The sequence below is a fragment of the Perissodus microlepis genome, chromosome 4, assembly GCF_051167445.1.
Source record: "Perissodus microlepis isolate ML-2025 ecotype Zambia chromosome 4, ASM5116744v1, whole genome shotgun sequence".
Classification (NCBI taxonomy): Eukaryota; Metazoa; Chordata; class Actinopteri; order Cichliformes; family Cichlidae; genus Perissodus; species Perissodus microlepis.
In genome coordinates, this window is record NC_140464.1 from 10777712 (window position 1) to 10917482 (window position 139771).

Consider the following 139771-nt stretch of genomic DNA (forward strand, 5'->3'; position numbering starts at 1 on the left):
AAAACAGACCATTTTGTCAGACAGCTGAGGAACTTTTTTTTTTGTTATTTTGTGAATTTTTCCTGGCTGCGCAGCATTCGCACCCCCACCCCCTTTGTCCAGTTTTTTAAGAGAGAACTGAGTCCTCTCCATAACACATGCTATTGCTGCCAACAGCCTCAGGCTCGTTATAGACAGACCCTGGATGGTTCCCCCCCCCCCATCCTCCTTCTCTACCTCCCCCACTAACCTGTCATTCACTCCTCTCCCTTCACAGCACGTCCCGTTCCTCCTTCTGGTCTCTCTTGCCTTCAGTCGGCTGTTATTGCGCATGCATTTCACAGACACTCCCACTGAGACCAGTGAACTCATGAGCGGGCAGGAAGTCAAAGGGTTCAAGTGCCTCCTGTGAGAGTAATCCCACACATCTCTGTGTATTTGATTCAGGATAGGGGAGCGTTGCGAGGCCATGGGGGTGTGGAGTCCCCACGCTCAATACTTTCTCACTATCAGACCATGCCACATCATCATTGTCATCACATGGCCATAGCCTTTGGCGTACCTACCCTGGAAGGAAGACATTTTCTGGGGGGGCGAAAAAAAAGGCTAAATCCAGGTGTCTCTACTTCCCAAACTCGGAATAGTTGCAACGTGGCAGTGGAACAATATAGAGGAAGAGCTCACATTAGAAAAGAAAGACAAGAAGCGGAAGGAGGTTTTAAAAAAAATGGTGAAAGATGTTATGTGTGGTTAACCATTATTGGTCATAGTGCTGTGTGATCATTAACAAACAAAGACAGCCCTGTTGCCCCATCTACTGTCCTATATCAAGAACTAATCGTTAATTTGAAACATCAGGGACACACAGCTGATTGGTGGCTTTTTCCCTGAACTGGGTCAATGACCTTGACTGTTTGTCAGTCCCTTCCTGCCAAAGTTCTGTTGCCTCAACAAATTACATCAGTGAGAATATAAACAAGTACGGCATTAACTCCTGCCTGGACACACCCGCCTGGTGTCATCACTAATGCCATAAGACATTATTACTTTGCGGTTATGTTGCAAGATTTCAACATATCTTTCATTCAGTGTGTTTTATGGATATTGTAAAAGCAATCAAAGTCACATTACAGTGTGTTATTACACTGTAACAACCAACTATATAGTCCCCAAACAAACTTTTGAAATGTTCAGACGCCGATAGCGTTAATGCATTGACCCATCTCTATTTCATGTAACAGGACTACGTGACATGTGAGTACATGAAAACAGCAGATCAATGACACACCAATTAAATATGCCCTGGAGCTGTATCATCCAATCACAAAGGCTCACAAACGCACGCTACCAAATGCAAATGAGAAGTGATAATCATAGCCTGGGCACAGCAACAACAGTAAAATCATTGCAGGCATGTCCAACCCACCTAAACATCACCAAAGAAAACTACTCAAGAACAGATCATGCATCATGACAGATTGCTCTAGGCATTGATCTAGCCTCCAAATTCCACCTGATCTCAATATGATTGAGTATCTGAGGGATATGTTTGAACAAGCCTGATCCTCAGAGGCCCCAGCTTGTATCCTACAGACCTGCTGCCAAAGTCATGGTGCCAGACACTACACGACACCTTCAGGGGTCCTGTGTCCATGTCCTGACATGTGAGAGATGCTTTGGAAGCACAGGGGGAAGATACACAAAACCCAGTATCGTGCAGGTGGGCTTAATATATTGTTGGTGCTTGTTCTTTTGCTCATTTAATATTTTTTTCAGTTATGAACTGCTTTCTGATACATATTTTCTTTTCCAGCTTTGCTCACAAAGCCAGCATCTATTAATTTGTTGCTGACATTAGCCTTGGCATTATGCGACTACCATCAAACAAAGCTAACAGAAGACTTGCTATGTTTAGTGAGTAGAAACACAGATGTTTTGTTCTCTTGGGATCCTCCTATTTTTCTCTCTGCTCTGTTTTAAAGCTGTTTGTGGTTTTTGTGTGTGAAAGGAACAGTACACACTGTTGTATGAAATTAATTGTTAATTCTTTGGCCTTATTTGTTAAAGCAACAATTCAGGTGAAAGTTCTTTTTTTTCCTTTCACTGATTCAGCCTGTATTCAAACCCGCAAAGGTAGATGCTGCAGACACAAAGTAGCTAAAATGATTGCTTCTGTAATCAACAGCGGAAACTTGTGATGATAGAATATGACACAGGATGTTAAAATGGTTGCTGAAAATTAGCTGTTTATGGTTCGTGAGCCGATATGTGCTGGAAAGCAATTCAGTTTTCTTTTGTAAATGAGGACATTTCCAAGTGACCCCAATATCTGAGTGGTTTTTGTTTCACATCCTGTATATAACTCTGACTCCTACACGCTTCCACAGAGCCATAAGTTGCAACACGTTTGTTAACACTTTGTGCTGACAGTGCAGAAAAACCTACCCTTCCATAGAAGTGAGTGTGTGCCTGGGCTTGGCCGCTCCAGGCTTGTAGAGCACAAAGAAGTAAACACTGCCAGAAATCCCACAGCAATCCCATGGAGAAAGAGAGAAGCCCAGAGCAGCTCACAAGACCGGGCAAAAATCAAATGTAAGGGTGTGGATTGAGCGTGAGTGTTTGCACACGCTTTTTTCAGAGGGTGGTGGGGTTGAATGACTGTGAACTGGGCAGCAAGACAGCTCAGTTCATCAGCGATCTTTGCCTGAGGGACATTGACGGGTTTGTGCCCAGATGTGTGGGAGGAAGACAGAGCTGAACAGTCATATCCAGTGTTTGTGAGTTTTTTCCACATCTTCAGACATGGTTCATTCTTGTCAATAAATATGCCTTTCCATGCACTTGGCGTCGGTGACCTGACTACAGATCGTATGCAGATTTAAATAGAAAAGAAAAATTAAAAACAGAAGGAAGTATTGGATTTTTATCCCAGCCTTATCTTGCAGGAAGGAGACTATAGTGATGAAATGAAGCAATTTAAACAGCTCCACATGTCTGTTAGGAGCAGTGTCACCAGGCCGTATCACAATCAGGCCTCTTTGAATCAGATGTGCTGTCAATGTGGAGGCTCTATGTGTTTTAAGAGCCTTTTTTCCCCCCCGTCTGACTCTGTGCCAGTATTCATACTTTGGTAAAACAGAACATTCAGATAGAGACACCAGTGAGACTGGGAGGACATTCACTGATAAACTCTGAACCCTAACAGTGAGAACATTCAGACTTTGTAGCCAGGGATGACATTCTTTCATACAGCAGCCAACACATCACCTTGGTGCCTCTAAGCCTATGCTTTCGTCATTTGGTGGAAATCTCTAGTTATGCATGTACTTGGGTGCAGAAATGTACTCACACTCTGTCAAAAAGACTGACGTTTTTGCAAACAGATGCATGGGAAGCTCTGTGTGCGCACATGTGACACAGAGAGAGGGAATGGGGGAAGAGTGATAAAGAAAGTATGCAAAAGTGAGAGAAAGTGTGTCTGTGGTGATAAGTACAGGACACTGGAATCTGATTCCTTGAGGATCAAGAAGGTCAGCGTTGATGTACAAACTTGGAATGTCATGTAAAATTGCTGTGTGGGAAAGCTTGATAAAGGGAAGGGGAATTTTTTCAGGTCTGTTTAGAATAATTGAAGTGCGTCCTTCAGCTGGAGTGCGTGTCAACGGAGCGTTGGTTGTTGAGAGAGGGGGGGATAGGGGTGGGGGTGGGAGGGAGAGCGAAGAAAAGGAAAGAAAAAAAATAGGAGATTTGGTCCTCGAGCAGGTCTGGTTCCCATTAGACCAGAGGCCCGGGGTTGGTTTGTTTGTACAGGCAGAACATCCCAAAGGAGAACAGAGGCAGCTTGATGTTGCTCCTCCCAACCAGGCCGCCATAGAGGGAATATCAGCTGCAGTGCTTCACTCTCTTGGCCTTCTGTCTCAGTCCCCTTTCTGAATCCCTCCTTCCCACCCACCGTCTTGGAACAAAATCCAAACGAGTCCTTCAAACTGTTTACGGATGTTCTCTGTTTATGTGCTATTCATGAGAGCTGTGCTCCGAATTCCCGTCAGAGATCTTGGCCATATTGTCCCAGAAACACAGCCAGTGGGATGTATAAGTTCTTTAGATGAGAACACTATCCTGTGTATTATTCAGTTCGCCTGCATCTAATGGGCATGCAGAGACAGGTCTATCACTGGAACGGGTTGGGCTGCAGCGTTGCACTCACACACTCCTTTTAGGCTTAAACACAGGCCAATCAATAAAAATCTTTTATATTAGCAGTGTGAAACAGTGGTTGCATAACATGTTTTTTTTCTTTCCTCACATAACTGTGTTGTGTCATGGAACATTTTCTCAGCACACATTTCCTAGCTATGTCCTTCAGTTAAGTGTAAAATTTGTGCAACATGAGCTTCCCTCCAGTGGATCATCTGGACCAGTTTTTAGTCACGCTTTGCCTTGTTTGTTCACCATAAAACAACTGGTAGGAGGTAGCAACCCGTGGGACCTGGCTAACGCCATTGTAGTGGATTGCGTGCAATAAAGAGTTAACGACAATACGACCACATGCAGAAAAACTAACAGGTAAAGAAAGCAGAGAGACTGACTGACGCAGCATGACTTTGTCACCACAGTGATGTGACAAATGGGGCTGTTAAGATCTCAGCAGATTGTGAGATACTCAAAGTGAAACAGAGACCTGTTGAGGTTGTGGTAAAACGGGAGGAAGTTCTCATCTCCTACTTTTGGCTGCATCAAAACAGTCAAAGGTGGGTGTGTGAAGCTGAAGGGGGTCACAGAAAGGGAAGGGGGTGATGTCTCTCCCTCTGTGCTCTACAGGGAGTGGAACTGTGATTAATGCGAGCCAGAACTTTGCTGCAAGTTTTCCTGGAATTCGGGGCTGCTCAGATGGGGCGTAGGGGTTGACTGCGGAAGGGGTAAGGGGGCAAGACTGGTATGAAGCCAGGATAAGAGCACTATTTTACAGGGCCATCAAATCCATGTTTCTCAGAAAAAGTGAGTATTCAGAGCTAATGAACATTTTCTCTTGCATGTTAAAGCCTGCCCGTGCTACTGAAAGTCAGTGGTGTGAACCTGCAGATTTAAAGGAGAGATCTGGAAATGAAACAGTTCTTCGACATAGAGGTTAAAGTCCCACGGTTGGTAAGAGACAGTAGAATAAACAAAAATCTGAGAGTCTGGCTGTATAGTGTTATTCAAGTTTAACAAAAACACTGGTCCTGGTGGTGCTTTCAGATCAGGAAGAATGCCTAAATCAATCTGTTTTAGGTTAGCGAGATTACTGCCAGTCACAGAAGAGTTTGTGCGAGCTGTTAATTGAAGCCACATTTTCTTTTTGTTATCCAGCAGCGATATTCGTCAGTTATATGGAGCATTCTCTGTGGCAGCTGCAATGTTGCCAAATTACGCATTTTAATACTTAAATGCCTCTGACTCTGCATTTCCCATGATCCACCTCAACAACCGGATGGAGTGGTTTTTATTTTGTTCTTAACAGTGTATACTGTCCCTATCAAACCTGCAGGGTGATTAGATAATGATGCAGCAGTCTTTTTATTTCACTGTGCACAGTTGAAGCTCTAATGCAATGACTCACACGTGTGCAAGCAAAACCAGACCAGCTGGCAAGCAGCAGCATGAGCTAACAGTCATCATCATGTGAAAGCTCCTTCAGGGGGAAGTTGAAGAGAAGGTGTCGTACTTTAGTCATCATGTCTCATTTTGGACTTTACCAGGGAAAAGTAATGGCTCGATGTCATTAGCTAGCTTAGAGATAATTGAGTTAGGAATTACCGTACTGTATGTGGGAAGATCTGCCAATTCTTAAGCAAGTATGTTGATTCTTTAGCCACAATTAATGATCCTTTTAAGTATTGTTTATATTGTGCCTTCACAGCAGTGCTTTTAATCTTTCTGTAATGTTTAAAACATATGTACGTGTACATTTCTATATGTACCCCATATCACTACCTTCATTACATTTTCTGTAGTGTGACAAAAAAATTTGAACTGGGATGTGAGAAGTGAGGGCATCATGTCTGTTGGCTTCTGTGCCATTTCCTTTTTTAACTTCCCGAAAAGTACTTTTGTTTGTTATCCCAAACATTTTGCACTCAAAACCCTACAGCAAGTCAACTCATTTAACATAACAGGAAAGACTATTGCCATACATGTCAACTCATTCTGACTGATCAGTGTTACAGTGAACAGAATGTTAAGTGAGACGAGTTCTGTTAAGAAAAAAAAAAAAATTTGCTGTTAAAAAAATATTCAGAGTTGTGAAATGACTCAGACAGAAAGACTTCCTTTTTAGGCAGTCACGTATATTTGATGATATTCTCATTTTGTGTCACAGACTCCAGGCGAGCCATGTTTTTTGTTGCTCATCTGTAAAATTTCAGGTGAATTTTCATTCAAAAGCAAAGAACAATTTAAAACAAGTGAAGATCAATCATATCCATATTTGGCCATATGGCCATGTTATGGGAATCAAAGGTCTTTTACATGTACATTCATCTCAGCTCTCTTGCTTTCTCTCCCTCTTTATCCTCTCTGTCTTTGAGCCTTCACCCAAAACTTAAACATTACAAGGAATAAAAGCCATAAACTGATCCATATCAGTTTATAGCAATATTGAAGGTGAATACAGACTGCTTATTGTCTTATCCAGGAGTTACCTGGAGTTACCATGGTAACTGAGTAGAGATCAACAGGTGTGAAACCACAGTTAACTGAGAAATAATTTCACTGGAAAATGGCCTCATCGTTTCTAGTAGATGCCTCAGACAACTGGAGGCGGGCCAAAAGTTGTTGTTTTTTTAACATCTAGTTTTAACCATAGAGTTGTGTTAACTGTGTGTTAACATAGACAGACTGTATTTCAGTCTGCTTTGCAGCTGCTTATTTCCAATCTGATCAAAACATTTAAAGTGCGCACACACATTTGTCAAGGAAATCCTGATTTATGTACAGTACTTTTCCTCTCACACACACTCATTTATGGACAAATGGATGGATTGTCCAACCTGTTTTCTGTTTCATACGTCATACATCATTTTTTCCCCTATCATATTCTGATGGCTTATCATAACAGAGAGATGATGCTTTACAGGGAGACGTAAACAAAGCATTTGCTGTGAAACTCCGCAGAACCTTTAGTAGTTTGACTTGGATTTTATATTCTAACGAAAGTTAAAATCAAACAGAGGTGAGCTATTCCAGCTTTGTTGAGCTGTATTTTGTCAGTGCAACCCTGATGGAGTGAGGTCTGAGCGACTTGAGGTGTTCCAGCTGCAGCCAATAACAAACACCGGGGAGGGAAGTGAGATGATGATGGGAAGAATGCGTGCAGTGTGCTGATCAAAGCATCACTTCCCGGGTGGTGTGTAGAGGTTAGACACAGGGGAGGCAACGGTGTGGAGTCAATAAATCTCTGAGGTTTTCTCCCTGGTTCAAAGGTGATTTAAAGAGTGCTACTATTTAAAAAAAAAGGAGAATAAAAAGACATCATTCTACTTTATGAATTCAACAACGCCCTGCTTTATCTAACTGTTAACTACCTCATTTGTTTTGCAGTGTTACAAGAAATGAATTTACAGATTTGTCCTGATCCCTTCTCAAACTTTGGTTTCTTCTCATGTCTCTGTGACTGTCTGGCTGTCTCCTGCTCTGTTTATGTTTATGTGTGTCTGTCCCAGTTTTAAAGACAGAGGTGCTTCAGGCTGTATCAGGGAGGTGTGACATTTAGACTCCTGCTGCTCCCCTCCCATCGTTTTTTCATTGCCCAAGTTATAACTTTGACAACAAAATTTGGATCTGTGAATGCTCACCTTTAGCTAAAGGGGTGAAGGTCATGTGAGAGAACAGCTGGATAAAAGTAATGGCCTGCCCCTGATCCATCTTATCTGATGACCTCCAACATTGACCCAGGCAGTCAGCTTCCCTTTGGGAAAAGAGCCGTTTCTCCTTGAGAATGTGCACCTTTGGACTCATACGTCAGGAGAAACAGCCTTTGTAGACGCACTTAAGCAAACAAAAACAACAAAAACACAGCGTATGGCCTCAAGCAAAAATACATGGGATTAAATCACAGATTCTGGTTTCCCTGTCTCAGCAGTACAATAGCCAAATTTCAGTGTGTGCTTGACCTGGTTTAGGAAAATTTAGTTTACCCTCTGTCAAACAACCTAACTTCCTTCTCTTTTCTGATTTCTCTATAGACACGTTTAGTGTACCACTCCAGTGGTTTTGTCTGCGTTTTGTTTTTTTTTGTTTTTCTCTCTTTCTGCATGAGAGAACAAAAAAATGAGAGACTTCCTTTGTCTCTTGTGACCACATCTTCACACACATTGAAGTTACTTACCATGACAGGCACGTAGCATTTTTTTGAATCCCACGTCAACAGTCAAGGTCGAAGAGTGAGAGCATCTGTTTTTATCACATTTGCAGAATCCCAGAATAGTAAACATAATCTCATCTTCTAAAATAATCTCAGTTCAAAGCAAAAACGTATCTTTTTATCATCACATGTTCCAAACACATAACAACGTAAACAGAGAAAAAACTGAGTTGATTTTTTTGTCCTGATATCACCATTTTCTAAAACTAACACACCCACGTGTTCATTCAAACCTCTGACCAACCTTTTGAACTTCTAGTCAGTAAATTAGCAAGAGATGTCAGGGTTGTGCTTCTTTGCCACTGATGGCTGCCATATGGTTTCAGGTCAAAACATCAGATTTTTAACCGTGCCCTTAGCAAAGCCTCTGAAGATTAAATGTCAGGGATCCTATCTCTGGCTCTGCCAGATGCTGAACTTTGCTTTTCCACATCTCAGACAATCCCCCTCAGTTTCAACCAACAATTGACTGTTTGGCCACAAAGCAGACAGAAGTTGCATCAGTTCTCCTTTGGCTGCCCCTGCTATTAAAAACAGGCTTGAGTTATAATGTTAATGGAAAACACTAATAATGAGTGTGTGGATTTGAATGTGTTTTACTAAGGGTACTTTAGCAGGGCTCTATAAACACCGTCCTAATCTGCAGGAAGCCACAAGAGTCATGACTAACCCCCCTCCCGACTGTGTGGGCCCCACATGTTACTATCCACAAACACCTTTTCCCTCAGCAAACCAGTGAATCATGAATACAATGGACATCCAATACTAATACCCAAGCATAGTAACCAGTACACAGACCAGTGCAAAACTGGACCATGGGAACAAGCTTTTTAAACCTTGCTATAAAACTATGGTAACTTTATACCCATGTGAGAGACACGTCTGCACATGGGTGGAACAATGGCATATTGTAGTTTTGCACGAATAAAGAAAATGCTGGTAACGTTTTTGTCACAAACACAGAGGATTAAATGATGCCCAAGAAAATATAAACATTGACAGATAACACAAGGTCTATATTTCCTTTGTGCATGAGCAGACAAGGTGACCTGAACAGTTATTCAAAATTTTACTCATGCACACAGAGCGGATCAAGTTCTTTTGTGCTGAAGGGAAAAAAAGTTTCTAGATGGTCCAGAGATAAGCAGTAAGATAACACTGCAGGTTTTCAGGGAGTGAATGGAGGGTGTACGGATTTCTTCTAAACCTGTGAACAGCACAGGCATGTGGCACAGCCAGCACTTAAGTCTGATGTTTAGAGTGCAGGCAGAGATAAGCTGCTCGACCCCAGACAGGACTCCTGCTCTAAGGTATATGCCACTAGTCTGCCTGCATGCTGTATTCACAATGATTGTGATTATTAGAGCTTTGTGTTCTTCACTATAAGCTAAAGATAGATAGTCATTGTGTATTGTCCTCATGTTATGGAACTGAAGTGCCAGATTTCCTTTGTTGGTTTCACATGAGCTACTACCTTTTCATCTGGATCATGGGTCCTGATCATCTGAGGAACAGTCAAGAAGCTAAAAATACTCATATCACATTGGTAAAACATCTTTATCGGAAAGAGGAAGGTATTAGCAGTGATTTTTTCTAATGTCTGGAAGATTTTTTTTTCTTTCTTGGAAGAGGAAGTGATGCAAGATCTTTCCCTTGTGGTCAACTTTCCATATTTATTTTCTCTTTGCAATCAAAATTCTTCAATAGCACCTTTCAGACAAACAACAAGCTCAAAATGCTTCAAAGGCTTTGCCAAGACAAAAAATACACTAAAAGGCAACCAACAAACTCTATATACATCTGTCAGACTAATAATGAGTAAAACAAAGAGTCTGAAACAAAAAAAACAAACTCTACATACATCTTTAAATACCAGAATAAAAATGAGTACACAAAAGTGCCTAAAATAAAAAATAAATGTAAGATACAAAATATAGTAGGACTCCCATCAAATGTCATTTAAAGAAGAACACGCAGTACAGCAAATACAACAAAATCTAATTAACAGAATTTTTTTCTTGAGCAACAGATTGCTCATTACTGGAAAACAATACAAAACTTATCTTTTTTTTGTTGTTGTTGTGACATTATGACAGTTCATCTGTACCTGGAATTTACATGCTATCAGATGTTGATATAGATGGAATGGAAAGCCCCTGTGTCTCACACGATGCTGCCAGAGAGCAGTCAGGCTCAATACTAAGGACTTCCTTGGTGTAATTGTGCTCAAAGAATTAGAAACATAGCATATTAAGCCCCTCTGCATAGACTCATTTACAGTTTTGGTTCTCTGGTTCCATACAACAAAGACCTACAGTGATGAGTAATAAAGCTAATCCGCTGTGTTCTCTTTGTACAGTCGTGCCACTTCTTCTGCTAAGTACCTCAGTTCTGGTAAGTCAAACACGGGGCAACTCACCTCTATAAAGGCTTCCTGTGTATGAGACAGATTTTCAGTTTGTCTCTGTAAATATATTTAGACAAACTGAAAATCTGTATCTATAAATCTATCTATCTATCTCTATCTCTCTCTACACACACACACACACACACACACACACACACACATACATACATACATACATATATATATATATATATATATATATATATGTTCTCTTTCTTCGTGAGTAGGATGGTAAGATGCCAGACTGTTCTATCTCTATGGAGAAAAAATCTATTTTGAAACAACTTAGAAAAGTGGGTGGATGCAGAAATGAAGAAATAATTCCGATAATAATAACTAACAAGAACGTTTCAAGCTTGCAAAAACGCTCTTTGTTTAATGACAAAGTATGAATATCAACTTTTCTTTTGTGTACATAATATACATCACCTTTGTTCTAGACAGTGATGTCTAGGTGAGGGCATTGCACCAGGCACAATTACCCAAGTAACTGAACTGGGCATTAGTTAATATTGGCATTTTAGGGAATTTTCATGGTGACAATGCCTCTGAAATGCCTGACCTTTTAGCACATAATCTGTTCAAGTGTGTGGTCACAGATAGTGTTAAACGAGAAATGCGTCGAGCATTACGTCATAGTAATCGAAATTACAAAGTACCAGGACTTGTTAAATGTCAAATAGGTTTCAGTTAGGACATGTAGTAAAATGTATAATAGAAGTATGAATGGGTGAACTACCAGATTAAGTACTTTCCGTTACTCTTCAGCACTGGCTGTTAGTTCACTTTGCTCTGCACGGACAATAAACGAGGTCACAGGTAACAAAAATCCACCTATTACAATCTTCAAATTTCACCAGATGTCTTCACATCTTATCTTTTTTGTTTTTCTGTACAACAACAGCATCTATAGGGCAGCTTCTAATTCTGCCTAGAAGCAGGTGAGTAGTTAGAAGCAGATCCCAAACAATAAAGCGTTTGCCCCCAAACCTCAGGCAAAGCTGCTACTTGTTTTGGAATAACAAACAAGGTGTGATGTGTTAATCAGAAAACTTTAGAGGTTCAGGTTACAGTTAGACAGATTCAACCAAGCTCCTTTCTATTGAGCTAATCTCTGGCTTTTAACAGTGAGACTGTAGAAAGCCACAAAGCAATTATTAAAAAATCCCTGCAAGAAAGAGCACAAACATGTTTCCCAACATTTCGCTTTCCTATTGTCAAGAATAAACGCTTAAATGTACCACAAGGACAAACAACATCAGAGAGAGCTGGTTTTGAAGTGTGTTTTGGGGCACACATCCATGAGCACATGTGGAACTCTTCTTTGGGGGTTTAGGGGTGGGTACAGGAGGTTGCTAATAACAGCTGCCAGATGTGCAGAGTCCCCAGAGCCCATGTACATTCTCACAGACAATGGAATGCTTGTGAGGAGCCCCAACAGGAAGTGAGGTCAGGGCTCTTGACCCCTCCCCTAAAGGCTCAGAGAGAGAGACAGCAGCAGGGCAGCTTTAGTGGAGCAGTGTCCCATCATAAACCCTCTGACAGTGAGCAGCCAGTCCATAAAGCCTGTCTGCTACACAGCCATTAAACACCTAGCTGAAGAAGGACCGTGAGAACAAAAGCATTTGAGATACACCACTAGACCGTTTACGCATTGACCCCATCACTTGGGGATTGCAGATTGGAAGATTTAGTCAACGTTAAAAGAAGTGTTGCAAAGTTGATGTTTTTAGTCACAAGTTGTTCTTCTTTTTCTTTAGAGAAAGTAATTTCCCCACACCATCAACAGCAAGGACGATAGACATGTGTGCGTTGAGAGAGAATTGCACAATCTTTCTCAACCCCAGTAAACCATCAGCAGACGCAGCATGAGTCAAGGTTGTTCAAACTGTTTTGTAGACACAGACAGGCAAAGACTCATCTGGAGACGGCTGTTGCACGCTACGTCTCATTCACTCTTATTGGGGGGCTTCATAAGAGCATTGTAGTCATTTTTCATTTTAATGCTCTCTGATGTCATTAAGCACATTCTGGTACACAAAAGTATGAACAAATGCCACCTGTTTCCTGCCATTTGGATTGCGGTCATTTTTAAGAGGAAAAAGTATCTGAAAGTGACTCATTGTGTTTCAACCAAAGTCTTTCACTTGTCGTTCAGATTTTTCTTTTCTCTATTATAAAAAATAATCTGTTTTTTTTTTTTTAAACAAACAAACAAAACAAAACATTTATTTAGGGTGTCTCAACAATCCCAAACGCTGCTCTCACAATCCCACAAAATCCAGTCCAGTTTTTGATGTTTAACTGCTGCAGTAACATAATGCAGCTTCTTCTTTTACACAGACGCATGACATCATGGCCACTTGGGACGACTTTGGCTTTCAACATAATGACTGGGAAGACATTATTACCTTTCCTGTGGCTGGATAGAGGCCTTTTCGCTGGAGCGAACACCTGCCAGCTGTGGGCACAGCCCTGTTGACTAACAGGGCTGTGGGCACAGCCCTGTTGACTAACAAGTCCTGACTTACCTTCACCTCACCCATCTTATTGCACCTATATGCCCAGACCTGAGGGATAAATGGAAAAAATAAAAGCCATGAGTCACCACAAACAGTCAACGAGAACAGCTCAGCTGAAAAAAACAAAAAAAACAAGAATATATTAAAGACACAGTAAATCAGATCAAATGGTGGTATTTATTGTTTCACAGTGCAGGAATACTGGGCCTCTGTCAGTTGAAAAGTGTTGGGATCTGTTAGGAAAAGAGGAAGTGGGGAGGCGGAACATCTGGACTTTATTTGAGCGCTCCAAAGTGAAGACAAGGTCCAGAAATCAGCTTAAAGGGCATTTTCCATATTAATTGTTGGCCGCAGAACTGCCTCGTTTTAGTTTTATATTTCAAAAGCGAGACTCACGGCTCTTCATGGGAATATGACGTTTCCATACACTCCACGCCGCGTCTCGCGTGTGTGGGTGTGTGTGAGCGCGTATTGCGTGAGTGCCTCACTGACGCTCCACAGCCCAGTGTTGTTCTCACAGAGCAGACAGACAGACAGACAGCCGACTGGATTAGATCGACAGAATAGAAACTGCTAGTTCTTCATTTTTTAAAACCTTTTTTAACATAAAAAGTCTGGTTTGACTTTCATAACTTCTCTTTTTTTGGGGGGTGGGGGGGGATCATCGCGCCTTTTTGAACAGTTTCGTGGCGGCTCTCAAACCGGTATGGATTTGCCACTGTCTAGAGAAGGCACGCCGTGTGGTCCGCTACCAAAGTTTTGATTGTCACCGTTGGTCTGGAGTAACAGAGGAAGGCGCTGAACTTTGACGCACACGTGAGGACACCTGAAGACAAATATCAAACTGCCGGAGCGTCTCTTTACTCTGCTATCTACCATCTCTCATGGGGTAAGTAATCCCACCATTTAAAGATAAGAGCAAAAAGTAAGAGCATGTGCTTCAGCAGCCTAACAAAGGGGATCCGCACTATTGTATCGCTCCACCAGGCTGATATTTATAGATGCTCGGACTTTGAAAATCAGAGACAGACACGTATCTAAACTCCACGAGGTCCCTCTCATTGCATGAGCAGTGAAGCGTGTCAATAATGCTTGGAAAGTCGGCAAACTTTTCAAAATGCCACAATGACTCATGAGTACCTATGCCAGCTCGCTGCGTGGCCGCAGTTAAGAAACGTCACTTCTGCACTTTCACAAGTGTCCCAAGAAAGCAGGTTTTTTTTCTTCTTTAAATTTGATTCAACGTGACAGCTTCTTAGACGTCGCCCTTTAACGATTAACAATTTGTCGTGTCAAATATTAACGTGCAAGGCAGCTGGACGTGGGCGGGTGGGGGTGTATGTGCACTCTGATGTATGGAAGCTGTACTGTCCGAGGCTGAGGGGGAACCGCGCTCAGCCAAACAGCCAGCTTGCCGTGCCCCCCCGTTCAACCCCGCACCCCCTCCACGCTGTGACCCCTGATGTTGTTGGGGCTTGTTCATCCGTCACTCTAAAGAAGGCATTGTATTGAAAGGATGTAATAATAAGACAAAAGCCCCCATTATCCCCATGTGCACCGGAGTTAATCTTATGGGCTTGGGAGATAGACTTTTCAGTGAAAACTAGCTCATAGCTTCAACAAGCATGGCCTTAACTGAATCTCGTGCATTGTTATGGGTGGTTTAGAGTGAGAATTAAAACGGAAATGTAATTTGAATACACGTTAATAATAAGATGCAGCTGAACTGCAAATAAGTGGCCTGAATTTGCAAATCCGGATTTGAATTTAACGAAGGTTTTCTTATCACGCATGCTGAGAGCATGCTGACTACACAGCACATATTGTTCCATACTGACTGCACAGCACATACTGTTTCATACTGACCAAATGAGTAAATCCTTAAGTGAAGGATATAGGTGTCAGCAGTCCAGTAGACATCCTGGGAGAATCCTTAAGTTAAAGTGAGATAAGATGATAAGCTAGAGCAAATAATGTTTATTGCTCAGATAAAAGCCTCCATCCATCATGCTCTGTCCTGTGCTTGGTCTGGGTCAGTGTGTCGGTCTACGGTGCGGTGCTCATTAGGAGGCTGTCTGAAAGTACAAAAGTATGTGGTCATATTATCTCGAGGACCAGCTGTAGAAATGCCATGAGAAATCAGCATCTGAAAATGTTGAATAGCTTGAAGCCGGTTAAAATTAAGTACACATCTTCCTGTGATAACATCGAGAATAGTTGTGAAAAGGAAACACAGTCAGCAGCAATAGGGTCACCCTATCAAGTGTTGCACAGGCTGTCAACAGGGTCATTGATGCAGGTGTTGCGCAAGACCGACTTGGTTTGTTTGGTGCATGCATGACCACCTGTGGACTCAGGTGTGTTTCCCAGCATGTCTTGGATAGGACATGACACAGCCATCCATCCATCTGTGTTTGTCCCATGCGACCACATGGCTCATTGCACGTGAACAACACCCGCCACAGGCCTGACTGGTGCCGGGCTTCTTCGCTCACCCACCCCCTTCCCCATCCCTTGGCAGGAGTAACAAAAGGGTCAATCAAATTACTGGCTAAATGCCTTTCACAGAGTTGAAGCACACATGGTATTAGTCTTAACAGTCTATATAAAGGAACCTTAAATGTTTTATGTTAAACTGTAGGGACATTTACACAGACCAGCAGCCCATTACCTCATGAGTTCAGGATCTGTGCGATGCTGACCCAGCCCACTGTGCTCAGTGGTCCTCTGTAATGGGAGCCGTTTCAGTGGGGATAGCGTGAGAAATGAAGACAGATACATGGGGTAAATAAATAAATAGATGTATAAGTGCATGGATGGATAAATAAATTAATGGTAATTTAGCAGTGGGAACTCAATTTGTGGGATTTTTTTTTTTTAAATGGAACAGGTCACTAGGGGGATAAAGTCGGGAATGGGTGGTGGGTGGGTGGCGTTGATCCCTGAAGGATGCTCAGATTTCAGTTAAGGCCTGGGAGCAGTCCACTAATAGGGAGCAGCAAGAAAGCTTTTCTTTGAGGAAGCTGTCTTTCCTTTTGTTGTCTGTGCTTTATTCAGCCAGATCAGGCTCATAACAACACTAAAAGATCAGAGGCATGACCTGCCAGAGGCGCCCTGTCTTTTACCTGGTTCAGTAAAAGCAGTCAGAGGTCAATGCATACATTTAAAAAGAATAGGAACCATGTCAGATAACGAGGGACAATGCCTGTGTTTATACTCCTCTGTTGGGATTTCTCTGTGATATTAATAGTGGTCTGCGGATAGCCATCTGGTTTCTACGCGCTCATGCTGGTAGTCCTTTTTAGTGAAAAACACTTTCCTTGGGTGTGGCAGCTGGAGCAAAATAAACGACTTCTGTTCGCAAGCTGCCGAGGCGCAAGTCACAACACACAGCTGACAGCATGTTGCTATATGATTCACAGCCAAAGCTGGGAGTGCCTCAGATCAGAGAAATACATGTGGTGCGCTTTGCTTTTAGCCTATTTTTTTTAAAGCTACAAATGATAGAAGGATGTGCTTGCTCTTTGCTGACACCTACTCACTCCAGTTAAAAATAATTATTCTTATGAAAAACACATTTACAAATATGGATTTTATTTTGTTGGGGGAAACAATAGCTGTGAGTATTTTAAAATGCTGTTTCAATCAGCGAAAGAAACCATTAGCTTTAAAGACTCATTACATTCCTTTTCCACTTGGACAAACTATGAGACCCCCCATGACCAGGCCCTGATGTTTGTAGCAGCATGCCAGGATTTCCTGACACTTTCTGGTGTGGATAAGTCTGTTCCAATTCTCCTGCAGTTTCAAGCTTGGACGAGCCCATGCTCAGATGCTGCCAATAAGTGGCAATGCAAAAAAAAAAAATGGTTTTCAGGACAAACTTGCAACATGGGTCTTTCAGAGACAATGACGAATGGATTGAATGCAGGGTTTCTGGTTACTCCTGTGGCTTTGGATCGGTCTTTAGATTGGACAGCGTGATTTATGAACTGAAAGGCAACAGCCTCATACAGTCTGTCCTCGTGGCAGGCTTAATTAGTGTGGTCATGTCGTGGTTTTCTCATTTCTGATCCTTTTCAGGGCTCGCTCTTGCGCGATCTCGGGGCAGGTACATATGAAGATGCTGTTGTTTTGGAGACCTCCTCCTCCTCTTTCTTCTTCTCTCTTGGAAGTCTTTGTTATCCGGTCAGCTTTGTTTGTGCAGCTGGACAACTTGACAGGATTACTTCAACACCCCACCTCCCCAGACCCAGGAGGAAGCTGGAGACAGTTTTCTTGGGTTTTCAATTGCCCTGTTCAGCCAGTGAAAGCCTCCTGAAGCTGTTCCTTTTGTTTGGAGCTGAGAGTTAATTTGCTCTTTCTCGTCCTAATGAGCTTCTTTGGTTGCTAGGTTTTTGTTATATCCACTCACAGGCTTTAAAAGTTAGACAAAATGGCCAACTGTGAGGGCATTTTTATTGAAACTAGCTATTCAGTTTGTTTATCCTGTAAATGCTTCAGCTTAAGTCTTTCCAAGCTGAAAGATATGATGGACTTAACCTACAGCCAAACACAAGCTGGGTCATGATGGAAGCCAGACAGCTCCAATTGAACAGACAGACGGGGCAGAAGTGGATGCCGTTTATTTAAATGATAACTGCTCAGACGTTTTCATTTAAATGTGCCTCGTCTAAGTCAAAGTCAAGTAGTTGCCTTCTGCTATTTGAAGAGTTCCACAACAGCTACACTGTTTGCTGTTTTTACATATTACGCAGTGGTAAGCCACTTTAACCAGAGCCAGGATATAATGCAGTATAATTTCATAAAGCAAAATTAGTAACTGCTGAGTTTATTTATTTGCTTAAAAAATGCACTCATGTAATGCCTACAGTATATAAAGCAGACCTTCGAAACTGCCGAAACCGTGTAACATTAGACATCCGTGGCACACATTTGCAGGTCACAAGTATATTTCTTTGCGTTTTGACATATGATGCACTCATGCTGGGGAGATTTCAAAGACATAAATGCTGCCATTCAATGCAATCATTCCTAAACTGTATAAAATACTGGGATACAAGTTAGGGCTGTGTGGACACAACAATGTTCCCTCTCTAGGCAACCGTGTTTTTCTCCATAAAACAGAGCTATGGTTAATGGACCTCTGTTTGCCAGAGGAGTCTGGAGTTGTTTTCCTACACTCGATCATAGGGAGGGATGGAGAGCCACTGTCAATTTATCAACTTATCAGTGGACACTAGACAGGAGCAGTTGGGTGGCTTTGTGGCTCTTTGCATTAGACTCTGCAGACACTGTTGCGGTTCATTGTGCAGTAAACTTTTTTTTGCGTTACTGATTATGGTCTGGTGTACCGTGACTGTTTGTTATGATGTGCAGTGCACTGCAAATCACTGCAACATCTGTGGAACAAACAGTCACAGTGTTGCAGTCACGGAACCCTCTGCACTACTAATCAACACAAACACATGCATTGATATACACAGTCATGTCTCGCGGTCACTAGCACCGGATGCATTAAATAATCTCAAATTCTCTCACGGCATCTGCGCAGTTACCAAGAGAACATGAGAAGGGGTGGAATTGAAAGTCTAGAAACAGGATATAATAGGAACAGGGAGCTGGGACAAAAGATAACTAAAGAGGGCTGAAAACCTTTCATTAGGAGGCACCTTATTGTAAAAAACAAACAAACAAAAAAAAAAAACCAACTATGGGATGGTGTTAGAAGAACATGGTGATTGAAACTTAAGTCACTTAATTTCGCTCTCACACGAGGTTTCTCACAAGAGGCCAACCAATCCTGACCTCACTTCTCTGCCTGCGTTGCATGGCATTGTCTGCACGTACATTGCTGGTTTAAGCCGCCGTACACAGACACACACTCACACAAAGACACACAGAGACACTCACCAAAAAAAAAAAGCTGTGCAAAGTGCAGAGATAAAAAAGCAGAGCGCATATGTGATGCACACATGTTCAGCATCTCTAAGAAAGGCGCCGTGTGGTTAACACTACCGTACCTTCAGACACGCACACCGACAAATTCTGCGCTTTGCAATTTTAAAAGTGGTTTAACCATATTACATGTTGAAGGTTAAATTCTGAGAAGTGTCTTATAAAATTTCCTGAGATTTTGTATTTCAGAAAATCATAATCTTTAAGCGTGTATTTAAGTAATTTAAAATAATAGTGCTATTTTCTGAAAAGATTAAAACATTATACTCATTTGTGTATTGCCTGAGAATGTAGTCTATTGGTGCAGAGCTACACAGTTCTGTCGAACTGATTGCGCACTATGTGCTGTAATGAAGTCTTTAATAGGGGGCTTTAAGAACATGCCTGCTCCAGATGTGCGCTAAATAAATCCCTCTTGATGTGCATTTGATCACCTCTTTGTGGCCTCGTCTTTTGATCTCTGTGGTGAAGTTTAAAAAATACGAGGTGGGTTGAGGGGTGTCAGAGTAAGGATTATGTGGTTCTGCAAATCAGAGAGCCGCATGAAAGGAGAATATGCAAATATGGGGCAATATAAAAACATGAACAATTTGAAAATGAGACGCAAGTTGACAGGGATGGTCTCAGGGTGAACGTATTACAGTAATTGCCTCTCAGGCGCCGACTTTGGAGATCCCCCACCCCCAAGTAGAGAGAGTGGAGCACTGAGGGGACAGCAGCAGTGGGGGTGGTGGTTATAGCTCCCGAGGCTGCATGATGCCCTTCTTTCTGCAGCTCTTTGTCTACAGCTATGTTCACTTGGTACCCGAAGAACCCTAAAGCACACAAACAGCCACGATATATAAAGCATTATCAAGCTGCAGAGACTGTGATGTGACTTCAGAAAGGAGCAGAAAAATGACACAATAAGACGTGAACTAAAAATGCTTTTTTTTTTCCACACTGAGATGTCTTGCCAGATTGCGACCCCCAGAAGAGGCTGTGCCCAAACTGTCAAACTGTTTGACGAGCGAAAGGGTAATCCCTAATTATATGCCAGATCTCGTGTATTGGGGACACCAGCTCTCCTATATCTAGGCGCTTATATGAGGTTTTAGTGGCACGTGATTAACGTTTGTGTAGTAGCAAACAAAGAGAGACGAACATTTGCTATTTGGAGCTAAAATTAAACCTAAAACATAGTGTGAAAACTCAAGAGGAGGAACTGTTTTACCTTTCAGTAAAACGGAACTGCTGTGTGTTTTGTCTCTCATTTGATGCTATGATGCAGGTATGACACCGATACTAATGTGTGCAAAATACTTCTGTGTTTTGTTAGTGTTTTTATGACAGAAGGGGATGTAATATATAGATGTCTGTGACATACTTTAGCAAGCTAGGTTATTCCTCGCCATGTTTTTTTTTTTTTTTTTTTGGGTTCTGTTAACGTTGTTGTTCCTCAGTTCAGTTCCCCTCCACATAAACAGTGACATGTTGCAGCAACTATCATATTCATTCAGTCTGTTGTGCCTCTTGATCGTGTTACTGGGCTTGCTAAAAGCCTTGTTTTTTCGCATTTCCACTTGCTTTAGTTTTCATGCGTGGCACCGTTGTGATATGCTGGTCTTTTGAAAACAACAGATCCAAAAGAGACTATATATCTGCCACTTTTCCACTTGTCTATCCTCGGCCCAATGTGTCCTGCTTATGTGTAAGTTTGTAAAATCATCGACAGACTGTCAGGGTCTGTGAATTTTGCTGCTCTCCAAAAATATCAGCTGTCACAACTGTCAAAAACACTGTCCTATCTTTGTGACTTGACTGAAATAAGAAAGTGACAAAAGATGAAAAAGTGTGCATAACACCTCAACTACTAATTAAATCTTTCTGCTTGAACACACAGGTGAATTTTGTTTCCCTTTGAGGTCAGCACACCACGAGTAAGAGGCCTCTCTCATGACAGGAAATTGAGGTTGTTTACGCTCAACTGACCCCAAACCAATTTATTTTTAAATTGTTTACTTCTTTATTTTCACAGCTTTTTTTGCATCCGTCTAGTTGGTGAATTTGTGTGCAGCTGGGCATGAAAGAGAGGGGAAAATAAGTTCGAGCAGTTTTTTTTCTAGTTCTTTTTTGTTTTTTTTTTAAACTTCAAATAAGGGAATCTGTCCCTAATGTCGTTTAAAGTCTGGGACAGTCATGTGACAGCAACACCGTGCATCCTCCTCTTTCCCGTTAAACCATGAAACTGGGATAACTGCCTTTTCCTGGAAATTGCCAGCAGACAATCAATAGCATTGCTGTGCTGATATAAAATGATTTTCCTCATGGAGGCCTGGCGGTGAATGATTGATTGATTGGTAAAGAGGCACTGGAACCATCTGCCAGCAGACACAGTCCATCCTGTTTTTCTTTTTTCTGTGGGCTTGATGCAAGGGTGGGTGTGGGGTCTTGGTGGGCTCCTGTGTGCAAATGGCTTGTGTTTTGACCTGTCAGTGTAAAGAGGAAGGCTCCTATGTCATCACTGATCAAATTTAAGAAAGTTAAAAGTGTAGAAAAAAACCCCCAGAACTCTGTATGCATGGTTTAGTCACTTCCTTTCAGCATCTGTGGTAGCAGTGGTGAAACCTTGTGGTGGAGCTAGGTGTTTTTTCTCCCCCATGTCTGGCATGTTAACACTTGGCATTGGGGGAAACTCTGATATTTGCTGTGCGTTGCATGTGGAATTTTCCTTCTAAGAATCTCTGCTCACACCTCCGCGGGATGTTCACACCTTTTGCTTTTAGTTTAGTCGAGATAAAAAACCAAGCAAAACACATATACAAAGATCTTTGTTACTTTAACGTGGTGATCTTCATTTACAGTAGAGTAGAATGTGCATGTGGGAAAGTAAGGAAGCAAGATGTAAGCCACTCTGGCTAAAATTTACAGCAAATCATACTCACATTTTAGATTAACACTGATAATTAACACGCAAGAAACTGAACAGGAAAGAAAAAAATAACGGCACCAGAGGCTTCCTGTGCACCCGTGAGAGCTGACTTTGAGATAAAAGAAACGAGAGATTAGGTTTGAGAATCCACACATTAACTTTTTCATACAGTTTTTTTTTTAACAGTAGAGGCTGGTCTGAGTATATGTTTCCACTACGGTATCTTGCTCGCAGGGAGTGCGAAAGGCAGATGGAGAAAGATGTGTCACAGGATGTCTCCGACCACAAACAGTTCAACAGTGAAGTGTGCTGAAGGATTATTTGAAGTAAACAGTAAACATATTTGAATGCAGCCAAGATAAAAGTCAAATATAAACTTTCTCAATTCACGGTTCATGGTTGTTGTTGTCTGAAATGGTCTTTAACGAAATCTTTTTGTGTTGTTGAGGTTTAGCATCACTGTGAGTTTCAAATGCTTTCCCCCTGGTGAAAATGGAGCCAGGTAGCAGAAGGTTTAACAAGGAAGTGAGGCTTTGTTTGTTTTCTGGTGCAAACTGGGACTTGTGTGTTTCTAATGAAAAACACCTGAAGCTGTTGTTCAACCGTCAGTGCCACGATGAAGACAAAGCTCTTTCTCTTGTTAAAATCCAAAGAGAGCAAGAGTCTGCTTTCAAGAGCAACCATCAGACTCTGTCTCCAGCAATCTTTGCATGTTTAAAACCCTTTATGGCCCAAGATTTATACAGGCCTGTTGGACTTATTTTGTAATTTAAGCTGTAAAATGAAAGTAAAATAATAATTCTCATCTTTCAGACACTATTAAGCGAAAAATGCTCATAAGTGTGAAAAATTAAGGCTTACATGGTAAAATTGGAACCTTTTTTTTCTGTTCGTGTTCACTCAAAAGTAGCTTGCCTTCCGCTATCATGATGCATCGCATATCCCTGCAACACTAAATAAAGCTTTAAAAAAAATTCGGTGTCAAATGCAGCTGCATACATTTTCTTGCATGTGCGGTGTGAAAAGTATACATAGCTGTGAAGTATCACAAACACTGTAATGCAGAGAAAGGCGCATTACGTGAGAACCTTTGCATCATTTATGAGAAATTTATTATGATACAGATCTCAAAGCTCTCTGATAGGATATCCTGCCACAGGTATCTGTCTCTTGTTTGGCTTCCTTTGTCTCTAATTCACGTGTCGCTTCTCTGCCAGCGTTTGTTTCATCACCTGCTCTTGCACCTTGTTGGGCCTTTGCTGTAAAATCCAGACAGGATGTCATGTTGTCTTTCGGTAACCCATGCTACACCTCCACCTCCACCTTTGTAAAAAACAAAACTAAATTGTCGTCATTCCGATGGAAAAACATCAAATACCTGATTCAAAAACCTGCATGCGCTGTCCATGTGTTGGAAGCAACCTCAGATTAAATTTTTAATCTATAATGACTTGAGGGGGCGTTAGAGAAAAGTTGAGAGTAGGTTTCCACCTTGAATCAATTTAAGTGGCACTTCTGCATGTGAAAGCTAAAAGTGCATGCATTATGTTTAGGTGCAGGTTTGTAATGTATTTTATTGCACAGATGCATTTAAGTGCAGAAACGTGCACGTAAGCAGAAATGTGGTTTATATGTCAAATATAGAAATATATTTAAATATAGGCCAACGTTTCTACTCTTCCTGTAATTAATTGAAAATGAAGATTTTTCAGGGAGTTGGGGAATTTAAATCTGATATTAGCCAGTTAATAAAATGACTAGAATGATTTTAGTTTTATACTACTCTTATGACATTACTTGTGATTATTATTTCAAGTGTTCACATCTAGTCTAAAAGAATTGAGACATTGGTCGTCATGGTATGACAACACTTTTTAGCATTGTCACCCTTATTGTGGAAGTGTGACAGTGCTGTCTGGGTCAAATACTTCAACAAAGGGGTAGGAAGGCGGGGGTTCACGGGTGTTGATCAGCCAATGTAGAAACATCTGAGTGATATACTGTATTGCAGGTAGAGCGACAGGGCAGGGTTTAACACATTTAGACGGTGCACTCGGCAAACCAGCCCGTCAAGTTTTCCCACATGAAGTGAAATCCCTTGATGACAGTTGCCAAAAACTCCTTGGTGACAGGCGGACCTTGAGCTGTCTACACAACAGATAAAAAGAGCGCCGTACCGAAAGGAAAAAAAAAATGACAGAGCTGAGAGAAAAAAGTCAAGGTGAAACAAAGCTAGCCCAATTTTTTTTCTCTCCATTAGTAGACAGGAGACTGCAGAGACACAGAGGTTCTTTTTCATGAGTAAATTCATTATAGGCTGCAATAATACAACCTAATATAATTACCCGAGTGCAGATGCCACATGTGCTTAAGCTCAAACACTCCTATTTGTGTCTATTACTGGAGCTAAAAGGGATGGGGAGGAGCCCGGCTTTTCTGATAGCAGTTGGATAAGGGAGTGCTTGGCTGTAAATTTCTGCTATGATACAGTTGCCGTAGCCAAATGGAAGCATGCTGTCCCTTTATTAAGGCTGAAGGCCAATGCTATCCACACTGAAGGAGACTATTGTTCTTTGTTCCTGCTTAAGGAAACAGTGTGTTGGTTATTACTGGCAGCCTATAGCAGCTGTGCGCTGAACCTGTCTGAATGCAAGGAGGATGCTTTGCAACACTACTGTCACATTTAGCCGAGTGTGTTACAATGGATTTCTGTGCATGTGCAATGCATCGCATTGATGGGTTTGTGTATGTATGCGCACGTCACAGCGATGTCTCAGATTCCTGCCTTTGTGTCCAGATGCCGTTCCACATCCATGCTCTCTCTGTCTGGCTTTGTCTTGTTCCTTCTTTATCTTTTAGGCTCTCAGGTTTAGATTCAAAGCCTGCTAGAACAGAGAAGATATCCAGGCCCAGTTTCCACTCATTTCTTCTTTAGCCAACACTTACCTCAGTTCTTCCCTTTCCCTAGCAAAGACAAGGACGCATCAGTGTTGAATTACTCTGAAAGCTAGTCTGCAGAGAGATCATATTTCTTTTGACAGGTTTAAAACACCGGCTCCACTTCTAATTAGTTTTCCAGAGCTTCCAACCTTCCTTTATTTTAGATCTTGTAGCTGGGGCCCATTTTTGTTTTGTTGTTGCATAAAAAAACGTAATTTGAATCCATTTTAGCGGTTCACACTGGGACTTGTTTTTTGGCATTTCATGATAAAACTCTCCTATTAGTTCAATTTTTCCACAGCAGTTTTCATAAAACTAATGATATTCAGAAATCATTATGTAAAAGTGTGGTGTAGAGATAAAACATCTTGTTTTTCAAATCTTAGGAAAGCCCCAACTTTTAACTTTCTGGTATCTATTTGATTAGCTGCAAAACTTTTGGTTGGAAGTGGGTGGCTGGTGCTTGTCAGGATGAAGAGCTCTGGCTGATCCGCATGCTATGCTGAAGTTTCAAGAGGTAACTCACTGGAGTGGAATGGTCTGCTCCCCACAACAATGCCGTGTGTTGACAGCCGAGTGCTTAGACAGGGTTAGTGGAATGTCCCCTTCAGACTGGGAGTGAAGTCCTTTGTCTAAGCACCAGCCCTAACAAAGCATTTATTCTTTCACCTGAAGGTGATCTCTGCTTGTGGAGGTTAATAACTAAAGTACTTTTTTTTTCTTCTTTAGGTTAGGTGCAAAGTCTTTCTGCGGGTTGACTTCTTTTCCTTGCAAACTGCAAGGTTTGCCTTTGTGGTTTAAATGTAGCACCCAATTCTTTATTTTTCATCTGTTTTGCTGTAAAGCAACTCAAGGATTTCTGACAATAAAAGGTTTTATTTTTGAAGCTCTTGTTTATCGCCATCCTACTGTTGCTGGGTTATTACAATCAGAATAAGTAAGAATTTTCTAGTTTCCGCTGTACTTAACATGTTTCCTGGATACTCTGTTTTGCTTTAGGTTTTGACTTTGCTGAGAACGTGGCTTTGTAAAAATATATATTTTCTTTGTCACAGTTTATTACATCGATGCAACAACATTTCCTTTGTTAGTAATCCAGGCCTTCTCTCTTTCTTTGTGTTTGCAGGTGACCCACATAGAGCTTCTGAGACGTGACTGTAGGACAGTCTCCCTCCCAGCATCCTTCCTGTCCTTTACTCAAAGGCAGAAACTACTGGCATAGACGCTCTGAACAACACTGTGTGAATGAATCTTTGTCGTAAAGCCGTTGTGCATTGCCACCCTGTCACCATGGGGAGCAAATATTCCCAGTACTACAATAAGACTGTGATTCGCTTATACTACACCTATGCTAAAAACATGACCGCGGATGAAATGAAGGAAGAAATTGAGAAAAAAAAAAAAGAACATCCCTCCAGTCTCGAAATATTGATCGTCATCCTTTGCACATTCATCATCCTTGAGAATCTGATGGTCCTGACTGCCGTCTGCCGCAACAAGAAGTTCCATTCAGCTATGTTTTTCTTCATTGGTAACCTGGCATTCTCTGACCTGCTTGCAGGCTCAGCATATATAGCCAACATTTTTCTATCAGGGGCAAAGACATTTGAGCTGTTCCCAATACAGTGGTTCATCAGGGAAGGCACAGTGTTCATTGCTCTGGCAGCTTCAGTCTTCAGCCTGTTGGCAATAGCTATAGAGCGCTATATCGCTATCACCAAGGTAAAGGTATACGGCTCCAACAAAACATGCCGAATGTTTCTGCTGATTGGAGCCTGTTGGGTTACCTCCATCCTTCTCGGAGGACTCCCCATCATCGGCTGGAACTGCATCGACAACCTCCCTGAATGCTCGGCAGTTTTGCCACTTTACTCTAAGAAATACATTGTGTTTGTCGTCACTGTTTTCAGCCTCCTACTACTCTCTATTGTCATCCTCTATGTGAAAATCTATTTGATTGTACGCTCCAGCCACCAGGAAGCAACCAACTCACAAGCTTATTCCCTTTTGAAAACGGTCACAATAGTGCTGGGAGTCTTCATTGTCTGCTGGCTGCCCGCTTTTACAATTCTCCTTCTGGATTCGTCCTGCAGCATATATTCCTGCCCTATCCTCTCCAAATCAAGCACCTTTTTTTGCATTGCCACTCTGAATTCTGCGCTTAACCCAGTGATCTACACACTGCGCAGTAAGGACATGAGAAGGGAGTTCCTCCGTTTGATTTGCTGCTGGGGCGTGCTGCAAAGTGGGCGGCCTTCTGAACGTTGTCTGGTCCCTCTAAAGAGTTCCAGCTCTCTGGAACACTGCACCAACAAACTTGAACACCAGAAAATGCCTATTATGAAAGAATGCACCACCTGTGTTTGATAGGGTCCAAGGATATCATGTGTATTAGTGTGAGAAAGAGAAACAAGCTAGCACGTCCTGGATCTAAGACGTGGGTGAGGCTGGGACAAAGCTGTCTTTGAGACACAGACTTAAATCTCTCATTACAATTGATACTGTGTGAATTTATAATCGGTATGCAATTAAAATCACCCATGCAGCTGGTGTAAAAATGCAAGAGGAAACCAACGTAGTAAGTGAGAAACTATAACGTTCTCATGGGTACTTTTCTCGATTGTGGAACAAACCATTTTCACTTATATACCTATGATCATGTTCATCTTTTAAATGTGTTAAACCCTTTTAAAAGCCAAAAATAATGTGCATAATATCATAGTTATGTAATAGCTGTTTGGGACTTTCAAGAACTGTGTCAATGCAAAGCTTGCAAAATTGCACTTTGTAGTTTACCGTAGAGATTTTTGCCCTGTGTAAGATTAAACCACATTACTCTTCCTCACTGAAATATGTATGCATTAAGCTTAAAGTTGCATCACTCATTATTTACAGAGTCAGTGGCAGTGGTCAACTGACACAAAATTACTAAGTAGTCCTTTGACAAAACCAGGACTATATATTCCCTATATAACCGTACCTTTTGATAAACTACAACAAACTTGTGTAATCTGCTCACATTTAATGCATGAAACTCAGACTGTAAGAGCTAACGTGTATGATATACTCCAGATACGGCTTCCATCACTAACACCCCTTCCCTCATTTGTCCTCATAATCTGCCCCTCTTGCTTTTACCGTTGTCTTTTGTATCTAAACAGTTTCCGTTGAGGAAGGCCTAATCAGAATGCATATTTCCTTAAGGGAGTAGGCACAGATGGCAAATTTGACTCAATAACAGCTGTTTAGAAGCTTTAACTAAAAGAACAGATGCCCTTGCAGTGTTGTAGTAACATAGAATCAATGTGCTGCCTCTGTTTGTGCCTTCCTCATGGGGGCAAAAGGCTGAATGTATGTATGAAGTGTTCGGGGCATGTGCCCCATTGTCGACAGTATTATTAACCATCATTTGGAATTACAAAGTCATTGACAAACAGAGAGTGGGATAAACAGGGTAGATCACTCTTACTGTGAATTTTCAAACAGCACCATGAACAAGAATTTGTTGTGAACATCTTGGTTTAATTTGCAAACCATAAGCCGTGTGCAAATAAAGATCCAAACCCGTCTCATGTTTCTCAAGACCCCTCACCTTGCCTACAAAATAGGAGAAGATCCGGTTTCAGACGCACGGGAGGTATCTGTCCTCCTGGGAGGTCAGCTTCATCCTCGTTCCCTGACATCCTACAACACGCAACTTCCCTCAGCCATAGGAAGTCCTATTTTTTCAGTGTCCGGTTCCTGTTGTTTAGGCTTACTGTAACCTTCTTCCCATGGACACACAATTAAAACTCTTCTCCCTGTCAGTGTTTTTATTTTTTTATTTTTTATATTGACTTCTAAATTTAGATGGACACGCACTTTGGCAGCTTCCGTGATGTTTCCTTTCCCCCATTTTTTTTTTTTTTAAAATCGGTGTACCTATGAGTTTGCCAACTTTTATGTTAAATATATAAATAACTGTGTATGTTTTGTATGTATGTGTCTTTGTACAGTATGTATGACTTTTTTTTATACAATGTCTTGTGTGCAATAGTTGTGTGTGTCCAGTAGCACGCTTCCTGTATTAAACTGGTACAATCTGAAACACTAATAGGTACATGCCTTTTTGTTAATTCCAGTTTTATAAAAATAAATGAAATACTGAAAAAAAGTGTCCGTGTGTGATTTTTAGCTTTAATCAACCAGTGTGGCAGCTGCAACTTTTCTGCATGTCCTGAGTTGCCTCTTTTTTTTTTATTGTGAATCCATCTGAGAAGGAATTAAAATGCAGCATTAAATCCAAACATGCTCTGACAAGGTCAGAAAAACACTAGCCTCAACATGAAAGCCTGTGATTGTTTGTGCAAATACTGCTTTGTGATTAATCATGGCTATCTTACCTGATGAAAATATAGCTTTGCTTTAAGGCTAAAGGTAGACCTGAAAAGGATGGGAAGCTGGGCAGAGGACAGAGTGCGGGGGCTAAAAGTGGGGTGTGGTGGAGAAGATGGCCTGTTTGTAAGTGCTTGTCTGAGAGAAGCATAAAGAAAAAGCCCCGGGAGAGGTTTTTCTGGGTAAGAGGGATGCTTGGGGTGAGGGGGGAGGCTGACTTATAGAGGCCTTGGGAGATTTGGGCCTGTTTCCTGTCAGACATCCAGGATTCCTGGGTGGGAACGCTGGCTGAATCAGCCCCAGGAGGCTGTGCTGCTGGGATGTCTGCCAAGTCTTTCCATAGCACTGCAGGATATTACATCAGATTCAGAAACCTGTATGTGAAGTTGTGTACACATAAAGCACAGCCCATGTAAGCTCATTGCTGTAGAACAGCACGAAATTCGAAGTACTTCACAATTTAGACTAAAGGAAAAGAACAAAAACCCCGCCTATTTCTAAACATTATTCAACTGTGCAGTGACTGTACACACAGCTAAACACTGACCAATTAATATAATAACAGAATAAACAAGTGTCAATAAAAGCTGGTGGTAAAAGCGGACATGGTGGGTTTCCATGTGTAAATACTGTACAAGAACAAATTGACCGCCTGAGATTAATCTTCTACCGATGACACAGTGCCACCTTGTGGTGGAATAGGCACGTAGCTGGTTATAGTTGAAGGACCTTGTCTCCTTATTTATTTGCTCATAATGACATTGCAGTCGCCCAAATCAAAATATCTACAAACAACTTAAGGCAATCATGACCTGAGGCATGGATAGTACAGTCGCACTGGAAGTGAACCACAGTGGATAATCAACAATTGTTACCCTACAATAATACAACAGCTACATTGTGTATCACATTTACGATGCCATCCAGTCAATGTTTTTTTAATTGTATTTTTTTAAGTAGTAGTAATACATCAGATGCAGATGTCTCGCTACGATAGCTCATTAGTAAACAACAACTTCCGCCTGGTCAGACCACTTCGACATCTATCAAACAATAAGGGTGGATCGGTTTAATTGTGCATTTCTAGATAAATTATTTCTTTATAAAAGAGACAAAAAATCCAATTTTTCTTTTATTAATAACATTTATGACATAAACGTGTAATTCCGGTCACAAACGATACGTACATCAAGGATGTATTAAGTCCATCATCGAAACTGTTTTACCTGTACATAGCTACAGTGGTACAGTCCACAACACCCGGGTTTCCGCGCGAAAAGACGGCCCGCGCGCCCGAATTGCTTATAGCATCCATCTGCACGCGACAGACAGTCACCGTGGAGCTGCGCGGTGGTTAATGATAGTAGAGTTTTAAACGGTGTTTTAACGGTTTTAAAACATTTTAGTCGCTCGTGTCTTACGCTCGTTTACGATGCCAACCAGGACGTCCCTGCCTCTCCCGGACGATGTCAGGAAAAGGTACTGTAATGAATGCTAATAGTGTTCTACTGATGTAGCTAGCTTGCAGCTTTTATTTCAAAAGCCATAACAGCGGCTGTTAAAGCTGAAATGGCAGTCCTGGTGGGTTAGACTTTCTGTGGTTGTCCTGAGCGTTACTGGCGGTTTCCCTTCTACCTGTGCAAACAGATGTTGCTTTTTGCCATTGACAGGGCTAATGCGGTATGCACTATTAGCCACTTAGCATCATTAGCCTGCCAATGGATGGGACAGCGTGTGAGATTTGGCGCCACTCAGGAAGTTTTGTTATCTGTGTTTCTGCTTTCCCGCTGTCAGTGTTTTATTGCTGCAGTATAGCAAAGGATGTGCTCCTACACCATTCGCTCTGACTTACCCCAGCACTGTTTTGATTCTCCTTTGTTTACAGCTTGCAGAGGTTGGATGAGGAAGGATCTGCAGATGAGGTGAGCTGTGGACTCAAAACATGCTTATCTAGTAGTTCTGAAACGGAAGTTTAGTGTGGAAGAACTAACTGTTTAGTATTTTAGTCTGTTTCTATACTGTCACCTCAAAGGGAAGTTCCAGACTCAATCCGCATTGCACTCCCCTTATATCATAAATAGTTATAAATAAAATGAACGAGGATCAGCTTTAGTCTTCTTTTTTTGTGCCATTTTCTATTTGAGCTGTTTCTGGTGGACAGCATAAGGAAACTGACACCAGTGGTGCGATGTCAACAGGAAAAGTTAAATATGTACTATGTAATAGTTTCCAGGTTGCATATTGTCTCATTAAGTAATGCAATCCAGTTTAAGACAGTTGTGTTCTTTAAGTTTTGTGTGTTTATCCCCGTGCCTGTGAGTGCATAAGTTGTACCTTCTTCTTTTTTTTTTTTTTTTTTTTTTTTTTTTTTTTTTTGACTTTATTCATTAGCTCTTATTCTCTTTTAAAATGTCACTTCAGGAACATGTGAAAGAGAAGCTCAAGTTGGTGCAGGACTTTCTGCATGTTGATGCTCAGGATCAGCTGACCAGTCTGGAGGAAAAAATGAAAAGTTCAGAGATCTCAAAGGTCAGTCAGTTGTAAGTTGTCCAAATTGATATTAATCCTAAAACCGTACTTGACTTTCTGTCATCTAACTTGTGACATATGTCATGTGTTTTTTTTTTTTTTTTTTTTTTTTTTTTTAAAGGAGGTCTATATCTCTAAAGTGAAGGCCCTACTTGGAAAAGAACTTCATCTTGAAAATGGCTCCCACTCTGATGACGCAGAGAAGAATGGAAAGACGAATGGCTTTTCAAATGGTTCGCACAAAGACGAGCATGATGAAGATGTAACCATGAGCGTACAGGAGGAGGAGGAATCTGTCAAGTCACCAACTGCTTCGAAAGGGAAGGGTGGACGGAGGAGCAAGGCAAATTCTGACACAAAAAGTACGTTTAAATCTCTTAAGATGGAGATCACCTGCACATTCAGTGGCTTTCTCCAGTTATTTAAGCAAAGGTAATTTTTAAAATAATTTTTTTTCCTTTTGTAGAGTCTCCAGCAAGTACCAGGGTTACCAGAAACAGTGGGAAACAGCCAACCATCTTGTCAATGTTCACTAAAGTGTGCGTATAGGAATATATTTAATTCATTTATGTATTTTGGCATAAAACAAAACTTCCGTCACTCTAACCTGCTTGAAATAAATGTCTTTCAGTCAGAAGCGCAAGTCAGAGGACTTGAATGGAGAAGCTGTCAACGGACAGAATGAACCGAAGAAAGATGATGACGTTGAGGAGGTACCGTAATGTTATGTACAAGTAATGTAAAAAAAACATGAGTAGAAGCTGCAGTTCCTCCGTGTCAGATAAATAACCCTCCACATACTTTCAAATTTGTTTGTAGTCTCGGGAGGAGAAACGTCTCAAAGTGGAGTCGGATGACAAGTAAGTATCTTTGTCTTGAGAGCAACAATTGTGATATAGCTTATTCAAGCACTTTTCTTTTTGACACTTTTCTTTATGCAGTGCTGCTCCAGAAGAATCCAAGAGTGACATTGTAAAGCCGGTTTCTGCTGTAAAGGTAGTGATGTGGATAGGTGAACTGTAAACATTTTTGGAGGCATTATTGCTTCGTGCTGACTGGATTGTGTTTTTGTTACTGTTCAGACGCCACCACCCAAATGTCAAGACTGTAGACAGTACCTAGATGATTCTGACCTGAAGTTTTTCCAAGGGGATCCTGATAATGCGGTGAGAACTTGCCAAACATAAACTGCAGTTTTGTTTGTTTTTTAAAAAAAATAGAGAGAGAGAGAGAGAGAGAGAGAGAGAGAGATAAATAAAAAAACACCCATAATTTCTGTGTTTCAGCTGGATGAGCCTGAAATGTTAACAGATGAGCGCCTCTCACTGTTTGACTCCAATGAGGATGGATTTGAGAGCTATGAGGATCTGCCACAGCACAAGATCACAAACTTCAGGTGAGTGATTCTCATCTTTATTAAGGTTTTGTTCCTGTGAGGTAACATACACAACTTGTTAGGTAAGAGGAACAAAACAAAACTGCAAGGAGAGAAAGATCTGTGTTGACTGGCTAGAGGGAGACATCAAGCTTGAATGGGCAGCAGGATAGAGTTGGAAATGTACTATCATGTCAAGAGGGTGCTGACAGGGTGGAAATAGTACCTTGAGGAACTCAAGAATGAAGAAAATGACAGAGGGGAACTGTTGGTCAGGAAGTGCAGGAAATGGGTGAGGGCATCTATGAAAAGGATAGCTTGGAAAGGTGGTTGGTCAGATGAGGTGGTGGTAGTAGTAAATACAGTGGGGTAAAGTTTGATACCATGAAGTATGTGGCTTCACACAGAAAGAGCACAACAGATTTGATGTTTGCTTTGAGAGTGGTGGAGAACTATCCAGTGACAAGAAGAGTTGCACTGCATCCTTGTGTATCTAGAAAAAAACATATACTGGTGAGATGTGTGGTAGGAGTGACAGATGAGTTCATTGTAGGGGTGGGATTACATGAGGGATCTGCTCTGAGTCCCTTCTTATTTGTAGTGGTGATGGACAGATTGACAGATGAGGTTAGGCAGGAAGGGTGTTTGCAGACGACATAGTGATCTGTAGTAACAATAGGAAGCAGGTGGAAGAGAGTGGAAAAACGGGTATGCTCTGGAGAGAAGAATGAAAGCTGTGTGAAAGGGAGACATCTAAGCACAACAATGCTGCTGCAAGTAGTATTGAAATTGGCTCAACCTTAAGCAAAGGACAGCACATGAGGGGTGAAGAAGGGAGTTGGGCAGGGGTGGAGAGGCTTTCGAAATGGGTCAGGGGTGATTCGTGACAGAATGATATCGGCAATAGCGAAAGGGAAGGTTTACAAGATGGTATTGATACATACAGACAAGACTGGAGGCGGAACTGAAGATAATCAGATTTTAATTGTGAGGGTCCAGAATTGATAGTATTATGAATGAGTACAGATCAGGTTCAGATTTGCAGACAGGGTTAGAGACGCAAGGTTTGGACAGAGTATGGATAGTAACCTTGTGGAGGGCAAGAGACCATAGAGAAGATCCATGATGTGGTGAAGGAAGACATGCAGTGGGTTGGCGTGACAGAACGATGTTAGGGATGGAGTGAGAGATGGGCAGATGATCTGCTGTGGCGATCCCTAAAGTAAAAGGAGTTTAGAAGAACAGATGTGTTCCTTCTAATTAGACTGTTTTTATATTCTAAAACTTAAACTTTTTGTCAGTCATATGGTATAACAATGTGTGTTGCAGTGTTTATGACAAGCGTGGCCATCTCTGTCCATTCGACTCTGGACTTATTGAGAAGAATGTTGAGCTTTACTTCAGCTGTGTTGTCAAACCCATCTATGATGACAACCCTTGTATGGATGGTATGGAAAACCTGTCCAGTTATAGAAAGTTCATTGTGATTGTACATTGTCTTTTAGCTTTTATAACCTTTTTTTTTTTTTTTTTTTTTCTTCCCCTGTGATTTTAGGTGGTGTTCCTGCCAAAAAGCTGGGACCCATCAATGCCTGGTGGATCACTGGTTTTGATGGTGGAGAAAAAGCTTTGATTGGTTTCACTACAGGTAGTATAATTGTGTATTTTCTTCACCATTTAGTTAAAAAAATAAAAAAACATAAATCCATATATACAGTACACTAATGTTTATCCAACTCTTTCCTTATCTAGCTTTTGCTGACTACATCTTAATGCAGCCCAGTGAGGAGTATGCTCCCATCTTTGCACTGATGCAAGAGAAGATCTATATGAGCAAGATAGTGGTTGAATTCCTCCAGAAGAATCCTGATGCTACCTACGAAGACCTACTCAATAAGATTGAGGTGCAGTCTTGTGTGAATGAAACAAACCCTTGTCTTTGAATCCGGGTTCCTGTCATGGTATCTGTTTGAGAATTTAAAAAAATGTTTTACTGTGTATATTTCCATTCATATAAAGTGATCCTGACTGTTGCTGTGTTGGTTTCCCACAGGGATCAAATTTTTATTTATTTTTTTCTTAATGACATGTCCAAAGCTTATTATGCCCTGTTTTCCATTCCCTCAGACAACTGTGCCTCCTGCAGGACTCAACTTCAACTGCTTCACTGAAGACACGCTCCTGCGCCATGCCCAGTTTGTTGTAGAGCAGGTGGAGAGCTACGATGAGGCTGGTGATTCGGATGAGCAGCCAATCATTGTTACTCCCTGCATGAGAGACCTGATCAAGCTTGCAGGAGTCACTCTAGGAAAAAGGTGCATGAACTTTTTTTTTTTTTTTCCTTTTCTTTTCTTTTTTTGTTTTTTTGTTACAACTTTCCGTTTTGTATGCTTAGATGTATAGTGATAATTTTGCATCAATACTTAAAAGGATTAATTTTTCAAGGGTGTTGGTCTCATCTGTTGGATTGTGAATCTGCAGCCTTCTGAGATTTCAGAGAAAATGGTCTGAATTGATTCTGCAAATACTTGAAATAATAGATTAATGTTAAATCAGCAGTGCATTGAAAAAACATCTAATACATTTATAATGAAAATTTACAATTTTATAATGAAAAATCCAGTTTCAGCTTTCCCATTTTTATTTTTATTTTTTCTTCTATCAGCAGCTATTTTGACTCCCTTCGGGTTTTAAAACTATCCATTTCATTTGTGCTTATATTCCTGTATTTCTGCTCCTTGCTCCCTGTTCTCCCTAATGTCTAACATTCCTTTAACATTTCCTAATGCAGCATGCTGCTGTACTGGTAGGTAGGCCTCATTGTGAATGCATCTTTAGCTTGTTTGGTGGTGTGTTTAATGTGAAGCATTTAGAAACTTTATGGACAAAGAGCACTACACCAGATTTCATGCTAAAGTTTTATTTCTACTTTAAATCATTTTATATTTTTTGGCTTTACATTGTGGTTTATTTTTAGTTTATCCAGCAGATTTGAAATCTGGCCATGTATGTCAGATTTGTGTAATCGGCGCGCTTAAAATACTGCGACGGAGTGCTGTGGTTGATTTATTTAAAGATGTGATAGGATTAAAACGAACTTTGCAGAAACAACTTAACTAGACTGGCACATCCCACTCGAGTTTAACAGAACATTATTTAAAACATACAAATCTTCTTTTCACATTTCAACTCGTTGAACACTTGTGATGTGTTTATTTAATATTTTGTGATACCCGATTTGTTATACAGAACAATTTGGAATGTGATCCTTGGACACGGGCAGGTTTGGGAAAGGGCATTCACTTTCAAAAAGTAACTTCTACCACAGACTTACTTACCCAACAGTGGGTGGGTTGCTAAAGTCTGAGGAGCTTTGATGCTAGTAGTATAGTGAGATTGTTGCTGACATTTATAAGCATTTGTGCAAAACAAATGTGAACGTTAAAAACGGTCATCATGCCTGTAGCAGTGTCGTTGTTGGCCAGTGCTTCCTCATAGAAAGCTAGTTCTTCTGAGATTCTGATCTTGTATCTGGCAGCTTCAAAAATGATACATTTAGAAAAGGAGCATATTGTGCAAGAGATGCAGAGTCTCTTAATAGTAGGTGAAGAAAGAAGTGTTTTAAGTTTCATAATGGCTATGCGGAGGCTTTTTCTCGTAAACTTTTTTTTTTTTTTTTTTTTCCCATTACGAAATTCATAATCCATAGAACAAGAAGACTTGGAAAGTCCCAAGTTCAAGCTTTGTGTTTGAACATGGGACAGCCCCACAGCTGTCAAGCATCAGAATTAAAAACGAAACTTTTCATCGCCTGAGTGTGGTGCTGTCAGGATATTCTCTTTATATTTGGAATTAACTTTGATTTAGTTATAGAGCCTGTATGAGTTAAGGCTCAAAAGCCTTCATATAGGTGAAGGTTATCCATCTTGTTTAATAAGAAATATGACACTTCCTCAAACATGGGTTAGAATTTGTTAAGAGTTCAGAGTTCTTGCAGCGAATGTTATTTATATCTTTGACAGGAAGAACAAAAGCCACAGGAGATCAAAGCAGTCTTTACACTCAGGAAGTTGGCACATGTTGGTGTGTTTTTTGTTTTTGTTTTTTTGTTGTTTTTTTTCCCATGCAGGCCCAATTGCTTCCCACGGAGAGAACTTTATTGTCTCTTACATCAGATGGAAACTCTGCATTGAACATTCTGTTTAGTTTGGTTTGCTTGTTTCTTTGCATGGCCTGATGCTGTGGTGTGTTGATGGCCAGGAGCTTCATAATGCCATTACGTCACTTATCGTCAGGTATTTGTGCAGAGTAAAATCTGCGTCTTCTGACCATGCACTTTGTTCTGTTGACAGGAGGGCTGCTAGAAGACAGGCTATTCGTCACCCAACAAAGATAGAAAAAGATAGTAAGGGACCAACTAAAGCAACCACTACAAAGCTGGTCTACCAGATCTTTGATGCATTCTTCTCTGATCAGATAGAGCAGAATGATAAAGAAAGTGCCATGAAAAGACAGCGCTGTGGTGTCTGTGAGGCAAGTTGGATAATATCTGTACAGTATCTGATGTTGATGTCCATTCTCTGTAATTCTTATGCATATTGAATTCTTTTTCTATGTGTGTGGACAGGTTTGTCAGTCTCCTGATTGTGGAAAGTGTGCAGCTTGCAAAGACATGATCAAATTTGGAGGAAGTGGAAAAAGCAAACAAGCTTGTAAGCAGAGAAGGTGAGCATGTTTTTGAATGTGATGCCTACAAATGCTTTTCCAGATATTTGCATCAGTGACTTGATCCGTCATAATATTTCAAGCAAGAAGGAATAAAACACAGACTTGACATTTTATATACAGCTTGGTGTTGCAGTCGTATTAATCTCTTTAAATCTATATCTCTGTTTAGATGCCCCAACCTTGCAGTCAAGGAGGCTGAAGATGATGAGAACATTGAGGAGGAAGATGTTCCTGTGGAGAAGCCTAAAAAGGTTCCTCATGCCAAAAGAAAGAAGCAGACCCAGTGCAAACTTACATGGATTGGAGAATCTATTCACGTATGTTTTCATTCTGTGGTAGATTAATAGAACTACCCTCTAGTGCAGCAGTGGTTCCCAGCACTGGTCATATAAAAATATTCATCTTTAACTCCTTTCAGACTGAAGGGAAGAAGCAATACTACAGGAAGGTCTCTTTGAACGATGAACTGTTGGAGGTGGGAGACTGTGTCTCAGTTTCATCAGAGGATCCATCCATTCCACTGTATCTGGCAAGGTAAGCGTTTCAGACATAGTATAATAATATTCAATTCTCAGGTCTCAAATCTAATGAGGTGCTTTTTCTTAGGATCACGTCAATGTGGGAGGATAACAATGGAAAGATGTTTCATGCCCACTGGTTCCTTCGTGGAATAGACACGGTGCTCGGCGAGACTTCAGATCCACTCGAGCTTGTCATTGTGGATGAATGTGAGGACATGCTGCTCAATTATGTCCAAGGCAAAGTTGATGTTATGTATAAAGCCCCATCGAACAACTGGTGTATGGAGGTAAGTTTTTAAAGGGACTAGAAAGATCTGAAGCTGCTTTTATTGTAATTTTCTTCATGTAACAGTTGCTTCTGTAATTTTAGGGTGGTGTGGATGTTGACCTCAAGGTGATTGAGGATGACGGGAAGAGTTTTTTCTATCAGTTCTGGTATGACACAGAATATGCCAGGTTTGAAATGCCTCCGAAGACGTCTCCATCAGAAGAATGCAAATTCAAGTAAGCACCAGCTACACATTCATTTATGCTGCTCATGACCTTTTCCTCGATTTCTTCTTTTTTTTTTTTTTTTTTTTTTAAACACATTTTTAAAATCTCTACTTTCACCTTCAGGTTCTGTGGCAGCTGTGTTAGGACTAAAGAGCGAGAGGACAAAGATAAGCCTCATGCATTTGAACCCCTGGAGAATGAAGACCATGACACAAAAGCTTTGTATGCTATGGCTTGCTTTAAAGGAGAACAGTTCAGGGTGGGGGACAGCGTCTACCTTCCCCCCGAGGCTTTTAATTTCAGGTGAGGGTTACTTTTATTCAGAGCTGTAGAATGATGAATACACATGTACAGTCTAACGCTATTTAGAAGTTTCAGTCTTAGTTTGCATGAACGAGGAGTCTACATGTGTAGTGCAGCTTCAGCCACTAGAGGGCCTTCTTTACACACGGGTCGCCTGTTTATATTTTTATTTTTTTCAGGTTGAATAAATTTTGTTCTTTATTAAAAAGGGAAGATTGTTGAGTATGGTGGATAATATTAAAGTATATTATAAAAGTTGGCCACCACTTACCTCTAAAACAATGTGGTTCTTAGTGTTAAGCCAGCCAGTCCAGTGAAGCGATCCCACAGGAAAGACGATGTGGATGAGGATCTGTATCCAGAGTATTACAGGAAGTCCTCGGACTACATCAAGGGCTCAAACCTGGACGCTCCTGAGCCCTTTCGTGTTGGGCGCATCAAGGAGATCTTCTGTCACAGGCGTAGCAATGGGAAACCCGAGATGTCAGACGTCAAACTGCGACTCTACAAGTTCTACAGGTAAAAACTGTTAACAGTTTAATGGGTTGCTACAAATTTTAAGACCTTAATGAAATTTATCTTGTTTTCCAGGCCTGAGAACACACACAAAGGTGTCAAAGCTAGTTACCATACAGACATCAATCAGCTGTACTGGAGTGATGAAGAAGTGACCGTAAACATGGGTGACGTACTCGGCCGCTGCCAGGTAGAATATGCAGAGGACCTGAATGAATCCATCCAGGACTACTCCAGTGCTGGACCTGAGCGCTTCTATTTTCTTGAGGTACAGTACTTTCTTTCTACTGTAAACTCTCTAATCATCTATTTATCAATTCATCAAAAACAATTTCTTGTAATGACAACCCCACGTGCATAGAGGAAAGCAAAAACAGTTGACATGGTAGATTTTGTCTAATACTGGAACATTTATTTGGAAAAGTCTTGAACATGTCTTCAATTCAGTGTAGAAACTGCAGTCTTATTTTCATACATGTGCCTCCTTCACAGGCCTATAATGCAAAGGCAAAAAGCTTTGAGGATCCCCCAAATCATGCTCGTTCAACTGTCCATAAAGGAAAAGGAAAGGGCAAAGGAAAAGGTAGAAATTGTATTTATTTTTTCCTTCAAAAATTGATTTTAGTAGTCTCTGAAATCCTAATGTATTAAATTTGGTTTCCCAAGGTAAAGGCAAAGGAAAAGCTTCAGCTGCACAGGAACAGCCGGACTCACAGCCTAAACCTAAAGTGCCCAAGTATCGCACATTGGATGTGTTCTCTGGCTGCGGTGGACTTTCTGAGGGATTCCACCAGGCTGGTAAATGTTGCAACCCACTCACAAAATGTTTTCAAATCATCTTTTTTGTTTGTTTGTTTTGGGACTGCAGTAAAAAAACTTAACTGCTTGTTGCCTTTAGCAATCTCGGAGACCCTCTGGGCTATAGAGATGTGGGAGCCAGCAGCACAGGCCTTCAGACTAAACAACCCAGGCACAACGGTGTTCACTGAGGACTGCAACATCTTGCTGAAGTTGGTCATGTCTGGAGAGAAAACAAATTCTCTTGGCCAGAAGCTGCCTCAGAAGGGTGATGTGGAGATGCTGTGTGGAGGGCCTCCTTGTCAAGGGTTCAGTGGGATGAACCGCTTCAATTCTCGCACTTACTCCAAATTCAAGAACTCACTTGTTGTCTCCTATCTTAGGTTGGTTCGCCTAAATTCATCAGCTTTCGCTGACACTGTGCAGCAAGCTTTTTTTGTTGTTTCCCACAAAAACTCTTAACCTCGCATTAATAGTTTTTTTTATTATTTTTTTTTTTTTCTTATTGCAGCTACTGTGACTACTACAGACCCAAATTCTTCCTGCTTGAGAACGTGAGGAACTTTGTGTCATTCAAAAACTCTATGGTCCTGAAGCTCACACTGCGCTGTCTTGTGCGAATGGGATACCAGTGTACCTTTGGTGTCTTGCAGGTGAGTCAGACCTTAAACTTCTTTGCTGCTGTGAAATTTTGGGTGAAGCTAAAATGAAATTGACTTGGAACAAATTTCAGAGCTTGTGTTGTTAACCAACAGCTTGCTGTAAGGTTTTTCTTTTCTTCTCATACAATAAAGGATCACTAATGCGCTGCATTCTGCTCTCATTAGGCCGGTCAGTACGGTGTTGCTCAGACCCGGCGCAGGGCCATCATCCTGGCTGCTGCTCCGGGAGAGAAGCTGCCACGCTATCCTGAGCCTCTGCATGTGTTTGCTCCCAGAGCTTGCTCTCTCAGCGTTGTGGTGGGTGAAAAGAGATACGTCAGCAATGTCACACGGTAATGTAAACACTTTCCCCTTCTGGGTTGCTTATATTGTATTTTTAGGTTGCAAATCTTTCTCGCAAGACATTAAAGCTTCATTGTCACTAATTTCTGTCTACAGAGGCAATGGTGGAATCTACAGAACGATCACTGTCAGGGATACCATGTCTGACCTGCCAGAGATTCGCAATGGTGCAGCTGCACTGGAGATTTCCTACAATGGGGAGCCCCAGTCTTGGTTCCAGAGGCAGATCAGAGGCACACAGTACCAGCCTATCCTCAGAGATCATATCTGCAAGGTGAGTTGTAGTGTTCTCATGTTGGCTCACTCTTTCAGTCATTAAAGAATAACTTTATGACAGAAGTTACATGATCTGCATTACAGGATATGAGTGCACTGGTTGAGGGTCGGATGCGTTACATCCCCTTGGCTCCAGGCTCCGACTGGAGGGATCTGCCCAACATCGAGGTGCGACTGAAGGATGGCACCCTGACTAAGAAACTGCGTTACACACATCATGATAAGAAGAATGGGCGTAGCGGCACCGGTGCACTCAGAGGTGTTTGCACCTGTGCAGGAGGTATGCAGAACTTTAAAAAAGTTGTAGAGCTTAAATCTCCATCTGGGATACATCTCTTATAGTTTCCATGCAAATGTCTTTTTAGGTAAGCCTTGTGACCCTGCAGACAGGCAGTTTAATACCCTGATCCCCTGGTGTCTGCCCCACACTGGGAACCGCCACAATCACTGGGCGGGACTCTATGGCAGGTTGGAATGGGATGGTTTCTTCAGCACAACAGTCACCAATCCTGAACCAATGGGCAAGCAGGTACATAAGATTTTTTTTTTTTATTATTATTATTAAGCATTTCAGTTTGTTTACTTGGATTTACATTAAACAGTCCTTCAAATTTATTTAATTGTGAAAAAACATCAGAGTACTTGCATTTAAGTCTTAAGCTAATTTATGTTTCAGGAGATGGTTTACACTTCTTAAATGAAAGAAACTGACCTTAGGCTCTCTTGATTACAGGGCCGTGTACTCCATCCTGAGCAGCACAGAGTTGTCAGTGTGAGAGAGTGTGCACGCTCTCAGGGGTTCCCTGACACCTACCGCTTCTTTGGAAACATCCTGGACAAACACAGACAGGTACAATCTGGAATCAGAATACTTTTATTAATGAGGAAAGAAAATCAACAGCCCATTTATGCAAGATAATTCATCATTTTATTGGTTGGGTCTGATTATTGGGGCGGTCATAACCCACCCTGGAAATTACGCCCCTTAATGTAGCACAATGTAAACTTGAAAACTGCCTTGTTTTAGTACAGTTTTTACGTCTGTGAGAGGCAATACATTTAGGTGATGGAGGATAAATTAATGTTATTATTTTTGTTTGTTACATAAATGATGACAAAAATAAGCAGCATTTTAATTTTTGGCCTTGTCATTTTGGCCTTTATCTTCAAATTTGGACTGAGTTGCAGTTCCAAAATGAAGATGTCTTTACTGCATTTCATGAGCTGCCCAGAAACCTCTCCCTGCTTCTTGCCAAGTAATTGCTTCTGTTTCCTTCCAGGTTGGAAATGCTGTGCCCCCTCCGCTCTCCAGGGCCATTGGGCTTGAGATTAAGAGGTGCATCACAGAAAGGATGAAGGAAGAACAAGCATCAGGTGACTTTCAGTTTAATCGTATGATTATCTTTTAAGATTTGAATGCACCAATCCTTATTAAAGTGTGTGGTTTTGTTTTTTAAAATTAATTTATTTTAACTTACTTATTTTCCCTCCACAGAGAACATTAAACAAGAGAAGATGGAGCTCTCTGATTAAGCGTGTAAAGTTTTCATGAAGAATCACTTCTGCAAATCCTGGTGCTGGTGAAATGATTTCTCTTAACAGTTGCGATTTAATGGCGTCACCAAGTGGCCGCTATGGACTTTCTATGTAGTACCATTCCACATTGAGTTTTAAATGTGCTTTTAATCATGACGTTGTTGCTGTTGTTGTTAAATGTTCACCTAATGTGGGATAAATTGTATGTAGTTTTTATATGTAATATTTCAAATAAATCTTATGAAATTCTACTTGTAGTTTTCATTATTGTAAATGTACAGCAAGAGTGTGATCAATATGACGGGAATCAAAGAAAGTGGTGCCAAGTGGTGGAGAAACCTCATCCCTTTTAATTCTGAAGCATTTTGTAAATGAATCTTAAAACTATGCATGTTTTCACTAGATGGGGGGGAAGGTTGTTTTTAACTGCTTAAAGTCTGACCTGTACAACGACCCCTTTCCTTGAGCTACTTTCACTGCCATCTTTGACGTTGCAAAATGTATTGGGGGTTACAAATACATTTTAAAAAATAAATACAAATTAAGCACAGGGGTCACAGGATACAATACTAAATCCTACAAATAACACTACTGGGTGTAAACTGTACTCCCTGATCATCAACAAAACAGTGAAACTGCAGCTTTTTAACTCGTCCTGATAAACAGGAAACTCTAAAACCTTGACTTTGCAACTAATCTTGTAGCTACACAGCAGGAACCATATACTTATAAGAGAAACACAAATTCTAATTTAATAACCATTCATTACTTCAATCACAAATTAGTAGTTGAGAACTGTGATTTGAAACAATTTAGATTTGCAATGAGTTGTTTCTGCACTAAAATTGCCAAAACTGGTACAAAAAAAGTCCAGTAAGTGGAGCAGGGCTCATTCCCTGTCTTGTGATTTGCAAAAGTGAGAGTATTCTCGGAGGGACAGTTAGACTGCTGGTGTTAAATTGGAACAACAGACACCGCAACTTGTCTGAAAGTGTGTGTGTGTGTGTGTGTGTGTGTGTGTGTGTGTGTTTTCTTTTCTTTTTGTTTTTGTTTGGTTGGTTGGTTTTTTGGGGGGGCGGGGTTCTTCACAAGACTAGTATGGCTGTTCTGAGTTCTCTTTTCTCGAACAGTACAGACTAGATTAGATTTGCCACTGGCTAAAGAAGACTTACTGTATCTGCATCTACCAAAATATCCATCTGTTAGTCTCAGACTCTGGAGGAAAGTTCTGAACTTTGATGCACTTGTGAACACATCTGTTGAAGCCATGATGTGGCCCTTCATCTTCAGCTGCTTAATTGCATTCACAGGTGGGTCTGATTTTTTTGTTTTTGCTGTGCTTGTTACTTTGTTATATAGTTACCATATTATATTTCTATAGTTTTAACACAACGTCCAGTTCCTCTTTAGGAGAAACCTTCAACCACATTAGCACTGGTCATAAGCATTTTATTTCTTCAGATTATCAGTTTAATTTAAATCCACTTTAGTCATTATCTAAAATCTTTAGCATTTATCACTTGGAGTCTTTCTAGCATGAATCTGCTGCCTTTAAAGACAAACAAAAAAAAAGCCTAGCAGCTGTTATATTGTAGATATTGTCCTATTATTTACTAAGTTGCAGGTCATTAGACATTTGACCAGAAGTCTTCAATCCAAAATATGCTAGAAATTGTTTTTTCCCCTAAATAACAATAATTTAGTAAATGGATCATCATTTAGCAACTCTAAAGCAGCTAAACTATTTAGAGACTAAAGTGATCAAATTATATTATAATTTTATATTAGGACTTACTTTTAGTCTATTTTTTTAATCATAATTATATTTTTTCCTGTATCCTTTTTTCAGATATTTATAGATTTTCCAAAAATGTTTTAATGTAATTTAGTATGACCTGTTCTTTATGCAAAAATAAAGGTAGTTCACCGTTTCATCTCACTTGGGACACTTAGTTTCTCCCTCAAGGCCTCTGTAGCTCCATCATTATCTCTTAAGGATCAGAGAAGCTATAAATGTTGTAACAGAGGAACACAAACAATTTCATGGTTTTCACAACTTAAATATGTCCGTGTATATTTTAAATCCAGAGTTATGAACAGTGTGATCAAAAATCAAACCACTCTTGAAAGTTAAATGGGAGGTGTCACCTAAAACGGGTCAGTATATTACAACCACCCAGGTTGCAATATTGTCCATGCATCTATTCTCGTCCGCTTATTGTTATCAGGGTCACCTATCCCATCTGCCATAGGGCGAAAGCCAGGGTACACCCTGGACAGATCGCCAGTCTGTCGCAAGGCTCACACGGAGAGACAGGCAACCATTTGCACTCACATTAACATTCACCTAACTCAGATGGCAGAGTGAAACTCATCACATGCCTTAAGTCCCTTACTCCCTGTATTATTTTTTTAGGAAAGCTTGTGAGCACTTCATGTCCATTAGAATTTAGCCCTCCTAGAGTTGTGGTGAGATTTGGAGACTCCTTCTCAGCAAACTGCACCTCATCATCTGACCAGACTGAAGGAATGGGATGGGAGTGTTCATATGGAGGAGTGGACCTTACCCGGGGTGTGTCTTCTCTTCCGTTTAAAATGGACTCTGTGCCAGTGTGGGAGTTAGAGCCAATGTGTTATGTGAATTCCCATGATGGTGATCAGTGTCCAGAGGTTTTACCAGTCACTGTTTATAGTAAGTAGCCTTAACTTAGTCTAACATTTCTAAGATGATCGTTTTTATTATCTAGTCACTGAGTAACTTTGAGTCATTTTATTATTTTTTAAAAAATTATTTTCTTTTTCAGAAATGCCAGACAGTGTGTCTCTGAAGAATTTACGTACAGTGGAAGAAGGCCGACAGTTTGCCATACAGTGTGACATTGTTAATGTTGCACCAGCAAGAAATCTTTCAGTAGTTTGGCACAAAGGAAATAAGATCTTGTCTTCTCAGACATTTATTGAGTCCAGTCCATCTCCAGTCAGTAAGTCATCTGTCCTCACTCTGACTGCTCATAGAGATGATGATGGAGCTGAGATCTGGTGTGAAGCAAAGCTGAACTTGTGGCCAAAGGAACAAGGTCCTCCTCCAGTGCGTTCAGAAGCTCATAATATGACAGTGCTCTGTGAGTTTTTAACATGATTTTAATTTTTCAGATTTCATACTGAAAAAATGAGCTTTTCTTTATTTGTCTGTATTTTGATTGGATGTCCTCAGACCCACCAACCTTCACTAATGATCCAAATGAGAATTTGGAAATGACAGTTGGGAGCAAAATATCTTTAAATATTACAGCTAGAGGAAATCCAGTACCATCTTACCATTGGCAATTCCCAAACTTTACACAAGTGTGGTACAGGAGTCATGATGTGAATCATCCTATTTTGACTCCATCATCTGAGTTTCCAGGGGTCTATACCTGCACCGCCTCAAACAGCCAGGGCACTGTGACCAAATACTTCATCATCACCAAAGCGCCACGTAAGTTCTTGGCAGTTCATTAATTTATATTTCTTATTGCTATGCTTTCTTATTTCTTATAATCTTGTGTGCTGTAACTCTCTAGTCAGCAGTTCTCTTGTGAACACTGCTGGAATTTTAATTTCTTTGTCTGTTTAAATCTTTATTTTGGGATTTGCGATTGATTTTATGTAATAAACTTTCCCATCTCTCACAGAAAATCAAACAGTCATCGCAGCAACAGTCAGACTACTTGTGGCCTTCGGACTCCTGCTCTTCCTTGCTTGTCTAGTTTTTACGACACATAGAGGCATATTTTCATGCAAGAAAGGCGACTGTCTCCAAGGACAACCTACCTCATCAGTACCAGTGTAAAACAAATTTGAATGGTTGCATGCTTGGTTCAAAGCTGTAGCTGTAAAATTGCACCATCTTGTCAGCTATCGCTAAAGCTCCACTAATCAAAACTGCTGTCCAAACAAACAAATTTAATCTAGCAGAAGTGTGTTTAACAGCAACACTGTGAGTGTAAACATGTGTATGAACACAACAGATTAATAATCAGATTTCATCCTCAGCTATTCATTTATTTTAACTTAACTTGGACAGAAATAAGAAGGAACAACTTTGCCTCTGGCTTTCAACTGAAACTTTTTCTAATTCTAATTTTAGAAAACCGCTTGTGATCTTTATCATGTCTTTAGACAAGCCTGTGTTTTTTTTCCTCTCAGAAAACAGGAAATGTGAGACATTTTATTGCATGTTCACATCATTTCATGTGTGCAATTTAATGTATGATCCACATCTGTACAACTTTTAGATATTTTTGCATGTGTAATTCAGGGAATGAGCTGACTCGTTTTCTGCACCACAAAACGGAGGGAATTTTTATATTTAATTTCCCTGTATGCACGCTTGGTGAAAACATGATGTGGTTCTTAATTTTCATTGCATTGATCGGTAAATGTGTTTTGTTAAAACTACCATAATATATCTGTTGTTTTAATCTTATCAAATAAAACTCCTCTTTAGGTATGATTTTTAAAATTTTAACATTTTTAGTTCATCACAGCTTTGTCGTCCTCCGTGTCCTGCTTTTGGGTCCAGTTTCAAAATTTAATCGGCGCACCCCGCCGTGACAGCTGCCTGCTGAAGTTTAGGATCTGGCTGCAAAGTGATTGACTTGCCAAAAGGGATTTCCGATGTTTCTGTGTTTTTATGCGTAGTATATTTAGTCATACTGGTAAAAAGACTGTAGTCACCAGGATTTACAAAGTGGTTAGGTATAAAATAAAGAAATGACCTGTTTTGCAAGTATCTTTATGTGTTTGCATTATTGTATGAATATTAAAATCAATATAATCCTTTCTGTCCACTTAAAATATCTTTTTAAATCTGTGATTTTACATTTTTTTTTTGCAATTTTTGCTTAATTTTAATGACCTTTTTTTACTTGGATAAACAATTTTGCATTTCACTAGCGCACTCTTGTGCCGTAACTCAAGAAAAGTAAGTGTAGTAAAAATCTGTAGACCACTTTGTTCTCCTGACACACAAACTAAAATAAGCTGACTGTAGAGCATAGAAAGAAAAACTGTTTTCATTCGCATTTATAAGATGAAATTAAATGTTTTAGAATTATACTGCAACTTCAACCTCCTGTCCCAGTATCACCAATTCACTCTGGTTGAGAAAATGAAAATCCTGTAAAGGATTAAAAGTTTCTAACATCAACTAAGGTAAAGTGTAAGTCCTCATAGCGGACAATGGGTTAATTCTACTGCATAGCACAATTAACAACATTGCCTTAAAAAGTATAAACAGTAACAGTCCTGGAAGACACAGTTGAGCTGCATTAGCTGATGATCCTCTCACGCCAGCCAACAGAAAACAGTAGGCAGTGTTTTGTTGAGAGTGGGAGGGTCGTAACACATTTGGACATTATTCAGTCTTAAGGCTTCTGCAGTTGTAAATCTTGCTCCTCTAGGTCTGTTAGCTATGTTTCACAGCAAAACATTACCATAGTGATCAGAAAAGAAAATTCACAGTAAAATCAAAGCCTAAATATTAAAAGGATATGGAAATTAATGTATCCATGCATCCAGAATACCAGCAGAGCTGTAATAATGTACTAATGTGCTAAATTAATAAATATTATTTATAATAATAAAATTTATCATTTTATTGATAAAATAAAATGAGCACGGTGGCATGGTGGTTAGCACTGTTGCCGCACAGCAAGAAGGTCCTGAGTTCAATTCCACCATCAGCCGGGTACTCTGGCTTCCTCCCACCCTCCAAAGACATGCAGCTTGTGGGGATAGGTTAATTGGATAATCCAATTGCCACTAGGTGTGAATGTGAGTGCGAATGGTTGTCCCTGTGTGTTAGCCCTGCCACAGACTGGCGACCTGTCCAGGGTGTACCCCGCCTCTCGCCCTATGACAGCTGGGATAGGCTCCAGTGCCCCCCGCGACCCTGAAAAGGATAAGCGGAAGCGAATGGATGGATGGATGGATGGATTATTTTTAGTATACTATATGCCTATGTTAAGCTTTCCTGTATCATTCTAGGAAAGCCTGTGAGCACTTCCTGTCCATTAGAACTTAGCCCTCCTAGACTTGTGGTAAGGTTTGGAGACTCCTTATCAGCAAACTGCACCTCATCATCTGACCAGACTGGAGGAATGGGATGGGAGTCTCCATATGGAGGAGTGGACCTTACCCTGGTTACTTCTCTTCTGTTTAAAATTGACTCTGTGCCAGTGTGGGAGATAGAAGCAATGTGTTATATGAATTCCCGTGATGGTGATCAGTGTACAAAAGTGTTACCGGTCACTGTTTATAGTAAGTAGCCTTAACTTTATCTGAGCACGCAATTTTTAGTATTCACTGAATAACATGAAAATAACATGAGTTAATTTTATCCCTTTTTGTTACAGAAATGCCAGACAGTGTGTCTGAAGAATTTACGTACAGTGGAAGAAGGCCAACAGTTTGCCATACAGTGTGACATTGTTAATGTTGCACCAGCAAGAAATCTTTCAGTAGTTTGGCACAAAGGAAATAAGATCTTGTCTCCTTAGACATTTGATGAGTCCAGTGTTGTAGAAAATTTAACAATAACCTGCAACACACCCAGTGAGCTTGATTTGAAGTGGGTTTAATAAACACATTGCAATGTGGAGAGAGCATCCCAGTGAAACACCAGGACCATCTCTGAATTGTGGCCACCGCCCTTACATCTTATATACAGAGACACAGACAAAGAACATTCCACAAACTCTTACACATTGGCCTCATGGGGGGGCTATACCTTCTCCCTCACAGAGAATTATGACCTTGTTTTCTGCTTGGCCATCACCTAAGGATTTACATCCCTGATAAGCAGGAGTCCCACTATCTGTTTAACGTCTCCCATTACAATGGCCTCACTGTGTTAACATTCCATATGCATGCAAACTAGTGATTAAATATGTGATTAATACATGAAAAAAGAAATCTGCCACTACACCAGTCCATCCAGTTAGTAAGTCATCTGTCCTCACTCTGACTGCTCATAGAGATGATGATGGAGCTGAGATCTGGTGTGAAGCAAAGCTGAACCTGTGGCCAGAGGAACAAGGTCCTCCTCCAGTGCGCTCAGAGGCACATAATGTGACTGTACTCTGTGAGTTTTAAGCATGATCTTAATTTAACCATTACAAGTTTTTGTACTCTATTTTCACATTTTTTCTTTGTGCGCATTTTGATTCACATGTCCTCAGACCCACCAACCTTCACCAATGCTTCAAACGAGACCCTTGAACTTCCAGCTGGTGAAAAAGTCATCTTAAATTGCAATGCTACAGGAAACCCTGTGCCATCATATGTCTGGCAGTTTTTGCAAGCAGCACAAGAGACGTACAAGAATCAAAATGTGAATCATCCCATTTTGACCCAATCATCTCAGTTTCCAGGGGTCTATACCTGCACCGCCTCAAACAGTCAGGGCACAGTTACTAAATACTTTACTGTTAGTGAAGCTCCACATAAGTTCTCTGCAGTTAATTCATTATATTCCTTATCTTTATATACTTACGTCTTATTAGGTCTTATAGTCTTGTGTGCCGTGATTCTCGGTACACCCCCTGGGAACACTGCTGGGAGCTTAATTTGTTTGTTTGTTAAAATCTTTATTTTGGGATATGTTATTTATTTTCTGAAACAAAATTTCCCATCTCTCACAGGAGATCAAACAATCATCGCAGCAACAGTCAGACTACTTGCTTGTCTAGTTTTTATGACACAGAGAGTGGCATTTTCTTGCAAGAAAGGCGACTGTCTCCAAGGACAACCTACCTCATCAGTACTAGTATAAAACAAATTTGAATGGTTGCATGCTCAGCTATCAAATTTCTTTGTAGCTCCATTCATCCAGATTGCTGTCCTAAACAACAACATTTTCAATTAGTTTTTTGTATCTAAAAATTGTTTTCATTTGTTTTAATTTCCATATGGATTAACATGGCATTCGAATGCTCCGTAATTACTGCAACAAATGTACTAAGACATATGAGTTAATTGTATTTGTCTAACGTATCAATAAAATGTTCTTGAAAAAGAAACTATTGTAAGTGTTTGTCATTAAGAACACTGAATGTAAAAAAGGAAGGTTGAGAGAGAATTTAAAGATATTTAATCTAATATTTAAAAAAATCTGTTACAGTGTCCTGCTTAAAATAAATTCATGTACTGTGAGACCACCGAGAGTAGTAAACAGAAATTATGTCTGTTAAAAAGACTCTAAGCATGGGCAGAGAAGATTATCTTAAATCCAGGGATGTGTGGTATATTGGTTTTGACATCTTATATTACAGGAAGTTGTCAAATACTTCTATACAAATAAAACACCTTCCGTGGCTTTAATAACATAATAATATCAACCAGTAGTAATGCTGAAGAGCTTATGAAGAAGTGGGTGAACTGAGCACCCTGCTACTGTCTTCAAAAAACATTTAAGATTCTCCAAATCATGATCAATCTGCTATTCATAAAGGAAATGGAATGGGAAAAGTTAAAAACCCACTCATGAAAACACAGATTTTAGTTTTAGGTCCCATGAAATTCTAATCTAGAAATCTTCACACTCACAATCTTGTATGAATGCCCATTTGCTGTGAAACATATCAGAGTCCTTTTTCGATCTTTACTGATATTCTGCACTTATTTTCACCAGGCCTGTGTGGTTGTGTGACTGTTGGTTACTCCCTCTCAGAATGGAGTGACCACCTAAACTCCAGCTGATGCTCCTATTACACTCACACACACTAACTTGTCTTGTCATTCACTGCCATGTTGTTGCTGTATACCAGCTATTTCCAAGAGTCAAGAGTGCTGCATCACTAAAACCAGAAAATCCTCAATCTAATCAAAATACAACATAAAGTGATGCATTTCCTTAAAAAATGTATGCAAAAAACATAAATCTCACAGGCTGCTGGCTACAAATTTCTGCCAGACAGATGGAATGGGATGGGAGTGTTCATATGGAGGAGTGGACCTTACCTACAATTTTTCTTCTCTTCACCTTAAAACTGACTTTGTGCCAGTGTACAAAGAAGCAATGTTAAATTAATATTATTAATGCAAGAGCAGTAAATGTAGGTCAGAGTAATGACTAATATCACAAACTAAACTACTCCTACTACCAGTTTTGATTCATTTTTGTATATAAATATATGTCACTGTTCATCAGAATGAATTTGTATCACTTCGGCCTATCTGCAGTGCCTTGATGGCCCACCAGGGGGCTGAGCCAACACTTTGTAAATCGAATAGTTATGTCTATAACTTCTGTTCCCTGAAGGAGAGGAATGAGGTACAACACATAAGTATGGGATATCACGCCCTCGCGTGTCCTGGCTGAAGAAACCTTTAATCACGCCTTTAAGGCAGATGACGTGTGATGACACGCGCACGGCCCTGCCTGCACATATAGCCGCTGTCATCACAGTCATCACTCAGTTCGATAGCCGCTCTTCACCGAGCCAAACTGCTCAGTGGGGCCACCTTGTGTTGTACCTCGTTCCTCTCCTTCAGGGAACAGAAGTTATAGACATAACTATTCGTTCCCTTTCAGTCGATTCACTCGGTACAACACATAAGTATGAGACATATATACACGCCCCACAGAGCAGCCACCGAACCGGAATCAGACCACCACATCCTTAGTGAGTGGTAGACCCAGCAGAAAGGACAGCATGAGCCACCGAAGGGGCTGTAACGTCCAACCAATAAAACCGCACAAAAGTGTGCGTTGATGCCCAACTAGCTGCCGTACAAATATCAGCTACAGGCACCCCTTGAGGTTGCCATCCCCCTGGTGGAATGAGCTCTCACCCCGTGGGGCAAAGCAAGACCACCGGTGCCGTATGCCAGTGAGATAGCTTCTATAATCCAGTGGGACAGCCTCCGTTTGCACAGAGCTCTACCTCTATTCGGATTAGCGAAGCAGACAAACAGCTGGTCACATAAACGCACATTCTGAGTGCGCTCAATGTAGGTGCGTAGCACACGCACTGGACAAAGAGAATGCATCCTCCTCTGCTCCTCAGATGCAAAAGGAGGGGAGCAAAAGCTCAGCAACTCAAACTCCATTGAGCTAGAAGATGCAGGCATGATCTTGGGAAAATAGGCAGCATTTAGACGCAATACGACCTTGTGGCCATCAGAAGAGAACTGTGTGCAGGAGGGATGCACAGAGAGTGCATGAAGGTCACCCACTCGCTTTGCCAAAGCCAAAGCGAGAAGTAATGCAGTCTTATATGAAAGAAATTTCATATCCACAGACTCAATGGGTTCAAACGGGGGGCTACAAAGGGCCTCCAGCACCAGAGACAAGTCCCAAGCAGGGACACTGGACTTAAGCACGGGCCTCAGCCGGCGAACTCCTTTCAGAAAACGTATGGCGAGGGGATGTGCACCTAGTGTCACCCCATCAAAGCCAATATGACAAGCAGATATAGCTGCTAAATAAACCTTAATTGTCGAAAATGAAAGGCCCTTATCCAGCAGCTCCTGCAGGAATGTCAAAACACCCACAATAGAGCACTGAAATGGGAGAGTGTGGCGGTCCTGGCACCATTGCTCGAAGGCTCGCCATTTGTAAGCGTACAAGCCTCTAGTAGATGAGGCCCTAGCGCTCTGAATTGTCACTATCACACTAGGTGGCAAACCCTTAGCAATCAAGTTTAACCTCTCAGCGGGTAAGCATGAAGGCGCCACAGATCTGGGCGCGGATGAAACACTTCTCCTCCCGCCTGAGAGAGGAGATCCCTGCGGAGAGGAAGCTGCCAAGGACTCGCTGCTAGCAGGCTGATTATCTCTGCATACCATGACCTTGTGGGCCACCGAGGGGCCACTAGAATTAGAGAGAGGGGGAATGCCGACGCACTCTCTCTAGAACTGGAGATATCATTTCCACTGGGGGAAATGCATACAGGAGCACGTTTGGTCATTGGTGCGCTAGCGCGTCCAAGCCCAAGGGTGCATCATGGTCGATTATGGAGAAGAACAGGGGGCAGTGAGTATTTACCCTGGAAGCAAAAAGATCTATTTGCGCCTTGCCAAATAGGTCCCAAATCTGAGCCACTATTAAAGGGTGTAACCTCCATTCTCTCACCAGAGGCCCCCCCCTGGAGAGAAGGTCCGGCCCCAGGTTCAGGTGGCCCGGGACATGGGTGGCTCTTAGAGACAGAAAATGAACACTGCACCATAACAGCAGAGAGTGAGACAGGAGCAGCCCGGGCTCCCTCCAAGGACTGAGAGCTAGCATGCAAGACGCGGTTATCGGCAGCCTCCTCCGGAGGTGACGCGATGCACACAAACGGTGAGAGAGAGTCCAGCGTTGAAACGCTCTAATTTTTAACAGTCCAAGTGGCACTACGGCGATCATAGATGCCATCATGCCCAACAAGCTTAATATCGTCTGGAAACGCAGTCTGCATCCCAACTGAAACTGAGCGAGGCAGCGATGAAACGCGGCCACTCTGTCCGCGGCTGGAAAGCGAGCATATTTCCAAACCGAGAAAAGTAATCTGCTGACTCGGGATTAGCGAGCTCTTTTGAAAGTTCACAGAGAACCCCAGTGTCTGAATGTGTGACAGAACCAGCGACAGCTGTCTCCACCTGCTCTCTGGAGCAAGCTACGAGAGCCCAGTCGTCTAGGTAGGCTAAGATGCGGATTCCTCTCTCTCTGAGGGGCGCTAGCGCTGCCTCGGCACATTTCGTAAAGGTGCGAGGAGCGAGCGACAGCCCGAACGGCAGCACTAGGTATTCGTAGGCTACGCCCTCGAATGCAAACCTCAGAAACTGCCTGTGTTTCGGGTGTATAACCACATGAAAATAAGCATCTGTTAGATCGATTGTTGCAAACCAATCTCCCGGGCCGACTGCATTCAAGAGCTGTCTGAGTGTTAGCATCTTGAACCTGTACGTTCGTAGATACGTGTTCAAGACTCGCAGGTCGAGGATGGGACGAAGCCCTCCCCCTTTTTTCGGAACAACAAAATAACGGCTGTACCAACCTTTGTCTGTCTCCGAAGCGGGGACCACTCGTATTGCTCTTTTCTGCAATAGCGCCTTTATTTCCTCTCTGAGTATCATGGCCGCCTCGGTGTTGACAGTCGTGTTTACGACTCTTTGGAAACAAGGCGGCTTGACCCGGAACTGCAACCGGTAACCCATGGCAACGGTTCGCAGCACCCACGGAGAGGGGGTGCAAGCGCGCCACTGAGGGAAGTGAGCAGCCTGCCGGCTGACCTGACCTGCGTCTGCTTCTTCCTCAGATCGAATCTAGCCTGAATGGCTTCAAGTGAATGTCCGAATAACCCAGCCGCAGACACTGGTGCGTCCAGATATACAGCCCTGTCCCTATCCGGGACGTCAGAGAGGGTCAGCCACAGGTGCCTCTGCGCCACTACTGTTGAAGCCATCCCTCTGCCCAGGGAGAGCGCTGCACAGCGAGACACACGGAGGATATAATCTGTGGCGACTCTGACCTCGTTAAGAAGAGGTGCCAGCGGGCTGTCATCAGGAACCAGCGATCCGAGCTCCATCATGCACAGTGCCTGGTACGTCTGGAGCATGGTGACAGAGCTCATGGCACGAGCAGTGCCGCCCTGAGCTCGATAAATCTTCTCCAGCTGCGAAGCAGAGAATCTGCGGGGCCGCCGACAACATGGTTATGGGACGGGGCCAGATAAGCAGCCAGAGACGGCTCCATAGGGGGTGGGTTAGCTAAGCCAGCCCCCTCGGCGCCGTCCAATTCCATGTACTGTCCATAGCCGGGCACAGTGACGTGGGTAGACAGAGGTTTGTCCCATGATGCTGTTAGCTCGCAGAGAAAGTCTGGGAACATGGGAAGGCAGTTTTTGGCCGTTGCGGGCTCCGGTGGGAGGAAAAACCCCGCGAACCGCGACGGCTTCTGAGCTGGCGGAGGAGAGGGCCAGTCCACCTGCAGCTTTTTAGCAGCACGGCGAAACAGGGAGAAAAGAGAAGTGTCACCGTGGCCGACCGGCGCAGCAGCGGCAGTACATTGGGCCGACAATGAGCTCTCCTGCTCATTCTTCGACAAACCATAGATGTCCAGGCCGATGTCCAGCACGTCATCATCGTCCTGGGGAGCGCTGGCGGGCTTCAACCCAGGCTGAAGCCCGTCAGCGCTCCTGCATGGTTCCGGCTCGTCATCGGCTAACCCGTCAACATATTCCATGTGGTCAGCCCAGCTAATAGCGGGGACATCGACCGGAAAATCCTCGTCTTCGGACGAAGCCGGGGCTCCAGACTCGGAAAGGAGAGGGTCATGCCGTGCGACAGCCGAGCGTCCCAGCACTTTTTCCACAAACGTCACCCGTCTTTCCAGGGTCGAGCGCCGGAGCTGGCGACAAAACGCACAGGCTTCGGGCTCCGTCAACGCTCTCCTAGCGTGGACGATCCCCAGGCAGACAGGGCAGGCATCGTGCTGGTCGCTGTCGTGCAAAGAGAAACCGCATCCCTGAGGACAGGGGCGAACAGAAGATTTCTGCTTTGCTCGCTTCGGTTTGGAGTACATTCCAAAACACAAAGCAAAATGCTGCACGGGAAAACTTGAAATTAGCGCTCCGCGGGCAGCCTACACACCAACTGCGTGGTGGAGGCTAACACCAACAGGGGCCGTTAAGCTAAGTTCAAGTCGGCAGACAACGGAGCTAACTAGCAGCAGCTAGCTAGCCCAACTCAGCAGAGGTGTTCTCAGCGAGGTGAAGAGCGTAAGAACTGAGTGATGACTGTGATGACAGCGGCTATATGTGCAGGCGGGGCCATGCGCATGTCATCACACGTCATCACACGTCATCTGCCTTAAAGGCGTGATTAAAGGTTTCTTCAGCCAGGACACACGAGGGCGTGATATCCCATACTTATGTGTTGTACCGAGTGAATCGACTGAAAGGGAACACTGCATTATATTGTCGGACTCTTTTGGCTGCATTTGTTATGTTTGAGATCGTGGTCTTGCTTGATTCTCTGCCTTGCTCAGTTTGCCTTGTCCTCCTGGTCAAGATTCATGGGTAGTCAGCTGGCTATGTGTGAGGAATCATGTTTCATGTCCACCAGCAAAGCCTACAGTGGTGGAAAGTCTTGTTGGAGAGTAGAGTCTGTGGATTATTCTGGAATCAGTCCCATGATTTAGGTTAACTGGAAACTTGGTTTTGGATTTCGTGGTGCTTCAGGGAACCCACCCAGGAGAGGAGCAGCGATGGATTTTGGAAACCTTTTTGGAAATCTCATTCATAAACTGATGTCTACTGTGGACTGAATTCATTCATGATTTCTCTGGGTAACCCTCCAGACATGTGGATGAAACTGAATGTGACCTTGACAGAAATACCTTTTTTTTCATTCAGTAAAAGGACTAAATGTTACAATCCCTGATTGAAATGGAGAAAGTCTTGAGAGATGTCTGTTATGAGGAAAGGCAGCCCAGAAACTTTACTAGCTGGACACATTTTTGTGTGCTCCAACTTCACAGGGTGTTTCAGTCTTTTATCCCAAGCTAATCTGCTATTTTTTTTACCTTCCTTGGTTATGTTTAGGGATTAGAGATCTGATCTAGATTATCATATTAAATTTGGGACATATCGTCAGTAGTTGACCTTGGATTCATCGGGTGAGCTGGAAGGGGGGCGCCTGATCTGGCTTCCCACACCTCCCTGTCGGATCGGGCTGTACGCTCTACCTCCCCACTGCCTTCCAGAAAAGGGAAGAAGAGCATGAACATTTTTCCTTTTCTTTTTTCTCTTCCATTCCTCCTTTAGGTTTCACTACCATGAGGTTAACTGCACGGCCCCCAGGAGGCCCTGAGACAGCTGTATCAGTCAAACAGCAAAGTTTCTAGTGTTAGGTTTTCTACCCCTTTGATGCCCTCTCCTGAGGCAGGCCCACCATGGGATGATCAATCCTGGGCATGTGTCTCATGGTTAGCTGACTGCTTTAGCTGCTCAAGTGATGTCAGACCTCTTTAGCCACAGCCAAAGAGGGCTGACATCACTCTTTAGCCACAGCCAGTGACTGGTCCTCTCAGGAGCTAATTCTCTATGCTAATTCTCAATTCTGCCGTTGGGCCTGTCCTCTGATTCCAATCTCTCTAAGCAGTTTTGCTGTTGTACTGGCAACAAAGCCTCTGCACCCCACTTCTACCGGGTGCACCTTGATCTTCCAGCCTCTGTCCTCTGCCTCAGCTGGCAAGTTGGCATACCGCAGCTTCTTACGCTCAAAGGCTTCCTCCATTGCATCCTCCCACGGCACTGTCAGCTCAATGATGTAAACAAGTTTTTGGGAGTTAGACCAAAGGGTGAGGTCTGGTCGCAGAGTAGTTGTTACAATTTCTGTGGGAAAAAATGGCCTCTGAACCAAGTCCACTTGCATCTGCCAATCCCTGGCAACCTTCATCGGGCTTAGGTCCGGGGGTGAAGGGCTAGTCCTTGGCTTGTCCCCCTCCCGGACAAATGCTGATGAGTACTGATGCTCCTCTTGGTTCGTGAAAGGTTGAGCGTTGATGGATTTCCTCTTGCACTCAACTTTCTTGGCTAGACACCTGAGGACCTGAGTCCTCTTTGAGTTCACTTTTATCACTCCATTTTGTTTTGTGTGTGAATACTCAGTACTTTAACCTTTTCAAGAACATCTTCTTTCAGTCTTTTGCAAACGAAAGCAGAACACGACAAACTCATTTTACGCGAGTTTGCAGTTGAAATATTATATCTCTACAAACCACATCGGACTTTTCTCTTGTCTTTAGGAGCCTCTGTGGTTTTATTTGTCAAACTAACAGGAAGATGTCTTTATTGAATGTTCACACTGCATGTAGTTTCTTAGAACGTTTTCTTGTGGAAACAATAGAGTGAGTCAACGCCCATTTCAATGTTCACTTCATGTATACCATGCTGCAGCTCTTTGTATAGGGGCAGTTTTTTCTGTGACTCAGAGCCAAAGGAAACAGCTTTGGGGTCAGCTACACAAATTTCAAAACATCTGTTGAGCTCAATCCGCTTTATATTTAATTTTCTTGTGAAACTTGGTAAAAACATGATGCAGTTCTTCATCTTTTGTTTTGCAGTGATAGGTAAGTATTTTTTCTCTTGAGCTTTTTACTTAAAGTTATCTCTATGTTGTTGTGGAACTCCTCTTCCAAAGAGCGCATTCATTTTACATAAGCTCCTTTTAAATAGATTCCTAACACTGAAAGTGCAAAGGCCCACATGGAGTTGCTCCATTAACCTTGCAGCTTTGAATGAGGTACAAATGATTAACATGAAAAATCTTCTGACCATAAAACCTTTCTATTTTTGAACAACAAAGCCTATTCATTGGATTTATATAAAGCGCAGGGAGTCTCAATAAGAAAACAAAGTTGTTTTTTTGGTTTTTTTTACATATGAAGTTTAATGCAACAAATTCAACCCCAACAACAACAGTGGCCCCAAGATAAGCAACTGTACCGGATGCAGAACTGGAATAAAAAGAAGGAACATTGCAATTTTTGAAATTAACATGAACTGTTTACACGTTATCTGATGTGAATAACCAACAAACTGAACTGTTATTTATATAGCTACTAGTCACGATGGTATTTGTCAGAGATCTTATTTTCTTTAGAGAATGCCAAAATTAAATTGTTTCTCGTGATTATATGATTTCTTTACGATTCGTAATATTTAGGGGAAGATCTGAATTTTTCCACATCTCCAAGGACAACCTGCCTCACGAGTACCAGTCTAAGGGGAAATTTGCATGAATGCATGCTCAGTTAATCCAGTCATGCTTCAAAACTGAAAAAAAAGAAAGAAAAAAGCATTATTTCATCAGCTTTCTTTAAGCATTTACAGTACGGTAGTTGTTTAGGACTAACATTGTGAGTGTAAATGTATTTATAAATGCAACCCTTAATCAGATTTAACCTTAGCTTCTTCCCGTCTTCTACACAGAAGACTTTGTTTCAGTCATATGTCCTCACTCGTTTTGCGTCACTGGTACATACTGCTGTCAAAACAGTCCCGTTTTCCCTCGTCTGAACTATCTTTGCAAAAGTCCAACAGCCTCTTGTCCATTTCATCACCTGGATCTTTGCAGAAGTGATTGCGAAAGAGGATTCGACATTTTAAAGATGTTATCACATCAGACTGTAGCATCCTGTTTATTTGTTCATTCATTTGTTTGGTTGGCAACATGTTTTGATGCTGCGTTTTAAATATATTGTGGAGGTAAGCATTAACGACACAGAGCTCTCAGTTCTCACTCCTTCTTTATTCGTCTCCAACATCAACTGCGCATATCGCGCCACAAAACACAGGAACACACTTGGTGTGAGTGGAGCCCTCTAGTGGTCCACCACAATATCATGTTTAATATTGACGCTATGTGAAGTGAGGAGGGTTTATTGTAACACAGGGTTATTCGACTGAGCGTCTAACGGTCTTACAGGACGCACATGAAATGGAAATAACAGAATCCACGCCCCCCCCCCCCCCCCCACACACACACACACACACACACACTGCTCAAACCCAACTATTTCTTTAGTTTTCACAGAACACAAAGAGAAATCAATGAACTTGACTCGCAGTTCAAACACTTTCTTATTCTAAGTACGGTTTCACTCATGTGTTTAGATGCTCGGGCGGATTTATTTCGCAAAATCACAGCAAATGCAAGACATTTTTATTGCGTGTAATATAACGTATGAACTACAACCTTCTGTGCAATACTTAGAATTTTGCTTGTGCAAACCAGAAAGTGAGGCAACTGTTAACTTCTTCTAAACAACTCTGCATTTCCCTCCACGGGCGTAGTCTTTCTGCGCCTGACGAAAGAAAACGAAAGGAAGAAGCGCACGAGTGTACGCACATTTAGAAAAAGCTGTTCAGGTGGATCTGCTTCGTTTTTAGTTTCCTTCTGAGAGTTTTGTACGCTTGGTAAAAACACTATGTTTTTCTTCATCTTTATTGCGTGGATAGGTAAGTGTATTTTTTTCTTTGCGCTCTTTACTTTGTTAAAGTTACCAAATTAGTTTCAGAACGGAACCCATCTTTCGGATGAAGCGCGTTGTTTCTTTTACATCAACTCCGTTTTTAGGGTCTGAGCACTCAAAGTGCAAAGGTCCCGTTGGAATTGTTCCGTTTATTATCATTTTTTTTTGGTATATATGCATGATGAGTCCCACAAACAACAAACTTTTAAATTTACATTGCGCACACGTGTCAGCAGCTGTGAGCATTATATGTAGGCCTGTTTTCGAAAAGTAGTCTACCTCCTATGTCCTTTTCCTAAACACTTAAAGATGGTAATTCACAGTGACTTAGGAAAAAAAAGAGTTGTAGGCTGAGAATCTGGACTACCTGACAGTCGTCTCCCAAACCCGAATTTATAGTCCCGCACGTGTCGGTCTGCGTACGGATTTCCGTTACGTCTGCGATGGAGAGGTCGGCACGACACACATAGATAGAAAATATCATGTACAGATATATTATGAATATATTCACTTTTTAAATTATTAATATTGAAGCTTTTTTTTTCTTTTTGATCAGGTTGGCGCAGTTGTTATTGGGCTAGCAGCATGTGGCAATTAAAAATCACAGTTTAGGTATTTGGAGTGACTAGTGGTTAAAGTATCCGTTCATTTTACTTGGATCCTGATTTTAATCCTTAAATCAACTTATTTCCTTACCACGTTAATTACACCTTTCCCTTTCTCATGCGGTCAAGTGAGCCCTCACTTGCGAAGGTAGCCGTCCTGTCACTACAAGGGCAAGCTAATATTAGCTGCACAGTGAACATGTGTCAGATTTTCCTACATCTATTTTTTTTTCTCTCTCTCATCTTTTCAGCTCCACATTTTCGCCACTGTTTCCGCACTAAACACTGCTCCACACGTTGCGCAAGTGCAAAGCAAAAGTATTGGAGGGCTAGCTCTGGGTATGTCTAGGAGATTTGATTGGGCAATACAGTTGGCCCATCGGCGCAAAAGTGCGTCGGCCCAACATGAAAATGCCCGGTATGCCAGTTCACCAGTCCATCTCTGGAAGAGAAATCTTTGTGCACTCAAAGATTTCTTTTCAACTCAGACAGCTCTGTATAGCCGGAACTGACTCTTGTGACAGCAGGTGTCGCAACAAAGCTATCAGAAATACGCTGTTAAATTCTCTACTCAGTTAAAAGGAATTATATTCTGACAGCGTTTGCAATAGAGGATGTTAAGGTGACACGAAGTTGTGGTCAGAAGTTTCATTCGTATGGTGACACATCTGAATAACTTGTATTTATGTACAATTTCTTGAACTGGTGATCTTGGAATCGGCAATTGTTTGAAAATGTCTCATTAAGCTTCTAGAGTGGCCTTCCCAAAGTCCAAAGAACATCTAGTGAACCCACTACAACCTGAATAAGACTTGTAAAGCTACTACTCTTGTTAGTATTTGTCAGAGATTTTCTATAGAGAGTGCCCATTGAAACTGAAGTAAATTCAGTTATTCAATTATTAGCGGTAACCTCACCCAGTTTAGTGGGTGGGTGGGAGATCTCAAACTGAAACAAATCTTGAAGAGTCTGCAACAGTGATCCCAGATAATGTTAGTTATATAATTTAGTGTGGCTTTATTCATCACTTTGGACATTGAGTATCCTCCTCAAGGCTTTTCCAACTGTAAATTTTGCTGCTCCAGGTCTGTTAGCCACGGTTCACAGTGAAACATTACCAGCATATGCACATTTGATAGTATTTTTCTTTACTATTTGATGATACGCCTAACTTAAGCTTTCCTGTATCGTTTTAGGAAAGCCTGTGAGCACTTCCTGTCCGTTAGAAATAAGCCCTCCTAGTGTTGTGGTAAGGTTTGGAGACTCCTTATCAGCAAACTGCACCTCACTATCTAACCAGACCGATGGAATGGGATGGGAGTCTCCATATGGAGGAGTGGACCTTACCCAGGGTGTCACTTCTCTTCTCTTAAGAATGGATTCTGTGCCAGTGTGGGAGATAGGACCAATATGTTATGTGAATTCCCGTGATGGTGATCAGTGTACAAAAGTGTTACCGGTCACTGTTTATAGTGAGTAGCCTTAACTTTGTCTCGCACTTTTCAAGTATGTCATTAGTACTTAATAACTGGGTAAAATTAATTCATTTGATTTTTTTTTTTATTTCAGAAATGCCAGACAGTGTGTCTCTGAAGAATTTAAGTGCAGTGGTGGAAGGCCAACAGTTTGCCATACAGTGTGACATTGTTAATGTTGCACCAGCAAGAAATCTCTCTGTGCTTTGGCACAAAGGAAATAAGATATTGCCTTCTCAGATATTTAATGAGTCCATTCTATCTAATGTCAGTAAGTCATCTGTCCTCACTCTGACTGCTCATAGAGATGATGATGGAGCTGAGATCTGGTGTGAAGCAAAACTAAACCTGTGGCCAGAGGAACAAGGTCCTCCTCCAGTGCGTTCAGAGGCGCATATTCTGACTGTACTCTGTGAGTTTTTAAAATGATCTTAATGTAATCAAAAAAAAATTTCTCTTTGTATTTTCATTTTCAAGTTTTTCTGTGTGCAATTTGATTTCACATATGCCCTCAGACCCACCAACCTTTATCAGCGCTTCAAATGAGACTCTGGACTTGCCAGCTGGTAAAAACATTTTAAGTTGCAATGCAACAGGAAACCCTTTGCCATCATACCACTGGCAATTCCCACAAGCAGCACAAGAGACGTACAAGGATCAGGATGTGAATTATCCTATTTTGACTGGACCATTTGAGTTTCCAGGGGTCTATACTTGCACCGCCTCAAACTCCCAGGGTACTGTGACTAAATACTTCACAGTCAACAAACCTCCAGGTAAGTTCTCATCAGTTAATTCAGTACATTTCCCATCTTGTTATATTTTATCATCTATGATTTTTTTATTCTTCTTTAGGTATTGGTCCCGGGGCCATTGCTGCGATTGCAATTGCTGCAATTGTTATTATTGCTATTATCTGTACTTTGGGAGTGATTCATCGCAACAGATAAGAGAGAATGTATTTTCAAAGCCAAAAAATTTGCTCTGTGCCATGTTTGAATCCTCAGTTTTTTAGCTACATTCTTAAATGTATTAAAAACATGACTGGTAAAGCTCAAATAGCATGTTTTGTTTTAGCAATTTGTATCCATACATTTTTTTATGGAAACATGATTGTACTTATCAACTGTGACATCTGTATTTTTTTCTTCTTTCAATGTTTTAGTGTTTTACTTTTTTGACACCATTATAATTAGTTAATAAGGCCTATCTTTTCAAATGCAGCCTTCATTTGTCAAGCTCACTGTGATTCACTGTGTAGTGCTAATATAAAGAAAAGTTGGGACAAAAATTGCATCAACATAAACCTTTCAAGTATTTGACCGCTTAAAATCCCTATCAGTATTAGTATGTCCTCACTAATGCACGCTACAGTTTTTAGGTATAATCTCCTGAAAACAAGATTAGTAACTTTTTGCAGCATTGCTCACTTGCCACATGTTGTCTTTTCTCAATTTATTTTTGATCTGAAATCCAGTTTTACAAGTGTGCACACATTAAATTAAAAATAAAGTTGATAAGTGTCATGATGGTCATTATCTCTGTCTAATCGTTTAGGTCTTGTAAAGCCAGCTAACACTTTTGCCAATTATGATTTTGTGATGAGCTTCTTTCCTCTTTTCTATTTACGTCTACAAATCAAGAAAATCAATGTAGTGTTTGTCTAATGTCGAAGACATAAAGGTTTAAATCAGGATAAAAGCCTAGACAGAAAATGCATTAAAGAAAAGAAATAATGACAAAGACATTTACAACTACTCTCTTTATTACGGTAACAGCCATATTTTACCATGACAATAAAATATGGAATCTTCCTGGGATTTACACTGAATTCCTCAGTTGTTTGACGGTCTGCAAAGAGAGTGAAATTTAGTCAGCAACAAGATTATACAACATTATGACAAGTACATTGACAAAACTGACAGACTGATCTTACTTGGCCCATTCAACATTGAGAATAAGATGATCATATCCAAATCCTGACACTCCTGCGATGGCTCTTGCTGCATCCTCCCGACGGTGGAAACTGATAAAGGCAAATCCCTGTTGGAAACAGGATGAGATTACTGAACCATGCTCAGTTTCAGTTCAATGTCAACAGTTTAAAAAGGGAGAAGAAAACACACCCACACTCAGCAGCTGATACTTAAAAAAAAATAATACAAAAACGACAATAATAAAGTCAACCACTCAATTTTCACTTTCACTGGAACACTTGACGGACAACATGTTTGTGTATTTTCTTAATAACAGAAAACTAAACACTGTAGTCAATTTACCAGCTACACCGTCTTGGAAAGAGGTTTGTTAAGAAATCGTTGCTGAAACTTTATTAAATCAAATGTTCGCTTTATAACTGACCTTCGACTGTCCGGTGTTCTTGTCCTTGGCCAAATAGATCCTTGAGATTGAGCCAAATGGTCTGAAGAGCTCCTGCAGGTCTGTCTCACGGGTGTCCTCAGACAGGTTGGTGACACGAATGGTAGCATTGTCATCAGCTGTCAAAAACAAACAGTGTTTCTATTGAACAATACTTGAGGCTGTGCAGGCATTATCAACCATAATACCACTACCATTACACCATCCACTGGTTTCTAAAGATCTGTTTTGAAGCCCTGAAGTTTAGCATTTCCACTGGATGCAATTTGGGAGGCTGGGTGTGACTGTAACACTGCAAGCTCAGTGTAATGTCTTTTGACTGACAACTCATTAGCCATTGAGCATGCAATTTCATCTTCCTTTTTGAAACATAGCATTACCAAGACTTGCAAAAAAGTAAAAAAATTCAGTATGACTCAAAATAAGCGAGAGCCCATAAACTAAGGAAGCCTTTCCCACTAAACTTCTATAGGACTGGAAGTCTTTTTGAAACCCTGCATTTCTATCGCCATCTGGTGGCAACACAATTGAAAGCCACCAGATGACTGCATTGTTGCACTGGCTTCATTTTTCTGACCTGGAAGTTACATCCATGTTTTATAATGCCTATGGCAATTTCTCAAAGAATAACGGGTGTGAATAGTATAAGCAGACAATGTGCACTGACCTCTGCGGTTAGGCTGCATGGACTCCCCTCTTCTGGTACCTCCATCCCTCAGGCTCGGAGGAACATATTTCCCGGTCTTGCTCTGTGCAGGCTGCGCAGGCTCTGGCTCCGCTGGTGAAAGGAAAAGCATGCAACATTAGTCATGATAACTTTAGGAACACCAAACCACAACAGAACATCTGACAGCAAAAATTTGACTATATGAATGGTATGTTCATGATACCTGAACCAGCAGGCTTCTCCTTGTCTCCAGTAGAAAGCCCGAGCTGTTCAGCCAGCTCCTTCTGCATTGGGCCCAGGGTGTCCTTGTACGGACAGCGTGTAGTCCAGTGATCACCTTTGCAAATACGACAAGACACGATCTTCTGTCCTTTCAGTTTGTTCATCGGATCTTCATCCTGGTCTTGGGCATTTAAGTCCTACAAAATGAAAAAGATATATCAAGTAAAGATGCAAAGCTACACCATAGTTAACTTTTTTTTATTATTAGAACAGTAAACAAAAGCAGCAACACAAAAAAGCAAGACTCACCTCTTTGCTGGAGATGAAAGTCATGAAGACATCATCACTGACGGTAGTGGTGGCAACATTAGGACCTGGTGCATCATACTCAGAGTTACCAAATTTCTTCCAGTTCTGAAATGAGTGCAGGATAATGTTTGACACAGAGTTTACTATTTTGTTCATGGATAAAGTTGAAAAAGGTTTACTTTTATTTAATTTAAAGACAGACCTTTCTTCTGGCAACAGCTTTTGAGGCTTTCCTTGTCTCAATCTTAAAGGTTCGCACAATCTAGAGGACAAACAAACAAAATCAACAACAAATAAATCAATATTAATATTAATTAATAATATTACAAACAAGTTCCTTTGTATACAGCAAGTGCAAATATTTATGAAGGTTTTGTTAAAAGGACTGGTTCTCATTTAGCAGTCATCTACTCTATTCAGGCTTTATGCAACATGTCTCATTCACCAATTAACACAAGCATTTTTTTCTACTTTTCTTTCTATCTAAGATTAACACTTCAATGAAAGCATCGGGTTCAGTGTCTTGCCCAAGCATAGTTTGACATGCAGAGTGGAGCAGCAAGGAACCGAACAACCAACCTTCCAGTTAGTAGATGACCTGCTTTACCGGAGCCACCCTGAACTAATGCGCCTCTAATAAAATGTATGCAAATCTTGAAAAATGCAGTCTACTCAAAGCTTTCAGGTGAAACTATGACCTCTAGAGGGCATCTGGTATCAATAACAGAAATACTAAAAACCATTTAGTGACTACATCTGTGTCTTTGCTGTATAACGTGTCAATTGAGAAGTTTTTAAATTTAGAATCTAGTAGATGGAAAACAAGAATGGGTTTTACTCTGTATCTATGTTTTAAATGTGCCTGTAATTTCTTTTTAACATATATTACTCATAGCTTATGAAGTTCTAATGCTTACAACCCGTTATGTGCCACAGGGTTTCAGAGGTTGGAGCCCAGGGTTGACCATAGACACCACAGACTAAAGCCTGATAACCTTACACAATCGATGATAAACCTTATCATACTCAGTTACAGAACTGCAGTTATATCAGTAACAACCGTTTTTCCTGCACTTTTTTGTGCAGCCATTTTTCTCATGCTCCTCCAGAGCCCTGTTTTAGACTGCAATTACTACATGGGGGATACCAATGCTTAACAACGGATCACTGAGTGGGAGAAAAAACTACTTGTCCTACAGCACTACAGATAGTATCTATATCACCTTAACAAAAGTAATGCAATCACTGCATCCATTCTTATAACTCAATTGGTCTACAAATGCAATGATAGATGCATTTTTAACCATAAAAATATAATCAAGATAAGACTTTGTATAATGAGTCTTGTAAAAACGACATAAACGTTTTATTACCTTGTACTTCTTTCCATCATCGTCTATTTTATATTCCGTGACAGTTTTAATATTTCCTTTGATGGTCTCCTTGGGGGATGGCAGTGTGCCTGTGAAGAAAACGTTCAGTTTAGTCCTTGAAACTGCTAGAAAAACGATTGTTTTTCACGCCCCGTTTCTGAAGAGCTTCGTTTCCCTCGTATTCAATCAAACTCTCAATGAAAGCACCATCAAGGCTCATCTTTTGATCAAATATCCAGTTCTGAATTGGATTTCACACTCGGGTGTTCTTATTTGCAATAAGACACTTATTGACTTTTGATTACCTGTGGCGCTGAAATCCTACTTCTAACACAGCTGTGTTGCTAGCGTAGTCTGCTAGCTGATAGCTGCACTCATGTTAGTACTGAGAGACCCTGCTTACGTCACTGTTACAGGCCTCAGCATATATCGGTAACTCTTTTCATCAATAAATCGTCCATCCATGTCAGTCACACGAATATATCACTCCAGCTTTTGCATAATTAGACAACCCAAATGTCTCAGGTAAACACATTTTAGCTCTACGTTTACGCCTAACAACCACGTGGAAGTGGAAACCGCCTAGCCGGCCTCCTCCTTGAGTCACTGGACTACAGCAGATGTGTTAGCATTAGCTAAAGCTGATAATAGGCTCTTTACCTTCATCTCCTTCCTCCTCAACTTGATCAGCCCAGCTGGGCTTGGAGCTGAAAGACAGATGCGAAAATGCAACGTTATTTTGAGCTCAATAAAGACTTCACAGTATGAAATGAAACGAACAGAACTTACTCGTCGTATTCAATCGACGGCATCCTCACTGCTAGCTTCACTTTAGGACCGGAGCAGTATGAGTCGAGCGGCGTCGCTACCGTATGCACTTCCTACCACTTCACAATAAAAGTATAGTGTAATCCCTTTTTTTTGTTTCAAAATAAGAGTGCAGAACTCCTTGTCTAAAACCCAAACAAAATTAAACATCGGGGTTGATAATAATCTGGAAAACTTTACACAAATGTAAAATTAAGTTTTTAACAGAAAGCAATATCTGAGATCTTAGGGGTTTAAAAACAAACAAACAAACAAACAAAGACACGAACATGCAATTTACATGAACATGAAATTTAATTTAAAAAGTTTTTTTAAGAGCAACAATAACAACGATTTTTATTTTTCAATTCGACCAACTACCTTTTTAAAGGGACTTCTACTACACAAAACTAGATTAGTGAAAATTAAATAATATTCTGGATTCTTTCAAACCTTCCTCACATGTTTGATAGTGGAAAAGAAGCACATTCAAGAGCAAATTTTGGGGCATTAGAAAACCTTTATTTCTAGCAGTATTTTGCAAAGCACTGTTGGTCTGCATTCAAGTCAAGGAACATAAGGTATTTCTGGAGATTGCACCTTTACAAATCCTTTGGACAGAGGTTGCACCACTGCAGCCTGTCTCACTCAAGTGGTAGATGTCTGTAGATGATGGTCGGTCAACTTTAGAAGCTGGCATGTTGACTTGTAGTAAAGCATTTTAAAAGAAGTTGGTTTCTTGTCGAATTGGGTGCAGTCTCTCCTGCAGACAACCGAAAATTCTGAGATGCATAGGTCAAAGAAATGTTAGATCTGCTCAAGGGCCAGATGCATATCTCAGGTCCTGTGTCAGGACTGATCATTTGCCATACACAGCTTGATTTTTTTCAGACCCATCACTTCTTCTTTTGTTCTGCACTTGTTCAGTTTCCTTAGATTTTTTGAAGGACACACTGCACTTGACTAATATCCCGTTAGGAATCATGTTGTTGATGCAAAAAATATTGTATTTATCTTTGGAAATTTTCATAGATTCAACTAAAGTACTTTGAATAAGTTAAAATATTTTTCTGACAAGCTGCTAGCAACAAAAAATTAAAAGATACATTTAAAAATTGGTTCTTTGCTATGTTGTCTGTTATTTGTAGACACAACTCGGGTTCATCTTTTGCCATAGAGGACTTTGTTAATGCTTGAATGATTCATATGTCAGTATAAAATGGTTAAACAAACAAACAAACAAACACAAAAACAAAACGTTTTTCAGGTGATGTGATCAGATGCAAGGACTGGACTGAAAATTTGTGAAACCATAGAGAACTATTGCTCAGGAGCACTTAAAAATATAAGAAAGGCTGGCTCCTTGCAAACAAAATGAAAAGAAATAACTGATTCAGTATAATTTTTATTGCTGAACTAGGCCAACAGGAAATTAACCAAAAGAAAGATAATGAAAGTGTTTTAGATGCACAACAAAGGAAGAAGGCTTCAAAAAAAGAAACTGTTTGAAAAGTCATAATAGAGATATTAACACTTCGAAATAAGATAGCTACAAGAAAGCCAAGCAAGTGCTATATGCATTGCATTGCATGTGTTAGACTGTACACAAAAACCACAACAAGAGCAACAGCTCATCACCCCCCGATGTTGTCTTCTGAGCTTTTTCCACAACACGCTACTCTCATACTGTCAAACACAGCCATGTAAAGGACCGGATGGATACACATGTTCACAGTTGCCAGTCCCTTTGACACTTGGTACATATTATAGATCCAACAGACAGTGTTGTCCGGATGCAACAATCTTAGATGCAAGTGATAAATCTGAAAGAAATGATAAGGCACGAAAGAAATGGCATACAGCACAAGCACTGATGCGACTAACAGGGCGACTTTGCGTTTCTCAAGAGGGGTTATGTTGACATTCTTCCAAACTACCCAAATCACCACACAGTAAGAAGTGAAAGTAACCAGGAAGGGAAACAGACACCCAAACATAGAGAGGAAAAATTTGTAAACGTAGTGAGGGTGTTCAGTCTCGTTGCAGAAGGACACGCACTGAATTTTGTTATTAGACCCATCTGAGCAAACAGATGCAAATTTCAACACCGGACTGGAAATGACTCCAACGATGACCCATATGATTATACTGGTGACCTTGGCATGGCCAGGCGTTATATAGGAGCGGGTGAAAAATGGACAAGCGAGGGCCACGCATCGATTCACGCTTATCGCCATGATGAAGAAGATGCTCACATATAAGTTGCATGTGAAAAGAAACTTTTCCAGCTTGCACACAGCGTCGCCGAACATCCAGTGCTTGTCCTTTGAGTAGTAGACGATCAACAAAGGCAGGGTGAGGACGTACAGCAGGTCGCTGATGGCCAAGTTGCATGACAGAACAACACCGGTGTGCCAGTTTCTTCTCTCTTTGACGACCAGCAGCCACAGGGCGAACAGATTCCCAGCCAGAGCCACGACAAACTCAACTCCATACACCACAGGCAGGGCGCCTGTTTGAAACTTCTCACATTTAGAGAAGTTAGACAGCATGCTTTTAATTTGCTTTTAGGTACACTGTTAGAACTGTCCAAGCCCTGCAAATCAAAGCATATTAATGCATTAAATTTCATTATCTAATAAAACAACAATTATTCTTTGTAGAAAAATAAGTTATTGAAGCTATTTATAGAAACCGCTTTTCACTATCTAAAAGTGTTACAGCTAAAACATAGATTACATTTAGTAATGAATACTTTTTTTCTCTTACCGAAAGGGTGACGAATAGTGAGTTATGACTTGAAAGTTAATTCCTGCGTGACAGATAGGAAAAATATGAAACGCTTCTCAAGTACCATTCTTATCTCTGTCAGTGATAGAAGTGAGCGAGAAGCGGAACGCACGCATGAGCATAGAAGCAACTTCCTCATACCCTTTGTCTTTATTTCACAACTAGAAGAAGGAAAAGCACGACACCAACGTCAAGCATCTGTAAGTCACAGGACTGATTAGGTATGTTGTAGCAAAGCTTCCATCCATATTTGTTTTGTTTTTTTTAATCTTTCCCTTCATCTGCCATTAGTCTAATTTTGGGAGGATCATATAACAAATGTAATCTATTCCATATCACATAGAGTAAAAACAAAAAGTCAATTGCTGACCAGGAATTTAAAAAAACTAGCCAACATCGTCCTTTTGTGGTGCTGGGCCAACATGCACTGAGGGAGCTGCTTTGCTTATTATTACTTGTTTGGCTATGATTGGCAATATACTACTTCCCTTTTTCTTATCCTCAATGCAACTCTGAATTTCACATCAATATTTGTAGGTGTCAAATGTTCAGAACTGTACATGAAAGCTTAGAAAATGTGTCATAGCAGTTATTAAATATAGTAAAAATCACTATTAAAGGTCAAGTTTATTTTTATGATCCTTAAACACTTGAATCTTCATTTATCATACTTAAACATCTTTTTCTCAGATACTTTATTTTCAGAAAGATCAACATATTTTGCTTTCAAGAATGTGCCAAAAACAATAGGTGACATTTGAACTTTTCTTTAAAAGTCTTAATATTTCATTTCATTTTAAACTGGTATCAAAAGCTGCTCATGTAATGCAGTTATTTTTCATTTAGCTTTCCCTCATCTGTAACAGTGTTTCCATGACATCATGCTTGAACAGCAACTCAGGAAGAGATACTAATAGTTGCTGGCTGCTTTCTTCCAACTTTGTAACTATTTGCAGTTACTTAAAGTTTAGCAAAACAAAAGATCAATTAAAAAGAGACAAACTGGGAGTCAATTTATTTACAGAACAAATACAGTTTGAAATTCAAAGATCTTTGCATGACAGAAAGAGGTCGGTTTTCTGATGACAAATATAAATGCTAACAGGAAACTCTCACAGGCATCACTTGCAGATAAAGCATTCACCAGTTAAATAACAACTTTTCCACGTTTCCTGTTGGAAACAGAAAATTTCTCCAAGTCCAGTTTAAAGGGAAGTACTGAAGGTCAGCCTTTTCCCTTCCTCTGTTTGAAGCCTTGCTTTCTTCCTCCTGCACTCTTATTAAAGCCCATTTTGCCTTTCTGACTTTTAGACTTGAATGGTCTGTCCCCATTTCTCTTCTTTTTCCCACCAAATCTATCCTGCTCTCCAGCTCTCTTTGCTCCAAAAGCCTTTCCTGTGGGCTTCATTTTCTTCCCAAATGATTTTTCCCCATCCCTGGATTTCTTCCATCCTTCTTTCTGTTGTTTTTTCCCTGTTTGGTTTCTATGCTGTCCTCCTGGTGATTTGGAACCTCTGTCTTTTAAAGATTGACCAGGGGACAACTTCCTCTTCTTGGCAGGTCCATGAGATTTTTCTGAACTCCTCCTCTTCTTCTTTCCACTCGGAAACATGCCTACATGGAAAACATCTGTTAATACTTAAAAAGACCCCAGTGAACTAAGAGTGTTAAGTAAATTAGCTACAGTCACCTTCCTCTGGCTCCTCTCCTACGGCCTGTCTGTAGTACTCTGCCTCGTCATCAGATTCGGCATCAGCTTCCTGACCGTCCTGAGCCCCTGGATCCTCCACCTCACTGTCCTCTTCAGCTTCGGCACGTTTCTTCTTAATGCCTTCCAGGCTCTTTTTCCTGTGAGAAAGAAGTGGAGACACCGTTTGTCATAAACCGCATCAAAAAATGGATACAAAAAAAAAAAAAAAAAAAGAAAAAAGGTCAAAACATTTGAAAGCCAAATTACCTGTGCTCTTCTTTTTTCTCTGTCTTCTGAGCGATGTTCTGCTCCTGCTTTTTCCGGCGTTCCTCCTTCTCTTTTATCTTTGCCTCCTTCCTCTTCAGGATCTCCTGGATTTCTTCTTCCGTCTTGGAGACTACAAGGATTGTACAAATAATTCCTGGTTAAGAACAGTTTTTGCCAGCTTCCAAAGGATAAATAAAATTCTGCAAGTTCAGGGTGTATCAGTAAGCGTTTACTTTTTTTTTTTTTTGAGAGAAATCATAGAATTCATACCGTTTTTTTCATCATGTACACCCCTGCATATGCTAAGGAATAAATTAGGAAAAGGATGCGCTTACTCATGGAGTGATATATGATGTTCCCCTCGCCCATCCCTTCTTGAATCTTCATTAACCGCAGAGTCATGCGAGGACCAATCTGAGAACAGCACAATGCAATTTTCAGCACCACTCAAGCACTTTTTAGGAAAAAAAAAAGTCAACTTTGTGTGCGTACGCACTTCGGTCAAGCGGACGGCACTCTGCTGGGACGCCATGTTGCCTCTTCCAGAGTAGACCTGTGGGAGTTCGGTAACGTTGTGCTCCTCATCTTGCTCAGCTTCACTTTCTGAGAGGTTTGCCCCCCTGAGAATGGTTACAAAGAACATTTCATTAGACAAAACTCCAGCTCACCAACGGCTACAAATCCGAGCCCCTTTTTATCCTCGAGGCTACAGCAATTGTACCTGCAAAAGAACCTTACTTCATCAGCAGCTCACTGATATCCTCAAACTTGTTCATATTGGGGAACCTCTCCTGCATCAGCTTCTTGACTCCACGGCTCACTCCCACAGGGACAACCTTCAGGCTGCTGCAGGGTGGGAACAACATATTGGTCAATTTCAATGTGTAATCAGTAAACAGAGTAAAAAAACAAACGTTTTTATCCTGTGGGGGCTCATCAGTGCGTTTACTTTGGACATAGATCACTGAACAGTCAAGTCAAGGTCTGTCATCATCTGAGCCCAAATTTCACAGGATTGTTGTTGAATGTAGGTTTAAGTAACTGGAACTAGTTTCGTGTACATTCCTTAACAGCGCATCATCTGTGATGTGTGTGCAGATGTATAGATTCAAAAGCGTTGTGACCTGATGTTTACAAGCAACTTAAAATGATAAAGAATAGCCAGTTTTTACTTACTAATGTCGGAATTCAATTTCCTCTGACTCGGAATTGTAGCTTAACAGGACACACCTCTTGATGGTGTTGAGGCTTATCTAAAACACAAGAAACAGAACGAAACATTTCTCTTCAGTGGAAGTCAGGGTTAGGCAATCACAAAGCTGAATGGATCAACAGAGATCAGAAAGCGTTTACTTTTGATAAATCTTCACATAAACTCAGAAGACTATACTTTCATCATATCAACGAGGTTTTAAACCTCGAGTCACCCAAGGAAAAAATATTGCAGTAGCTTTAGTGGTAAAACGCACCTTGTGCACATTTATGGAAGGAAACATGTTTTGGAACATGGTGGCCATAAGTTTGATATGCATGCCATCTTGTCCAAAGTTATTGAGGATGAGTAGCGGATGATACTTGAACTGCTCCTCGTGCATCCTGTGCTTCTTCAGAGATGAAACGACATCTTTGATAAGACAGTACTGGAAAACAAAACAAAACAAAAAAAAACAACAACTTTGTAAAAGTAAGGAATAGAACGATCAAGAAAGAAATCGCAACTTTGGTAGTTTGGGCACATCAGTGCGTTTACTTCGAAAAACATCATTTATTAATCACATTTTAAAATGTCATGAACCCATGACTCATTTGATTTAGTTTTATTCTGCATGCACAGTTTAAATTATTTACCTTGGTGACCTGGAAATGAAGCATGGGACCTTTGGGAAGACGAGCAACTCTCTGTAAGAAGAATGTTTGATTAGATTTATAACAGAGGCACAGATTTGACATACAGTTGCAAATGCATTTGTTTACAGTCTAATATAAGGATTCTCAACTTGATGTGACAGGAAGCCAGGTGCTTGCTAATAAACAATATAAAATGTAAAAATTAAAAAAGGTCAATCTAATATTTTGCTATTTTCAAATGACTTAACTACTTTAGCTCTGACACCAAGCACATTTAGAGGTAAATTATAGGCCTCAGTAAATCAATACTCTAAGGTCATCTTACCATGTTGATACTGGTGGGCGTTTTGCTGAAGATGTTGAAATGCGTCACTCCCAGTGGTCCTGCTATCGCAACAAAGTCTTTGAGCACATTCTTCTTCCTAACCTGTTTTTTTTGGTAAAAAAGTAAAACGATTTCACGCACAGTCTGCAGAAATAAAATATGAATAAATCAATACAATAGTTGCCTAAAGAACTCAAAGAAGGGACCTTGAGAGAGACTGCGGTGTAGGGCTCCATTACTTTCCGGATATCGATGATGAGCTGACCCACGTTTTTTCCAACCTGGCCCCGGTGAAACACCAAAGTGTGGGGCACAGCCGAGTAAGTCTCCTCAGCCTCATGGTTGGCCTGTAATCGGTCTTTCTTCTGATTCCGGGTCTGTTGAGGGCGATAAACACATATTAGTAAAGGGGTCAATTTCTGACTGTTGCTGGTCTCACGTTTAGCTTTAAGTTTAGTGAAAAGAAGGCTAACGTGAAAGGGTCTCACGACACAACTAGCTTTACAAACTACACACATTTTCATACTCGTCGCTAACTACAACTCGCCAACAGGGTTTCCATTTAATAAAAGTAACAGTTTGTTTTTTCGCAAACTAACAATGATTAAATAACCTCTTTAATAGCAGCATTTCAATCCACATCGGCTAATCTTTTAGCACAGGCCGGTACTTACCTTTGATTTCCCCATAATTCAGCTCGAAACAGAGCGCAAGAATGTAATGGGAACAAAAACACACTCACAAAAACTATCGCTATACTATACTTAAGCTACCAAGAACGATCAAGCTCATTTTTTGACGATATTAACCAACAGTTAGTCCAAACTGAAGTTAACGTGACGCCACCCACATGGCTCTACTCTGCTTTTCTAGTGTGTGTCACAGGCTAATAAGTCCGTATTTCTCGTGTCTTCGATAGTTCCTAGCCGTGTACGCTACTTTGTTTTTTCCAATTGCAGTTCATTATAGTAACCGCTGGATGGCCGTAGACAGCTGAGACGGCTGCATCTCTTTGAAAGATGGTAATCGACCCCCTCCCTTTCTATGAATTTTGGAATAATAATAAAAGAAAAATAAAGTAACACAAGTAACATATTCTAATTAAGATCAATTCAATATACATCTCCAAAAGTTGATTCTGTTCATCTGGACGTAGCGTTTTGTGTTTCGTCACTCATCCAAGTGACTTCTTCAGTCTCAGCTGACTGCAGGTTTCCCCAAATCTTATAAACAGTACGTTTGCATAATGACTGAAACCAGCCCACTTCAGTGGTTTGGGGAAACCTGCAGTCAGCTGAGACTGAAGAAGTCACTTGGATGAGTGACGAAACACAAAACGCTACGTCCAGATGAACAGAATCAACTTTTGGAGATTTACTTTCCTGGATGATTGAGAATGCATCAAGACGAAATTCAATATACACTCAATAAACAAGAACACAGTATTATGGAAAAGTCTTGAGCCACTCCTCATTTCTTTCTGCAATTTGCAAGGCCTCAAACTCAAACACACACACACACACACACACACACACACACACACACACACACACACACACACACACACACACACACACACACACACACACACACACACACGAAAACAGCTGTATTCATTATATTCATTCTATAGGCAAACATTGGCTTATTTGAAGTTCAACAGTTTAATTATACAATTTTTGATAGGAAACCAATAAATGTAGCATCATGACGTTAATGAGAGCGTAAAGTCTTTGTCTCTCTGACATAAGAAAAAAAGTGTTTATTTGTTTTGGCAGTATAGAGAAAACCATAATGAAAAAAAAAGTGTGATCAGAGCTTGGGTGTGACGCAGTGCAATACTGTAAGCTGATCTGAAAGCAGAAATAGAGACAGCTTTTTAGGTGTGGTTTCTGTTCACACTTTGACCTCAGCACTGTGTGACTGTGACTATCTTTACTGTTTTTCAGTATTGCTGATTTTCCCATAAAGCTGATGCAGTAGCAAAGAACTATCTCAGAGCCACTGCTGTCATGTAAAAGGCAACTCAGACCATCACAACTTATTATTATTATAACAAAGTGCATAATCTGCTGCAATTAACCCACTAGACTGAGTGATGCTGGAGGACCAATATATATATATATATGTATATATATATATATATTTAAAAAAAAAAATAAAACGCTGATGAGTGTGAAGCTTTACTTTTCACAGAATGTGATGGAACCCAGAATTTCCCGAACAAGCACCTGCAGCAGTATAAAGAGCTGTAATGGCATTTAAAGCAGCAGACCAATCCACTTTTAATTTGAGAGTCACCGTCTTGGCAACAAAACAGACTCACTGAATAAGCATGGTTACATACAGGACGCAACCTTTACATACAGGATACAACCTTTTTTGAAGCGCCACTGCAGTCACAAAGAAGGCTGAAGTACAGGTGCAGCCTTTATTCTAGTCTTTGTGGCATAAAGAGCCAACAGTCTTTTCCTAGACTGGTATCATTATTATCACTTCACTACATTCCCAGCACTGTCTGTTTGTTGAAGTCACACTAGAGAATATGAGTCCCAACTTAAGGCCCTAATGCTGCAGCTGTCTTTTTTATGCTTTCATAAAATTAGGCCACAAAAAACAAGCCAAATGCGCATCAGAAAAAAGAGGCAACGTATTTCAAAAATAATCATGCCACACTGATAAGGTGCTACAGCAGGATAGAGCTGACAGCAGGGTTTTGGGTTAATGACAGAGGGAGGAGACACCCTAGATTCCTGCACCCAGCTAAACAACCAGTTCTGGGAGGCAGGAGTTTGTAATTAGTTGTCTGCCTGAGACAGAAACTCTAGAGACAAAGCAGCAGTTGTGTAGTTATCAGTCTTTTTGTTTTCTGCCATCAGCTTTAGTTCAACATTTTATTAAGATCATTAACAGCTTTTGATTTAGAGGAAGATTTTTTTTTTAATATCACTGTTTATGTCTTAACATTTGATGTCTAATTTTCTGCGTTTTTGTCCTGGGAGCTGCAGGAGCGCAACAAAAACACCAAAAACTGTCTAACCAGCTGGCACAGTAAGTTATGCATGGTCACAGTGTTTAATTATATCTACTTTCAGGTACACTTGAATACACCTGCACTGTTTATGGCTACATTAATCTTCACATAGTTAAATCATTATGGTGCATGTTTTTTTATCATCTCTGACAGAAGAAATTGTCTTATTCTTACCCACAGCAACTGAGAAAGCTACATAACACAATGCGATGGGTCTCATGTTGTTGTTTTGTGGAAAAGCTGTACATCTGTGTTGGTCTGTTTGCCTTGGTTACGGTGTTGACCATGGCTGTTGTATCTGGGTGTGGAGCTTACTGTACTGTTGACCCTGAGATGGAGAAGTGTTGATTCTGACTGGTTTGTGTTGACCTGCTAAACTCAAGGAAATGCGTGTACTCTGTCTTTGTAAGGAAACATCTGGTGAAAAGTCAAGATTTACCAGATGCTATTTTACTAACATGCAAAGTGTATGTCTGTGTATTAAAGTGCTAATTACCTGATGAGAAACTATTGCTTTTTGTGTGTCCTCAGGATTGTTACAGATTCATGGAGAAGGCACTGACAGTAGTTCTGCCTCTTTTTCTTACACTTTGTGTGAACATGCCAGAAGTTGGCGGACAGAAGGAGGGAGCCCAGGTTGACAACAAAGATTCATCACGTTCTTCAGAAACAAAAACAGGCCGGTGCTCTTACACCTTCATAGTGCCTCAGCAGAAATTGACTGGGGCGCTGTGTCTGAACACGCAGCCTGCTCCTACCAACCATTCAGAAGTGTCAGCCTTATGGGCAGAGCTCAAACGACAGCAGGAACTACTAGAGAAGCTAAGAAGCCAACTGGAGCAGGAAGGGGCCCTTGCCATTGAAGTAAGGGCCTTGCGCAAAGAGAGCAGCAGTATGAATTCTCGCATCAGTCAGCTCTATGCTCAGCTGCTACATGAAGTTATAAACAAGAAAGATCAGGCCTTGGAGCAGCAAAAGGTGGAGAACCTTCTGCTAAATGCGACAGCACAGGTGAGTCTAGAGCAGCGGAACTAGATGTTATACTCATCATTGTCAAATTTATCCTTATGCTGTGAATGGTTGGACATCTCAGGCACTGCAGGTGTCCAGGGATTACAGGGAGCTGGAGGAGAAATATGGAGCCCTCACCTCTATGATGAGTTCACACAACCAGTTTATTGCCTGTTTGGAGAAGAAGTGCCAGTGCAGGGACTCTGCCCAGTCCCCTCAGGTAGGGGCAAAAAAACCAAATCTTACATCTGCCTCTTTATACAAGATTTATAAAAAAGGACTCAGAATATTTTTTGGATTGTTTTTTTTTTTTTGTCTGAACAGGTCGTTACTGAACCACCCAAAAGCCAGTCAAATGTGCATCTGAATTACAGTTCTGAAACCAACCAAATGACCAATGATGTTCAACGGGACCAAAGTGCTCTCCCATTAGAGCAAGCTCAAACAGGGGGAGGTCCTTTCCATCCCCCCACTACCACCAGCAGTCCTACAGACCCTTCCTTCTTTAGCTTTCCTGTCACAAAAACTCCAGGTAGGTCAATATGCAAGCTTGTTTCCAAAAAAGTTTGAATGCTGTGTTAGATGTATAAAAAACCTGGAGTAATTCTTCACTTAAACACAATATTAAACACGAATTCTACTGAATATAGTTCAAAGAAAACACATCAAATGTGGGAAAAATGTTTATGTTGGCACAGGGACATTACATCTCTCCTTGAGTTAACAACGCCGTATTTGGGAATTGATGAGACCAACTGCTGTAGGTCTAAAAAAAGTTTTCCCAGCATTAATTGTGCCTCCACAGATATGCAAGTCACCCATGCTATGACAGATAGCAGTCTTTTAACCATGCACTGATAACAAACCAGATGGTCCCTCTCTTCTTCTGTGTCGAGGGTGCAACACCCATATCAAACACAATTTCTGTTTTCACTGAAATTAGCTAGGCCCAGAAAGGAAGTGAACCTTCCCGCGTGTCATGCAGTAGTGAATGTGTGTGTGTGTGACCGTATCAAGGAAGCTTGATGGTTGAGCGCTCTGTCATCGTAGAAAGCACTTACTTTATGCATCTTGACAAATCTTTCTATTGTTTTATTTACATTTTGAACAATATCTCTGCTTCTTCAAAGATGGAGTTGAAAACATGGTTTATAGTAGCACCTGATTAGAGTTATTTGGTGTTTATATATATGTCTATCTCCTGTCAGATTTATTTAACTGCTTAGATAAGCACCAGTGGCTGTTGGAGTCAGTGACCTGCTATTATCTGTCCACCCTGGGAACCTCAGCTTCTGAAAACAGCAGTTCTTGTCACAGCACAAAACACTTTCTAATGAAGACATGCACAGAACAGTTTTTGAACTTTTTATAACACTTCCCTTTTGAACTTGCAATTACAAACCAGAGAATATGAGCTGCAGAACCCAAAAGGATGAAACATCGGTGTGACTCAACACTTCCTCCAATGTGTAATGAGAAAGAGAGAGAGAGTTCAAGTCATGACAGACCATTAGGGCTTATCACTTGGTGTGGGAGTCTCTCTTCTTTGTATACATTGTTGTTTGTGCACATTCCTATGTCTATCTTACCAGTATGGCATGAGACACTGAACATGTGCTGGGAGAGAAACAATAAGATCTGTGATTTTCCTGATGTCCAAACTGAATTTCAAAACCCTCTATTAGAAGCTTCCTGTTGTGTTTTCCAGTGTCCTATAGTTTTTTAAAGCCACAAAAGACCTTTAAAGATATCTTCCATGTTCTTACTTAATACTAAAAAAATGTTATATGTTGTAATATTACATCATTATATTTGCATGTTGCTTTTATTAGTCACTTGCTTGTATTTTCCCTTCACTCAGGGCCATGGCGGGACTGTCAGCATGTGTTGGAATCAGGTGAAACTACCAGTGGGATCTATTTGCTCCGGCCGCAGAGTTCCAACCGACTCCTGCAGGCCTGGTGTGAACAGAGTCAAGCTCAGGGAGGGTGGACGGTCATCCAGAGGAGACAAGATGGGTCAATCAACTTCTTTAGAGACTGGGAACAGTATAAGGTATAAGTCTGAAACTAGCAATTTAATTAAACACAATCAAGTATTTCATCGTGAACCTAAGAGTGTTACAAATACAAACTTACTTCCACTTAAAAATCACCTAAAACCTATGTTGTTTTAAAAAATGCACATAAAGAATATCATCAAATTAAAATCAGTAACAGCTGCAAAACTACAAAGCCAAAATGAAAAACTCTAGATAAAATGTCTGGGATCATTTTGAAATAAATGAAGTCTCACTGTCTCTCAGGCTTAAAAGAGAAGAACTTTGCATCTTTACATTCGTCTAATAAAATTAGTGAGTAAATACCAGCTTTATAATAACTGAGTGAGCAGTGATGTTAACTAAACAAATGAAACTCAAACTCTTCCAAACTGGATGCAACAGAAATGAAACATGACAAAGGCTATGCTCATTTTACTTATCCATCCATCTTCTTGCACTTATCTAATTCAGGGTTGCGGGGGAGCTGGAGCCTATCTCAGATGTCATAGGATGAGAGACAGACAACTCGTCACACACATTCACATCTATGGGAAATTTTAAATCAGTTAACCTAACCTCACTGACTGCATGTCTTTGTACTCTGGGTGGAAGCTGGAGTTCCCAGAGAACATGCAAACTCCACATAGAAAGGCCCCAGATTGAACCCAGGCCTGTCTTGATTGTGAGGCAACAGTGCAACGCTAATTAGTATTACTAAGGAGAAAGGGCTTGATATTATCAATAGATAAAAAGTAATAAGTGAAAACATACCACAAACTTGATTAAAACAGATCCTGGAGGTCTGCACGTATGCTCTTAAGAGCTAATAAATCTACTAGACATTGCTTACTCTGGAGATCTGCTGTCTAAATGTTGCCATGATGAATTCGTGCAACTTAGAGTGATTAAACCCGGCTACTTATGTTTTACAGCAAGGCTTTGGGAACCTAGATGGAGAGTACTGGCTTGGTCTGGAAAACCTGTACTGGTTGACCAAACAGGCTCAGTATAAGTTGCGGGTGGCCCTGGAAGACTGGCGTGGCCGGCAGGTGTTTGCTGAGTATGACAGCTTCTATGTGGAACCAGAGAGCGACTGGTATCGACTGCGGTTGGGACTGTATCACGGGAATGCAGGGGACTCCCTCTCCTGGCACAGCAACAAGGCCTTTACCACTTTGGATCGAGACAAAGACAGCTATGGCGGTCTGCTCTTCCCCTGGTCCTACCTGATTGCTATCTGTTGTATAGTGACATTTCCCTTTTAACATCTTCATTTTCTTCTGTTGTGTCATCAGGTAACTGTGCTCATTATCAGAAGGGAGGCTGGTGGTATCACATGTGTGCCCACTCCAATCTGAATGGTGTGTGGTATCGTGGTGGACATTATCGAAGCCGGTACCAGGATGGCGTTTACTGGGCAGAGTTCCATGGAGGATCGTACTCCCTTAAACGGGTTTGCATGATGATCAAACCCAAATAACAAGGTTATCTTATGGACATGTGCAAAGGAAAGACATGATGTGGATGATCTTCACATATGTGCAGAGAGAATAAAACAAACTCTATTTGTAACTCTACGTTTAATAAAAAGGATATTTTAAAATTAACCTAGTCTGTGACATGTGCATGAACTATGAATAACTGGATGATGACTAATATTGACTAACTTGAGAAATCTGCTGTCGGTCGTGCAACTTCCTAACAGAATTTGTATTGCTCAATTTTTTTCTTTTAAATCGCATAATTTTTCACTCCCATTTGGACAAAAAAAACAGGGGAGAGAAACAAAAAAACACTTTGTGAAAGACTACAGTAAAAAATTACATAAAATATGGGAGGAGTACAACCTATAAGCAACCGTTACTCCACAAAGGGCTGGCTGCAGATGTGGTTTCGTATTTTGGGCTTCACAGAGTTTCCTGTACACAAGGGCGTTAAATTTCCTCTCTAGTTTTTTTTTCTGCCTGTGAAACTTTTAGTCGGTCATCATAACTAGGATCTGCATCGAGCTGACGTTCATTTAACCCAGGTCCTGAAGCTGGATAGTCTCTGGACTCTCCTGAAACACTGCTCCATTCACCTCATTCCTTCTGCATGCTGTCCAAGCATGCTGCCTGTCAGGATGCTGAGCATTCTCATCCTCCTCTTTTCACTGTGCAGTGAGTAATAATGATGCTCTGCAAGAACTCTGTGTGTATGGGAAAAACTATTTCATTGAATTGTTAGGAATAAAAATTTGGTTAACTTTTAGTGTCTTGATGGTGTGATCAGTTTTGATACTGGAATGTTATTAGTGATGGTAACTGCAAAAGCTAAAACTAATAATAAGATCATGTTTCATGAAATACTCCCCTTTTAAGTTTTCATGACTCTATGTGGACTTGTGAAAAACATATTTCTGTTTGGTTACATGGTTCAGTAGCTTTTAAAACAAACCTTAGCAGTAGTGACTTGTAGTAATTATTTTAGACTATCGTTTTGTTGTGTGTTGTTTTGACCATTATACGGTCTGACGGTCAGGATTTACATAGAATTTGGACCCAGGTGCAGATTTTGAGAAGGTTTAAACAAACTGAAAACTAACTTTTATTTTGACCCGAGGCAGTAAATTCACAAGACTGACAGAAAACAGACTCCAACAAACCACACAGGCGGATAAACAGTAGAACAGGATGAATAACTGAGGGGAGACAAAGGCTATAAATACATATAAGGTCATTGGAACAATGGGAAACACTAGGGAAAGACAAGCTAGCTAATCACAGGAGACAAGACAAGGGAAGTAAAACAAAACACAGTGAATGCCAGATGAGGGACTAACAAAATAAAACAGGAAGTAAGCAAATACGGGAACATCGTGGGAACAGAAAAGCTGACTTGACACAGAGAACAAAGGAATGTAGGGAAACAACCACTGCAAATGAACTAAAACTAGAATAGGATAATCTAAATGAGAAGAATAGAGAGCAAACTAATCAGAAAATATATAGTAATAATATAATAAACAAAACTAAATGTTGAACTAAAATGTTTAAGTAGAAAATCCAGAGTCATGCGTGGACGTCCACGCCTGAGAGGATGATCAATTAATAGTGCATTTCATTAGTACAGCCTGGCTGCTACATACCCTCTGAAACCCTATAGGAGCAGTGAGGATGCACTTTGTTTTTCAACATTACTGCGCAGAATCCTGTGGGAATTTTCATTTTCACAGGATTGCATTTATTTATAATGTTTGAGTTTATTAGAATAACTGTTTTTAAATAACAGACAGCATTTGAATACATTTATAAATAAAGACAAATCAGCTTTTTAGCAGCTTTAATCAGTTAGCACCTGTTCTGTCTTAATAACAACTACACAGCAACTGGTAGGCTCATTTGGTTCCCCATGTTGCTCTCTTTTTGGGTGTGTCTTTTTCTTGAATGTGCAGTTGGGCCCATAATTCAAGATATGACAAAAATGCAGACTTTCAGCTTCAGTTCAAGGGGGTATACAGTCTATAGGGCTATAGAGCTAATAAAAGTCCAATAAAAACATTATTCTTGTCTATTCATAGATGCTGACAGCATATGCACAACAGAGTTGAAGACGGATCCACCTGAGATTATTGCAGAATATGGAGGAATTCCTGTAACTGTAAACTGTACCACCAGACTGGGCGATCATTACGGACTATACTGGAGAGTTGGGAATGAAAGCTCTGACATTGAAGATGAAGAAATGTTTATCTCCCACTTAGTGCCAGTGTCAGACTGGAATGTGACGGCCGAGTGCAGAATGAAGTTTAATGAGTCTTATGAATGCAGCAAGGAACTCAAAGTTATTTTATTCAGTAAGTTTAATTTTAATTGAATACAGTACAATGCTAAGAAAATAAATAAATGTTGACATTAACTAACTTTGCTTAATTTTGTTTGCCAGATAATCCAGAAGTTTTTCATTCTGTACAGCTTGTGAATGTGATAGGAGAAGAAACACAGTACAGACTGCAGTGCGATATAATCAATGTTGCTCCTGTTCAGTATCTCACTGTTAGGTGGTACAAAAACAGTGAAAAAATCCAGACAGAATCTTTCAATGACACAACAACCAAAACTCCAGTAAATGAGTCCTCTATTCTGAGAGTCAACATCAGCAGAGAAGAAAATGTAGTTGAGTTCAGATGTGAAGCTGAGCTGGACTTTGGACCACACAGACCAAAACTTCCTGCCATTTCTCAAACACACAGAGTTTCAGCCCACTGTGAGTAAATATCCTGCTGTTTACACATGAACAGAAGTTTATTTTTATTTTTTTTAAAGATTAAACACAAGTTCCCTTCTGTTCAGCTTTCAATTGTGTAAATGTGAGAACTGATAAAAAACTGTTTATCATTTCAGACGCTCCGGAGCTAAAGACACAAAATAGTACTGATGACACTTATGCTCTTGAGGGCACTAATATCATCTTGAGCTGTGAAGCTGTTGGAAACCCTCTTCCTGTGTATAACTGGATTTGTGATGGGAAAAACATGTTGGAGAACACAACCAGTCTCAGTTTACCTCGAGTAAATGGCAATAAAACCTACGCATGCACAGCTACCAATTATCTGGGAAACATAACTAAGACAATCCATCTTCATGTTGAACCAAGAGGTATATATTCTTACTTCACATCTAAAATTGTGGATGATTTAGATGAAACTGCTGACTTATGTCTTATTTTACACCAAATCATCTCTAACTCTGAATATATTTGCTTGTGAATGGCAGGTTGCCCACTAACGCTGACACCTTCTGAAACTGTTGTGAAATTTGGAGATCCAGTTTCAATCAACTGCAGCACATCAGCCAGATATGTTGAAGGAATGGGCTGGGAGGCTCCATTTGGAGGTACAGGATTTGAGCGTCCTCCTGTTGTCACTTGGAGGGTTGAAAAACTAGAAGAGTGGACTCCAAGTCCTTCCTGCTATGCTACTTTGGTTGATGGATCCCAGTGTGCTGTGAGTCCACTCATCACTGTTTACAGTAAGTACATGTGTACAACTTTGTTAGTGTATTATAAACAGCATGAACTGACAGTTTTTATATAATAAAGCAATGATTTCTCTTCCTGAAAGTGCCACTGTAAATGCTCAGATATGATGGTGGAGGCTGCATGGAAGTGATTCTAAGTTGTCCATAGGAGTGAAAGATTATCTCTTTCTATGTGATACCTCTAGTGCTGTGGACTCTAGCGCTTCCCTAATGACAGCTGCCCTTGGTTTATGCCCACAGAAGACTCTCAATTGAAAAGGAGAAGAAAATGGATGGATGAATGGATTTTTAAAATTTATTTTTCTTTGCTCTGTTCACAGAAACACCAAACATTGTGTCAATATATCCACTGAATCAAAGTCAAATGATGGAGGAACAAGTACACATAGTGCCTTACAATAAAGACACAAGAACACAGTACTGGTTACGGTGTGACATCATAAATGTTGCTCCTGTTCAACATCTGACTGTGAGATGGTACAAAAATAATAAAACCATCCAGACAGAGTCTTTCAATGACACAACAACTAAAACACTGGTAAATGAGTCCTCGATTCTGAGAATCGACATCAGCAGAGAAGAAAAAGCCACTGAGCTCAGATGTGAAGCTGAGCTGGACTTTGGACCACATGGACTAAAACTTCCTGCCATTTCTCAAACACACAGAGTTTCAGCCCACTGTGAGTAAAAATGTTGAGGTTAACACACAAACAGAAGATTATTTAATTGTATTTTTTAGGCTAGATTAAACAAAAGTTCTATTCATTACAGCTTTCTATTATGTAAATGTGAAAATGATAAGAAAAACTGTCTCTTCAGATGCTCCTGAGATCAACACAAGTTGTACTGTTGACATCTCACCACTTGAGGGCACTAACATCACATTGAGCTGTGAAGCTGTTGGAAACCCTCCTCCTGTGTATAACTGGACTTGTGATGGGGAGAATATGTTGGAGAACACAAACAGTCTCAATATTACTCGAATCAATCGCAATAAAACCTACACCTGCACAGCTACCAATTATCTGGGAAACATAACCAAGACAATCCATCTTCATGTTGAACCAAGAGGTATATATTCTTGTTTACCTTACATCTAATCTTCTTCCATTATTTAGTGAACACTATTCACTTGGTTTACACTAAATCAATTTTGACTGAATGTATTTGCTTGTGAATGGCAGGTTGCCCACTAACACTGACACCTTCTGAAACTGTGGTGAGATTTGGAGATCCAGTTTCAATCAACTGCAGCACATCAGCCAGATATGTTGAAGGAATGGGCTGGGAGGCTCCATTTGGAGGTACAGGATTTGAGCGTCCTCCTGTTGTCACTTGGAGGGTTGAAAAACTAGAAGAGTGGACTCCAAGTCCTTCCTGCTATGCTACTTTGGTTGATGGATCCCAGTGTGCTGTGAGTCCACTCATCACTGTTTATAGTAAGTACATTTGAAAACTGTGTTACGGTATCATGCAGTGCACGAACAGACAATTTTTAAAAAATATATTATTAAATGAATTATTAATTAGTAAGACAATAATTTAACTTTCAGCAAGAAGGTCCTGTTGTTCAATCCACCAACTGGTTGGGACTCTTCTGTGGGGAGTGTTCAATTTTTCTCTGTGTTTGTTTGGACCCACAGACTATGCAAAGACATCAGTTTTGAATGATTTCAGGTTTCTAAGTTGTCTATAGGAGTGAAATATTGTTTCTTTTAGGACCACACGGACCAAAATTTCCTGCCATTTCTCAAATACACAATGTTTCAGCCCACTGTGAGTAAAAGTGCTGCTGTTTACAAAGTATTTCTTGATTTTTTTCAAATTGTAACTCAGATTAAACAATGTCAAAACCAGTGTAGGTATGCACCATATAACAATTCCAGTCAATAACAGACGTGTTTGTTTCTTCAGATGCTCCTGAGCTAATCCTTGAAAGTAGCACTGAAGACATTTTTCCACATGGGGGTGCTGATATCACCTTGAGCTGTGAAGTTGAGGGAAACCCTCCTCCGGTGTTTAACTGGACTTGTGATGGGGAAAATATGCTGGAGAACACAAACAGTCTCAATATTACTCGAGTCGATCGCAATAAAACCTGCACCTGCACAGCTACCAATTATCTGGGAAACATAACTAAGACAATCAATGTTCATATCACACCAAGAGGTACACATCTTTTATTATTATTTAGTTGTTATTTATTTCTTAAATTTATTTTATTTGATCTCTAATGTTGTGAGTGTTATTCTTTTGTTGTGGGTCTTATTTTTGATTTGATAACAAATCATGTCTAACTGAAGGTATTGTGAATGGCAGGTTGTCCTCTAACTCTGGCACCGTCTGAAATGGTTGTGAGATTTGGAGATCCAGTTTCAATCAAATGCAGCACATCAGCCACAGATGTTGCTGAAATGGCCTGGATGACTCCTGCTGGAGACAAAGAATTTAAACCTGGTTCTGATGTCACTTGGATGGTTAAAAACCTGAAATGGTGGACTCCAAGTCCTTTCTGCAGCATCACTCTAAATGACAATTTTCAGTGTTCTGTGAGCCCAGTCATCATTGTATATAGTAAGTACATCTGTCAAAACTGCATTATTGTACTAGAAATTAAGATCAAACAGGGTATGATGTAAAATACTTTTATTTATTTATTTTTGTATAACAAAGGAATAATTTCAGTTTGCTGAAACTGCCACTTTGAAGACAATGTTGTCGAGTAACCTGCTGTAGCTCTGATCCAAATGTTGTACTTTCATGTAGAATTGTGAAGAAGACTCTGTTAGTGGCAAGAAAAACCCAACCTTTTAATATCAATGCATTTATGCATTCATTCTTCTCATATTGATGCTAACAAGCGCATCCATTTGTCATATGTTCTAAATGTATTTTTTACTTTGCTTCATTTGCAGAAACCCCAGAGACCGTGTCAATCTCTGAAATGAATCATGGTCTGATGTTGAAGCACAAAGAGGACAAGAAGTACACCAAGACACAATACAAACTGCAGTGTGACATCATCAATGTTGCTCCTGTTCAGTATCTCACTATTACTTGGTATAAAAACAATAAAATCATCAAGACAGAATCTTCCAGTGACACAACCAAAACACCAGTAAATAAGTCCTCTATTCTGAGAGTCAACATCAGCAAAGAAGAAAAAGTCGTTGAGCTCAGATGTGAGGCCAAGTTGGACTTTGGACCACGTGGACCAAAACTTCCCGCTATTTCTCAAACACACAATGTTTCAGCCCACTGTGAGTAAACATCCTGCTGTTTACACAAAAACGGAATATTTCTTGGATTTTTTTCATTTCTAAACTGAATTTAACAATGTGAAAATGAGGCATACAACATGTAATTATTTAAACGAATAACAAACATCTTTTTGTCTCTTCAGATGCTCCAGAGGTAAACACAAAAGATAGTAATCATGACTATCTACTTGAAGGTTCTAATATCATCTTGAGCTGTGAAGCTGTTGGAAACCCTCCTCCTGTCTATAACTGGACTTGTGATGGGGAGAATATGTTGGCGAACACAAACAGTCTCAATATAACTCGAGTAAATCGCACTAAAACCTGCACCTGCACAGCTGCCAATTATCTGGGAAGCGTAACCAAGACGATCAATGTTCATGTTGAACCAAGAGGTACACGTCTTTGTTTATTTCAAGCCTAATATTGCTGTGGGACATTTAGAGGACACTGATGACTAAAGAGAAGTGTTAGCTGATGTTTAAATTGATCAATGTATTTTAGGAAGTTTTGAGAAATAAACTTTGGTTTTATTTTTTTTATCTTACAGGTAAAACCAATAAAATCACTTTTGCAGTCATTTGGGCATTTGTAGCAGCCATCATCATCATCTCCATCTTCATTGTGTTCTACTGTCGCAATCAGTGGAAAAAACATGGACATTATAGTTTTGTTTCTGACAAAGATATCCCTTTGACACAAACTAATGGAAACAAATAAGATATCTGCTGCTTTCTGTAAATCGAAGCAAAAACTTCATTTTATGTGCTACCTAATTATTTTTCTTTCATTAAAAAAGAAGTTCTACACCCATTTCATACCCTTGTATAAAAAATTCCAAGCTTCACATTCCTGGAAATGTGGGCCCACCCACTTCAACAATGGATCCATGCTGATGGGCTTTTAAAAAAAGTTTTATTTTCTATTACTTCTATTAGTTTTCTATTAATTAAATAAATATTTTAAAAAATAAAATTATGTCATGTGTTTTCCTTTCTTAAAAAACAAGTAATCAAAAGATAAATAAAAAAATAATAAATATCACAAGCAAAGTCTGACTACAGAGGCAGTTTCACATTGACCAATAGCTGTTAAATCTGAAATCGCATGTAAGGGTTCAGAGATTTCTCAGGCAGCAGAGAATAAAACTTGGAAACTTAACACATAATGTAAGGAAATTTGAGTTTAATAATTTTTTTGTAATAACAATGTTTTTTTTGCAATAAATCTTACACTGTTGGAAAAAAACATACATAGAGACAAGAGCCCGGCACCGCTTCCTTATCCTGGTCACCTGCTTTTCATACACTGCTATGGGATGTTATCCCATTCATCAAACAGCATTTGTTGCAAGTTGCAAGTCAGTGGTTGTGCTGCTCACTCTGGCACAAACAGGATGTCCAAGCTGATCTCCCAAATGTTCATTGAGATTGAGGTCAGGACTGCAGACAGACAAAATGAGCTTCCTCTGTAGACAGGCTGGGGTCAGTCTTAGAGATAGGATGAGAAGAGGTGTTCTCGGCCTAACTGGCAACCATGGCAGACCCTGGGATAGACCCAGACCCCTGTGGAGAGATTATATATCTCATCTGGCCAGTTCCCAAGAGGGGAACTGCTGTACTGCGTGAGGATTCTTCATAATCTATGATACTCACAATCTGTATCTGTTATCTGTAGTGAGCAGGTGGACAATAATATGGAGAGGTGGCAAAAAACTGGAGAAAAGAGGAATTAAAGTCAGCACAATACGTGTGTGTAAATGAGAAGGAGACATGCGTAACAATGAAGCTGCAAGGAGTAAAGATAGTGAAGGTAGATGTGTTTAAATACCTGGTAATGTGGGGTCAATCACCCAAAGCAATGGACATTGTACAAGTAAGATTAATAAGAGAGTGCAGTCAGGGGTTCCTTGTGACGGAAGAATAGCGGCAACAGTGAAAGTTGAAGGTTTGCAAGATGATAGTGAGACCTGTGTCTCATGTGTGATGATTGAAGATGGTGGCACTAACAAAAAGACAGGAAGTGGATCTGGATGTAGCAGAGTTGAGGATGTTAAGTTTTTTATTGGGAGTGGCCATTATGGACATACTTAGGAGTCCATCCGTCCGTCCTCTTCCGCTTATCTGGGGCCGGGGCCAGCAGCCCAAGCAGAGAAGCCCAGACCTCTCTCTCCCCAGCCACCTCCTCCAGCTTGTCCAGGGAACACCAAGGTGTTCCCAGGCCAGCCAAGAGATATAATCTCTCCAGCGTGTCCTGGGTCTGCCCTGGGGCCTCCTCCCGGTGGGACATGCCCGGAACACCTCACCCAGGAGGCGCCCAGGAGGCATCCTTGTCAGATGCAAAAAAACACTGGCTCTATTCGATGTGAAGGAGCAGCGGCTTCTCACCCTATGCGGGGATGCGATCACGATCATTAGTAGCGTGTAGTGTAATTCCCACCATGGGAGATTTTCCACTGGAGCAGTCTCGTGATGACAACCTATGCTCAGCCTTTGACCAAGTGATTGAAATTGATGGTTACGTGGTGTGCCCTGAAGCCATGCAGACCTACCTGTGCTTCATATTGTTAAAAGATAGGCTGTATCGAGTGAGTTGTGACACTCGCATGGAGGAGACATGCATTTTATTGGCCAGGCATCCGAGAGGACATGCGCTGCTGGTCCGCATCCTTTCCGGAATGCCAACTCATTAACCAGCCAGCCATACCAAAGGCACCTTTGTGCCCCCTACCATTAATGGAGGTCCTGTTTGAACTTATTGGCATGGACCTCATCGGGCCTTTTCAGCGGAGTGCATGAGGCTATCGCTTTGTAATAGTTCTAGTGGATTATGCAACGCAATATCCGGAAGCAGTGCCGTTGCATACCATCTCTGCAAAGAGTGTGGTGCCGGCATTGTTTCAGGTCATCTCTCGAGTTGGTATTCCGAAGGAAATACTGACTGACAAGGGCACGTTGTTCATGTCTCGCACACTGAAGGAACTGCATGAATTATTGGGCATGAAATCTATTCGGACCAGCATTTACCACCCTCAGACTGACTGGGTTGGTGGAGTGGCTGAATTTTCTCCTTTTGAACTGCTGTTCAGCAGGAAGCTGCGTGGGGTGCTCAACCTGATTAAGGAAAGCTGGGAGGAAGGTCTGAGCTCCTCAAAGAAGGAAATTCAATCCATGCTGGACCTGAGAGTAAAACTCCATACATTGGGGAGGTTGATTTGGGAGAATTTGCTCCAGGCTAAGCAATGTCAGCATCGCCTGTATAACAGAGAGGCCAGACTCAGGCAATTTTCACCCAGAGACAAAGTTCTTGTATTACTCACTTCTTCTAGCTCAAAATTACTCCCCAAGTGGCCAACACTCTTCAAGCCAAGGATCATCAAAGATTGCAATCTGCCTCAGAGTGCAGAATTGGATGAGGTGCTTGTTTCTGCACAGCATGATCCTGACGAGGGTGTATGGGACTGTGAAGTGTCTGCCATCCTTTTGCTGCTTAACTTGTTATCTCCAATATTTAAGGGAAGAAAGTCTTCAAAGATTAGCACATCTAATGCTGCTGACCACCTGATGAAATTCATGAAGGTGGGAGGAAGCGTGGAGGTTTTTCTCAAGGAAACCGGCCCCACTCAGCCCTTCCTCCTGTGTCTTGGAGAAAGAAAGAACACCATCCAGAATTGCTACATTGTCCTAGATCAAAAGGTCATTCCCTGTGTGATGTGTGATTTCAAGGCACATTTTGTGTTTGCTGTGTCCTATGATGAGGTATTGCACAACTTCTATACTTTCATCCAGACCATGATGTATGGCATTGATGTTGGCAGTGTGAAGGAGAATCCTTAGGTCAGGGAAATCAGAGCAAGAATTCTTTACAGTACAGTTTGAATACATCTATTATTCAGCACTTTGACTAGAAAAATTCATCTGTTACATTTGCAAGATACTCCACACAAGTTACTCAGTGGTATTTAGACATTTGAATTACCAGCATGGTTTGTACCCAGGAACGTTTTTGCATTTGACCTGTGGAGAGCCTGAATGTTCATTTATCATTTGCATGTAGTCTGGTTACAAGTGGCATGTATCCCAAACAGATAGAGACTGTGTTGATTTGGATATCACCAGCAATTTTGATTTTGAGCCTGTACCTAATGATGGAGCCTCCGGCTTCATTAAATATAACACAGGAAAAGAGAGAGCGAGAGAGCTTATTAACTAAAACACCACACACCTGTCCCACCAACCTCTCTGGCACTGCCCCTTGAGCTCACTGCACCACCCCTTCCCTGCAGCTGAGCCAGGGAGCACACCTTCGTCACACTCACTGTTTCCAACACCAGGTCAAAGAGAGAAGAACTTCACATCTTTAGGTTCACCGAGTAAAAATTGGGAGTAAATGACAGCTTTATTGTAAGATTTTAATTCCCAGATAAACCATTCATGGAAGCTTTTCCAGACAACGTCACTGTTGTTGAAAATGCTGCCTTCAGCATTGACATGTTATCCTGTCAGCCTGATGGGAACCCTTCTCCCACTGTTCAGTGGTTCTATGAGGACAAACTCATCAATCCATCGAGGTCACTGACCAGGACTGACTCTGGAAAGTACACGGCTGCATTCCTTAATATTTTGTCAGAATATAAAGCACTGCACTAAAGTATTGACAAGATAATATTTTGTTTGTGGTTATTTAGTCTGACAATGAATCTGATACCATTTTTACAGACAGTCCTTCTTTCACCTGCAAAGAGCACTATGAGATCACAGTGAATGATAAACCTCAGAGTATCTGTAAACCAGTAGGATTACCTACACCCACCCTCACCTGGTTTAAAGATGGTAAACAGGTGGTTTACCCACAGCGCTGGAAAAAGAATGATAGTGGAAAATACTTGCTAAATGCACACAACACACATGGAACAGCTGAACACACACTGTATCTTGACATTTTGTGTAAGTTTTAAATTTTCATAATTTCTAATGAAGGCACATTTTGAAGCAAATTCTTTCTGTTTCATTTCCTCACATTTCATATTTTTTCCACAGATGCCCCTGAGTTCAACGAAGGAAACGAAAGCAAGGAGGTGCTCCAGGGTGAGGATGTTACTTTAAGCTGTGGTGCTGACAGTAACCTGCCCTCAAACATCAGATGGCTCTACACGGCTGCTGTGAATACCAAAGAGACCACTGAGGGGCACCAGAAGACTATCAGTATCACTAAAGCCACATCTACCAATGCTGGTTTTTACATTTGTGTTGCAGAGAATAAAGCTGGGAGAAATACAAGATTTGTCAGACTGGTGATAAAAGGTATGATTACTGATTCTGTGTGGAAACATTTTAACTACTATTTCAATGTAGAAAGTGAAAGATTACTGATGTTTAATTCGAACAATACATGGCATGAAGAATCACGAAGCCATCTTATGTCTTTTTATTTTGTTTACCTTACAGGTAAAACCATTAAATTCCCCTTACCTATCATTTTGGTTTTGCTTGCTCTATTGATCATCGGTCTGATCGTCCTGATGGTCCATTGTCGCAATCAGCGGAAAAAACGGGGACACTACAATTTTGTTCCTGACGAAATGGCACAGACATCTCTTTGAGTTCTCCATAATCCAGTGGCAATTCTTAGGATATTCACTGCATAAATTAAATATGTGTAACCTAATCATTTGTTCTAGCATGTAAAAGTTGTCAGAAAAGTTCCATGAACATATTTTCATTTTAAAACATTCCTAGCTTCATATACTTGAAAACAAACAGTAGAAATAATAATGCATTGTACTTGTTTGCTAATGCAGTTATTCGTCTTTTTCCTTTCTCACAGAGTAGCTGCTTTTCCGTCTTGAAATATTGGATGTAATATGTGCAGTGCAAATCTTAATGCCATTTCTGAAGTCAAACAGAGTAGCATATTTTCATGTTAGGTCTGCAGTCACAGGCCTGGCTAGCTCAGAGACTTATCACCGTGAACAAAAGCAAGACAATCAGGGCTCGATCGGTTTTTACTTGCAAGGGAAGCCCGATCAGGATCTTGGAGCTCCAAGCTCCTCACCTGATCCCAGCCAACTTCAAACTCCAGCCTTCCCTCATGGCCTTTTATTCGGTGAAAACACAAACACCACATTGTAAAACCCATATGGTTTGTCATAAAAGCTAAGGCAGTGTGTGTGTGCGTGCATGCATGTGCGTGTACGTGTGTGTGCGTGCATGCATGTGCGTGTACGTGTGTGTGCGTGTGTATGTGTGTTTGTATATGTGACTTCCTGGTTACAACCTTTTAACAACATCTCTAGTTATAAAAAGGGTCATCTCCCCTCACCCCATATATGGCTTAACCCCCTTAACGGTCCACCATATACAAGCATAGGTGAGCCCATAAAGGGCAGGAAGTAACATTCCTCACCAAATAAGGAAACCAGAATCTTACATGCAAGTGTGCCTGCAATAGCTTCCCCCAACATCCTACATTTAAGGATTAACAGAAAAATATCTAATCATGCAGTTCAAGACAAGGTTTACAAATTTTAAGCACAGCAGTGACAACTTGTAACAAAATCACTCTAACATTTCATGCGTAAAAACGCAATTGAATCGATTGAATTGCATGGTGAGCGTCTGCCAGCATCAGGTGTTATGTGGTGGCTGATGATAAAATTTCTCAAGGTCTTGAGAAATCAGGTTCCATATTATCTTAATGACCTTGTAGTACCATATCACCCCATTAGAGCACTTCACACATGCACTGTAGGCCCACTTATTGTTTGTAGAGTATTTAAAAGTAGAATGGGAGGCAAAGCCTTCAGTTTTCAGGCCGCGGGTGGAACCAGCTTCCAGTTTGGATTCGGGAGACAGACACTTTCTCTGCTTTTAAGATTAGGTTTCAAACTTTCCTTTTTGCTAAAGCATATAGTTAGAGCTGAATCAGGTGACCCTGAATCCTCCCTTAGTTATGCTGCAATAGGTGTAGGCTGCTGGGGGATTCCCATGCATTGAGCGTTTTTTTTTCAGGCACCTTTCTTACTCACTATGTGTTAATAGACCTCTCTGCCCCTTCTTGTTATTAAGAGGGAGCTCTTTCTTACCACTGTTGCCAAAGTGCTTGTTGCCATATGATTGTTGGGTTTTTCTCTGTATGTTAACTTAGAATTTAAAGTGCCCTGAAGCGACTGTTGTTGTGATTTGGTGCTGTATAAATAAAACTGAATTGAACTGATTTGAATTGTTATTGGCACTAACGCCAACAGTAGTGTGTAATTAATCGACACTAAATTCTGTGTAAGGTGCATGACTGTACAGTGAAGGTAGGTGAGTGGTCTATTGCATCAATACATTTGAAAAAATGTACAAATGGGCAGCTGTCAGTGGTTGTAGGGCCGTTGGCCACCTTAAGGACTAAGCAACAACCAGAACTCCAAAAAAAAAAGAACAGAAATCAAAACCCAAACAATAAACACATTTCTTAAATTTCAAAACCTAAGAAAATCATGTACAGGATCATAACAAACTCATACACTATTGAGGTACTTAAGTGGAGTTTCAACTTATGTAAATAGTCTAAACATGAAACATGAATCATGATTTGCATCTCCAAAGCATGAAATGGACAAGGTGGACTGAGATGTCTTGATATGGTTGGGCCTATAAAGTTTTGGACAATCAAACATTTAAACTCAATTAAAATGTAACTGAAGATTTTCAGCTTTATTAAAGGGGTTTAACAAAAATAATTGTGATTTTATGATAGGGAAATTGAAAATGTATCTGTGTAGTTTCTCAGTAATCCGGGTCATAGTCTTTAGAGCTAAAGAACATGATGATTAAACTTCCTAAAGTTTAAAGAACTCCAGTCGCCTTCTTTTTAAGATTCTAACACTACTGAAAAAGAGGAACGAGTCCTTGAGAAGCTTTAGAATAAAGAGAATGAGATGTTTACCACCACCATCTGTGGTGTATGTGATTACACACATCTAAACTCATGCTTAGTTGCAGAATGCTCCACTAACCTATCAAATCAACATTACAGTTGTTTTTTAGTAGTGTCATGATGTATATCTGCAAAAAGCAAAATCACAGGATTGTTTTCCAGTATCTGTGTTGTAGATGGCATGGGGATTGGAGGCAGATATGAGAATGCAAGGCAGGGCTTTTTGCTAGGCTAGTGAAAACAGCAACACAAACCCCTGGTGCCAAGCATTTTCCTCTTCTTAACACTAAATGTCTTGCCTGGAGCTACAAATTGCTAAACACAACCATACTCATATTCTCACGAATGCTGTGTATTGTGACTATAACAAATCATGAATTTGTTTTGGGTTTTTTTTTTTTAACACAAAAAAGAACTTTATATGCTGTACTATTGCAAACTTTCTTAGAATTGAGGTGTTTACCTTTGCAGCCTTTTACAAAATAGTGAATGAGCCCTGTGTCACAGATTGGTGAACTTGTGTGTCAGTGAAGCTTGTTGTACAACATGGTTTGAGTGCTCTATTAGGGTAGAAAGCATGCACACTGAGACATACTATCTTTTTGCTGTTTGCAGATAAAAAAGTATCAGCAAAATGTGCTAGCCTGTCACATCATTTCTTTCACTTTGATAGCTTGATAACTGTCATTTCCCTTAAATGATGTGGCCTCCTTTAATTTCCAACATATTATCTAGTGTGATTTTCTTCCCGGTGAGTTCTGATGTGTTTTCAAACTGTTTCTTTAATCTTTTGAGCAGTGTATCTATTTCCTGTCAAATTTATTTAACTGCTCAGATAAGCAGCAGAGGCTGGTAGCATCAATGACTCCCTGGTTTCAATCCTATCTGTCTGAGAAAAACAGCTAGCAGCATTATCACTGAACAAAAGACTTTATGATAAAAACATGATGACTAACAACATTTTACTTTCGGTTTTTAAATACTTGCCTTTTGAGCTTGCAGTTAAGAACAGGATATGAACAATAGAACACAAAAGTGTGGATAATTTCTGTGTTGCACCACTTCCTCCAGTGTCTTCTTTTCTTTTTTTCACCACTTCCTCAAATGTCTAAAGAGAAAGAGAGCACATGGTGTGGTTGTGAGAGCATGCCTGTCATGACAGACCATTAGGGCTGATCTCTTTGCATACGTTTTTGCTTTTTCAGATTCCTATGCCCATCTTACCACCGTGGTTTTACAATCAGATTTTCAATTGCTTATTTAAACAAAACTGAGAAGTTGTTTATGAGACCTTCCCTAGTGGTAAGGGAACTTTATAAAATGCCTTTCATGTTTTTATTTAATACTACTGAATTTCAAAATGCTATATGTTGACATATTATAAAACTGTATCTGCATGTTGCTTTTTGTACATCCTCCCTTAATGCATATTTTCCCTTCACTCAAGGGCATGGCTGGACTGACTGCGGAGTACCAGCTGATGCATGTGGGTCTGGTGTGGGCAGAGTCGAGCTCAGGGAGGGTGGAAAGTCATCTAGAGGAGACAAGATGGGTCAGAACTGGGAGCAGTATAGGTGACCTTTTGCCCTTTGAAAGCCAGGAATTAACACTTACAATAAATAACTAAATAAATAATAATAACAACTAATAAAAATAACTAATAATAACTAAAGAAATAAATAATACAATAACAACTCTGTCATATACACTATTAAACACTATTATTAGACACTATTAAAGCCACTACCACGATGGCGTTCAATGGAGGATCCTACTCCCTCAAACAAGTTTCCATGATGATCAAACCAGCATAAAAGGGTTATATTCTGAACATGTGTAAACAGAAAAAGATGATGTGGATGATTCTCACATAAGTGTAGAGAGAATGAAACAAACGTTCTGTGTCTGTGTTTATTAAAAACATAAAAACTATGACATGTACACCAACTGTGAATAACTGGGTGATCACTAAAATGGATTAGGTTGACAAATCTGCCTTCTGCGGTGCATTTTTGTGCTAGAATTTGTATTTCTCTGTAAACTCACATAATTTCTCTCTTCTTTGTAGAAATTAGACACTTTGTAAAAGAACAGTGAATAATGGCACAAAACATAGGGGGAGGGGCATCACTAAGCTACCGTTACTTCACAAAGTGCTGGCTCTGGATGTGGTTTTGTATTTCGGGTTTCACAGTGTTTCCTGTACACAAGAGCATTGAATTTCCTCTATGTTTTCTTTCTGCGTGTGATACTGCCAGCCTGTCAGGCGGACATCATATCTCCTGCATCGAACTGATATTCATCTAACCCGGGTCCTTAAGCTGGACATTGTCTGGACGATCCTGAAACACTGCTCACTTCCTTCCATCTCATTATTCCTCCTGCATGCTGTTCAAGCATGCTGTCTGTGAGGATGCTAAGCTTCTTCATACTCATCTTTTCACTATGTGGTGAGTAATAAAGATGTTCTTTAAGTACAAAGGGATTTTCCTTAACTCTGTATCTATCTGAAAAGTTGATTATTTTATTGAGTTGATAGGAGTAAAACCTTTTAGTTAACTTTGAGTTTCTTTTTGGCCTAACTTTCGGTATCTTGACATGTTACCAGTGGTGGTAACTGCACAAAAAAGCAAACTAAAACTAATAATTTCTATATGTGTTTTTTAAAAAATAAAATACTCCTATTTTAATGAGGTACTAATGGAATTCGAAGGATTATCAATGTAACCTCTGACTTTTAAAAGAATAAATGAAAACCCATTTTAAGTGGGAGAGGTGAACGTTACTTCTGGTACAAAGTTCCGTTTTCATCAAACTGAAAGAGCGTGGGCCATATTGAACTTTACAGTCTGATGAAAAATAAAGCTTTCACAGGACTCTTTGCAGTCTTGTGAAAGACTAATTATACCCCATCATTCAGTAGCTTTTAAAAAACCTTTAGCAGCAATGACTTACAGTAACCACTTTCTTTACAATGTTATCAGTTTCTCACATAGTTGTGGGTAATTTTTTTTGTGTGTGTGTGTGTCTAGTGAGGTGGTCAGAGATGTTATGATTAAGCTGCGACCACGCCACCTAGTGGAATTTCACCCCTAGGAAATATACAGAGTGTTTTCAAACATCCTAACCAAAAGTCTACACTGGTTTGAAAGTGCACTACTAAAGCAGATTGCTTCCAATATTAAAATACCTTTAATACATTTGTTAAAAACAAATTATAATTCCAGTCTGGTTCACAATATAAACTGACTGTGACACGACCTATCATAGCTAAAATGTATTTCAGGCAAACAATATGAAAACATTACACACACTCACACTCACACACACACACACACACACTTTTAAGACAAAGAAAATAAAAAGTACACACGTCAAATGGTAAGTTAGATTCCACAGGTGAACCGTCACCTGCGCTGCTGATGGTCATTATAACAATTCATCCCAGTGCAAACACTCCAAAAAGTAATGCCCATATGGCGCTCTCTATGGTGATTGGAGCAAGTCACTAAATGAGCCAATATAAATACCATATGCAGGTAAACACCAGCAAGACACAGGGCATGAAATCACTCAAGTCCTAGAAATAAAACAATGGCTTTAGCATCTAGTTTTATATTTTGCGGTCGACAGGAATAACGCGCTAAATGTTTCTTACCACGGAATTAAAAGGACACTATATCCAACTGACCATAGTAATGCAACTGCCCTCTCTGCAATAATTAAATCGACCACTATGCAAACATAGCCACAAAGAAGCCATCACACTGCTCATTATACCAATAAATTTGATAAGATAGAGGATGACAAGCATACAGCCTAGTAACTGTTGTAGAGCCTGATCAAAATTGCCTGGGTTATCCCTCCAAAAATGATGATGAGTACATAAATGTTGAATACAGCCTTGTTTGGGATATTTGTCCAGTTGCATGATCCAATTTCTATTTGTACTCTCATGATCTTTAACATCTAACATGCTGAGTGAGGCTTTGTAGAGTCTGACGTGCAGCTCTTTTTTATTGGACTTTATCTGAGCATTGTACAGTCTGACTTTGGGTTGAATTCGCTTGATGGTCAGTTAAACATCCTCATGGATTTGATTAGCAGCATGTGGATACCTCTTCAAACCTCTTAAACCCTCTTAAAACTTGTGAAAGCAGTAGGGGTATACTTATTTAGTACTATATTTATTTATAGTGTTTAAATAACAGACAACATATAAATGCACTTTAATTTCAAAATGAATTAAAATGTTTTATTAATTTTAATCAGTATTTAGCACAGTTTCTTTCCAAAGATATATATTTATTTTTGCATCTTATTGTGAACGCTCTGTGTTTTGATTCATGAAGGTGTCTCTTAGATGTAGACGTTAATAATGTGCCAACATCCTAGAGGGTCCTTGAAATGTTAAACGTTGTTTTCTGTCTTTTAGGACTTTTGGTATTCCTAGGCTGGCCAGTGCATTCTTTCTTTTTAAGAATTATTACATATGACCAGAGATGGGCAGTAACGCGTTACTGTAATCTGATTACTTTTTCAAGTAACGAGTAAAGTAAGGGATTACTATTGCAAAAACGGTAATCAGATTACCGTTACTTTCCCGTAGGAACGCTGCGTTACTGCGTTACTAAAACCGTGATTTTTTTTGCGAGAATGTCTCATGACAGTCACGTAAGCGAGTGCAACGTTCGTGACAACAGCTGTCTGCAGATCAACAATGGATCATATATCGAGTGCGGGAGAGAATATGAGCGTGCAGCGTTTAAAGCTTGGAAGTACTGACCTTACTTTGAGTTTGATTCCATAAAAAGTGACAAAAACATTAGTGTCCCTTGTGCGTGGGAAGAAAACTTCTTTTTACACTGAAAAAACCCCTAAACAAGCTCCGAGTGCGCAACGACGTAATGGGAAATTCACAGAGAAACTCGCGGATTCTTCCACTGACCGCTGCGCCACACCTGCACCAGAGCACACCTCCGCCTACCCCACTCCTGCTTTACAGGTGAAAATAGAGCAACAGGACTGCTAGTCTTTGATTTTATTTACTGTCTGCTGTGTTTTACTTGCATCTATTTGAAAGACTGAGTGTAAACACAAATTTTTTTTATTTTATGTGCTGGAATGTGCAGAAAATAGGTTTAAATGTTAAACTAATTTCTTCAAGTCAGAGAATGGTGCATATAATTTAATTTTTGCTTGATGCATAAAGTTAAAAGATTAAAACGGATAAAACAAGTTTAAAAAAAAGAGACTTTTCCATTTGATTACATTTTGTATGATGGATTATGCAGAAAAAGTAGAATTGGGCTGAAAGATCTATCGCTTTATCACCTATTCAGGTTGTAAATCGTGTTTTTAAAAAGTAACTAAGTAACTAAGTAATTAATTACTTTTGAAAATAAGTAATCAGTAAAGTAACGGGATTACTTTTTTGGGGAAGTAATCAGTAATTAGTTACTGATTACTTTTTTCAAGTAACTTGACCAACACTGCATATGACCAGGACACTAAACAAAATTTTTAATATCTCTGATTTATTTTGCTTTGGGCGATCGTGGCTCAAGAGTTGGGAGTTTGCCTTGTAATCGGAAGGTTGCCGGTTGGAGCCCCGACTTGGACAGTCTTGGTCGTTGTGTCGTTGGGCAAGACACTTCACTAGTTGCCTACTGGTGGTGGTCAGAGGACCCGGTGGTGCCAGTGTTTGGCAGCCTCGCCTCTGTCAGCGCCCCCCAGGGTGGCTGTGGCTACAATGTAGCTTGCCATCACCAGTGTGTGAATGTGTGTGTGAATGGGTGGATGACTGGATGTGTAAAGCGCTTTGGGGTCCTTAGGGACTAGTAAAGCGCTATACAAATACAGGCCATTTACCATTTGTCATTGTAATATTGGCCTTCTTTACTTGCACTGAGACTTCACTGGGCCTCACATGGTCAATTTTTCAAGGATTTCTGAACCTCTGAAAATGAATATGTTTAAAAACAGTTGAGGCAAATGAGTGGCTGTATTTTAATATCCTGCATTTTACCATATATTACTGATGCTTTTTGATTTTGTTTTGTACTGTTTATTATTAATTCTTAGTGTGAAAAACGTGATGCAGGACAAATAAAAAGTAATAAGCACATCAATCTTGTCTATTTACAGATGCTGACAGCATATGCCCACCAGAGCACAACCCTCTTATTCTGAGTCCACCTGAGATCATAGAAGAATATGGAGGAAATCCTGTCACTGTAAACTGCACCACAGCACTGGCTGAACATAAAGGGATGTACTTTACAGTTGGAAATGAAACCTCTCGCATCATAGAAAAACAAATGTCTATCTCCCAGTCAGTGTCACTGTCAGATTGGAATGTGACGATCAAGTGCAAAGTAAAATTAAATGAGTTTAATGAATGCAGCGAGGACCTTCAAGTTATTACATTCAGTAAGTTTAATTTGAAATGAATACAGAACAATGCTAAGAAAACTAAAAGCAACGATCATGAGTAACTAACTGTTATCTAACTTTGTTTGGCAGAGAATCCAGAAGTTGATTACTCTGTACAGCTTGTGAATGTGACGCGAAAAGAAACACAGTACAGACTGCAGTGTGACATCATCAATGTTGCACCTGTTCAATACTTGACTGTTAGGTGGTACAAAAACAGTAAAAAAATCCAGACAGAATCTTTCAATGACACAACAACCAAAACTCCAGTAAATGAGTCCTCTATTCTAACAGTCAACATCAGCAGAGAAGAAAATGTAGTGGAGTTCAGATGTGAAGCGCAGCTGAATTTTGGACGACAAGAACAAAAAACTCCTGTCATTTCTCAAACACAAAAGGTTTCAGCACACTGTGAGTAAACATGCTGCTCTATCAAGACAGAAGGCAAGGCAATATAAAATTACTTGTATAGCACCTTTCATACTGAAGCAATTCAAAATACTTATACTAATACAGAGGCAAAAAGTATATTAAAATTATACAAAAAAATAAATGATTTTTTTTAAATAAAGAAGATGCTTTAATTTTAATTTTTGGCTTAGATAGACAAATAAATTATTGTCAATTTAGCTATCTGTTGTGCAAATATAAAGCTGAACAAAAAAATTCTTTCTTTTCAGATGCTCCAGAACTAAACACAGAGAGTACTAAAGCCATCTCTTTACTTGAGGGTACTAATATCACTTTGAGCTGTGAAGCTGAGGGAAACCCTCCTCCTGTCTATCACTGGACTTGTGATGGGGAGATTATGTTGGAGAGTGCAAACAGTCTCAATATCACCCCAGTAACAACACACAACACAACTTGCACTTGCACAGCTACCAATTATTTGGGAAATATAACCCAAACAATCAATGTTCATGTTGAATCAAAAGGTATTCCTCTTTGTTTACTATCTAATATACATCTAATATATTTGTAGCACATTTGGACGTTAGTGATGGTACATATCCTTGTTTACTCTACATCTAATATTCTTGTGGATTATTTAGATAATACTGCTGACCTATTTCTTATTTTATACCAAATCCTCGCTAACTGTGAATATGTTTGCTTGTGAATAGCAGTTTCTTCTTCTTTTGAGCATGCAATTTAATGAAAACAACGCTTAAACTGAAACAGGCTAGACACAGTCACATACTGCAACTGAAAATGTTTCTATGTAAATAGCAGGTTGCCCTTTAACACTGACACCTTCTGAAATGGTTGTGAGATTTGGAGATCCAGTTTTAATCAACTGCAGCACATCAGCCACAAATGTTGAAGGGATGGGCTGGGAGGCTCCATTTGGAGGCACAGGATTTGAGCGTCCTCCTGTTGTCACTTGGAGGGTTGAAAAACTAGAAGAGTGGACTCCAAATCCTTTCTGCTATGTCACTCCGAGTGATGGATCCCAATGTACTGTGAGACCACTCATAACTGTTTACAGTAAGTACATGTGCACACACTGTTTTATTGTGTTATAAACTATATGAATTGAAATTTGTAATATAATATAGCAACAATATGACTTTTTTATTTACAGAAACTCCAGATTCTGTGTCAGTGTCTGACATGGGTCCTAGTCCAATGGTGGAGGGCAGAGAGTATGATCTGAAATGTGATGTCATCAGTGTTGCTCCTGTACAGAATCTCACAGTGACGTGGTACAGAGGCAATGAAACTGTGCTCACACAGATGTTTAATGACCCCACTATGACTCCAGTAAACGCATCTTCTACCCTGAGAATCTCCACTCAGAGAGATTACAATGGATTAACTTTTAGATGTGAGGCTGAGCTGCACCTCGGACCCAAAGGACCAAAGTTCCCCCCTAATGTAACCTCACCACCTTACACTGCTGTTGTTCTTTGTAAGATTCCCAACTACTTACTTCATATTTTTAAATCTAAGACACAGCTCTGTGATCTATGAAATATAAATTAATCTATGTTGATATTCCTTCCTAGATAAACCATTCATGGAAGCTTGTCCAGACCACGTCACTGTTATTGAAAGTGCTGTCTTCAGCATAGACATGTTATCCTGTCAGCCTGATGGGAACCCTTTTCCCACTGTTCAGTGGTTCTATGAGGAGAAACTCATTAATTCATCTAAGCCACTGACCAGGACTGACTCAGGAAAGTACACGGCTGTAGTTGAAAACAGTCGTGGCAGAAGCAACACTTCAGTTCATATCACAGTGGAATGTGAGTGCATCAGACCTGGATCATTTTATATTTTGCCCAAATATTGATAAAACACACTAAAGTATTGACAAGATAATATTTTGTTTTCAATTATTTACTTATGTATTTAAATGAATTTGATACCATTTTTACAGACAGTCCTTCTTTCACCTGCAAAGAGCACTATGAGATCACAGTGAATGATAAACCTCAGAGTATCTGTGAACCAGTAGGATTACCTACACCCACCCTCACCTGGTTTAAAGATGGTAAACAGATGGTTTCCCCACAGCGTTTGAAAATAAATGATAGTGGAAAATACTTGCTTAATGCACACAACACACATGGAACAGCTGAACACACATTGTATCTTGACATTTTGTGTAAGTTTTAAAGTTTCAGAATGATATTGTCTTTTTATGATTTCTCCACAGTGAAAATATATCATTTGAGATGATAGCATATTTTGAAGGATATTATTTCTGTTTCAAAATTTGGTATTTTTTCCAGATGCCCCTGAATTCAAAGAAGGAAATGAAAGCAAGGAGGTGCTGCAGGGTGAGAATGTTACTTTAAGCTGTAGTGCTGACAGTAACCCACCTTCAAACATCACCTGGATCTACACAGCTGCTGTGAATTCAAACGTGACCACTGAGGGGCACCAGAAGACTATCACTATCACAGGAATCACGTCTGCCAATGCAGGCATTTACATTTGTGTTGCAGAGAATAAAGTTGGGAGAAATAAAAGATTCATCACACTGATGATAACAGGTATGATTATTGACTCAGTGCAGAAGAGCTATGGGAATGTAGAAAGTGAAAGATTACTGATGTTCAATTTCAACAATGCATGGAATTGAGAAATTAAATTAATCTTATGTTTTGAATTTTGTTTCTCTTACAGGTAAAAGCAGTCAAATCCCATTTCCAATCATTTGGGTGTCGCTCACTCTATTGATCATCATTCTGATTCTTCTTGTGGTCTTTTGTCGCATTTGCCAAAAAAAACGTGGACATTACAGTTTTTTTCCTGTCAAAGTGTCAAATGTCTCAAATATCCCTTTGACTAGTGTACAAGCCAATGGAAAAGCTTAGGATTTTTAAGGAATTCTGTTCTGCAAATCAAATGTTGCCCCCTGGCCTGGTGGGTTTCAGGTAGGGAGGTGATCCAAAATCCTGCAACTTTTTATTAAAATACAGAAGAATGGATCATAAGCTTGTTTACAGCTTTGATTGCAGGATTTATTCTACTTCCTTACACAAAGAGAGACAAACTCAATCTCTTTCTATGATGACCAGCATCTCTTTGAAAGGTACGGAACGACAGATGTTAATACATTGCCAAGAAGTGCATGAATAACCCTATTATCATTACATGAGAACTGAAGCACAATAGAGTGACTCATGTCCATGAATGTTCTTCTTTAGTTGTACTTGAACTACACAGTGACCATTGTAACAATATCTCAACATTTGTTCACATTAACCATGGTAAACCAGTATTTGTTCAGGTTACCCAAATATATCTCTTGCATCACCAAATACAATATATTATAAGCTCAAAGCAACCAACTAGTAAATAAACCTCAATACAAAGCCTACTTATTAAAACATTTGTAGGCCTACATTACTTTTTGCATCCCCTCTTATCTCAAAAACACATTAAAATTTAAAGTCCAATTAATTTATTGTCACAAATACAATTTGTGTTTCTTTAGCATAGCTAATGCACTTGAAGCACACTTTGCCTGCTAGCAAAAGGTCTGTTGGCCTATGACGATATAGAAGTGACAATCTCACTTTAAGAACAGTACTTCCACATTTCTCATTTTCCAGAGTTATATTTTACTTTAACAGGTTCACAACAGTCTTATTATTTCTGTTTTGTTACATACAAGCCATTTTAAGGACTATTAACCAAACCTGTACATTAAAATGTTTATTCAGAAACACTTGTTGTGTACTCTATTTGGAATAAAATCTTATTTTTATATTTTGCTGTCTTTTTCTTTCTCCTCACAAGGCAGCTTCTTTTCAGTCTTGAAATATGAGTTGTGTACATTGTTCGGCCATATGTCACTGTATTTAAACAAAATATCCTATTTTCATGCATCAGAACTTAATTATGGATCCTTAATGATTTGATTCAAAAAGGTGGGTGTCTCCCAGTATTAGTCAGAGTGTAAAGTGATGATTTCCTTAGGTTTTATTTTCAGTTAATTAAATAAATACTTAAATAAACAAAATGAGGATATGTGTTTTCTTTTTCCTTTTAAAGGCCTTTAACAAGTCATTACAGGTGAATTGTGACCAAACAGACTATTTTACAATGACCAATACATGCCAGTAGTTCAGCGGTTTCTCAGACAGTGAAGGATGAAGAACTATGTTTTAGTTAATATCCATTATGCTAAAGGAGCATAATGTTTGCTTCAGTCCGAGCCTTGGGTTTTGATTATCACGAAAGAGGTACCTTGAATAATAAAGACTCTCATTAGTAAATCTAAAAATAATTTATTTGCAACAATACAACATTTGAAAAACTTTATTAAGCATTAAAAATCACAAGAAAAAGCAAAACCCAAAGCTATGGGTCTCAGGCAATTGACTGAACAAAAAGTCTTTATACTTAAAGGCTCCCTAACACAAAGCTTAAAGCGCAATCAAAATTCACTGATCCACAAGGTCCACAAGAAATTTGGAGGATCAGATCCCTCCCGACTTGGAATGCACTAACCTGTGTTTTTCAATCTATAGCGTGCTGGACGCTGATCCCCTGTGCAAAGGATGAACAACCGGCAGTCATTTGCTCCGAATTACCAAATTTGGATTTCATTTCCTTATAAGAACATTAATAGTTGAGCACAGATCTTAACTCTATCCGCAACCGATTCTCTCGTAGTTCCGCTCGTTTTGCACTTCTGTATTTCTCCGTCTCTAGCAGTTCCAGTCGTTCATCTCACAAGGCTGGACGAGAACCTCCCCACCTCTCCTCCTGCCCCACAGCAAGGTCTCTCTGCACCGTGTCTCTGTCCCTCCCACCAGGCCACTTCATTGGTCCCTTCCTGGTGGCTCCCTGTCCTGATTGGCTGACGACAGTGTCCTTCAAGGACATGAACTCGCTCAGCTTTAAGTAAAACTCGACTTTTACAACAAAAACATGCATCAAGAAAGAATACAGCCACAGATTAAAATCACAGCCCATGCAATATAAAACCCAAGCGAAGCACAGAATCAGCGAAGCACAGAATTCCCGGAGCTTGTATCTCGAGGAATGCTTTTTATACACCAGATTAAAGAAGTACACTATCAATGCAGAAGTATAACTTTGACCAGTGCAGGCTATCAATATGCGACACAGATTAGTAGTATTTTCTCTTGATGCGGATGCGAAAACTAGTTTGTTCCTGTTTTTGTCACAATGTAAAATTTTTTTGGAAGAACAAGAAATGCCTGACTCGCCGCCCGAGTTAAATGTCGGATCATGGTGTTGATTTCGAGTTTGAACTGAAGAAAGAAACGCCGGAGCAGGTTTACATCATGCTGAGATTATACTCCCTTGGGGCGTCCTCCAAGCTGTTGGGATAACTTTGGAGAGGTTTTTTTCTTTCTTTTTTTTGTGTGAGAGAAATAATCTGAAAGTTTGGCCAAATAAGTGACCGTTGATTTGGGCACAGGGCTTTGGGTGAGTTTATCATCTGCCTCGTTTGTATGTATGATATTGTCAGTGTCATTAACATACATTTTCTGCAAGGTGAGGAAAGAAGTGAGAAGCTAATGGTCACGATATGAAAAGTGAAACCAACTTAGAAGTGCCTTAAAGTAGTAATATAGTTTTGTTAGTAATGCCCGAGACCATTGGAGGACAGCTGGGACAGGACCATTCCGAATGTAGATGAGTACATCGCCTAACATTTAAGTATTGTATTGCTACTTTCTGCTTTTACTTTAATATATTTTGAATACAGGCATTATAGTTTGTACTCTTTAACATTTAGTTTAAAGTTTTAGTTTCTTAGTAGTTTGTACATTACTGAATATCAAGCTAAAATCAAAGGACATTTACCACACAGAGGGAAGACTGAGAGAACAAATAACTAGTACTAACAGAATAGACGCAGAACAGTAGAGGAACAGAATACCAATGAAAAAGAATGAAACTTACACAGTAAACAACAGTAGGAACCAGAAAACCTGAAAAAAGAATAGAAATCAGAACCCAGACAAAAAACACAACTGCTAAATTTCAAAAACTCTTAATATTACACGATCATGGCAAACTCTGGCACCATTAAAGTAGTTCAGTAAGGTTCTAACTTGAGTAAAAAGTCAAACGAATTTTTTGTCTACTTTGCAAAAGTTATCCAAGACAAAAACTGTTCGCAGTTAATGCCCTGAATAACAAATTTGTAATAAGACGGAGCCTAAACAGCACCAAAAAACAAAACAAAAAACCCCCAAAAACAGTCTTTTCTGTTCATTCTTTTAATAATATAGATCTTGTTTAAATTTTATAACTATAATTCCTAACAGATGAATTTACTCTGCCAGGGCGGCCATTTATCAACCATTCTATTTGTAATTTTTATGGACAGAGCTATGCACAGCCAAAGGTCCAAGGGTGTCAAGTTCAGTGGTGTTATGGAAATCTGAAAGAAACTGATCTACACAAACAGCTTGTCTTAGTGAGGTTTTAATTTGTTTTTGCAAAGGGGTCAAACAACAGTACAGAGTATAACAGCAGTCTGCATGGCTTTTGACAAAGAATGACAACAAGCATAGGATCATAGAAACACATTATCTACCCATCATGGTCACAGATTACAGTCAGAACATTCCAAGCAAAAGATAACTTGCACAGACGAATATATCTATAAGATAAAAACATGATGGTGTGGAGCCTTCCAGTCAGCCAAATCAACTTAAAACAGAGAAAATCAGAATCCTAAAATTTCCTTTTATGTTTCACATAAAAATCCAGCAATGTTCAAACTGGGGGATCTTTGTGTGTCATAGTGAAAGTGAAAGTTTTGCAGCATCTCAACATGTCACTCCTCACACAAGAAGAGCATGTGTGGGTATTAGCTATACTTAAATTAAAACATTGTTTCTAAATTTGCCCTTGCAGCACTGTTGCTCAAAGTCACCATCTCATAGAAATATGTGAGGTGCAGCAGATGAAGTTTCAGTCAACTATAACTAACCTGGTGTGTGTGCTGTACATTTTCTTTCCTCCTCCAAAAGTAGGCCATTTGTGTTACCAGTGGTTAGTTTCCACTGGTAGGACCATAAGTGCAGATAAACTTTTCTTGGCAGCAGGCAGCAAGCAAAAAGTGTACACTTAAAGTTATATTTACATTAATTAACTATTACATGTATTGTAAGTGAAAAAGTAACTAATTCTCTCACCCCTTGTCCTAACAGAGTGTACATAGTAGCCACCACCATCAACTTCAAGCATTAGCTCAGTCAAAGTAGCTGCACGTCTCTCATGTGGAGCATGTGATTCATCCATATCAACAAAAGCAACACAGGAGTGTGTGCAAAGTGTTATCAACTCGAGTCTTCATGACAGGCTTGGTGGCTGCATCAATCTTTTATAGAATCTGTGTTAACACCAGAGGTCCTCTGGCAAGGAATGAATGCGTAGAAACTCTCTTGTGTTTGCAGAACTTTGCGTTCACAGTTAGCGCCCTGTGTTTTCCCAGTTTTTTCTTTAACATTTAGTAGTTGAAACAAAGAGTGTTTTTTTTTAAAATTACTAACATGTTGCTTTTGTGGAAAGTGAAGCTTTTTAAAGTTAATCCTGGACACATTTTTCAATGTTTAGATTTTGTCTGAATCTTGAGCTTTACAATTATTTTCTCTTCCATGTGTCTTACATATAGATGTAAACAACCTAATTAAAAAAAAACAACTAAAAACATATTGTATTATATCTACTATTATTTAAAAAGATAAGTTGGACAAATATTTGCCCACTATTGATGACATGGATGACTGTACTTGTCATAGTTGTAATTGGCCAGATATTTAAGTTTTTAGACAATGATAAATGTTGTAAAAATGTGATTGTAGGATAATCAATTAAGACGAGCTATTTGGGGACCTGTAAAGATAACATTGAATCCTGTACTGCAGGATATCTAATGCAAATCCTGAAACTGAACTTCTGCTGGACAATCCTGAAACAGGCTTCACCTCCTCCATCCATCTGCTTCATCCTGTATGCTGACTAAACATGCTGCTTGTCTGGATGCTGGGCTTCCTCATGCTCATCTTTTCAGTGTGTGGTGAGTGCTTAAGAGCTATATGTGTCATAAACTGGCTGTGTAATGCAGGTGGGAAAGGATAGGTTGGATAGTATTTCATTTGGCAGTTAAGAACAAAACATTTTACTTTCTTTTTTAACTTCACTTTCAGTTTATGGCTTGCATTTAGTTTCAATGGCCACAATCTCCACATGTCAGCAGCGAGGGTAACTACAAACTGAAAATAATGGTGCTTTGTAAATGCTTCCCTTTTAATGAGATTCAAATTAAAATAAAAAAGATGAAACTTGTCACTGATATAACATCTGAATTTTTAACATTTCACATTTTCAAGTTAAAAGTGTTATTTATGGTTGAAACATCATCAGTAAATCATCAGAATCTAGCACCATTTACAAAACTTTGTTGCTAGGATCTTGGGTTATGTGTTTTGATTTTTGGTGGTTTTTGATTTACTTTTGGGTAAATAATTAATAATTTATGTTCTAGTTCTATGGTATTTAATTTAATGTCATTTCCTTAATGCTTCTAAATTAGCTTAGCTCTTAGCTCTTTTGTATTAGTGCAAGTTTCCTCTCTTGTCCACAAGCTGTTTGTCTTGTCTCTGTGATTAATCTGCATTTTGTCTCTGTGTTTGTTTGCTCTTTTTCTGAATCAGGTTTGTATCAGTCTGGGTCTTTGTGTTTGTTCGATTCCTGTTTTATTGTGATACTCTCTTGTCTCTTGTGAGTTGTGATGAGTTTACTTGCCACGCTATTCCTGAGTTCCTGAGTGTTTCCTATTTGTCTCCGCTTCCCCTAATAACTCTCTTGTGTCTATATTATCTCAGTCTCCCTTTGATCTTCATTAGAGTAAGATTTTCAGTTCAGTTCCCAGGTGTTATTCTGTTTCCTGATCTTCTTCCCCTAGTGTCTTGGGCACTTAGTGAGTTCTGTAGTTTTAACTTGTTTTTTGATTTAGTTTTTTGTTTTGTTTCATGTAGTTTAAGACCACTTGAAAAATGGCAAAAAATCATATTTTGCATGGTTGGATCTTAACAAGGTTCCAACCACAGCTTCAACATGCAACAAAAAGAAATGGGAGTGAGACAAAACATTCTTTCGATCATGCAATTTAATGAAAACAACGCTTAAACTGAAACAGGCTAGACATAGTCACATACTGTTGACTGTTGTGACTGAAAACATTTATTTGTGAATAGCAGGTTGCCCTTTAACACTGACACCTTCTGAAATGGTTGTGAGATTTGGAGATCCAGTTTTAATCAACTGCAGCACATCAGCCACAAATGTTGAAGGAATGGGCTGGGAGGCTCCATTTGGAGGCACAGGATTTGAGCGTCCTCCTGTTGTCACTTGGAGGGTTGACAAAGTGGAAGAGTGGACTCCAAATCCTTTTTGCTATGTTACTCTGAATGATGGATCCCAGTGTACTGTGAGTCCACTCATCACTGTTTATAGTAAGTACATGTGCACACACTGTTTTATTGTGTTATAAACTACATGAACTGATATTTGTATTATAATAAAACAGTGATTTCACTTATAATGCTCAGCAGGTGTCTAGTATCCTGTAATTTCTCTGATTCAACGTTTTAGTCAAAATGAAAATCTATCTGCAACCAGCAACACCATTTGTGAAATAATGCATATTTTCTGTATGCTTATATTTGATTGTTTTTCCCCCACTTTGATTTGTTTACAGAAACTCCAGACTCTGTGTCAGTGTCTGACATGGGTCGTGGTCCAATGGTGGAGGGCAGAGAGCATGATCTGAAGTGTGATGCCATCAATGTGGCTCCTGTTCAAAATCTCACAGTGACGTGGTACAGAGGCAATGAAACTGTGCTCACACAGATGTTTAATGACCCCACTATGACTCCAGTAAACGCATCTTCTACCCTGAGAATCTCCACTCCGAGAGATTACAATGGATTAACTTTTAGATGTGAGGCTGAGCTGCACCTCGGACCCAAAGGACCAAAGTTCCCCCCTAATGTAACCTCACCACCTTACACTGCTGTTGTTCTTTGTAAGATTCCCAACTACTTACTTCATATTTTTAAATCTAAGACACAGCTCTGTGATCTATGAAATATAAATTAATCTATGTTGATATTCCTTCCTAGATAAACCATTCATGGAAGCTTGTCCAGACCACGTCACTGTTATTGAAAGTGCTGCCTTCAGCATAGACATGTTATCCTGTCAGCCTGATGGGAACCCTTTTCCCACTGTTCAGTGGTTCTATGAGGAGAAACTCATTAATTCATCTAAGCCACTGACCAGGACTGACTCAGGAAAGTACACGGCTGTTGTTGAAAACAGTCGTGGCAGAAGCAACACTTCAGTTCATATCACAGTGGAATGTGAGTGCATCAGACCTGGATCATTTTATATTTTGCCCAAATATTGATAAAACACACTAAAGTATTGACAAGGTAATATTTTGTTTTCAGTTATTTACTTATTTATTTAAATGAATCTGATACCATTTTTACAGTCAGTCCTTCTTTCACCTGCAAAGAGCACTATGAGATCACAGTGAATGATAAACATCAAAGTATCTGTGAACCAGTAGGATTACCTACACCCACCCTCACCTGGTTTAAAGATGGTAAACAGATGGCTTCCCCACAGCGTTGGAAAAAGAATGATAGTGGAAAATACTTGCTTAATGCACACAACACACATGGAACAGCTGAACACACACTGTATCTTGAAATTTTGTGTAAGTTTTAAAGTTTCAGAATTATATTGTCTTTTTATGATTTCTCCACAGTGAAAATATATCATTTTTTGAGATAATAATATATTTTGAAGGACATTACTTCTGTTTCAAAATTTTTTATTTTTTCCAGATTCTCCTGAATTCAAGGAAGGAAATGAAAGCAAGCAGGTGCTCCAGGGTGAAGATGTTACTTTAAGCTGTAGTGCTGACAGTAACCCACCTTCAAACATCAGATGGGTTTACACAGCTGCTGTGAATTCAAACGTGACCACTGAGGGGCGCCAGAAGATAATCACTATCACTAGAGCCACGTCTGCCAATGCTGGTTATTACGTCTGTGTTGCAGAGAATAAAGTTGGGAGAAATACACGATTCGTCACACTGATGATAAAAGGTATGATTACTGACTCTGTGCAGAACAGTTATGGAAATGTAGGAAGCAAAAAATTACTGATGTTTAATTTCAACAATGCATGGCATGATGTATTAAATAGAAGTCACATGTTGTTTTATTTTGTTGGTCTTACAGGCAATACCAGTAAAGTCCTCTTTCCAGCCATTTGGGCTTTGCTCACTCTATTGATCATCGGTCTTACCCTCATCATGGTCTATTTTCACAACTGGCAGAAAAAACGTGGACAATACAGTTTTGTTCCTGTGTGCCAAATGTCTAATATAGCCATTTGACTTTTGCAGAAGCCAATGGCAATGCTTAGGATCTTTGCTGCATTCTGTTCTGCGTATCAAACTCATTAATACAATTTAGGTTTGTTAGTATTTTACAGATTAATTACATTATTGAATTTCAAGTTACATATTTATATATGAGTCACTGATTCATTAAAAGCTAGAAAATAGCATATTTACACATAAATGGATTATGATCCATTTCTAAACTTCATAGACCTAAAAACAGTATAAATATGCAAAACAATAAAAAGGTTACACTTGTGATGTAAAAATACTGTGTTATCCAGTGCTATGAAGCAGGAAACTGTTAACAGTAACCCATGTTGTGTCCTCTATTTGGATTAAAATCTGTTTTCATGTATTATTTTTTATTTCTTTTTCACTTTCCTCACAAGGCAGCTTCTTTTTAGTCGTTAAATATTAGAGTTTAAGTATCTCGGGATCTTGTTCACGAGTGATGGGAGAAGGGAGCGGGAGATCGACAAACGGATTGGTGCTTTGGCTGCAGTGATGCGGATGCTGTACTGGTCTGTTGTGGTGAAGAGAGCTGAGTGAGCCAGTTGAGGTGGTTCGGGGATCTGAGAAAGATGCCTCCTGGGCGCCTCCTGGGTGAGGTATTCCAGGTATGTCCCACTGGGAGGCCCTGGGGCAGACCCAGGACACCCTGGAGAGATTATATCTCTTGGGTGGCCTGGAAACGCCTTGGTGTTCCCCTGGACAAGCTGGAGGAGGTGGCCAAGGAGAAGGAGGTCTGGGCTTCTCTGCTTGGGCTGCTCCCCCCGTGACCCAGCCCGAGATAAGCCGAAGAAGATGGATGGATGGATGTTAGATGTGTGCATTGTGGGCCATATATCACATCACTGTATCCAAACAAAATATCCTGTTTCATGCATCAGAACTTAATTAGGAGTCCTTAATGATTTGATTCAAAAAAGTGGGTGTCCCCTAGCATCAGTCAGTGTGCTATGTGATGACTAACGATAGAATTTAAACTGCTGTAGTGTTGTGCTTGAGCTATGAGTGCTTCAACAATAGCCCCTTAGGATGTGAGAGGTATTTCCTTAGGTTTTATTTTCAGTTAATTAAAAATTTGGTTACTTGTTGTTAAAAGTAGAATGGGAGGCAGAGGCTTCAGTTTTCAGGCCTGTTCTATGGAACCAGCTTACAATCTGGATTTGGGAGACAGACACTATCGCTACTTTTAAGATTAGGCTTAAAACTTTCCTTTTTGCTAAAGCATGGATCCACTGCATTAAATCAATACTTATTATTAATCTCTGGCTCTCTTTCACAGCATGTCTTTTGTCCTGTCTTTGTCCCCTCACCCTAACCAGTCACGGGACATGAACACCCCTTCCTGAGCCTGGTTCTGCTGGAGGTTTCCTCATCTTAAAAGGGAGTTTTTCCTTCACTCTGTTGCTAAAGTGCTTGCTCATAGGGGGTCATATGATAGATGTTTTGGGGTTTTTTTGTCTTTATGTATTATTATAGGGTCTACCTTACAATAGAAAGTCCCTTGAGGGGACTGTTGTTGTGATCTGGCATGTATAAATAAAATTGAATTGAATTGAATTGAACTGAATCTCTAGCTTCAATAGTAGCTTTCTTCAATTCATGTTATTTCTTTAATTTATTTACAGTGAAACAATAGAGTGTCAAATCACAGATACGTCCATTATACGTTTATTGCTGGAAACCAGAGAACAAGGGCTACAATTCAAACATCAGAAACATGCATTACTGGTGTAAACCATAAGAGGGGAGAAAAGCTTACTTTTTGTATCCAAATAAAAATATCGGTCTTGGCGGTTTACAGTTGCTTACAGCACATGCATAACAAAGGACAACCTTTTTATTCCGGTATCCACCTGAGATTATAGCAGAATATGAAGGAAAACCTAAACTGCACCATCACATTGGATGAACATGAGTGGATGTACTAGACAGTTGGAAATGAAATCTTTCAGATCGAAGATGAAGGAATGTTTATCTCCCAGTCAGTGCCACTGTCAGACTGGAATGAGAAGGCCAAGTGCAAAATAAAGTTAAATGAGTCTCACGAAGTCAGCAAGGACTTTCAAGTTATTGTATTTAGTAAGTTTCATTTTAAACATATACAGTGCAAAGAGAAAGTTAAGAATTATTAAAATAAGTAACTAAGTTTTTCATACATCTAATGTTGTTTGCCAGAGAATCCAGAAGCTGATGATTCTGTACAACATGTGAATGTGATGGGAGAAGAAACACAGAATTGGCTGCAGTGTGACATCATTAATGTTGCTCCTTTAATACTTGACTGTTAGCTGGTACAAAAACAATGTAAAAAAAAATGCAGACAGAATCTTTCAATGACACAATAAAAACACCAGTAAATGAGTCATCTATTGAGTCAACCTCAGAAGAGAAAGATGTAGTTGAGATGTGATGTGATATGTGAAGCTCAGCTGGACTTTGGACCATACAGACCAAAATGTCACGTTTTTTCTCAAACACACAGAGTTTCAGCAGACTGCGAGTAAACATGGTTGTCTATACAGAAAGAGAGATATTTAATTAAAATTGTTAGCATAGATTAAAGAACACGAATAGTCTCAATAACACGTGAGTAAATTGCAAGACTGCCAATTGTCTGAAAAACATAACCAAGACAATCCACGTTCATGTTGAACCAAGAGGTACACTTCCCTGTTTACCTTACATCTAATGTGCTTGTGGGTTATTTAGATGATTTGACTGAATCTATTTGCTTGTGAATGACAGGTTGCTCTCTAAAATTAGTACCTTCTGAAATTGTTGTGAGATTTGGAGATCCAGTTTCAGCTGCAGCACATCAGCCATACCTATTTTAATACTAAAACATTGGTAAACGAATGCATGTTTTATATATTTTATGTTAAGATGATATATATTTCTTTATTTACCTTCTTTACTTTTTTTTTTTTTTTTTAAATATAAGACTACTGCTAGACTTTTTCCAGTCATGTGGGCTTTGCTTGCTCTGTTGGTCGTTGACTTAATCTTCCTTGAGGTGCCTTTTTACAAATGGTAGAACAAACATGGTCATTACACTGTTTCTCCTGACAAAGGGCCAGTTGGTTACGAGATCCCTTTGACATCAATCAGTGCAAATGCTTAGGACACTTGCTGCATCTGAACTGCAGCTTAATGACATTTGTAACCTAACTATTTGTCTTGCATTTCATTTATGGTTTACTTGTTTTTCCTTAAAGCTGATTTTCAGTCTTGAAACGTTGGATGTGTATGTTGGATGGCATTACTGCAACCTAAACAAGCTAAATAAAGTAGATTATTTGAAGGTGTAAAAAAATAATTTTGAGTGGTTAATCATTTCAATCACACAGTAAGTGTCTGCCAGCATCAGTCAGAGAGTTATTTAATGTTGGAGTTTAAACTCCATGGCAGGATTCATGTGGGGAAGTGTGAGATGGTCAATTAGGGAAGCACAGAATTCCCTGAGTGTGTCGGCTGTGGAACATGCACTTCTTGCATAAATGTATCACTTTAACCATTTAAGGGATTCAGGATGAAGCACAGTCTCCTAGCTAGTCTCTGTGTGGTTTAGGGTGATGTCCCTTTAAGATTTATAAGGATCTGGGAGTGGCGTGGATAGGAAACCTATTTTTATCCCATATTTCCTTCCTTATGGTAATTAACCAGACCCAGACTAACGAATTACAGCCCAAATTAAAAGTTTGAGCATTCTGATTCAGTATATATGCACAAAAAGAAAAGGTGGAGCAGAGAAGTATTTACATTTTGACCTTTTGGGATAACTTTGGAAAAGTATTTGGAATAATCTGACAGTTTAACCAACAAGCTGAATATTTGATTTGGGCATAGATCACTGGGTGAGTTTGTCAGCTGCTTGGCTTGTGTGTTATTGTCTGTATATCAAAAATGCAATTTTTTTTAAAGCAGTGCAAGCTGTGAAAGAAAGTGTGTAATTTTCACAATATGTCAAGTAAACTTAGAAGTGCTTTATCCCTCCATTCTGTTTAATACAAAACGTGTTTTTAGCTCGGCCAGTGGTTTCCTATCATGCTGAATAGAACATTAACTTAATTTTATAAATAGGTTTAATACTGAGAGTCAGAAAGTAGGAAAGCTCAAGACGCTCTTCCCATAATTCCCGAACATCCCATTTTGGAGTTACTGTTAATCTTGCAATGTCCAACACCATTGCATGAGATCATGGGTAGAGCAAATGAAATTTGGCCCATTTTGACATTTGCTAGTATAAAACTCCCCAAAATGTCCTAAACTGACCCAAATTGTACACGAAAGCCTTACATTTTTCTGAAAGCTTCAAATTTGATCTTGTTTTACAGGTGCTGCAAATTTTTGTACACCGAGGCTGATCTAGGTCAAACCTGACCTGTATATATCCAACTACAGTTTCATTGTAGTTGGATATATACAACTGTGTCTATGAATGCAAAACTGTGCATTCATAACTTCGTAACTGCCATTTTAATGATTATCAGCTGAGGACCTTCAATGATAATTTTGACTCCTGTGCCTCACAACATCTAATGCAAATCCTGAAACTGAACTTCTCTGGACGTTCCTGAATGACTCCTCATCTCCTCCATCCACTTCCTGCATACTGCCTGTCACGATGCTGGGCTTCCTCGTGCTCATCTTTTCACTGTGTGGTGAGTGCTGAAGACATCTCTGTGGATCTGACATACTGTGTATTAATTCATTTAATAATGGTTAGAGACAAAACTTTTAACTTTCCCTTTTAACTTCACGCTTAGTTTATTGTTGGAAATTTAGTTTCAATGGCCTCCACGAGTTACAAGTAAAGGTAACTGGAAAAAGCAAAAATAAAAATAATGATTTGTAAATACTGAGATTTGAACAAAAGACAAAAACATTCAAATTATTATTGATGGAAGAGCTACAGGTATGTGTTATTGCGGAACAAACTTCTGATCTCAATCAATAAAGTGAGTGTGGTGGTTAACAATTCATGGGTCTGTCGGTTGAAACTTTGCTCGCTGGAAACTTTATGACCAATAGGAGCTACAGTAGCGTTACTTACCTGCAACTGACGAGAAAACAATGAAAGGATCATCACACAGCCCTTCAATGACACAACACAACAAATAAGTCCTCTATCCTGAGAGTCAACATAACCAGAGAGAAAAATGTTGCTGAGTTCAGATGTGAAGCTCAGCTGGACTTTGGACTGCATGGACCAAAACTTCATGAGATTTCTCAAACACACAGTGTTTCAGACCACTGTGAGTAAATATCCTGCTGTTTCTAGGAAAATACAACATTCACTTAATTTTCCAATTTTGAGTCAGTAAAACAATGTCAAAACCAGTGTAGTTAGGTGCCATATATATATATATGTATATATGTGTATATATATATATATATATATATATATATATAAAACTGTGTAAATAACAATCTTCTGTTTTCTTCTTTTTTTCAGATGCTCTTGAACCAAAGACAAAAAACAGAACTCATGTCATGTCTTCAAGTGAGGGCACTAATATTATGTTGACCTGTGAAGCTGTGGGAAACCCTCTTCCGTTCTATAGCTGGACTTGTGATGGGGAAAATATGTTGGAGAACACAAACAGTCTCAATATCACCCTAGTAAAACGCAACACAACCTGCACCTGCACAGCCACCTATTATCTAGGAAACACAACTAAGACATTCCATGTTCATGCTGAACCAAGAGGTACACATCCCTGTTTACCTTACAACTACTGTCCTTTTTTAGGGACTTATGTCTTTTTATATCCAAAATCAGTTTTAAATGTTAACATGTGTGCTTGTTAATGGCAGGTTGCCCTTTAACACTGACACCTTCTGAAATTGTTGTGAGATTTGGAGATCCAATTGTAATCAACTGCAGCACATCAGCCACAGATGTTGAAGGAATGGGCTGGGAGGCTCCATTTGGAGGTACAGGATTTGAACCTCCTCCTGTTGTCGCTTGGAAGGTTGAAAAACTAGAAGAGTGGACTCCAAGTCCTTCCTGCTATGCTACTTTGATTGATGGATCCCAGTGTACTGTGAGTCCACTCATCACTGTTTACAGTAAGTACATGTGCACAGACTGTGTTACTGTATTATGTCCTGCATGAACTGAAAAATGTATATGTAAGAAAGCAATGATTAAAGACATGCTTAGACATGATAATGTCCAGCAGCTTCTAATTGATCCAATTCAAATGTTCCTTATGTGGAAATCAAAATGTGACTCTGGCACCTGCAAACAAAAGTACTAACACTTTTAGAAATGCATGTTTCCTGTACTGATGTAGATTAAATTTGGTTTTTACATTGTAAACCAGCAATACCAAAAAATAAAAATTGTTTTATTTACAGAAACTCCAGACTTTGTGTCAGTGTCTGACATGGGTCGTGGTCCGATGGTGGAGGGCAGAGAGCATGATCTGAAATGTGATGTCATCAGTGTTGCTCCTGTACAGAATCTCATAGTGAAGTGGTACAGAGGCAATGAAACTGTGCTCACAGAGACGTTTAATGAATCTACTGGGATCCCAGTAAACGCATATTCTACCCTGAAAATCTCCACTCAGAGAGATTACAATGGATTAACTTTTAGATGTGAGGCTGAGCTGCACCTCGGACCCAAAGGACCGAAGTTCCTCCCTAATACGTCCTCACCACCTTACACTGCTGTTGTCCTCTGTAAGATTTCCACCCACGTATTTCATGTTTTTTTTCCACCTCAGAGCTCTGCAACAGAATCACACGATCTTTTTAAATGATTTGTCAATATTGAATATAAATAATTTTAGATGAAAGTAAAGTTTGAAGCATACTATTTTTATCTTATTAAATCTCTCATGTATTTCTTCCACAGATGCCCCTGAGTTCAAGAATGGAAATGAAAGCAAGGAAGTGCTCCAGGGTGAGAATGTTACTTTAAGCTGTAGTGCTGACAGTAACCCACCCTCAAACATCAGATGGATGTACACAGCTGCTGTGAATTCAAATGTGACCACTGAGGGACAACAGAAGACTATCACTATCACAGGAATCACGTCTGCCAATGCAGGCATTTACATTTGTGTTGCTGAGAATGAAGCTGGGAGAAATACACGATTCATCTCACTGGTGATAAAAGGTATGATTACTTTTTGCAGAACAGTTATGGAAATGTATAAAGAAAAGTGATAACTGATGTTTAAAATGAACAATATATGACATCGAGAACTGATCTTATTTTAATGTTGTTTTTATTTTGCTTATCTTACAGATAAAGTCCCTTTGCTAGTCATTGGAGTGTTGCTCGCTGTATTTGCCATTGGCCTCATCGTCCTCCTGGTCTTTATTTACTATAGAAAGAGAAAAAATTGGCATTCTTCTTTTGACATAGTATCAAATGCCACAGATGTCCCTCTGACAGTCAGCAGTAATGCTTAGGATATTTCCCTGCATTATGAAAAATGAAGTAAAATTTTAATTGCATATGTAATTTATGATTTGTCCTACAAGTCAATCAATAATATTGTATAAATGTACATTTAATTTTTCCATAAATTAATTCCTTGAATTAAACAACTTCATATACCAGAAAACAAATAGCAGAAATATCTAAAATAATAAGAAGGTTATGCTTCAGAGTTAATAATGTTATGTATATGTCTGCTAAACAGTGCATGAAACTGCTGTAAAAACAATTAACATTTAGCAATATTATGTCTTATGTTTGAATTAATTTTTTTTAAATTGTTTTTATGTTTTTTGACCCACAGTTCATTTTAATTGTGAAATATTAAAAGCACAAAGTGAAGCCTAACAGGTATTACTGCATTTAAACAAAGTAGCCTATTGTCATATGCCAGAACTTAAAGGCGAATTATTAATGATTTGAATTAGAGGGTGATCATCTGCTAGTCCAGGACTCTCTGCCAGGGAATCACTGATTTCCAGAGTCCACAGAATACTTTTTATAACATAATTCATTGAAGAACACGGATTAAACAATAGGATGATTTTAACCAGTGGAGGCTGTCGGGTTACAGCACAGCCTCCTGGCTGGCATCCTTTGTGGAGATCAGATCGCTTCCTCTTTAAGGCTTATTACGATTTTTGAGGGTGATGTAGATAGGAAAGCTACGTTGACCTGATTTCCTTCATCATTGTAGAGGCTAAGCCTACGCTTGAAGCCACTGAGGTGGTCGTTAACGGGGGTGACGCGATGTCACTGGTATGTATGAATTAAGTAAAAAGTCCAATAACTCCAGCAGTACTTATCTTGTCCTTTTTGGCCTTTATTCCCATATCATCTTAACATAACAGCGCAGCGGTCACAAACTGTTTGCCTTCTTACAATTAATGACACACCTGACGCCGATTACGTGCGTCTACCTTAAATACCGTTACATGAACAAAACAGAAAAAGGTGACCTCTAGCGACCACATAAGGTATTAACCCCAAAATGGCTCCTACAATCAAGTTAAATATTTGGAAAAACCAGGCTAAAAGCTGGCAAGCATAATTAATTGTTTAAGTGTGATGGTTATTAAACAATTAATCAGCTATATGTGTTGAAGAAAGACAAAGCTGGAGCAGTCAGTGTTTATATTGTGCTTGGATCCTATTCAACAGGACCTTCCTTCAAATTGCTGGGATAACTTTGGAAAAGTTTTTTTGCTTTCTGAATAATCTGTCTGGCCTGAAAATTGATTTTTGCAAAGAGCTTTCAGTGAGAGTATAATCTGCTTCACTTGCATGATATTAAATAGAGGAAGAAAAGAGGAAGAATGAGATTAACGGTCATAATATGAAAACTGAAAGCAACTTAGAAATGGCTTTTTTTTTTTTAACTCAAGGGTCACCAGTTGGTGTCCAATGTTACAAAAAAGAACCCTAGTCAAATTCAAATTCAAATTTTATTTACCACACACACAACCATACACAGACAAGTGGTGAAGTGCTTGTTTCTGTGCAATGCCCGACCATTAAACGACGGTAAAGTATTTACAGATTTACAGATTATGACAAAATTTACAGATTTTAACTTGAAATACTGGATTTGGCAGAAAGCATCTAAAAGAGCTTGGACTGATATAACCAAGGTGAACTTCTGACACGGATGAAGATAAATCTGTAGAGAAGGAGAAAAACAACTCATGATGCGAAGCATGTTGTTTAACATGGTGGAGGCATGTATGGCTGCCAGTGGAATCGGACCACTGGTATTTATTGATGAGATGACTGCTGATAGAAGTAGCAGGATGAATTTTGAAGTGCACAGGGCTATACTCTCTGCTCAGACTCAGACAAAATGATGAATGCAAACCTGATCCAACACCACTTTACAATGCAAATGGATCATTAACCAAAAGCAGATTTCAAAAGCAACTCAGAAGTCTCTCAAGCTAAAGAAATTGGATATTCGTCATTGGCCAAGCCAGTTACCTTAGTACAATCCAACAGAGCATACTTTCATTTACTGAAGACAAAACTGAATGCACAGAGAGCCACAAACAAGCAGCAACTGAATTAGCTTATTCAACATCCTGGCAGAGAAACTCAAGGTAGAAATAACATTTGTTAATGTCCATGACGTCTTGACTTGCGATAGTGTAAAGGATTGTATAGGATCCAGGTATTAAATAACATTTCTTATATTTAAAATGATATTGATTTGTCCAACTATTTTTGAGCATCTGAAAACGGGGAAATATGAATAAATATGGTGGTGATTTCTAAACAGGTACCACAAGGTTAAACAGCTTGTACTAAAGTTACATTTTAATCACATCTTGACTGTTGAATTTATAATCATCTGCGGTGATGGAAAGACATCAAGACAAAATTACTAAAAATGTGTCTTCATTGACATCATTTATTTTTACTTTAATTTATTTACAAAAACTTCAGACTGCGTCAATTTCTGCAATGGATCATAGTCCAATGATGGAGAGCACAGAGTATGATTTGAAATGCAATGTCACCAATGTTGCTCCCATGAAGGAGCTCACAGTGAAGTGGTAAAGAGGCAATGAAACTGTGCACACAAAATTTTTTAATGACCCTCGTGGAAATCCGGTCAATGTGTCCTCTGTTTTAAGATTCATTCCCAAGAGAGATCACCCTGGATTAGTTTTCAGATGTGAGGCTGTGCTGCACTTTGGACCCAAAGGACCAGAGATCCCTCCTGCACCTGCTTCGGATCTTATCAGTTCATCCTTCTGCAACCTCAGCACCTTACACTGCTGTTGTTCTTTGTAAGATTTCCTCCTTATTTTCCACTAAGTGAACTCTGAATATCAGCTTGCCACCCAATACTAATGTATTCTTAAAGTGTTGTGAGCTCAAACAGTGGGATTATTTACACCCTGAGAATGTGTGAGAATGTTCCACTAAGCTGCAGTGCTGATGGCAACCCTCCCTCTAACATCAGCTGGATCTGTATAGATGCTGTGAATGCAAAAGAGACCACTGAGGGGCGCCAGAAGACTATCACTGTCACAAGAGCCACGTCTACCAATGCCGGCGTTTACATGTGTGTTGCAAGTTGTGAGAAAGACAAGATTTGTCACACTGGTGAAAAAGAACCAAACTAATGACTGGTATCCCAAATTAACTGTTTAATCAGGATACTGATTTACTCAAAGTACTGAAGGAAAAAAGCCATTCATACTAATAGAAATTTCAAACCACCATTTTTGTGAATGGATTATATAATCTGAGATACTATTGCATATGGAATTCAAAGTATTGTTTTAAGTGCCTGATCATCACTGCCTGGAGGTGCATAAGACGCTTCCTGCCTGAACCACCTCAACTGGCTATTTTCACTCTGGAGAAGTACCAGCTCAGGGGAACTCTGAGCCCCTCAAAGTTCCTCAAAGGGTGGAAGGTCATTTCTGTTGTTGTATCTGTTATCACTGTGATTCTTTATTTATTTACAACATTCAAAGAAGTACTTGAGAAGCTGTTGAATGCAGAAAATGAGAGAGACAAGGACTAGTTGAAAATCAGGAAGTGCAGCCGATTAGTAAGGAGCAAGTGAGGGCAGCTATGAAGAGGGTGATGAGTGGAAAGGTGGTTGGTCAAGATGACATACCTGTGGTGGTAGAGAGAGGACAGTCAACTCTAACCAGACTGTTTAACAAAATCCTGGAGAATGAGAGGAAGCCTAAGGAGCTGAAAAGTGTATTGATACTGATTTTCAAGAGGAATATTGAAGGCATGAACTTGTGGAAAGAGTTGTTGAAGCTAAAAGATCAAAAGATTGTGTTTATAACGTTACACATAGGAGCATAGGAGCTACAGCTCAAGCTTTAGTCAAATGCATTAGTGGCCTGAACCACAAGAGGGAGGCAACGATCCTGACATCACATGCATAACAGAGCTCAACTCTCTTATCCTGGATCCACTTGAGATTGTAGAAGACTATGGAGGAAATCCTTTCTCTGTAAAGTTTACCAGCACACTGAAATGAGAAATAAAAGCTCCAGCTTTAAAAACAAAGACATTTTATCTCCCATTCACTGCTACTGTTAGACTGAAAGTTTGAGTGCAAAAATAAAGCTAGATGATTCTCATTAATTGCAGTAAAGACCTATTGCATACAAAAAATTTAATTTGAAATGAATACAGTGTAATGCTAAGAAAATTAAAAATGATGATGTATATGTAACTAACTTTTATCTAATGTTGTTTGTCAGAGAATCCAAAAGTTGTTCAATAGAAGAAAAAAGCAGAACTGGCTGCTGTGTGATGTCATCAGTTTTGTTCCTGTTCAGTACTTCACTGACGTATAAAAACAATGAAAGCATTGTGACACGTCATTTAACAATCAAACCAAAAAACTGAAAAATGAATCCTGTAATTTGAGAGTGAACATCAGCAGAAAAAAAAGTAGTTCAGTTTAATTCTGTTTTATTTATATAGTGCCACTTCATAAAAACAGTTGCTTCAAGGTGCTTCGAATTGTAAAGTAAAGACTATACAATACCAAAGAGAAACCCCAACAATTACACAACCCTCTATGACCAAGCACTTGTACAATGGGAAGGAAAAAAGGAATAACTTCCTTTTAACAGGAAGAAACTTACAACAGAACCAGACTCAGGGAAGGACAGTCCTCTGCTATGACTGGTTGGAGTGAGACCAAAGAATGATTAAATACAAAAAGGCTAAAAAAAACACAGAGATGTTTAAAGAGATAAAGAGATTAATAAATGCCCAGCATATCATAAAAATCCCCCCAGCAGCCCACGTCAACTGCAGCATAACTAACTTCCTGTTTTTTTTTCCTCATTCACACTGTTTCTGAACACTGTGAGTAAACATCCCACTGTGTCCAGGCAAACAGAGCATTATTTTAACTTTTAGCTTAGATTTAAAAAACCAAAAAAAACATTCAACTCAGTTTAGCTATCCATTGTTTAAATGTGAAAAACTATGCTTGCCATTCTTGATGCTCCTGAGCTAAACTCAACACAATGATATCTATCAACTTAAGGGCACTGATATTACCCTGAGCTGTGAAACCAAGGGAAACCCTCCTCTTGTCTATAACTGGAAATGCGATGGGGAGAACACAAACAATCTTAGGATCATTCTATTGCAGCAATGCAACCTGCACCTTGTCATTTAAATCACTGTTTATCTTACAGTTAATTTGCTAATGCATCCTTTAATAATAATAATAATAATGTAGATTTTATTGATCCCCGTGGGGAAATTCCTCTTTGCATTTAATCCATTCACTATGTAAAGCAGTGGGCAGCCATTGGGCGCCTGGGGACAGTACCTTGCTCAGGGGTACCTCAGGGTAGCCGTTGAGTGGATATACTGTTGACTTATTTCTTAATTTAGAAAAGAGAAGAAAAGAAAAGCTCTAACTTCATAAGTCTACTTGTAGAAGATTGCCTTGTATCACTGTCGCTTTCTGAAATTGTTGTGAGATTTGAAGATCCATCGTGAGTCACTGTGATTCTATTTGAAGCTCTAGTAACCCTCCCTCCCTCAAACATCAGCTTGATCTACACAGCTCACAGCTGCTGTGAAATGAGACCACTAAGAGGCGCCAGAAGTCTATCACTATCACTAGAGCCACGTCTACCAGTGCTGGTGTTTACATTTGTGTTGGAGAGAATAAAGTTGGAAGAAAGACAAGATTTGCCACACTTGTGATAAAAGATATGGTTGCTGACTGTGCAGAACAGATATGGGAAATAAATAAAGAAAAAAAGGTAACTAAACAATGTCAAGAGGTGAGAAGAAATATTATGTTTTATTTTGCTTATCTCACAGGTAAAACTAAACCCCCCCCCACACACACACACATTTTCCATTCTGTTGGGTGTTGCTTGTTTCATCGTTTCTCATCCTCCTGGTCCTTTTTCACAACTCTCAGAAGAAAAAAAATAGAGAGAGACAAAATTCCAAATGACATAGATGTCCTTATGTCATCAACCAGTGTTAAGTACTAGGGGTTTTTACAGGATTCTGAAAACTGAAGTGAAAACTTAACTGCACGGGTAACCTAATTATTTGTTCTTTCCTATGAAAAAAAAAACATTTTCAATTTCCCTTTGTATGAAGTATTCTTAGCTTCATATCTCTCAAAAGATTGAATTTAAATCTTCTTACATTTATAGTTTCCGTCTTTCGTTCCCCCATTACAGTCTGGCTGTTTTTCAGTCTGGAAGTAGTGGATGTGTTCATTGTAGACCTTATTAGGCGTCACTGCACATAAGCAAATTAAACAGAGTAGCCTATTTTCTTGCATGAAAACTTAATTGTGAGTCATTAATGATTTGAATCAGACGGTGAGGCACTGCCAGAACCAGTCAGCCTGTTGCTTGTTGATCGATGATGAACATAATGCTATGATTCATGTGGGAAAGTCCGGGGGACGCTCTCTATCAGGGAAGCACAGAATTCCCGGAGCTTATAGCCTACAGAGGACTTTTTTTTTTTAAAATAACCATCTTAAATAAGAACACGTCTTGAACAGAAGTAATTTTAACCAGTGCGGGCTGTCAGGATGCAGCACAGTCTCCTGGCTGGTAGCGTGTGTGCTTCAGGCTACTGCCCCTTTAAGGTTTAGGATTTGGGAGTGACGCGGATACGAAAGCTAGTTTGTCCCTGTTTCCCTCGCTATGTAAAATATTTAGAAGAATCAGACTAACGACTGGCGCACCTAATTAATTGCAGGATCATGATGTTGATGTATTGTGTGTGCTGAAGAGAGAATAAGCCGGAGAAGGTAGTGTTTACGACCGATCTATCACGTTGGGATTATACTTGCCAGGGCCGTCCTCCGAGCTGTTGGGATAACTTTGGAGAAGTTCTTTGTATTCGGGGTAGTCAGACAGCTTGGCCAACAAGCTGAACATGGATTGGGGCACAGAGCTTTGGGTGAGTCTATCGTCTATCTCGCTTCTGTCTCCTTTGATATTTTAATAGGTTGTCTGGGTGTCAGGTTTGCAGTGCAGTTTTTTTAAGCATTGCGGGATGAGAAAGTGAAAAACGCTACACGACCTCCGGCGAGGAAGCATACATGTATCCAGAAGCGGCGTAACTCGCCTGTGTGCACAGCTGTGCATTCAGGATTATACTAACATGTTTCCAGCCATTTCTGCAATTTTTAGTAGGTAAAAAAAGGATTAAGTTTACATACAAAACCATACAAGCACTTTTGGAAAATGAAGGATCCACGTTTTGCATATTATATATATATTTTTTTTACACCTTTTGTTTTATCATTTCGTCCCTCTCTTTCCTCCAAATCTAAGTATTAATTAATTAATTAATTGGATCAAGTGACTATTTATGACCCAGATGAGTCTTAACAGTTGTCTGATATCAGCCTAAAACACTATTTCACATCTAGAAAGGCCTTTAAACAGTGCAGAGGTGGGTTGTGCCCCGTGGGATGGTTCATTGTGTACAGTCTGGCACACCTTGCTTCCATAGAGATGAAATCAGATGCTGTGATTTGCCTTGCGAACAAGTTTCATGAGTAAATCCCTTAATGTGTCCATCTCAGTGCCATGATTCTTTTTTTATTCAACAAAGAGTGCATATTGAGAGAGATTGTTATTCCCATGTGCTGCGATGATTTGGTAAAATACTGGATTTGTATGAATTGTGTTTTACAGACTGCTCCAGCTGTAAGCCACTTCCTGGATGCAGCTGTAAAGGCAATGACATTATCCAGAATCCAGACAAAGCCTGTTGTTGCTCATGCACATTTTCAACAAACCTGAATATGTAAAATGGAGCACTGCAAAGATGAGCATAGTGAGGTTGTGACCTCATTACAATCTCCCCCTAGGCCTCTTCCCCTGTCCCTTTTCCATCCTATGTGCTGGTGCAACACAGCCTAATTAGTTTTGCCCTACTTTGATTGACTCAGAGAAATGTGGTACCCCAGGATTAATCAGAGGCTTTGTCTCTTTGTAAGGCTTTCCTGTTTTAGTGCATGTAGTTGTTTCACTAGTTTTAGAGGAAATCCCTCACAGGAAAGCGAACTGTTCTGCTTTCAGTCAATATAGATTTCATTAAAAAATCGCATTGTAGGCTATGTCTTCACCTGCCTGCTTGGACAAAGCCTTGCAGGCATAATTGGCTTTTTTAATGTTTGGCTAGAGGGCCCTTCCTCGGGCCAAATCAGCTCTATGACATCTGTCCCCTGATTTTCGTTAATCCAATGGCTATTTTAAGGCACTAGTTTACAGAGTACAAGATCATTGTCTGGGCATTAACTGTGATAGTGAGTGTTACCAGGGCACTCCTCAGAACTGCAGTAAGGCTGGTCTGGCCAGGCCTGGCCCTTCATTTTGAAGATGACAGGGTGACTCAAGGCTGAAATATCCATCCAAGCATTGTAGGTTGGTGACTTTCAGGGTGCCTCCTTTAGAAATTGTGTGGCTTTTACTTCATGCCAGTTCTCTTTTGACATTATTTTGAGGACAGAGGTTTAGATGAGACCTGGGAGTTGAAGAACAAAGTGAACTGTCATACTTTTAACGCACCCCACATACATAAATCTGTGCAGTACAAAATAGGTTATGGCTCTCTATATTTGGAAGTTGTATAATTACCAGGGCAGAACTAGAATATTTAGACTATCCTTCAAAACGATTAAATAAGAGGAGGATAAAGATGCTAGTCATGGCTCAAAGTATTCCTGAGGAAAGGAGCGATTACTCAATAAAAAAATAACTATAGGTAAAGGCAAGTTAAAAGAACAAATAAAAAGCAGTCATGCAAGCCACCAACATAACATTTGCTTTTAAAACAAAAACATGCTCATTTTAAAGTTGTTTTAGTCTTATGAAAATCAGTTCAGTACAAACTCTGCGGGGACTTGTATACATAACTTTGACTGTGGCTTTGAATGGTGTTTGAGAAGACACTGATTATATCTTTTCAAGTTGTTTTGATTTATTTTAAGATAGTTTTAAGGGTTTTGCTTTTTAAGTGGGGCGTTCTTGTTCAGATTTAAGTTGTTATCTTGAGGTTTATAGATAACCAGATGTGACTTTTTCAGTATTTTACGAAACTGCTTACAAGAAATCTGACATACTCTCTGTCCATCCATCTTCTTAGCCACTTGCTGGTTCAAGGTTGCAGGAGGTGCTGGAGCCCAAGGCAGTATACACTGGATAGGTTACCAGTCCATCACAGGGGAGATGGGTTGTTGTGTAGAATGTTGACTAAAAGGAGGTCCCAATTTAAATATTTGTATTTTTTTGTTAATAGTCCAAAGACCACAGAGCAAAGGTTGAAACATTTGGATTATTTCAACACTGAACTTTTGAATTTTATGTTACCAACACCCATTAAAAAGTTAAAAAATGTTTTCTAATTCACTTTCCTCAGGTGAAAAGTTTGAAGAACTCTTTGTTATCCAACCTCATTTCCAGAAAAAGTGGTTTAAAATGTTAAAGAAAAAACAGAATGTAATTTTTGGAACTTATAGAAACTGAATATTTACCCAGAAACTGAGATTTCTCACATCCTTTTTTTTTTTTTTTTTTTTTTTTAAGCGTGGAAACCCCTCCCACTCTTCTTCGATCATGTCATTTATTCATAATTGCTTAAACTGATGTAGATGCTTTTTTAGGGGTGATATTGTGGGACAGATGGGGTAGTGTGTATGTAAAGACTTTCTGGTCGATATACCGATATACTCCTATTGATAACAAATAAGCCAAACATCTTTTTTTTTAAATTGAAACAAATTTCTGATATAAGTTCAATTTTCCTGTTGGATCTATAAAACAGCCAGTTCACTAAAGGGTTTTCTTCATCAGTGTGAAAAATGTTGACCAAAAAAAGGGCTTAATCACAATTATTTTTAGCATCACACTTGAACATCCAACATCCAGACGATATAACTGAGATCATATAGCTTTACCAGATAAATATCCATTGACCTTATTAAAATATACCTGGTATACCTCAACTATTAAATAACCATTAAAGGATTGTCAGACCTTTAAACCTTTTGCTCTGCATTGCTTTATCTTGATATAGAAATGGTGACATTTCCTGGATCGATAATATTTTCCAACATTCATAAGTATCTGCAGTTATATTTTCAATGGATGTGTCTGGATGTTGGAATGGTACTCAGTATTGGCAGGAGTACTTCAAGTATAGTATTTTGAAATTGGACCCTAAATACTGGATTAAGGACAAACCCACACAAAGAGGTTACACATAGCACAGCTTGTAGTTTCTAACCTCCCCTTAAATCTCCACAGTAAGCAGTAAGCTTTTTGCACACTGTGCCACAGACTGGTCGGCAGTCCACAAACTGAATATGCAAATAAAGGGCTTATCTATTCAAATGACCTGTTTCAGACTACAGAGGCAGACTACAACTTTCCAAGTCTTCATAATATGATGAGTACATCTGTCTTAGTGGTGCAACTAACAATCTAAAAAATAAACCAATCAGAGTGATTAATTTGTAATTGTAATATGTCGGAAGTAACCTGCCTACAAGTCGAAGGCACTGCATTAATGCATTTTGACTAACCAGCTGTTGTCCAGTCTTGGGCATTATTTTAAAGCCTCTGATAACCTGTCTTGGGGGCTACCAATGCCTGATTTATGCTTCAGTGGGAAGTCTACATCGTAACTGGAAACCTCTTTTAACCCTATGCCGTGACCTGATTTGCACCTCTTGAGAAATATAATTACACGTCGGGTTGACACAGCCTGCGGTGACTTGAGTGGCGTGGAATGTTGTGGATAAGAGGGGTTTCCAGTTACATCGTAAGTTAGGACGCTTCCTGCAGAAGACTAAATCAAGCTTATGAGTTTGAAAACAGCATTAGGTCAGGCCTCAGGACTAAGTTGAATGGGTGCTAACAGGTATTGTAAGCTCATAACTTGCTGTGCTTTTTAGTTCGTACACATGTAGTTATTACAACAAGTTCCCGACTGAATAATATGGCTTTCAGTTGTGTTATTATTCCTGTTGCCTCTAGCTTCTTGGTTACTTCATGTGTAAACAGATTTTGATAGACGTGCGCTAATATATTTACCAAATAAGGGTCTTGGGCGTGACATTTATAAGTGGCAGTGGCTGACTTTTATCTCTTGTGTCATAAAAACTTGGTGCTCGGTAAATGTTCAGAGATGGTGTAATGAGGTCTATTTTACTTCAGTTCCCAAAATGGGGAGGAAATGTCAGCAAAAACTAAAAAGAAAAATGCTATTTTAAACATGAGTTGAATTTTGTAATTGGTGTATTCCTGGTATTTGGTTTGCACTTTGACACATCTCCAGTTATGAATCTAACTGGCGCCTGATGGAGGAATCACTCATTTAGGGGGATTTGGTTTTAAGTGGCTGGTACGAGTAATTTAGGAGAAATTGTCACATGCACTAACTTTGTGATCCAGGAATCATGTGAGGCTAGTTTACTGTTATCCAAAAACTGTGTGGTAAATCATAATATGCTGCAAATCCAAATGTATTCATATAGTAAAATAATTATTATTACTGCACTCTACTCCACATCAATAATCTTTCATTTAAAATCATGCAGAAATCGTCATCGCTTACCTTTAAGTGGGAAACATTTTCAGCAATACACTAATCCTGCCTACTTCACTCCTTTTCTCTACTACAGTTACACAATTATTGACCCTTAATTAAAAACCCCCAAAGTGCCTACTGGCTAGGCATTATTGTAGCGCTGGATTGCAGGCCTTACTCTTAACTTTGAACTGTGTACTGTAGTTAGGTTAAATGCCATCTCATTTATGTGGACTTTAACTCTTTTGTTTCACCTGAAGAGCGGGAAGGGTGTAGAATAACGTGGCTCAACACGTCAGGAATCCCCTTTCAACATGCCTCCGCTTCAAGTCTTCAGCATTGTTTCTCACTCTTAGTAGGCTTGTCAGGGCTTGAAGGTGTTATAAAGAGAGCAGTGAAAGAGGAACAGAAACCATATATGCCTCAGTCATACTGCATAATGATGAGGAGAAGTCAGCAAATTCGGCTGTAAATGGAACTGGCATGAAAAATTTTTTTTCTAGGGAATCGGGCGTCACGTTGCTATTCACTCCACACAGTCTGACCACATAAGGAAGAGAAAAGCACCTCCTTCTTTAATGCCTGAGAAGCATGACCTCTGTGTCCTTCTGACAGTTCTCTCCCCCTCGTAAGAAAAACGCAGGTCCCCCATGATTTAAAGCCTAGCGGAAGTTAAGAAACGGTTGCCAATATCTTGTGCACATGTGGCGAGCATTCTTGGGACCTAGCATGCGAGAACAAACCTTGATGTGTTTTTGTTTTATTCCCCCCTGCTTAAGATGTAATTTGGTGACCTCAAAGTCCACCAGTGCAACATCCCGGTCATTACCTAGAATTCAACACATGTTTGGTATCTCACTGTGTTTTGTCTTTTCCTTATTTGTGTTGTGCTCCTTCCACCAGGACCAATATGACATCATTGAAAAGCACACACAGTCTGGCCTGGAGCTGGTAGAGAAGTATGTGAAATTTGCGAAGGAGAGGACAGAGATTGAGCAAAACTATGCCAAACAACTGAGGTAGGCCTGTTTTTTTTTTTTTGTTTTTTTTTTCTCTCTCCTCCTCTGTTTTTCATGTTGTTGTTGCCCAACTGCCACAAAGAATTGTGTACAAGTGTGTTGCTCAAAGCAGCTTGCAGCATATGTGTCCTTTTGTGTTTGCATGGGTGGCTGTTAAAAGGCTGTTTATGAAATGCTTGTTGGTCTTATGACCACTGTGGGACTGAATCTAACTTGTGTGTGAAACACTAGCTCGATTCTCCAGCTGTAGCTTGTTGTCCCTGTATCTTTCTCCTCTCTCTCTCTCTCCTGTGGCCTTTCTTACATAGTCCTTCCTCTCCCGGTTGTTTCCCAGTTTGTAGGCCCCCATCTGTTGTAGTGCTGAGCTTTGCTGGAAAGGAGAGGAAGCGGGAGCAGACTGGCGCATGATAGACAGGAAGTGGTCAGAAGGAGAGTGAAAGGAGGAAGAACAGCTATTTAAATATGTTCATAGTGGACTGCTGTTGTTGATCCTATGGTGTGGAAACAAATCAAATGGTTACATAAGAACATTTTAAGTCAGCGAGTTGTCTTCTATTGCCATCTGCCGTTTCAGCCCTTTCCCCATTTCAGATTGTGTTAATGATCTGTCACTGTTCACAGGAACCTTTCAAAGAAGTATAACCAAAAACGAAGCAGCAAAGATGAGCCTGAATGCAGGTGAGTTGTTATTGGTTATGTTGCAGGATTGTTCTTATAGAAGAGCTCCCTTATTTATATTTATATATTTTTATTTGTGGAATCTACTAGGATACCTTTGCATTATCTATAGTTAAAAATAATCCTGGACTTTGGTGCAGCCCCTAAGTTCATTTGCTATCTGAAACTAAAGGTTTTCCCTTCATTTCCCCCTGTTATCCAAGCAGTTAGTTGGTGTTGTTATCCACGCAGTAGTGCATTGCTGTTTTCGTTGCCATTTAAATGCCTGTAGAAGGAAGCAGGAATAAGGAAGCTATAAACTTCTTATCGTGCCATGGTCCACTGCAAACTTCTCTTTTAACCTGTCTGTTTGTCATCTTATCAGCTGCCCCATCACAGTGTCCTTGTTTCTCCACCCTTTCCTTTCTCCGCCTCTTTAAATGATAGGTTGTCCAGCTACCAGGCGTTTTTGGACATCCTGACAGAGATGAACGATTATGCGGGGCAGAGAGAGCTAATTGCAGAGAACTTGATGATGAACATTTGCATCGATCTTACCAAGTACCTGCAAGAGCTTAAGCAGGAACGAAAGACGGTGAGCTCGATATGAAATGGATGAGGGTTAGAGTCTTTAAAGTTCTAATCTGTGGCAACAAAGAGAATCTGTGATGTTTTCATTTTAGTTGGTCTCGTTTCCCACAGTCCCATTCATACCACTCTTTACCTGCAGATGGTTAACTGTCTTGTACTAGGCCACTTTTGTTTCACTTCCATGCTGTTTTAACAGTTTTGTTGTTTACTTCCTGGTTTGAGTCATACTGTGTGACACTGGAAGCCCCCGTTATGTAAATGACGTAAATGAAAACACCTAGAACTCACTGTGTATGTGCCTGTTACACCATAGTCGTCAACATTCTGACAACATGCCAAATGGGGTTTTTCTTTAGAATATACAACAAACAGTGATAAGGAGGAGTGGAGATGCAGAGATCTTACTGCTGTGGGAGGAAAGAAGCCTCACTTAGAGTCTCCTGAGGGAGGCATGGTCTGAGTGGTGGTGTGCCATTTCTCTGAGGAATGCTTTGGCTTTTTCCTGTTAGAACAGAGCAGCCATGTACAGGCTTCTACTGAAGACGTGATGTCTCAAACAGACACACTGGTATTTGTTTTCTTGTCTGTTGTGCTGTGTGGCTTTAGGCAGTCATTGTTTATTCTGTCTGCCCCTGCACATGGCTGTCTCTCTTTTTGTCATCTGACCCTCCTCTCACTCTATTTTTATGGATGTCTGCAGTATCTGATGGATGCCAAGAAGGCCCAGCAGAGTTTGGAGAGCACCTACAAGCAGCTTGACAGTGTAAGTTTACTCTTAGAATTTAAAGGTTGATGAACACAGCACACAAGTAATTTCTACAATGCATGTTAACATTTAAAGCAGCGGTCCCCAACCCCCGGGCCTCGGACCGGTACCGGTCCGTGAGTCGTTTGATACCGGGCCGCGAGAGTTGAGGCTCAGGTGTGAAATGTATAGTTTTCAGGGTTTTCAGCGTTATTTTGTTATCATTTTTATCGTTTACTCGGTTTTCCTGGGTCTTTTCAAGTGTGTTATGAATAAATTTTCTTTTTTCCAGTACCGGTACTAGTTTTATTTTGTTGTATTTATCCGCGACACCTTAAAGGCCGGTCCATGAAAATATTGTCGGGCATAAACCGGTCCGTGGCGCAAAAAAGGTTGGAGACCGCTGATTTAAAGTACCACCAAAAAAAAAAAGAAAAAAGATTTCTCTATAACCAAAACTGGAATGTTTGATTTGAGTGCAAAAAATGAAAGATAAAGTGAATGGTTCTAGATTCTGTGTGCTCAGTCAGGTGACTACATTTGTCTATAGTAAAATCAGATGAACAGAGTGGAAAGCAAGCCTCCTTTTGAATTTCCACTGCTGTGCTGCATACTGGACAAACTGGTATGCAGCACTGACATCATAAATTAAAACATATTTTTTCAAGTACCACTATAAAGGTGAAAAGTAAAAACACGCTACTGTGGCATTTCAAGAAACTGTGTACT

At 40.0% G+C, this 139771-nt stretch overlaps 13 protein-coding genes and 2 pseudogenes across 20 annotated transcripts in view; 12 read left to right on the forward strand and 3 right to left on the reverse strand.

The window, feature by feature from the left end:
* Positions 1-13409: 13409 nt before the first annotated feature.
* s1pr2 (sphingosine-1-phosphate receptor 2) lies at positions 13410-29272 on the forward strand. The gene is made up of 2 exons (XM_084925629.1): positions 13410-14198; positions 26245-29272. Exon 2 carries the CDS (start codon positions 26364-26366, stop codon positions 27483-27485), a length of 1122 nt encoding a protein of 373 aa, XP_084781755.1. The 5' UTR covers positions 13410-14198; positions 26245-26363; the 3' UTR covers positions 27486-29272.
* A 1473-nt stretch (positions 29273-30745) lies between these two features.
* dnmt1 (DNA (cytosine-5-)-methyltransferase 1) lies at positions 30746-43824 on the forward strand. Of its 2 annotated transcripts, XM_084925630.1 has the most exons (35): positions 30746-30971; positions 31378-31414; positions 31914-32021; positions 32143-32383; positions 32488-32560; positions 32653-32734; positions 32841-32881; positions 32963-33017; positions 33104-33187; positions 33308-33417; positions 34726-34844; positions 34952-35044; positions 35149-35300; positions 35524-35711; positions 36188-36202; positions 37749-37929; positions 38024-38121; positions 38294-38441; positions 38543-38658; positions 38731-38932; positions 39016-39149; positions 39264-39443; positions 39738-39962; positions 40035-40227; positions 40452-40542; positions 40626-40757; positions 40858-41140; positions 41269-41410; positions 41585-41751; positions 41858-42035; positions 42122-42317; positions 42403-42566; positions 42771-42887; positions 43318-43411; positions 43533-43824. In XM_084925630.1, the coding sequence occupies exons 1-35, from the start codon at positions 30925-30927 to the stop codon at positions 43568-43570; spliced, it is 4524 nt and encodes a 1507-aa protein (XP_084781756.1). In that variant the 5' UTR covers positions 30746-30924; the 3' UTR covers positions 43571-43824. The 2 variants fall into 2 exon arrangements, with proteins under 2 accessions (XP_084781756.1, XP_084781758.1); XM_084925632.1 differs by lacking the exon at positions 36188-36202.
* A 1016-nt stretch (positions 43825-44840) lies between these two features.
* Positions 44841-47405, forward strand: LOC146388362 (vascular cell adhesion protein 1-like). Of its 2 annotated transcripts, none has more exons than XM_084925643.1 (5): positions 44841-44883; positions 45990-46265; positions 46378-46695; positions 46788-47051; positions 47248-47405. In XM_084925643.1, the coding sequence occupies exons 1-5, from the start codon at positions 44841-44843 to the stop codon at positions 47403-47405; spliced, it is 1059 nt and encodes a 352-aa protein (XP_084781769.1). The 2 variants fall into 2 exon arrangements, with proteins under 2 accessions (XP_084781769.1, XP_084781770.1); XM_084925644.1 differs by having other exon boundaries at positions 45990-46226.
* Positions 47406-48796: 1391 nt separating this feature from the next.
* LOC146388363 (cell adhesion molecule 3-like) lies at positions 48797-54761 on the forward strand (annotated as a pseudogene).
* Positions 54762-61403: 6642 nt separating this feature from the next.
* Positions 61404-65352, forward strand: LOC146388364 (intercellular adhesion molecule 1-like). The gene is made up of 5 exons (XM_084925642.1): positions 61404-61563; positions 63379-63654; positions 63752-64069; positions 64173-64433; positions 64513-65352. Exons 1-5 carry the CDS (start codon positions 61533-61535, stop codon positions 64605-64607), a joined length of 981 nt encoding a protein of 326 aa, XP_084781768.1. The 5' UTR covers positions 61404-61532; the 3' UTR covers positions 64608-65352.
* Positions 65353-65404: 52 nt separating this feature from the next.
* Positions 65405-69494, reverse strand: eif3g (eukaryotic translation initiation factor 3, subunit G). Its single transcript, XM_084925646.1, has 10 exons — positions 69397-69494; positions 69268-69314; positions 68608-68696; positions 67437-67496; positions 67235-67339; positions 66927-67122; positions 66704-66814; positions 66019-66155; positions 65594-65700; positions 65405-65508 (listed from the first exon to the last, which is right to left on the reverse strand). Exons 1-10 carry the CDS (start codon positions 69417-69419, stop codon positions 65493-65495), a joined length of 891 nt encoding a protein of 296 aa, XP_084781772.1. The 5' UTR covers positions 69420-69494; the 3' UTR covers positions 65405-65492.
* Positions 69495-69770: 276 nt separating this feature from the next.
* p2ry11 (purinergic receptor P2Y11) lies at positions 69771-72291 on the reverse strand. The gene is made up of 2 exons (XM_084925645.1): positions 72184-72291; positions 69771-72010 (listed from the first exon to the last, which is right to left on the reverse strand). Exon 2 carries the CDS (start codon positions 71964-71966, stop codon positions 71049-71051), a length of 918 nt encoding a protein of 305 aa, XP_084781771.1. The 5' UTR covers positions 71967-72010; positions 72184-72291; the 3' UTR covers positions 69771-71048.
* Positions 72292-73191: 900 nt separating this feature from the next.
* ppan (peter pan homolog) lies at positions 73192-77228 on the reverse strand. Its single transcript, XM_084925636.1, has 12 exons — positions 77009-77228; positions 76541-76711; positions 76335-76436; positions 76010-76060; positions 75631-75801; positions 75338-75414; positions 74900-75007; positions 74658-74781; positions 74497-74575; positions 74162-74291; positions 73895-74052; positions 73192-73818 (listed from the first exon to the last, which is right to left on the reverse strand). The coding sequence occupies exons 1-12, from the start codon at positions 77021-77023 to the stop codon at positions 73430-73432; spliced, it is 1575 nt and encodes a 524-aa protein (XP_084781762.1). The 5' UTR covers positions 77024-77228; the 3' UTR covers positions 73192-73429.
* A 1935-nt stretch (positions 77229-79163) lies between these two features.
* angptl6 (angiopoietin-like 6) lies at positions 79164-84028 on the forward strand. Its single transcript, XM_084925640.1, has 7 exons — positions 79164-79385; positions 79900-80379; positions 80462-80599; positions 80704-80911; positions 82241-82434; positions 83353-83623; positions 83716-84028. The coding sequence occupies exons 2-7, from the start codon at positions 79915-79917 to the stop codon at positions 83898-83900; spliced, it is 1461 nt and encodes a 486-aa protein (XP_084781766.1). The 5' UTR covers positions 79164-79385; positions 79900-79914; the 3' UTR covers positions 83901-84028.
* Positions 84029-84207: 179 nt separating this feature from the next.
* Positions 84208-91592, forward strand: LOC146388369 (intercellular adhesion molecule 5-like). Its single transcript, XM_084925633.1, has 14 exons — positions 84208-84579; positions 85980-86255; positions 86345-86665; positions 86803-87057; positions 87175-87429; positions 87759-88118; positions 88258-88509; positions 88623-88877; positions 89158-89214; positions 89353-89607; positions 89758-90012; positions 90354-90698; positions 90842-91093; positions 91249-91592. The coding sequence occupies exons 1-14, from the start codon at positions 84528-84530 to the stop codon at positions 91416-91418; spliced, it is 3360 nt and encodes a 1119-aa protein (XP_084781759.1). The 5' UTR covers positions 84208-84527; the 3' UTR covers positions 91419-91592.
* A 1546-nt stretch (positions 91593-93138) lies between these two features.
* LOC146388370 (uncharacterized) lies at positions 93139-94576 on the forward strand (annotated as a pseudogene).
* Positions 94577-100832: 6256 nt separating this feature from the next.
* Positions 100833-109654, forward strand: LOC146388371 (vascular cell adhesion protein 1-like). 2 transcript variants are annotated; one of them, XM_084925635.1, is made up of 10 exons: positions 100833-101074; positions 104772-105056; positions 105150-105470; positions 105740-105994; positions 106293-106547; positions 106645-106971; positions 107069-107308; positions 107443-107670; positions 107798-108061; positions 108195-109654. In XM_084925635.1, the coding sequence occupies exons 1-10, from the start codon at positions 101023-101025 to the stop codon at positions 108383-108385; spliced, it is 2418 nt and encodes an 805-aa protein (XP_084781761.1). In that variant the 5' UTR covers positions 100833-101022; the 3' UTR covers positions 108386-109654. The 2 variants fall into 2 exon arrangements, with proteins under 2 accessions (XP_084781761.1, XP_084781760.1); XM_084925634.1 differs by having other exon boundaries at positions 106290-106547; positions 108195-109653.
* An 812-nt stretch (positions 109655-110466) lies between these two features.
* LOC146388372 (intercellular adhesion molecule 5-like) lies at positions 110467-118519 on the forward strand. Of its 2 annotated transcripts, none has more exons than XM_084925637.1 (8): positions 110467-110975; positions 113432-113583; positions 114764-115021; positions 115267-115593; positions 115691-115930; positions 116065-116292; positions 116423-116686; positions 116822-118519. In XM_084925637.1, the coding sequence occupies exons 2-8, from the start codon at positions 113532-113534 to the stop codon at positions 116977-116979; spliced, it is 1527 nt and encodes a 508-aa protein (XP_084781763.1). In that variant the 5' UTR covers positions 110467-110975; positions 113432-113531; the 3' UTR covers positions 116980-118519. The 2 variants fall into 2 exon arrangements, with proteins under 2 accessions (XP_084781763.1, XP_084781764.1); XM_084925638.1 differs by having other exon boundaries at positions 114767-115021.
* A 2158-nt stretch (positions 118520-120677) lies between these two features.
* On the forward strand, positions 120678-124848 carry LOC146388373 (vascular cell adhesion protein 1-like). Its single transcript, XM_084925641.1, has 7 exons — positions 120678-120851; positions 121332-121658; positions 122453-122707; positions 122815-123069; positions 123361-123687; positions 123863-124126; positions 124259-124848. Exons 2-7 carry the CDS (start codon positions 121622-121624, stop codon positions 124423-124425), a joined length of 1305 nt encoding a protein of 434 aa, XP_084781767.1. The 5' UTR covers positions 120678-120851; positions 121332-121621; the 3' UTR covers positions 124426-124848.
* Positions 124849-131006: 6158 nt separating this feature from the next.
* Positions 131007-139771, forward strand: part of trip10a (thyroid hormone receptor interactor 10a) — a 19861-nt gene continuing 11096 nt past the window's right edge. Inside the window, exons 1-5 of one of the 4 annotated variants that reach the window (XM_084925647.1) lie at positions 131007-131389; positions 136934-137049; positions 137671-137727; positions 138154-138301; positions 138998-139060. In XM_084925647.1, coding sequence (XP_084781773.1) covers positions 131366-131389; positions 136934-137049; positions 137671-137727; positions 138154-138301; positions 138998-139060 — 408 coding nt within the window. In that variant the 5' untranslated portion in view covers positions 131007-131365. The remainder of the gene's footprint in view (positions 131390-136933; positions 137050-137670; positions 137728-138153; positions 138302-138997; positions 139061-139771) is intronic. The other 3 variants (XM_084925648.1, XM_084925649.1, XM_084925650.1) reach the window with 3 other exon arrangements.

Bases quoted from the DNA above. Each gene is read 5' to 3' on its own strand.
- s1pr2 (XM_084925629.1), top strand. From the start codon at position 26,364: ATGAATCTTTGTCGTAAAGCCGTTGTGCATTGCCACCCTGTCACCATG.
- dnmt1 (XM_084925630.1), top strand. From the start codon at position 30,925: ATGCCAACCAGGACGTCCCTGCCTCTCCCGGACGATGTCAGGAAAAG. The intron at 32,735-32,840 runs GTACCGTAATGT...ATTTGTTTGTAG, and splicing joins AAGATGATGACGTTGAGGAG to TCTCGGGAGGAGAAACGTCT. The intron at 39,963-40,034 runs GTAAAAACTGTT...CTTGTTTTCCAG, and splicing joins CGACTCTACAAGTTCTACAG to GCCTGAGAACACACACAAAG.
- LOC146388362 (XM_084925643.1), top strand. From the start codon at position 44,841: ATGATGTGGCCCTTCATCTTCAGCTGCTTAATTGCATTCACAG. The intron at 46,266-46,377 runs GTAAGTAGCCTT...TTTCTTTTTCAG, and splicing joins TTTACCAGTCACTGTTTATA to AAATGCCAGACAGTGTGTCT. The intron at 46,696-46,787 runs GTGAGTTTTTAA...GGATGTCCTCAG, and splicing joins TCATAATATGACAGTGCTCT to ACCCACCAACCTTCACTAAT.
- LOC146388364 (XM_084925642.1), top strand. From the start codon at position 61,533: ATGTTTTTCTTCATCTTTATTGCGTGGATAG. The intron at 64,070-64,172 runs GTGAGTTTTTAA...ATATGCCCTCAG, and splicing joins GCATATTCTGACTGTACTCT to ACCCACCAACCTTTATCAGC. The intron at 64,434-64,512 runs GTAAGTTCTCAT...ATTCTTCTTTAG, and splicing joins CACAGTCAACAAACCTCCAG to GTATTGGTCCCGGGGCCATT.
- eif3g (XM_084925646.1), bottom strand. From the start codon at position 69,419: ATGCCGTCGATTGAATACGACGA. The intron at 69,315-69,396 runs GTAAGTTCTGTT...TCTGTCTTTCAG, and splicing joins CCGTCGATTGAATACGACGA to CTCCAAGCCCAGCTGGGCTG. The intron at 66,156-66,703 runs GTCAGTGCACAT...TGTTTTTGACAG, and splicing joins CATGCAGCCTAACCGCAGAG to CTGATGACAATGCTACCATT.
- p2ry11 (XM_084925645.1), bottom strand. From the start codon at position 71,966: ATGCTGTCTAACTTCTCTAAATGTGAGAAGTTTCAAACAGGCGCCCTG.
- ppan (XM_084925636.1), bottom strand. The intron at 75,008-75,337 runs GTAAGTAAAAAC...CCCACCCTGCAG, and splicing joins GAAATTGAATTCCGACATTA to CAGCCTGAAGGTTGTCCCTG. The intron at 74,576-74,657 runs GTGCGTACGCAC...TGCTGTTCTCAG, and splicing joins GTGCCGTCCGCTTGACCGAA to ATTGGTCCTCGCATGACTCT.
- angptl6 (XM_084925640.1), top strand. From the start codon at position 79,915: ATGGAGAAGGCACTGACAGTAGTTCTGCCTCTTTTTCTTACACTTTGT. The intron at 80,380-80,461 runs GTGAGTCTAGAG...TGGACATCTCAG, and splicing joins TGCTAAATGCGACAGCACAG to GCACTGCAGGTGTCCAGGGA. The intron at 80,912-82,240 runs GTAGGTCAATAT...CCCTTCACTCAG, and splicing joins TCCTGTCACAAAAACTCCAG to GGCCATGGCGGGACTGTCAG.
- LOC146388369 (XM_084925633.1), top strand. From the start codon at position 84,528: ATGCTGCCTGTCAGGATGCTGAGCATTCTCATCCTCCTCTTTTCACTG. The intron at 86,256-86,344 runs GTAAGTTTAATT...TTTGTTTGCCAG, and splicing joins ACTCAAAGTTATTTTATTCA to ATAATCCAGAAGTTTTTCAT. The intron at 87,430-87,758 runs GTAAGTACATGT...CTCTGTTCACAG, and splicing joins TCCACTCATCACTGTTTACA to AAACACCAAACATTGTGTCA.
- LOC146388371 (XM_084925634.1), top strand. From the start codon at position 101,023: ATGCTGTCTGTGAGGATGCTAAGCTTCTTCATACTCATCTTTTCACTA. The intron at 106,548-106,644 runs GTAAGTACATGT...TTTTATTTACAG, and splicing joins ACCACTCATAACTGTTTACA to AAACTCCAGATTCTGTGTCA. The intron at 108,062-108,194 runs GTATGATTATTG...TTTCTCTTACAG, and splicing joins CATCACACTGATGATAACAG to GTAAAAGCAGTCAAATCCCA.
- LOC146388372 (XM_084925637.1), top strand. From the start codon at position 113,532: ATGCTGCTTGTCTGGATGCTGGGCTTCCTCATGCTCATCTTTTCAGTG. The intron at 115,022-115,266 runs GTAAGTACATGT...ATTTGTTTACAG, and splicing joins TCCACTCATCACTGTTTATA to AAACTCCAGACTCTGTGTCA. The intron at 116,293-116,422 runs GTAAGTTTTAAA...TATTTTTTCCAG, and splicing joins ACTGTATCTTGAAATTTTGT to ATTCTCCTGAATTCAAGGAA.
- LOC146388373 (XM_084925641.1), top strand. From the start codon at position 121,622: ATGCTGGGCTTCCTCGTGCTCATCTTTTCACTGTGTG. The intron at 121,659-122,452 runs GTGAGTGCTGAA...TCTTTTTTTCAG, and splicing joins GCTCATCTTTTCACTGTGTG to ATGCTCTTGAACCAAAGACA. The intron at 123,070-123,360 runs GTAAGTACATGT...TTTTATTTACAG, and splicing joins TCCACTCATCACTGTTTACA to AAACTCCAGACTTTGTGTCA.